This window comes from Salvelinus fontinalis, chromosome 11, assembly GCF_029448725.1.
Source record: "Salvelinus fontinalis isolate EN_2023a chromosome 11, ASM2944872v1, whole genome shotgun sequence".
Classification (NCBI taxonomy): domain Eukaryota; kingdom Metazoa; phylum Chordata; class Actinopteri; order Salmoniformes; family Salmonidae; genus Salvelinus; species Salvelinus fontinalis.
The window spans coordinates 53,118,146-53,262,324 of record NC_074675.1 but is presented as its reverse complement, the minus strand read 5'-3'; the positions used below and the strand labels follow the sequence as shown (position 1 = coordinate 53,262,324).

At 43.5% G+C, this 144,179-nt stretch overlaps 2 protein-coding genes across 2 annotated transcripts; one reads left to right on the top strand and one right to left on the bottom strand.

The window, feature by feature from the left end:
* Window positions 1–23,631: 23,631 nt before the first annotated feature.
* LOC129865934 (fatty acid-binding protein, intestinal-like) lies at window positions 23,632–29,191 on the top strand. Its single transcript, XM_055939020.1, has 4 exons — window positions 23,632–23,868; window positions 26,136–26,308; window positions 27,300–27,407; window positions 27,953–29,191. The coding sequence occupies exons 1-4, from the start codon at window positions 23,802–23,804 to the stop codon at window positions 28,001–28,003; spliced, it is 399 nt and encodes a 132-aa protein (XP_055794995.1). The 5' UTR covers window positions 23,632–23,801; the 3' UTR covers window positions 28,004–29,191.
* Window positions 29,192–61,431: 32,240 nt separating this feature from the next.
* LOC129865933 (RNA-binding protein with multiple splicing-like) lies at window positions 61,432–141,457 on the bottom strand. The gene is made up of 9 exons (XM_055939018.1): window positions 141,029–141,457; window positions 120,270–120,347; window positions 117,582–117,620; window positions 107,490–107,552; window positions 101,282–101,432; window positions 99,379–99,506; window positions 94,597–94,660; window positions 65,518–65,626; window positions 61,432–64,908 (listed from the first exon to the last, which is right to left on the bottom strand). The coding sequence occupies exons 1-7, from the start codon at window positions 141,086–141,088 to the stop codon at window positions 94,598–94,600; spliced, it is 582 nt and encodes a 193-aa protein (XP_055794993.1). The 5' UTR covers window positions 141,089–141,457; the 3' UTR covers window positions 61,432–64,908; window positions 65,518–65,626; window position 94,597.
* Window positions 141,458–144,179: the final 2,722 nt, after the last annotated feature.

The window sequence follows — 144,179 nt, the reverse complement described above, 5'->3', positions numbered from 1 at the left end:
AAAGTAACAGGACCTATCCAGTAAATAAGATGATAGCCTTGACCAGAAAGAAACTGCTTGTTTCAAAAGCTTCCTAAGTCTTGCTTGTCCACAAGCGTCAAGACACAAAGCCAGATGTTCACCTTTAACAAAAGCAGAGCACAACAGAGACTCATCAAAGTCTCAGTTTGCAGAAACACCTATTTAATGGGAAGTGCCTATGGAGAAAAATGCAGGTTATTTTTCAGATAATAGCATGCCATTCCTAAGTTCTACAGATATTTTCAGTTATATGTGTGTCTAACTGTGAGGTACATCCACAGACACCTTTCATCTGGGCTCTCTCACCAGGTTCCAAATGTTGCTCCTGAATTTGTGTGTGTGTATGTGTGTGTGTGTGTGTGTGTGTGTGCGTGCGTGCGTGCGTGCGTGTGAGGGGACCTGTGGGATTGATTTGATATGGGATCATTTAAAAGACCGCTCTCTGCAGTGTATTCTCAGCATCAAATAGGTGATCGAAGTCACACAGCAAAGCAGAACGTTTCAATTCACGTTTTCATAAAGGAAAAGCAGCCAATTAACTGACTGTTAGAAGAACTACTGAACCAACAGCAGTTAGAAGAACTACGGAACCAACAGCAGTTAGAAGAACTACTGAACCAACAGCAGTTAGAAGAACTACTGAACAACCAGCAGTCAGAAGAACTACTGAAACAATGGGAGTTAGAATAACTACTGAACCAATAGCAGTTAGAAGAACTACTGAAACAATGGGAGTTAGAATAACTACTGAACCAAGAGCAGTTAGAAGAACTACTGAAACAATAGCAGTTAGAAGAACTACTGAACCAATAACAGTTAGAGAAACTACTGAACCAACAGCAGTTAGAAGAACTACTGAACCAACAGCAGCTAGAAGAACTACTGAACCAATAGGAGTTAGAAGAACTACTGAACCAATAGCAGTTAGAAGAACTACTGAACCAACAGCAGTTAGAAGAACTACTGAACCAACAGCAGTTAGAAGAACTACTGAACCAATAGGAGTTAGAAGAACTACTGAACCAATAGCAGTTAGAAGAACTACTGAACCAATAGCAGTTAGAAGAACTACTGAACCAACAGCAGTTAGAAGAACTACTGAACCAACAGCAGTTAGAAGAACTACTGAACAACCAGCAGTTAGAATAACTACTGAACCAATAGCAGTTAGAAGAACTACTGAACCAATAGGAGTTAGAAGAACTACTGAACCAATAGCAGTTAGAAGAACTACTGAACCAATGGGAGTTAGAATAACTACTGAACCACCAGCAGCTAGAAGAACTACTGAACCAACAGCAGTTAGAATAACTACTGAACCAACAGCAGTTAGAAGAACTACTGAACCAATAGGAGTTAGAAGAACTACTGAACCAATAGCAGTTAGAAGAACTACTGAACCAACAGCAGTTAGAGAAAATACTGAACCAACAGCAGTTAGAAGAACTACTGAACCAACAGCAGTTAGAAGAACTACTGAACAACCAGCAGTTAGAAGAACTACTGAACCAATAGCAGTTAGAAGAACTACTGAACCAATAGGAGTTAGAAGAACTACTGAACCAATAGCCGTTAGAAGAACTACTGAACCAATGGGAGTTAGAATAACTACTGAACCAATAGCAGTTAGAAGAACTACTGAACCAATGGGAGTTAGAATAACTACTGAACCAATGGGAGTTTGGCTTGGTCATTTTGTGAAACATGTTGGGAAACATAACTTTCCTGCTAATTGCAAATCTTAGGCCCATGAGTCACCCCTCGATTCATCTTGCCATTCATATTCACTGAGACAGGTAAAGTGTCTCACTCTGGTCTTGGGGTTGTGAATTGACAGGTTCTGAGACAAGTAAAGTGTCTCACTATGGTCTTTGGATTGTGAATTGACTCTGACAACATAGGAGTTCTTGTGCTTAATCCCCTGTGGATTTACAGAGCTTTGAGGAATATGATAGCTCCATGGCATTAGTATAACTTCAAGGAACAGACTTCAGGTAATGAGGCGTGAAATTCTTTAAACAACCTTTCTTTTTGTGTTCCTTTAAATAAATGATGTGCAAAAAAAAAAAAAAGAGATTAGGATCATCTCTTTGAATGTCAGGGTGTTGAAGTGGTGAAACCCACAACGGGTCAAGATGGGGCCGTTGGATACTGGGTTACAATATACATGTTGACATACAGTATACGTACTTGTAAAATGTAGTACGGTGTCATGGCATTTATGTTATGACATTGTTGATGGCCACAAGTAAAATCACAATGGCAATTCAGATAGTTAATGGTGGAGCAAAACCTTTGACATTTTTAAGATGTCACTTTAATTATATATGGGTAAGGCCACTCCTAGCCAAGGCTGACACTTCTGATAGTAGACGACACCAAACATTCATACATTTTGGGACTACAAAAGTAAAATATGACAACGTACCATGATCATAAGCTTATCTCAGAATTCCTGGGGTGTAGGAGCAAATTAGCCTTCGTGATCTGATTATGACACACACGTGTGCTTATCAAAGACAAACTGCAACGAGCTGTGAGTTGGGATGCAGCCAGTTCGCCAACTGAAGGGGTGTATAAAGGTCTTGGTATAGGTATCGTGAGATAACAATGATAAAACACTGAATGTTGATTTTCAAACCAACAGCAGTTAGAAGAACTACTGAACCAATGGCAGTTAGAAGAACTACTGAACCAACAGCAGTTAGAAGAACTACTGAACCAATAGCAGTTAGAAGAACTACTGAACCAACAGCAGTTAGAATGACAACTGAACCAACAGCAGTTAGAAGAACTACTGAACCAATGGCAGTTAGAAGAACTACTGAACCAACAGCAGTTAGAAGAACTACTGAACCAATAGCAGTTAGAAGAACTACTGAACCAACAGCAGTTAGAAGAACTACTGAACCAACAGCAGTTAGAAGAACTACTGAACCAATAGCAGTTAGAATAACTACTGAACCAATGGGAGTTAGAAGAACTACTAAACCAATAGCAGTTAGAAAAACTACTGAACCAATAGCAGTTAGAAGAACTACTCAACCAACAGCAGTTAGAAGAACTACTGAACCAACAGCAGTTAGAAGAACTACTGAACCAATAGCAGTTAGAATAACTACTGAACCAACAGCAGTTAGAAGAACTACTGAACCAAAAGCAGTTAGAAGAACTACTGAACCAAAAGCAGTTAGAATAACTACTGAACCAACAGCAGTTAGAAGAACTACTGAACCAACAGCAGTTAGAAGAACTACTGAACCAATAGCAGTTAGAATAACTACTGAACCAACAGCAGTTAGAATAACTACTGAACCAAAAGCAGTTAGAATAACTACTGAACCAACAGCAGTTAGAAGAACTACGGAAGATTCCAACTATCACTATAATGTGTCATACATTTCATTATGCTAACTTTAGACATACCCATAATCAAAGCAAAATGCAACTCATTTTGATATAACTATTTATTTGTTCATTTATTTTATTTTTATTTAACCTTTATTTAACTTTATTTGACAGAGATATGGGTCTGAAATCAGTGAACTGTAGAGTGAGCCCTCTTCTTCGGTATCACCATTTCCCACACCACATTGGGCCAAATTACACCTCTGCCAAAAGATAACAAGACACTAATCGCTAACTACCGCTTAACACTTTACTCCTGAACATGTAGGCAATGATTCCCCATGCCTTTAACACTCTCCTCCAGTGATTCCCCATGCCTTTAACACTCTCCTCCAGTGATTCCCCATGCCTTTAACACTTTCCTTCAATGATTCCCCATGCCTTTAACACTTTCCTCCAGTGATTCCCCATGCCTTTAACACTTTTCCCCAGTGAATCCCCATGCCTTTAACACTTTCCACCAGTGATTCCCCATGCCTTTAACACTCTCCCCCAGTGATTCCCCATGCCTTTAACACTCTCCTCCAGTGATTCCCCATGCCTTTAACACTTTCCTCCAGTGATTCCCCATGCCTTTAACACTTTCCTTCAATGAATCCCCATGCCTTTAACACTCTCCCCCAGTGATTCCCCATGCCTTTAACACTTTCCTTCAATGATTCCCCATGCCTTTAACACTCTCCTCCAGCGATTCCCCATGCTTTTAACACTCTCCTCCAGTGATTCCCCATGCCTTTAACACTCTCCTCCAGCGATTCCCCATGCCAAATTTGAAAGCTGTTGTGAGCAGAGGGCCTGTAAATTGTTTTTTTTCTTCTCTCTCCTAGGTTTAGGTTTAATTCCCTTTCTCCACTCCCAGCATGCCTGCATTTCTTCCACCTCACTGCTCTCTTTGGCCAGCTAGCTCCTTCCGCTAAGGGCAGGTATCAGTTAGGTCACCCATTGAGGGGCCCATTTTCTAGACGATTGACTCTGAAAAAATAAACGGTGTAATCCTTAAAATGTTTGCACTCTGTTTTAGGAGCGGGTGAAGTAAGGTAGCGAGATAGTAAGGTTCATATTGCATGCCTGTCATGCTGTGCGTTAAAAATCCAGGGAGGACCAGGATTTACAACAGGCATGAAACAGAAACACCTCTGCATTCTGTTTGTAGGGCAACAGGCCGGCCCACTGTCATTCACGCCAGTGAGACACAACGACCCTATACTCCTCTGGGGTCATGTGACTTCAATCTTATCTTAACACTAGTGATTAGAAAGAAAGTGATTTTTGATTAAAAGTACTACTGTTTTTTTTTGGACAAAATACCGTATCAAAGGTGTTAAGACCTGGCTCCTGGTTCGTAACGACAAAAGGAGACCACGCAGGACTTAAACTAAATAATAATAATACAAAATATAACAGAAGCTGTGCACGACTGTAGCGTATGCAGTGTGTGGGTGAGAAGAGAGGGTGTTGTATGGTGAAAACAGACCAACAACCCAAAATGTGGTGGAAGCCAGCCTGCCAGTCAGGGAACAGGGAGAGCGCTGGCTGACGTAGCCAATCTTTATAGCCTGCAGGCCGAGCCTGTCCTGGTGCACCACGTCCTCTTACGATTCTCCCAGCTCTGCCCGTTGGCCTCCTGCAACAAGCAGACGACCAAACAGGAGATCCCAGGAGACAGAGTGCGAGGGACGCCACCAAATGTCATGTTAATATCAAGCACTACTGTGTCAGCAGTATGTCTGCTACTTCCTTATTCTTACATGTATAATTTCCTCAGATAACATCCGTATTTTGTCACTGAAAATGTATCCGCAAAAAAAAAAAAAAAACACTTTACAGATCATTTCACTGCTACCTTTTGCTCTGTCAAACAAGCTTTCACGTCCGCTTGTGTGGGTTGATATATCTCAACTCTCCCTGACAGCGCAAACCAATTTGTCTGTGTCAATCACTTGTTTATTTAGTCTTTGGCATCGATGACTCATCGACTTGTCAAGGCATGCTTGTGGTGTTACTAAGAAAGAGAGAGAGAGAGAGAAGGTTTCTTGGCTGTCTAAAACAGCAGGATGTGTTTCTCTACCTTTCCTACGTGCTCTTCTGTATGTTCTCAAGAAAATAAAAGTAGCAGATGAGGGTAAAATAAAATACTATGGTCAACATCTATTTGATATAATACTTCATGTTATTGTTAGCCATTAGCCATTAGCCATTAGCCATTAGCCATTAAATGAAGGCCGGTCTGGACCGGACCAAATCTAAACTATTCATAGATGTCTATTTTTGGGTTTAATGAAGGCCGGTCTGGACCGGAACAAACCTGAACTATTCATATATGGCTATTTTTGGACCGGACCAGAAATCTACGCCTGTGGATGTTCAAATCAAGGCCAGGACGGACGGACCAAATTTAAACCAATAATCAACGTCCATGGACGTCTTGTCAGTTGGTGCTCACTAGGTTCATTCAAAGATGGGGGTAGCACTATGGGGGGGGGGGGGGGGCAGCAAGATGGGGGGCAGCACTATGGGGGGGGGGGGGGCAGCACTATGGGGGGGCGGCAGCAAGATGGGGGGCAGCACTATGGGGGGGGGGGGGCAGCAAGATGGGGGGCAGCACTATGGGGGGGGGCAGCAAGATGGGGGGGCAGCACTATGGGGGGGGGCAGCAAGATGGGGGGCAGCAAGATGGGGGGGCAGCACTATGGGGGGGGGCAGCAAGATGGGGGGCAGCACTATGGGGGGGGGGCAGCAAGATGGGGGGCAGCACTATGGGGGGGGGGGCAGCAAGATGGGGGGCAGCACTATGGGGGGGGGCAGCAAGATGGGGGCAGCACTATGGGGGGGGGGGCAGCAAGATGGGGGGCAGCACTATGGGGGGGGGGCAGCAAGATGGGGGGGCAGCACTACGGGGGGGGCAGCAAGATGGGGGGAAGCACTATGGGGTTGAGGGGCAGCAAGATGGGGGCAGCACTATGGGGGGGGGGCAGCAAGATGGGGGCAGCACTATGGGGGGGGGCAGCAAGATGGGGTGCAGCACTATGTGGGAGGGCAGCATTATAGGGGGGGGGGGCAACAAGATGGGGGGCAGCACTATGCTACTCTGCTCAGTCCAGTACTTGCCCCACCTCTCGGGTGGTATCTATTTAAATATTTTTGCAATGTAGTACGTTGATGTAGTAAAAAAATTAATAATTAAATCATGCATATCAATGATTCCGTTTTTTTAGATTTTTTTTAATGACAATTCACCATTTTAATCCTGAATAAATAAGAAGCTCTCTCTCTCTCATGATGATGTCATATTATTATAACCCATTGTTAGAGGCTGTAGATAAAACCACCACCCACATAGAGACCGGGTAGGTGTTTGGATATCGGGGAGCAGCTGCTGATGGGAGCATGGTATCAGTGATCAGCCTCTGGAGTGTCCCGAGATAAACATCAGGGACAATGAGGCACCAAGACACCAACCCCTTCAAATTCTCACCAGGAACCCCCATCACTGCTCTCCTCTCCCCCGCCTTCTCCCATCACTGCTCTCCTCTCCCCCGCCTTCTCCCATCACTCCTCTCCTCTCCCCCTCCCCCTCCCTCTCCCATCACTCCTCTCCTCTCCCCCTCCCTCTCCCATCACTCCTCTCCTCTCCCCCTCCCTCTCCCATCACTCCTCTCCTCTCCCCCTCCCTCTCCCATCACTCCTCTCCTCTCCCCCTCCCCCTCCCTCTCCCATCACTCCTCTCCTCTCCCCCTCCCTCTCCCATCACTCCTCTCCTCTCCCCCTCCCTCTCCCATCACTCCTCTCCTCTCCCCCTCCCTCTCCCATCACTCCTCTCTTCTCCCCCTCCACCCATCACTGCTCTCCTCTCCCCCTCCCTCTCCCATCACTGCTCTCCTCTAGACTACCCCCCTCTACCCCATCACTGCTCTCCTCTAGACTACCCCCCCTCCACCCATCACTGCTCTCCTCTCCCCCTCCCTCTCCCATCACTGCTCTCCTCTGGACTACCCCCCTCCACCCCATCACTGCTCTCCTCTAGACTACCCCCCTCCACCCCATCACTGCTCTCCTCTAGACTACCCCCCTTCCACCCCATCACTCCTCTCCTCTCCTCCATCACTCCTCTCCTCTCCCCCTCCCTTCCCCATCACTCCTCTCCTCTAGACTACCCCCCAGCCTCTCCCCCCTCTCTCCTCTCCTCTCCCCCTCCTCCATCACTCCTCTCCTCTAGACTACCCCCCTTCCACCCCATCACTCCTCTCCTCTAGACTACCCCCCTTCCACCCCATCACTCCTCTCCTCTAGACTACCCCCTTTCCACCCCCATCACTCCTCTCCTCTAGACTACCCCCTTTCCACCCCCATCACTCCTCTCCTCTAGACTACCCCCCTTCCACCCCCATCACTCCTCTCCTCTAGACTACCCCCCTTTCCACCCCCATCACTCCTCTCCTCTAGACTACCCCCCCCCCCTCCACCCCATCACTCCTCTCCTCTAGACTACCCCCCTTCCTCCCCATCACTCCTCTCCTCTAGACTACCCCCCCCCTCCACCCCATCACTCCTCTCCTCTAGACTACCCCCCCTTCCACCCCCATCACTCCTCTCCTCTAGACTACCCCCCCCTCCACCCCCATCACTCCTCTCCTCTAGACTACCCCCCCTCCACCCCCATCACTCCTCTCCTCTAGACTACCCCCCCTCCAACCCCATCACTCCTCTCCTCTAGACTACCCCCTTCCACCCCCATCACTCCTCTCCTCTAGACTACCCCCCTTCCTCCCCCATCACTCCTCTCCTCTAGACTACCCCCCTTCCTCCCCATCACTCCTCTCCTCTAGACTACCCCCCCTCCACCCCCATCACTCCTCTCCTCTAGACTACCCCCCTTCCTCCCCCATCACTCCTCTCCTCTAGACTACCCCCCTTCCTCCCCCCATCACTCCTCTCCTCTAGACTACCCCCCTTCCACCCCCATCTCTCCTCTAGACCACCCCCCCTCCACCCCCATCACTCCTCTCCTCTAGACTACCCCCCTTCCTCCCCATCACTCCTCTCCTCTAGACTACCCCCCCTCCACCCCATCACTCCTCTCCTCTAGACTACCCCCCTTCCTCCCCCATCACTCCTCTCCTCTAGACTACCCCCCTTCCTCCCCCATCACTCCTCTCCTCTAGACTACCCCCCTTCCACACCCATCTCTCCTCTAGACCACCCCCCCTCCCTCCACCACCTCACTCTATACGGTGTACAATGTGTTATTGGAAACAAAGAATAGCGACACAGGAAAAGGGTTAGCGAAGATGCTAATCCCCTTGTTAAAAGGTTAAGGGGTGTACCTGCAGAGAAATAAAGTGGTGTTTGACTGACACACAGACCACCCCACAGTTAGGCTTCTGCTTATCTACAATCTCTGTTTCACCACTGTTCTGCACATGGGAAAAGTGAGCCGTCAATTTGTTGGTTAAAAGGGACAGTTCAATCCATGTTCAGACCTGAAAAGCTAAATCGACATCCCACACCTTCATTGGTGTAGATCCAGCTATATTTCGAAACACCAAATGACGGAAAGGATGAGCACCAAATTAAACCGTTTTGATGAAGGCCATTGATGTTTTTAGCATTCAGCATTTCATTGTGAGCGATAGTTGCACCTTTTTCCTTTGAAAATGAACTAACTCAAGAGACAGCTATGAGGTCTAAAAACACTGGAGTGCCTCTTTAAGCAGGATAACTAGGTTATCTAGTTTCTTAGGTTTCTTCCTAGGTTCTGGCCTTTCTTGGGAGTTTTTCCTAGCCATCGTGCTTCTACACCTGCATTGCTTGCTGTTCCGGGTTTTAGGCTGGGTTTCTGTACAGCACTTTGAGATATCAGCTGATGTAAGAAGGGCTATATAAATACATTTGATTTGATTTGATTTGAACTCTATCCTCCTGATTCCTGCTTACAAGCAGGAAATACCAGTGACACGCTCAATTTGGAAGTGGTCTGAAGAAGCGGATGCTAAACTACAGGACTGTTTTGCTAGCACAGACGGGAATATGTTCTTGGATTATGTTCTGGGATTTATCGGATGGCATTGAAGAGTTTACCAAATCAGTCACCGGCTTCATTAATAAGTGTATCGACAACGTCATCCCCACAGTGACCATAAGCACCGTACATATCCCAACCAGAAGCCATGGATTACAGGCAACATACGCACTGAGCTAAAGGCTAGAGCTGCCTTGGGACACTAACCCAGACACCTATAAGAAATCATGCTATGATCTCGACGAACCATCAAACAGGCAAAGTGTCAATACAGGACTAAGATCGAATCCTACTACACCAGCTCTGAAGCTCGTCTGTTGTGGCAGATTACAAAGGGAAACCCAGGCAAGAGCTGCTCAGTGACATGAGCCTACCAGAGGAGTTAAATGCCTTCTATTCTCGCTTCAAAGCAAACAACACTGAACCATATGTGAGAGCACCAGCTGTTCTGGATGACTTTGTGATCATGCTCTCCGTAGCCGATATGAGTAAGACCTTTAAACAGGTTAACATTCACAAGGCCCTAGGGCCAGATGGATAATCAAGATGCGTACTCAGAGCATGCGCTGACCAGCTGGCAAGTGTCTTCACTTTCTCATCTTTAACTGGTGGAAATGGACCCCTAAGTAAGCATTTCACTATTAGTCTACACCTGTTTACTACGAATTTCATTTTTTGATTTGATTTGATTTTAACTGTCTGTCATGACCACATACTGTATATGTTTCGTGTTTGCTTTTCATGTATTGATGTGTGTTTTTGTCCATTAAAATAACATACAATTTATCAGAAATACAGTGTAGACATTGTTAATGGTGTGAAGGACTATTGTAGCTGGAAACGGCTGATTTTGAATGGAATATCTACATAGGCGTACAGAGGCCCATTATCAGCAACCATCACTCCTGTGTTCCAATGGCACGTTGTGTTAGCTAATCCAAGTTTATAATTTTAAAAGGCTAATTGATCATTAGAAAACCCTTTTGTAATTATGTTAGCACAGCTGAAAACTGTTGTTCCTGATTAAAGAAGCAATAAAACTGGCCTTCTTTAGATTAGTTGAGTATTTGGAGCATCAGCATTTGTGGGTTCGATGACAGGCTCAAAATGGCTAGAAACAAAGAACTTTCTTCTGAAACTCTTCCGTCTATTCTTGTTCTGAGAAATGAAGGCTGTTCCATGCAGAAATTGCCAAGAAACGGAACATCTCGTACAACGCTGTGTACTACTCCCTTCACAGAACAGTGCCAACTGGCTCTAACCAGAAGAGAATTATCTTGTGTTACCTTGGAATTCTCTTGTGTTACCTTGGAATTCTCTTGTGTTACCTTGGAATTCTCTTGTGTTACCTTGGAATTCTCTTGTGTTACCTTGGAATTCTCTTGTGTTACCTTGGAATTCTCTTGTGTTACCTCCCTCAACTGGTAACAACTTTTCTAGAAACGACTGTACAATAGTAACGGCTTTGTTCACACCATTCTTCTCCAGCCTTACCCAGTAGTGGTGCGTGGGTAAAATCACCGGGGAAGCCAAGTCAGAAAAAAGCCATATTACAACATATGTGTTGTGATAATTGCATTGTTTGCTGTATAACCTGCTAGTTCATATGTCTTGACACTGTGATCTATTGGCCTAAAGGCCTAGACAATAAGAAGACACAGTGGCAGAATAAATTCAACCACACCTTTGTTCATCACAAAACCGGAGAGCAACATCTGTCCGGTGAAGTCCATAAAGGATATTGGATGTAACAAATAATGACATTACCTACAGCATGGTCCAGGAAGTTAATGTTTCCAAAATGTTCTTATCCACAAAAAAAATATTGATTTAGAACCACGGAGAGTTACTGCAAGTCGCAAAGAAATCAGGATCTGCCTCCACTATTCCAGCACCATTTCAACTTCATCATTCCAACATCATCAAATCACCTACACTTAGTCTAATACAGTGACAACTAAATTATACAAAAAACTATTTAGTCCAATCAATGTAAGTTAAACATGATGTGGCTGTCCATGGTACTGATTTCTGTGTGAGTGTGTGTGTGTTCGTGCAAGTTTCTCTACCCTACTTGTAGAGAAAAGCCAATGCCATCCTCCTCTCTTTCATGTTGAAGAAACAGTCTGTCACGCTGTCATACTGTACATGCTTAAATGTGTGTTGCCCTAGGCTAGCTGGATAAAAAGCTTGCTCGCTAGCCTAGCTTCCATTCACGGGCAACATTAGCTAGTTAACATTAGCCTTCTACATCTAGCTACATATTGAAACTGCCATCCTCTCAGGCCGGGGGCACAACAGTGTATGAATGAATGGTTGGATCAGAATCACTGTTATAATTAATGGCCAGTACGGAGAAATAAGTAAAACCACAAGTCCAAATCCTTATCTCCATCCATGGCTAATTTAGGATAGGGCTAATTATAGCAAGCTAGTCACCAGAGGACAACAACACAATGAAATACACGACGAGTTTCTGTCAGTGACTTATATGCTCTCGATGTGATTAGACCGAGCCCAAAATCCAAACGGGCTTCCTTTGACACTTAGTTTTGGTGCGGCAGTACCGTTCACATTTGCGCTCAACGCTGATTGGCTATTATTTTATCATTTTTATCAAGGGAGGCCAAATGCTCTCTGGCTTCCCTTGCATTCAATGCTATGGGCCAGCAACAACGTCATACTCTTTTGGACCAGACAGTATCAGATAGATGGCCTACACATACAGAGAGAAAGGGATGCTATTTCGCTCGCTCAGATGCCTTCTCCAGTGAGATACATTCAGCCTCTTGCTAATTGAAGGAAAATTATGAAACAGAGAGACGAAAGATAAATTATTTTATATGTCGTTTTTTCTTTTCTTTTCTTTTTTTCTTGGTCTCTGGCATTACTTTGACCTTGTGAAAATGTTCCCTTTCTGACTGGACGTCTTTAAGATATCACATCGTAGTTGTCAGACACTGTAGATACGTGCTGATCACATCTTCCTGTAATCACTCAATCTTCTGTTCTTGTATGGAGGTTTCAAGTCATCACAGATAAGGCAAGTTTTCACAATGTTAATCAGATCTTCCACACGATCTGCTCCCCTGCAACATGCATAGTTTAGCATGGTACTCGGCGATGAGGATTTCACTACTGATCTAATCAGCTAGGTTTCTCTGGTGCAGCAGGAGATGGGACTTCTCGTTGAACAATGGTTGAAGTAGAGAGGATTTTGGCATGAATTATGTGGTATGATAGCAAGGAGTATTGGACAGCGTACTTTCACTTAAAGGGATAGTTCAGGATTTTAGCAATTTTGTCCCTTTATCTAGTTCCCCAGAGTCAGATGAACTGGTGGATGCCATTTTGATGTCTCTGCATGTGCGGTTTGAAGGAATTTGCTAACTAGGGCTAGCGCAACGACTGGAAGTCTATAGGTATCTGCTAGCATAGCATGCTAGCAGATACCCATAGACCACAGGTGTCAAACTCATTCCACGGGGGGCCGAGTGTTTGCGGGTTTTCGCTCCTCCCTTGTACTTGATTGATGAATTAACATCACTAATTAGTTAAGAACTCCCCACACCTGGTTGTCTAGGGCTTTATTGAAAGGAAAAACCAAAAACCTGCAGACACTAGGCCCTCCGTGGAATGAGTTTGACACCCCTGCCATAGACTTTTAGTCATTGTGATAATGCTAGTTAGCATTGGCTCACGAAACTACCTATAACTTCCTTCATACTGGACAAAGAGACATCAAAATGGTATCCACAAGTTCATCTAACTCTGGGGAAGTAGATAAAGTGCCAAAATTCCCGAAGTATTAATTTCAATCAGGCATTAATATCAATGGAAGATGTATATGAACTCGAATTAGGTGTGTGCGAACCTCAAGATGCGATATGGCTCATTGTGAAATATAAAAAAATCAGTACAAAAAACAAAAACATAAATAGTTTGAATTTTATTTTATTTATTGTTTATTTCACCTTTATTTAACCAGGTAAGCTAGTTGAGAACAAGTTCTCATTTACAACTGCGACCTGGTCAAGATAAAGCAAAGCAGTGCGACACAAACAACAGCACAGAGTTACAATTGGATGAGAATCACTCATAAATAGTGATTTCTCTTGTGAAAAAAAAATACCTGCATTGTTCAATAACCTAAACAATAAACTGCCATTGAAACCACACAAGGATTTGATTTGACTTGAAGTGCTGCAACACCAAAGCCATTTCAGCAAAAAAACACTTTTACATAAAAACAGTTTAAAGTGTAGCCATTTGAAAACAACATACACAACAACAGCAAGGGACAAAAACTAAGTAGAGTAGAATAATATTGTTTCTTTGTGAGGGAGGGAGAATGGTCCAATTATCACGGGAGGTACGGAAAAGGTCCTTAAGGGCATGGAACACCATCCTGCCTGCAGTCATTAATTAAGTATAATCAACACCAGAAGGAAAATTACCCGTCATGACTAATTAGCAAAATGGAGGGGGTGTAAATGCAAGACAAAATGAACAAAAACTGTTAACAGTATCACCACGTTTCTCCTGCTGATCACGTTTACACGGACATGTATCACTTTAGTGAATACTGCACCATTTTAAGTGTTTGATTGCATCATTTCAGTGTTTCTTACGCCCAAATAATCAAAGGGCAAAGACTGGAAATATTTCCTGGTATCTTTAAGTGAAGCATTTTAAATTGAGCCTTTGTTTTAGAGCATTTGTTTTATTAAAATGACATGAAATCACACATCATTAATGATGAGACTTAAAATGCATGTATTTTCATCATTGATGCTGTAAATTCTATGTCAACAGCTTTGAGCTCTTGTCCCCCCCCCCCCCCCCCCTTCCAGTTAGGTGCATCAAAGGTGGGACTGAGAGACTGAAAAACAGCTTTTGTCTCAAGGCTGTTAAGTATCCATCACTAGCACATAGAGGCTGCAGCCAACATACACAGACTTGAGATCACTGGCCACTTAAATAAATGGAACACTAGTCACTTTAATAACATTTGCATATCTTTCATTACTCATCTCATATGTATATACTGTATTCTATTCTACTGTATCTTAGTCTATGCCGCTCTGACATTGCTCGTCCATATATTCATATATTCTAAATTCCATTCCTTTACTTAGATTTGTGTGTATTGGGTATATGTTGTGAAATTGTTAGATATTACTGCACTGTCGGAGCTAGGAACACAAGCATTTCACTACCCCCGCAATAACATCTGCTAAACACTTGTACGTGACCAGTAAAATGTAATTTGATTTGATTTAAACAGACCCCCCCCCCACCCCCCTCCCAGTTAGGCGCTCTGTTGTATGTGTTAAACAGACCCCCCCCCCCCCCTCCCCACCCCCCTCTATCCATCAGACGATCCAGAGGTCATGAGAAATGTTGACTTAATCCTTTCTTCCTCTCTACAGTACCTCAGAGAGTCATGGCAGGGAGTTAGAAAGGGGTCTTTGTACCTCCCCTCGGCAGCCAGAACAAAGGGGGGGGGGGGGGGGGGGGGGATTGGGAAATGCAAAGCACACACACGGACTGCAATTAAGAGCTCAGGAATTCTCCCTGGCACAAAAAACCCTTAGTGACTGGGATGGAAAAGAGAAGGGGAAATGTTCAGCTTATGTGGGATGGGCTATGGGGGTATTATGTGCTAAGGGCTGAGAGAATGAACAAATTTCACTATTATTTACAGGATGCTAAAACTCAGCCACCCTAGCCTCTGTGAGTGCCATTATGACGTCTCGGCTAATTAGAGACAATTTTATGCCAATTAAACACTTTTAAGGCCTGTACCTCGGGGTTAACTGTACCTCGGGGTTAACTGTGGCTCAGGGGTTACTGTACCTCGGGGTTAACTGTACCTCGAGGTTAACTTTACCTCGGGTTTAACTGTACCTCAGGGTTAACTGTGGTTCAGGGGTTACTGTACCTCAGGGTTAACTGTAGCTCAGGGTTAACTGTAGCTCAGGGGTTACTGTAGCTCAGGGGTTACTGTACCTCAGGGTTAACTGTAGCTCAGGGTTAACTGTAGCTCAGGGGTTACTGTACCTCAGGGTTAATGTACCTCAGGGTTAACTGTACCTCAGGGTTAACTGTACCTCAGGGTTACTGTACCTCAGGGGTTACTGTACCTCAGGGTTAACTGTACCTCGGGGTTAACTGTAGCTTGGGGTTAACTGTACCTCAGGGTTAACTGTGGCTCAGGGGTTACTGTACCTCAGGGTTAACTGTAGCTCAGGGGTTACTGTACCTCAGGGTTAACTGTAGCTCAGGGGTTAACTGTACCTCAGGGTTAACTGTAGCTCAGGGGTTACTGTAGCTCAGGGTTAACTGTAGCTCGGGGTTAACTGTGGCTCAGGGGCGCAGCGTGATGTGAATAGATCTTATTTAATGACAACGAAAGAAACACCGAAAACAAACTATTACAAACTAATACAAAATAACAAACGTGACGCTAAGATTAACGAGTACAGACATGCAACATCAACATAGACAATCTCCCACAAACTAAACTGGAAAAATGGCAACCTAAATAGGATCCCCAATCAGAGACAACGATAAACAGCTGCCTCTGATTGGGAACCAATACAGGCCACCATAGTCCTACATAATACCTAGACTAGACACACACACACCTAGACATACCCAAAACCCTAGACCAGACAAAGACACACTTACCACCCCCGTCACACCCTGACCTAACCAAAATAATAAAGAAAACAAAGATAACTAAGGTCAGGGCGTGACAGTACCCCCCCCCCCCCCCCCCCAAAAGGTGCGGACTCCGGCAGCAAAACCCGTCTCTAAAGGGGAGGGTCCGGGTGGGCCTTCTTTGCGGCGGCAGCTCGGGTGCGGGACGTTGAACCCGCTCCACCTCAGTCTTGGCCCACTTAGGTGGCGCATCTGGAGCGGGGACCCTCGCAGCGGGCCCCGGACTGAAGACCCTCGTAGAGGGCGCCACTGGACTGAGGGGCGCCTCTGGACTGAGGGGCTGCGATTCTGGCAGCTCCGGAGTGAAAGGCGACTCTGGCGGCTCCAGAGTGAAGGGCGACTCTGGCGTCTCCAGACTGACGGGCGGCTCTGGCAGCTCAGGACTGACGGGCGGCTCTGGCAGCTCCGGACTGACGGGCGGCTCTGGCAGCTCCGGACTGACGGGCGGCTCTGGCAGCTCCGGACTGGAGGGCGAACCTGGAGGGAGGAGATGGAGATACAGCCTGGTGCGTAGGGATGCCACAGGGCCCACCAGGCTGGAGAGACCTACAGGAGGCTTGGTACGTGGAGGAGGCACCGGATAGACCGGGCTGTGGAGGAGCACTGGAGCCCTGGTGCGCAGCCTTGGCACCACTCCTCCAGGCTGGATGACCACTTTAGCCCGGACCCTCCAGAATGCATGCACAGGTCGAACCGGGCTGTGGGGGAGCACTGAAGATCTGGTGCATACCACACGCACCTCTCCCTTAGGCTCAATGCCCACATTCGCCCGGCACGGGCGGAGGGAAGGCATAGGGCGAACTGCACCCTCCCAACGCCCTGGAGACAGTACGCAGCGCCGGCGCAGGATACCCTGGACCGAAACGGCGCACCGGAGACCAAACGCGCTGCGCAGGCACAATCCGCCCTGGCTGGATGCCCACTCTCACATGGCACTTGCGGGGGGCTGGCATATAGCATTCCGGGCTATGACCGCGCACTGGCGACACCGTGCGCTTCATCGCATAACACGGTGTCTGACCAGTGCCACGCCGCTTCCGGTAAGCACGAGGAGTTGGCTCAGGTCTCTCGCCTGACTCCGCCAATCTCCCCGTGTCTCCCCCCTTGGGAGGGGCTGCCTCTCGTGCCTGTTGTGCTGCCGTGCTACCTCCTCATAGTGTCTCCGCTCAGCCTTCGCTGCCTCCAATTCCTCCTGCGGACGGCGATACTCCCCAGCCTGTGCCCAGGGTCCCCTGCCGTCCAAAATCTCCTCCCATGTCCATGTATTCCAGATAACGCTGCTGCTCCTCACCACGCTGCTTGGTCCGTTTGTGGTGGGTGATTCTGTCACGATCGTCGTAGTGAGGAGACCAAAGCGCAGCGTGATGTGAATACATCTTATTTAATGACAACGAAAGAAACACCGAAACAAACTATTACAAACATATGCACCACAAGACTGGGTTCCAACATGGGTCTCATATGCACCACAAGACTGGGTTCCAACATGGGTCTCATATGCACCACAAGACTGGGTTCCAACATGGGTCTCATATGTTCCACAAGACTGGTTTCCAACATGGGTCTCATATGTTCCACAAGACTGGTTTCCAACATGGGTCTCATATGCACCACAAGACTGGTTTCCAACATGGGTCTCATATGCACCACAAGACTGTGCCTAGACACACGCCCTGAGAGATAACATAAGTTTCATACAGGGTTACTCACCACACAAGCATGAGTCACCGAACCGAACTAGCTAAACGATGCTCACGTATACAACATATCAATCAGAACTGTAGTGTGTAACGACAACAGGATTTTGAGCCACTCAGGAAACAGCATCACCTGTTCCTAACCACCTGTCACAGGTGACAGTCACAGAAGCCATAAGGCTGAAACAGGGAAGCATTGTTGATATTTTTCTGCGAGGCCCTGTTACTGGTTTATAAAGACTATGTTTAGTCCCGCTTGTTTGTATTTTTACCTCGTGGTAGTCTGGGACAAAAACCCTCTCATGCCGTGTCATCGTACCAACTCAGTGACTTCAGTGTGCTTACCTACAATTGCCTCCTCTATAAACTCAGTTTTTTTTCAACTCTCAGTGGAGGCTTTTGTGTGTACTCTACCAGGTGTAATTGAAGTGACACATGCTTGCTCTGTAATATGATTCCTTGTAGTACACAACACACCGAGTCATACAGTTATATATTTATAACACAGGCACAGATGGTTCTCAGGTTAATTTTGTCTCTTTTTTTGTCGGTTTAGACCTCTACACAATGAAATGAAGTTTGAGTTCTACTGTTGAGAGAAGAAATGAACCAATGAAATGAAGTTTGAGTTCTACTGTTGAGAGAAGAAATGAACCAATGAAATAGAGTTTGAGTTCTACTGTTGAGAGAAGAAATGAACCGATGAAATAGAGTTGTATTCCTAGTGTTGAGAGAAGAAATTAACCAATGAAATATAGTTGGAGTCCTACTGTTGAGAGAAGAAATTAACCAATGTAGGGATAGTATTTGAGAGATTCTGTGCAAAAGCTAGGGAGAGGTAGATGTGCAGTGCCTAGGGCCAGAGTAGGGTTGCTGTGGAATCTGCTGTACAGTATAAAGACATGAGAGGGCAATGATGTGAAAGACAGGGGTGTGGTGGAGCCAGGGTGTTTCAGGCTGCTGTAGGAGTGATGTGTGGCGCCTGGTCCCGGTTCATTTGCCACCCCACAGACGGACCATGCTGGTAGGCCATAACCTGCGGGCCCTGCAGTGGGTGGCAGAGCCAGTCCTGACGGGGCCTGTAGGATGTAGGCCAAGCCAGGCGTGTAATCCCCCTCTCAGAGTTGGTACGCACCGTCGACGTTGGAAAATAAATATGGAAGGGGACACTGCTAAAGATGGGAGACGGGAGTAGAGATGGAGGAGCAGCAACTCCTCAAAACCCCAAGTGGCTACTGAAATGACACTGGACAGGGTTTGGTTATATGATGTGAGAAAGTGTCATGTCTTATTGGGTAAAACGGCAATTACAATGTACACTTGTTCTTAAATGAACATTTCTGCCTTCCTTTTTTTGTTGTCACATGCTATCAAACGCACCCCTGACCCGTTTGCAAGTGTACGTAAATCACTGAAGCTAAAACACTAAGAGTGTGGATTTGCAATACCAGCGAGAATTTTTTTTAATTTTTTTTTTAACACTACCCACATTCTGCCTGCATTGGTTACTGTTGCTCTAGGTCAATTTTTCCCTCATTTTGATCAATTAACCCATTTCCTCTCAGAGAAACACTGTTTCTCAGTCAGCGTGTATTTTCCGCTATTTTGTCAACGTTCTGTCATTCGTTTTGCCTCTTCGCTCTTCGTGTACTCCCATGTCAGAGTGACTGAATACCAGCTCTCTATACTATACAAGGCTCTTTAGACATGTAAATGTTGCCTCATTGCCGCGTCGCAATAATATTGACTTTCAATTACTCCCGAGGACCATTTTAGGTATTTTTGGGGCAGTACATAGTTTTTATTTTTTATGAACCAGCTGCTTCTGGTCTGCTCAGTGTTTCCTTGTTACTGCTTGTCTTTATGTGTGATTTAGTAGGCATACAACTGAGGTTTGTACTAAGAATATACAGTGCAAGGTATTCATTGTAAACGTGTTCTAATTTGTAAAATCGTATTGGACCAGGGGCCGTAGGTATCAAGTAGGAAAGCTGATCTGGTATCAGACCCGTCCTGTCAATCAAATCTTATCAACTGTGATTTAAATTACAAAACTGATCCTAAATCTGTGCTCTTACTCTGAGACGCTTGAAACATACAGCCCCCCCCCCCCACCACCTAGATCACTACTGCAATAGTGATTATATGTTCCTGTTATTATCACAGTAAAGGAAATAAGTGAACATGTAGGATCTCAGTGGGCCACTAGATGGCGGGCTCTTCCACAGGGAGCAGGATGTCATCCATGATCTGGTCTCTGGTCACCTTGTGTGTTTATATATTTGTAAGGGGAATGGCCAAACTATGCCGTTAGGGGGGGGGGGGGGGGGGGGGGGGGATTGTAAAAGAGCACCCAGAACTTTCCAAATGTGTGTTTAAAAAAAAGAAGAAAAGAGAATGTGTGGAGCTTTATACCCAATGACCATCCAGATTCATCCCCAGAGGGACTGCTGATACTTACGGTTTGGATATGAATTCATACATATTAACACTGTACAATGATCCAGATCTATTTAGAAAAAGAGATTTGATCTTAACAGTAAACTAACTGGTAATCAGGCCTCTAAGTGTGGAGTGCATTGAGTCCTTACTAACTCCACAGCGTCACCTTTAGGATCATCGTTGACTTATTTGAGCTGCAGTGAACCTCTTCATTTAAAGGTTAAATAAACACTTAAAAGTCATTTGTACGGTTGTCTATTGCAAGTGCATTATCACAAACCGCCAGCTGACAAAGTGTTGACATCCTCTCTATCCTGATGTGTTCGTTACAAATCAATCTAATGACACAGCTAGACATGTTGCCGGGACAACGGTCAAGGCAGACTTGCTTTTTTCTCATGAGAGAGAGAGAGAGAGAGAGAGAGAGAGAGAGAGAGAGAGAGAGAGAGAGAGAGAGAGAGAGAGAGAATTAGACCCAAACAAATCATGAGAAAACAAAAAGATAATTACTTGACACATTGGAAAGAATGAACAAAAAAACTGAGAAAACTAGAATGCTATTTACAACACTGCATATTTCCATAATATGACATTTGAAATGTCTTTATTCTTTTGGAAATTCTGTGAGTGTAATGTTTACTGTTCATTTTTATTGTTTATTTCACTTTTGTTTATTATCTACTTCACTTGCTTTGGCAATGTTAACATATCTTTCCCATGCCAATAAAGCCCCTTGAATTGAATTGAATTGAGAGAGAGAGAGTGAGAGGGAGAGCGAGAGATAGACAGAGAGAGAGAGAGAGATGGGAAGGGAGAGTGAGAGATAGAGAGAGAGAGAGATAGACAGACACAGAGAGAGAGAGAGAGAGAGAGAGAGAGGGAGATGGGAAGGGAGAGTGAGAGAGAGAGATAGACAGACACAGAGAAAGAGAGAGAGATAGAGAGAGATAGACAGACAGAGAGAGAGAGAGAGAGAGAGAGATGGGAAGGGAGAGTGAGAGATAGAGAGAGATAGACAGACAGACACAGAGAGAGAGAGAGGGAGATGGGAAGGGAGAGATAGAATGTCATAGGGAAAAGCTGGTAATCTGGTGGGAAAAGGACAGGGAGATGTGTATCTCAATGTGATTTCTGAATTCTACAACCACACAAACATAGATCATACTGCACGGTGACAGTATCCAATGTGTCAAAGGACACAGGCCTTTATAGACAGCAGTAAGTTGTTTATGGAGAAGAGACACCGTTCGGTACGCCTGAATAAAGATTCATTTTTTTTATCAAACAGTAATTCACATCATAGACACTTTTTTTTGTGTGGCTTTTGACATTTAAAAGTTTAAAAAGTAAAACACCCCATGTAATTGCACACATGTTGTTCCAACGGCCTGAGATGATTCTCAGAGAATAGTCTAAATCAGTCCTTGATTTGATAACTGAGGTGAATAACACCTATTCACTCATTCAGGAACTCAAGACATACGCACGCATGACATTGTACATCAGTGGAGGCTGCTGAGGGGAGGACGGCTCACAAAAACGGCTGGAACAGAGCCACACATGGAAACCATGTGTCTAATGTATTTGATACCTTTCCACTATTCCACTCCAGCCGTTACCACGAGCACATCCTCCCCAATTAAGGTGTCACCAACCTCCAGTGTTGTACAGTAAACATAGCATGCCGTGGCAATGTTAGATGTGTGGGAAAGTTAATGTTACAGGTTATAAAAACGGACCTAAATGTTTAAGTTAATAGGGCCTCAAGTAAAAAATGACTTTAGTAGTGTAGTTATTGTATTTTGTATTACTGCATGAGTATTGTTGAAGGGCACCTAGATAAGGACTTCATAACACAATTATAATTCATACATAACACTTTAACAAGCAGTACATCAGTATTTCATAACAACAATCACATGTTGATATTTCCATCATGTACATTTCTGGTATAGTCACTTTTCACACTGACACTTCAACTTTTATGAAGAATGCTGTCAATCAAATCAAAATCAAATGCAAATTGTCTGGGTAGCCATTTGATTAGGTGTTCAGGAGTCTTATGGCTTAGGGGTAGAAGCTGTTTAGAAGCCTCTTGGACCTAGACTTGGTGCTCCCGTACCGCTTGCCGTGCGGTAGTAGAGAGAACAATCTATGACTAGGGTGGCTGGTGTCTTTTACAATTTTTAGGGCCTTCCTCTGACACCGCCTGGTATAGAGGTCCTGGATGGCAGGAATCTGGGCCCCAGTGATGTACTTGGTCGTACGGCACTACCCTCTGTAGCGCCTTGCGGTCGTAGGGTACTTTTGCACTTTGGAAGAAGCCATCCCATATGGTTATCACTGATTATCTTTGACTGATTGTAAGAAGTTACATTATGTTTTCTGAACTGACCTCCTTTAAATGAACGGTTGAATACTACCCATAATTCCAAAGGGGTTTGATAACGTGGCGTGCAGTAGAAGACTCGTGGAAAGTTCAAGCACTGGTGACTTGTTGGAAGGACATAAAGACTTATCATTTGTGACATCAGTATAGCAACTCTGGCGCCTGAGCCACACCCAAGGATTCTTTATTGCCCTGGTTGTCCCTGTTTTACATGGCTTTCATGGTGTACTACGCCACTATCATCCACATCCTGGAAAAAGCTTGTGTCCCTATTTATTTAGATTTAAAAAAAAATTTTTTTTACATAAATTGTGAGTAGTCATTCACCTCCATGTGCTTTGAAGGTTTCATGACTCTAAGACACACATAAAGTTATTCAAAATGAATTTCCTTGACTATATGGCAATCAATTCATGAAAAGTTTCCTTTATGGAGATACAAGGTTTTTCCAGGAGGCCGACAGTATCTAATCTCAATGCAAGGAGTTAAATGGCAATGGTAAGTGGGAACTAAGTAACAATATTCCTCTGTTGTTCTCATTGATAAAGTATGCCAGTTACAAGGGCACAAAATCTCCTCTGTAAAATTGACGACACACCATTGACCGTGAGAATACACTGAAAATATCAGGCTACAATGTACGCATCGACTTTGTATCATGAACTACACAAAACCTTCTAGTAGTGGGGCGAATTCTGTCAGCCCAATTAAAAACACTAGAACTCTCCCACCATCAATGAGCGGTTCATTAGGGGCTCATTGTCATGCTGGACACAGACAGACACAGAGAGAGGTCCCTGGGAAATATGCCAAGGAGAGTCCTATAAACTAATGCTTTTCTCTTCTGAAATAGAACAGCGCTACATTGTCCATGTGCCAGGCCCGGGGAGGGAGTTGCCCTTGGCCATTTATCTTTGTATCCTTGAGGCCGTGCAGTAATCGCCCTATATTTGACATCAGCTTTAAATGGCCACATCAGCAGACAGATAATCAGTTAGATAAAGAAGAGCCAACGCCGGGGCCTCTATAAAAAGGGAGGCTAACTGGGCATTCTCAGTCCCACAGTCCTGCCACAGTAGTAACACTGCCCACGGTAGACATGGCATTCAACGGGACCTGGAAAGTTGAACGCAACGAGAACTATGACAAGTTTATGGAGCAGATGGGTGAGTCGGTGTGTGTGTGGATGTGTACAATGTGTATGTGCGTGTGTGTGTGTGTGTGTGTGTGTGTCTGTGTTTGATGAAAGGTGATGTTGCACTTCTTAATGAAGGATTTCCAATGTGGCTTGGTATGATCAGCACTTACATCAACGGTATAAGCTACTATCAGACTTATAGTATCATCCTATACGATACTGTCAGATGTATATTTTCATCCTATAAGTCTGACTGTATCATATAGGATTTATAAAGCAAGTGTTGGTATGTTGCGTGTGTGACGGTGATGGTTCTGAGGTAATCTTTGATCCTGTGGCCTGTTTGAGTGTATGTGAGTTACCAGTCAGAGGCGTGCTGTATTGCAGCACAGCTATAATAATAGCTCTTGGCTGTTGCCATTTTAAAAGCTTGTCAACAAACACAAGCGTTTTTTGGGTTCTAGGTAGGGTCTAATGGCTAATATTACCGTGACGGACGCACACCATTTCCAGACAGTTAATATGAATAAATGGCCAAATTGGACCTTGGACCTAATTGATAACTCCTGCAGTTTACAATTCTTAAGTACATAAACACAATGCGAATAAAACATTTTTAGTAGCCCAACTTGGGGCTTAAACCTTTACAGTCTATCCAGCACTTTAGTATTTACACCAAGAGACTCAGACCCCACGCCTCATCTACAACACTCTATATATCCAGCACTTTAGTATTTACACCAAGAGACTCAGACCCCACGCCTCATCTACAACACTCTATATATCCAGCAAATTAGTATTTACACCAAGAGACTCAGACCCCATGCCTCATCTACAACACTCTATATATCCAGCACTTTAGTATTTACACCAAGAGACTCAGACCCCACGCCTCATCTACAACACTCTATATATCCAGCAAATTAGTATTTACACCAAGAGACTCAGACCCCATGCCTCATCTACAACACTCTATATATCCAGCACTTTAGTATTTACACCAAGAGACTCAGACCCCACGCCTCATCTACAACACTCTATATATCCAGCAAATTAGTATTTACACCAAGAGACTCAGACCCCATGCCTCATCTACAACACTCTATATATCCAGCACTTTAGTATTTACACCAAGAGACTCAGACCCCATGCCTCATCTACAACACTCTATATATCCAGCACTTTAGTATTTACACCAAGAGACTCAGACCCCATGCCTCATCTACAACACTCTATATATCCAGCAAATTAGTATTTACACCAAGAGACTCAGACCCCACGCCTCATCTACAACACCCTATATATCCAGCACTTTAGTATTTACACCAAGAGACTCAGACCCCACGCCTCATCTACAACACTCTATATATCCAGCAAATTAGTATTTACACCAAGAGACTCAGACCCCATGCCTCATCTACAACACTCTATATATCCAGCACTTTAGTATTTACACCAAGAGACTCAGACCCCACGCCTCATCTACAACACTCTATATATCCAGCAAATTAGTATTTACACCAAGAGACTCAGACCCCACGCCTCATCTACAACACTCTATATATCCAGCACTTTAGTATTTACACCAAGAGACTCAGACCCCATGCCCCATCTACAACACTCTATATATCCAGCACTTTAGTATTTACACCAAGAGACTCAGACCCCATGCCTCATCTACAACACTCTATATATCCAGCACTTTAGTATTTACACCAAGAGACTCAGACCCCACGCCTCATCTACAACACTCTATATATCCAGCAAATTAGTATTTACACCAAGAGACTCAGACCCCACGCCTCATCTACAACACTCTATATATCCAGCAAATTAGTATTTACACCAAGAGACTCAGACCCCATGCCTCATCTACAACACTCTATATATCCAGCAAATTAGTATTTACACCAAGAGACTCAGACCCCATGCCTCATCTACAACACTCTATATATCCAGCACTTTAGTATTTACACCAAGAGACTCAGACCCCACGCCTCATCTACAACACTCTATATATCCAGCAAATTAGTATTTACACCAAGAGACTCAGACCCCATGCCTCATCTACAACACTCTATATATCCAGCAAATTAGTATTTACACCAAGAGACTCAGACCCCACGCCTCATCTACAACACTCTATATATCCAGCACTTTAGTATTTACACCAAGAGACTCAGACCCCACGCCTCATCTACAACACTCTATATATCCAGCACTTTAGTATTTACACCAAGAGACTCAGACCCCACGCCTCATCTACAACACTCTATCTACTGCATTTTCCAACAGGCATCAATGTGATGAAGAGGAAGTTGGCTGAACATGACAACCTGAAGGTTATCATCGAGCAGACAGGAGACAAGTTCCACATCAAGGAATCCAGCACCTTCCGTAACAAAGACATCGACTTCACCCTGGGCGTACAGTTTGACTACGCCCTGGCCGACGGCACCGAAGTCTCAGTATGGTTCAACTCTTTCAACCTACACTTATTTTAGTAGGCTATCGTACACAGTATCCAACAGACAGTTGTAGATATTGAAATCTAAGCCAAGTCATAAAGCCTTCATAAAGCCTTCATAAAACCTTCATAAAGCCTTCATAAAATGTAAATCCTCCAAATGATTTCTGCTTTGTGTCTTTGATAAACTGTTGTTCGTGCTGATGATGGAGTTGGAAGATTTTACCTTTCACAGCAGTTTATACGATGTAAGCCTTCTGAAGTCTGGCAGTGACCTATGCATGACTGTACACTGTAAAAGTGTTTTGGAGTTTTTGTCCATATAGAGTAACCCGTTAGAATAAGTTTACAATTAATATATGTATATTTGCTCTATAAATTCATGTTTGGCTAGCCATTTCTTTTAAGCTCATGGTTGGCTAGCCATTTCTGTATTAGCTCATGGTTGGCTAGCCATTTCTTTATAAGCTCATGTTTGGCTAGCCATTTCTTTATAAGCTCATGGTTGGCTAGCCATTTCTTTATTAGCTCATGGTTGGCTAGCCATGTCTTTATAAGCTCATGGTTGGCTAGCCATTTCTTTATTAGCTCATGTTTGGCTAGCCATTTCTTTATAAGCTCATGGTTGGCTAGCCATTTCTGTATTAGCTCATGTTTGGCTAGCCATTTCTTTATTAGCTCATGGTTGGCTAGCCATTTCTTTATTAGCTCATGGTTGGCTAGCCATTTCTTTATTAGCTCATGGTTGGCTAGCCATTTCTTTATAAGCTCATGTTTGGCTAGCCATTTCTTTATTAGCTCATGGTTGGCTAGCCATTTCTTTATAAGCTCATGTTTGGCTAACCATTTGTTTCAATCGACCTATGCCCTAGATATATCTTATCTCAAGATACTGTTTAACCCACGCATCGATAACAATGGGTGATTTGAGCATATATTATGTCTACGAGCGACGTCCATTACAGTCACCGTTAACCCTATCTGTCCCACAGGGTACTTGGGAGATGGATGGAGATGTGTTGAAGGGTAAATTCACCAGGAAAGACAACAGTAAGGTGCTGACCACCACTCGGGCCCTGGTGGGAGGAGAGCTAGTACAGGTCAGTGTGGGAAAAACGCACATCATGTATCTTTTCAAATGATCTTTATAATGTTTTACCACTTTATACCAGAATAACTTGAAGTGATATGTTTTTAATAACCACATGTGAGTTTTTAAATCTTTAATTTTGACTTTTTTTTCCTGACTTGTTTAATTGAATGTAGTATATTTTTCCTTGTAACTGTTACCTTCTGCATAATCCAGTCTTGTTGACTGCGAGCATGAATCAAATCAAATCAAATAAGCCATTATAAATCATTTAAACTTTTACAATCTAAAAGGTTATAAATGCTAATGCATAAAAATGTACATAAATGCAGATAAATGTTTATAACATGTATATTTCCTACCTACACAGTATATTAATGTTTGTAAATTAACATTTGTCCTACTGAAACATTACCAATAGTATTGTCATAACTGCATAAGCATTGTAATCAGAGATTCATATTGTAGTCTCTAGTGTACTCACTGTGCTGGTACTTCTATTTCAATGACAATGGCAACCATTTTACATTGATGAAGGACTCTCTTCTCCAACAGAGCTATAACTACGATGGGGTGGATGCCAAGAGGATTTTCAAGAAGGCTTAAAGGGATTCATGACGAATTTCTATCTCGCATACCATTATGTTTTTTCTAACCTTAAGAATATGTGGCAAGACTTTAGCTCAGGTGCCAAATTTAAAGTATGAGTCAAAAATTGCAGTGCCTTCACCTCGTTCTCTATACCCCATGTACCCCCAAGAATAGCTCCAATAGTTCACTATTGGATGAAGGCCATATCACCCTCTGAAGAGCCCTTTAACTGAAGGTGTGGAACATAGAATTAAGAATTAGAATACTGGAAAGGTCATGAACATTCTTATGACGGTACAAAGGTTAGCTATGTTGGTCAGGGAGTTGGTCAACCATGGTTTGCCAGTGCTGTGATAAGATATTGTGTAAAATAATGAATTTTAAGAACGTATCTGCACTGGTATGTTCGTTAGCTATCTAGCCAGCCAATTTCCGAGGAATGATTCCATCCATTTTTCAAATGAACTGCCAATATACCATTGAAACAATGCAGTCAATCCACAGCGATACAGTGGCTGAAATCAGTTGACGACAGGACTTAGTTAATGAGGACTTAGTTAATGAGGACTTAGTTAACGAGGACTTAGTTGTAAATGCAACAAGTACTGACATTGTATCATATAAAAGCACTCACAGTTTTCAAAGAAAATAAACATTTAGACATTGATGGTCTGTTTACATGTATTTCAGAAGCTATTTATACAGAACATTTGTATAAAACAAGTATAAACTGTATTTATAATTATATGACAATATTTTAGTTTGACATTAATTATAATACACAATTTCTGATATACTACATGCCTTACTTTTATTTTCCTGCATGAAACAAATCTGGATTATGCCTCTGCTGCCATTCATTCACATTAGACTGGCTTGGATTTCTACCTGACCAATATGGTTGCCATTTTCATCCCCATTCTGGAACTTTGAGGGTTTATGACATAGCCCCTCTGGTAAATGAATAGCATTTCCACAGTGTGGTCCACTAAAATCTTCCAAAAATTCGTAAAGCAAGGAACATTATGTTGGCTGATATACTTCCACAGTGACTACAACCTTTGAACAATAAAGATTAAACTCTCCACTGAATCCAGAAAGGGTAACTGTCATCTTTGGTGTACATTTAACAGGTGTCCTTTTATACTCAACTTTTTTAAATAATTGGTCTTGCACAATAAAATACTTTAACGTTCCAGTGAATTGTATATGCCTGCATGATTTGAAAATGTCATTGTGAGATTTGTTATCATACTTTACTTGAAGCCTCCATCATTAGCCAATGTAAAACTGTCATGAATACGCCATAGCACGATACAAGCTGTTATTTACCTCAGGAGTCATATCTCCTGAACTGACATAGTCTGTCATGACAATTTCTATCATCGTCTAGTCTCTACCATTATTATGATAGCATTATGTAGACCTTAATGTGAAGAGTTTTGATAAATCATGAGGAGATGTTTTGGTAACACTGACAAAAATAACAGACTGATTCCTCATGACCGGTTGTTCGTTCTATCGGTTCCATTGCCAGGGATGTGTCCCAGACGTTCAGTCTTTTTGTTCTGTATCTATGGACATGACCCAGTCGTTCATTCTAAATGTTCTGTATCTATGGACCCGACCCAGTCGTTCATTCTAAATGTTCTGTATCTATGGACGCGACCCAGTCGTTCGTTCTAAATGTTCTATTGCCATACTGGCTGGCAACATTCACATTCTTTGCTTTCTAGCTTGCTTTCCAACTACGGCTAATTTACAGCCAAGTCGAACAGTGCAGCCAGAATAACAACAAAGTAGATGCATTTGCATTTGCTTAAGCTGTTTTCTAGTGACATGTATTTGGATACATCCATAACAATGAGCAAATGACGCTCAATCTCACCTGGTATAGAAAATGTATTCTCTCGTCAGGACGCTGTTGTTCAGAGGAGCTAGCCAACAACACAGCTAACACAATCACTTCAAACTGAAGCTGGAAAGACTGCAAACTAGCTGAACTTCAATTCATTTGACCTGTTTTTTAATTGATATTTATCTTTTATGTATCCATAAAAATAATGCTGATTCATGATTTCGACTCGGTGAGAAAAACTGCCTGCCTGTGTGTCTCATCCCGACTCCCAACACGTTCATTACCATGCAACAACCGGAGATCGAATTTAAGTATTTAAACAATGTTGCAAATGTCAGAGAGACAGACAACAAGGTTTATACAAATGACCGCCGTTGAAAACTAAATGTTAGTCTAAAAGAAATGTGAGATAATGTCTAGATGCTTTTATAGTGGAGATCAAGTTGATAAATAATCTGGCTGGGTTGATGAGACAGTGGATTGCGCAGTCAGATGGAAAAGAGAAAAGAAACATTTTAACGTCATAGATTTATCTGGTGGTAACTTGTGGAATGGACACCAGCTGGAATGCAGTTTTAACCAATCACCATTCAGGATTGGACCCACCCGCTGTATAAATATATTGATTTAGGGGGTTGAATTTATGTTTATTTTTTTTTTTACAAATCATAGATTTTTTCTTCCACTTTGACATTACAGATTATTTTGTGTAGATAACTGACTAAAAAATGACAGTTAAATCCATTTTAATACCACTTTGAAATACCATACTTTCTGAAGGCATTGTTCAAATGTTACTGCCTACTTTTTTTAGCAATTTGAATCAGTGGACTTTGAGATCAAAGCTGGACAATATCAACCTGTTATCAAGATGTCGTAATAAAGATATGATAATGTAGATTTGATGAAGATGACATTTTATACGTCTCATATTTTCACAACAGTTTAGTGGTGGTGAGGGAGGAGTTAAACACTGCTCTCACTTCCAACCACATGATGACCAAAGTCATGTGCTGGGAAAGTTCAACGAACTCTGCAGTAGGCTACATTTAGACATTTTGAATGGGATGCAAGTCATATGATATCTGTGCTGCGCTTATTGACAATGCATCATTCATTTGCAGGTGCTTCAGTGTATTTTGTAAACTTGAAAATGAGTCCATGGTTTGAAAAATGGCACATTATCTACTTAAATAATGAACACAGGAACAACGACCCAACTTAATGTGCCAACCCTCTATGTCCACAAGATGGCGACATAAGCCTTTAGGTTTGAGTAGCCGTGCTTGTTGTATCCCTCGGCAAATTTGACAATGCCCTCACAACCACCTGATCTTGACAGCATATCAGGGTGGTGGTCCATTCAGTCAATACAGGAAGTCAACTGAAATCCAGTTTATTGTCAATCATTTTTCTATGAGGATTTACATGTCAAATTACTTTCTGAATGAAAGGGATGGACCACAACCCTGTTGCATAAATGTGATGTGCCTCGTGTTATCTCTGTTGTGATGTTCTTCATGTGTTATCTCTGTTGTGATGTTCTTCATGTGTTATCTCTGTTGTGATGTTCTTCATGTGTTATCTCTGTTGTGATGTTCTTCATGTGTTATCTCTGTTGTGATGTTCTTCATGTGTTATCTCTGTTGTGATGTTCTTCATGTGTTATCTCTGTTGTGATGTTCTTCATGTGTTATCTCTGTTGTGATGTTCTTCATGTGTTATCTCTGTTGTGATGTTCTTCATGTGTTATCTCTGTTGTGATGTTCTTCATGTGTTATCTCTGTTGTGATGTTCTTCATGTGTTATCTCCGTTGTGATGTTCTTCATGTGTTATCTCTGTAATGTTCGTCATGTGTTATCTCTGTGATGCTCTTCATGTGTTATCTCTGTAATGTCCGTCATGTGTTATCTCTGTGATGCTCTTCATGTGTTATCTCTGTAATGTCCGTCATGTGTTATCTCTGTGGTACCCTGGGGGTGGATGGGAGTCGGGACCCACCTATGGCTCATGGTAGAACTTGGGTCATAAGTTCATTACCAGAAAGGCACAGTTTACCCCCGGATTCCTTGGTTGTGCTCCTGCACAAGTTTAACACCTTCTTCGTCCGTTTTGAGGATAACACAGTGCCACCGACGCGGGCCGCTCCCGAGGACTGTGGGCCCTCATTCTCCGTGGCTGACGTGAGTATCAAATGTAAGTGTGATTAACCCTTGCAAGGCTGCTGGCCCAGACGGCATCCCTCGCCGCATCCTCAGAGCGTTGTACGGCAACTGCACCGACCGCAACCGCAGGGCTTTCCAGAGGGTGGTGTGGTCTGCCCAACGCATCACCTGGGGCACACTGCCTGCCCTCTAGGACACCTACATTACCTAATGTCACAGGAAAGCCAAGAAGATCATCAAGGATCTCGTAGCCACCCAAGCCATGGGCTGTTCACCCCGCTATCATCCAGAAGGCGAGGCCAGTACAGGTGCATCAAAGCTGGGACCGAGAGACTGAAAAACAGCTTCTATCTCAAGGCCATCAGACTGTTAAATAGCCATCACTAGCTGGCTACCACCCAGTTACTCAACCCTGCACCTTAGAGGCTGCTGCCCTATATACATAGACATGGAATCACGGGTCACTTTAATAATGGAACGCTGGTGACTTTAATAATGTTTACATGCTGTATTCTAGTCAAGTCCATCCTTTCAACTATTGATGTATATACACTATTGTATCCTATGTGTTCTACAGATATATTATATTCTTTCCACATACTGTCAATAATATTAACACATCCCATCACATACACCTATTATATATATATATATATATATATATATATATATATATATATATATATATATATATATATATATATATATATATATATATATATATATATATATATATATATATATATATATATATATATATATTTATACTCCGGACTCTGACATTGCTTGTCCTTATTTTTTATATATTTCTAAATTCCATTCTTTTACATTTAGATGTGTGTGTATTGTTGTGAATTCTTAGATATTATTGCACTGTTGGAGCTAGGAATACAATAATTATGATACACTTGCAAATAACATCTGCTAAATATGTGTATGCGACCCAATAAAATTTGAATTGATTTGAAATAATGTACTTTTCCACCGAAGTGTACACTTCAATCCAAAGCTTTTACATTTGTGGGGAGTAGTAAACGAGTGCACGCTTCAGGAGGAAGGATAGATTATTGGGACGTAACCCCTGCATTGACACGTTAGTCGCAGACGTATAACATGATCACAATAACATGCTAGCGTCTAGGCACATTAGCAAGAGCATCATTTCCCCCCCAAACCCCCCAACTTGAGGGACGGTTAGCATCGCCATCGATTAACAGCTCAATGAAGCCCCCTGCCTAGACCCCCAGCAGCCTCCCCGATATCATCCAACGCTAACCTACTGCAGGCTGGGGCGGCTTTGAAAGCAGACGCTGCCCTAAATCCACTCTAGAGAGTACGGTCCGCTGGGGCTAAGTCTCTGTGGAGGCTGGGTTAGTTTGACAGTCTGTTCTGAAGCTTAGAGAGGGGGGAACAGGGTTCTGTTCAGCTGTTCTGGAGGTAGTTTTGTTCCGATTGTCGCCTTCTATGGTGGGTCTTCAATCTACTGTACCCCCCCCAAAAAGAAAATATATTTCAGAATGATGTCCGTGATATCTATCTGCAGTCACTAGTGTATCCAGGCTGAATCACATGACGGTGCACAATTGGCCCAGCGTCGTCCGGGTTAGGCCGGGTTAGGCCGTCATTGTAAATTATATTTTGTCCTTGCCTAGTGAAATAAAGGGGAAAAAAAATATTATGATAAATAAATAAAATAAATAAACAACTGTAATTTGCTGGTATCAAATGGTCTAGTAAACGGCACGTTCTGATTTCAATCAATTATTTTTTGCACATGACATAACACTTTTTGTTTTTGACCCATGGCTAAATGTGGCCTAATATGTCGTACACACAATATTCACATTCAACTCATTATAACCATTTGATCGTCATAAGTGAAAGCTGCAATGTTTCTGTCGGCCAGAAGAGAGAGCAGCTATGTACTCTGAGATAATGGCAGTGTCCCCACTGAAACCTTTTACATCCCACTTCTCTTTCATTGTCTTGGAACATCAGCAGAACTGTTCACTCTTTAGAGCTTAACACAGAAGTTGGAAAATAAGCCCATACTTTCTGTATAGAAAAGACTGTCAAATGTCAACCAAAAATGGTATATTTCCCCGATTTCTGACTTTGAAATGAAATACATGGACACACCTTCTGACTTACACCACCACTCCTTGAGGATCGGATCCCTGTAGCATGTAATGGAAGGCCAGTTGTACACACTATACATGGATAATCCATTTATAGACGCTCTACTATAAACAATCTATTTGGTTAGGGTTAGGGTAAGGGTTTAGAGTAAGGATAAGGGTTAAGTTCAGGATTAGGTTTAGAATAAGAGTAAGGGTTAAGTTTAGGGTTAGGATAAAGGTTAAGGTTAAGTTTAGGGTTAGGATAAAGGTTAAGTTTAGGGTTAGGATAAAGGTTAAGGTTAGGGTTAGAGCCAGGGTTAGGGTTAGTAGATAACTAGTTGAAATCTTTGTCTGTAGATAGTCCGTCTGCTCTACAGACTATCCAAATGAAGTGATACCGGCCAGCGCACCACTCCGAGGGTCAGATCACTGCAGCATTTAATGGAAGGCCAGTGTTGAATAACACATTCAGAAATGGCAAAAAAGACAGTCAAAAAATGTATCATAAGGAATAAGGTTTTGAAGTGTCTGTCCTATATTTAGGAGATATAACAAAGCTCAGGAAACATATGTACAGTATTTCTTTGGGTGTAGGCACAAAGCTACCTCCATACTTCCATAAATGTTTTTAACCGGTACCGGTTACCTTCAGAGGAGTCCCGTGACACTTGTGAGGGGTCGTAAGAGAACACCATTTGTGTTCGTGAGAGTCTCATCTTTCCATGTCAGTTTTGTAGGCTAAACTATTTGGAAGCTACAGACGTTTTCATGAGAACACCAATTTTTGGGTTGTCTCATAGTCTGACAAACAGTGCTGTAGCTTGGCCACCTTCAACCTCAGATGGATTTTTTGGGTTACCTCATGGTCTGACAAACACTGCTGTAGCTTGGCTACCTTCCAACGCAGATGCGAAAGGTCGACATAGCGAATGTGGTGGATTGAGACGCAGCCCATGCAAAAAACAACTGATATCTATTGCTTAAACTAATGGATTTTGATGAGGATTTAAAAAAAATGATGTTACTTAGATTGACGTATCGATGCATACTCGCGTTCAAAAAGCATTTGTTTTCTTCCAATACTTGAGCAGCTTGCTGTCACAATAGAACCAATGGAATTGTCCCACAAGTGCAAACCGCCCATTTATTTTTATTTATTTTATTTCACCTGTAACGGTTCTCTAGCTCTTCCTCCCCCTCGGACGAGGAGAGGACGAGACGGATCAGATGACCAATACGCAGCGTGGTAACTTGACATGATATTTATTGAACAAGACAAAAAAAACGAACTAACTTGAATAACTAACAAAATAACAAAACGGAGTAGACAGACCTGGACGACGAACTTACATGAAACACGAAGAACGCATGAACAGGAAAAATGACTACGTAAAACGAACAAACAAACAAAACCGAAAACAGTCCCGTGTGGCGTAACATACACAGACACTGACACAGGAGACAACCACCCACAACAATCAATGTGAAAACACCTACCTTAATATGGCTCTCAATTAGAGGAAATGAAAACCACCTGCCTCTAATTGAGAGCCATATCAGGTCACCCTTTAACCAACATAGAAACACATAACATAGACTACCCACCCAAACTCACGCCCTGACCGTCAAACGCATACAAAATAACAGAAAACCGGTCAGGAACGTGACATAACCCCCCCCCTCAAGGTGCGTACTCCGAACGCACCACCAAAAGTCTAGGGGAGGGTCTGGGTGGGCGTCTGACCACGGTGGTGGCTCAGGCTCTGGGCGAGGTCCCCACCCCACCATAGTCAATCCCAGTTTACGTCTCCCCCTTAGAATGACCACCCTCATCTTACACCCACTTAATTTAACTGGTAACTTTAAGATAAGGGGCAGCACCGGGACAAGGGGCAGCCCCGGGATAAGGTAGCTCAGGACAGAGATATAGCTCAGGACAGAGAGGTAGGTCAGGATAGAGAGGTAGCTCAGGATAGAGGGGCAACTCCGGACTGAAGGGCAGCTCCGGACAGAGAGACAGCTCTGGACTGAGGGGCAGTTCTGGATAAATGACCGCTCTGGGCTGAGGGGCAGCTCATGACTGGCTGACGGCTCTGGACGCTCATGGCTAGCTGACGGCTCTGGACGCTCATGGCTGGCTGACGGCTCTGGACGCTCATGGCTGGCTGACGGCTCTGGACGCTCATGGCTGGCTGACGGCTCTAGACGCTCATGGCTGGCTGACGGCTCTGGACGCTCATGGCTGGCTGACGGCTCTGGACGCTCATGGCTGGCTGACGGCTCTGGACGCTCATGGCTGGCTGACGGCTCTGGACGCTCATGGCTGGCTGACGGCTCTGGACGCTCATGGCTGGCTGACGGCTCTGGACGCTCATGGCTGGCTGACGGCTCTGGACGCTCATGGCTGGCTGACGGCTCTGGACGCTCATGGCTGGCTGACGGCTCTGGACGCTCATGGCTGGCTGACGGCTCTGGACGCTCATGGCTGGTTGGCGGCTCTGGACGCTCATGGCTGGTTGGCGGCTCTGGCAGATCCTGTCTGGTTGGCGGCTCTGGCAGATCCTGTCTGGTTGGCGGCTCTGGCAGATCCTGTCTGTTTGGCGGCTCTGGCAGATCCTGACTGACGAATGGCTCTAGCGGCTCCTGACTGACTAACGGCTCTGACGGCTCGGGACAGACGGGCGTCTCTAATGGCTCGGGACAGACGGATGGCTCAGACGGCACTGGGCAGACGGATGGCTCAGATGGCGCTGGGGAGACGGATGGCTCAGATGGCGCTGGGGAGACGGATGGCTCAGATGGCGCTGGGGAGACGGATGGCTCAGATGGCGCTGGGGAGACGGATGGCTTAGATGGCGCCGGGGAGACGGATGGCTCTGGCCGGATGAGGCGCACTGTAGGCCTGGTGCATGGTGCCGGAACTGGAGGCAACGGGCTAAGGACACGCACCTTCAGGCTAGTGCGGGGAGCAGGGACAGGGCAAACTGACCTCTCGAAGCGCACTATAGGCCTGGTGCGTGGTACCGGCACTGGTGGTACCGGGCTAAGAGCACGCACCTCAGGGCGAGTGCGGGGAGAAGGAACAGTGCGTACAGGGCTCTGGAGACGCACAGGTGGCTTAGTGCGTGGTGCCGGAACTGGAGGCACTGGGCTGGAGACACGCACCATCGGGAGAGTGCGTGGAGGAGGAACAGGGCTCTGGAGACGCACAGGAAGCCTGGTGCGTGGTGTAGGCACTGGTGGTACTGGGCTGGGGCGGGGAGGTGGCGCCGGAAATACCGGACCGTGCAGGCGTACTGGCTCCCTTGAGCATTGAGCCTGCCCAACCTTACCTGGCTGAATGCTCCCCGTCGCCTGACCAGTGCGGGGAGGTGGAATAACCCGCACCGGGCTATGTAGGCGAACCGGGGACACCATGCGTAAGGCTGGTGCCATGTAAGCCGGCCCGAGGAGACGTACTGGTGGCCAGATATGTAGGGCCGGCTTCATGACATCCGGCTCAACGCTCAATCTAGCCCTACCAGTGCGGGGAGGTGGAATAACCCGCACCGGGCTATGCACACGTACAGGAGACACCGTGCGCTCTACTGCGTAACACGGTGTCTGCCCGTACTACCGCTCTCCACGGTTAGCCTGAGAAGTGGGCGCAGGTCTCCTACCTGCCCTTGGCCCACTACCTCTTAGCCTCCCCCCCCCAAGACATTTTTGGGGTTTCTTCACGGGCTTCCGTGCTAGCCGCGTACCTTCATAACTCCGGTCTTGAGCTTGATTCTCCGGCTTCCAGCCACGTCTCCTTGCTGCCTCCTCATACCACCGCTCCTGGGCTCTCGCTGCTTCCATCTCCTCACGAGCGCGGCGATATTCCCCAATATGAGCCCAGTGTCCTTTTCCCTCCAATACTTCTTCCCATGTCCAGGATTCCTGTTTCGTAGGCCACTGCTCGAACTCACGCTGCTTGGTTCTGGTTCGGTGGGTGGTTCTGTAACGGTTCTCTAGCTCTTCCTCCCCCTCGGACGAGGAGAGGCGAGACGGATCAGATGACCAATACGCAGCGTGGTAACTTGACATGATATTTATTGAACAAGACAAAAAAAACGAACTAACTTGAATAACTAACAAAATAACAAAACGGAGTAGACAGACCTGGACGACGAACTTACATGAAACACGAAGAACACATGAACAGGAAAAATGACTATGTAAAACGAACGAACAAACAAAACCGAAAACAGTCCCGTGTGGCGTAACATACACAGACACTGACACAGGAGACAACCACTCACAACAATCAATGTGAAAACACCTACCTTAATATGGCTCTCAATTAGAGGAAATGAAAACCACCTGCCTCTAATTGAGAGCCATATCAGGTCACCCTTTAACCAACATAGAAACACATAACATAGACTACCCACCCAAACTCACACCCTGACCGTCAAACACATACAAAATAACAGAAAACCGGTCAGGAACGTGACATCACCTTTATTTAACCAGGTAGGCCAGTTGAGAACAAGTTCTCATTTACAACTGCGACCTGGCCAAGATAAAGCAAAGCAGTGCGACACAACAACACAGAGTTACACATAAACAAACATACAGTCAATAACACAATAGAAAAAAGTCTTTATACAATGTGTGCAAATGAGGTAGGATAACGCAATAAATAGGCCAAAGTGGCAAAATAATTAATATATAGCAATTAACACTGGAGTGATGGATGTGCAGAAGATGAGTGTACAAGTAGAGATAGTGGGGTGCAAAGGAGCAAAATAAATAAAATAGATAACAGTATGTGGATGAGGTAGTTGGATTGGCTAATTACAGGTGGGCTGGGCTATGTACAGGTGCAGTGATCTATGAGGTGCTCTAAAAGCTGTTGCTTAAAGCTAGTGAGGGAGATATGATACTCCAGCTTCAGTGATTTTTGCAGTTCATTCCAGTCATTGGCAGCAGAGAACTAGAAGGAAAGGCGGCCGAAGGAGGAATTGGCTTTGGGGGTGACCAGTGAAATATACCTGCTGGAGCGCGTGCTACGGGTGGGTGCGGCTATGGTGACCAGTGAGCTGAGATAAGGCGGGGCTTTACCTAGCAAAGACTTATAGATGACCTGGAGCTAGTGGGTTTGGCGACGAATATGAAGCGAGGGCCAGCCAACGAGAGCATACAGGTCGCAATGGTGGGTAGTATATGGGGCTTTGGTGACAAAACGGATGGCACTGTGATAGACTGCATCCAATTTGCTGATTAGAGTGTTGGAGGATATTTTGTAAATGACATCGCCGAAGTCAAGGATCGGTAGGATAGTCAGTTTTACTAGGGTATGTTTGGCAGCATGAGTGAAGGATGCTTTGTTTTGCGAAATAGGAAGCTGATTCTAGATTTAATTTTGGATCGTAGATGCTTAATGTGAGTCTGGAAGGAGAGTTTACAGTCTAACCAGACGCCTAGGTATTTGTAATTGTCCACGTATTCTAAGTCAGAACCGTCCAGAGTAGTGATGCTGGACGGGCGGACAGGTGTGGGTAGCGATCTATTGAAGAGCATGCATTTAGTTTTACTTGCATTTAAGAGCAGTTGGAGGCCACGGAAGGAGAGTTGTATGGCATTGAAGCTTGTCTCGAGGTTAGTTAACCTGTTGGGGATGGGGGCGCTGTTTAGACTATTTATGCTAATGTGGCTAATTTTTTAAACGGCTTCCCACAAAATCCTTGATCGTACAATATGCATATTATTATTATTATTGGATAGAAAACAGTCTATAGTTTCTATAGGAGTTGAAATTTTGTCTCTAAGTGGAACAGAGCCCATTCTACAGCAATTTCCCTGACATGGAGTCAGATTTGAGAAATGTTGGCCACTTTTCTGAAGTCAGTTAAAAGGGCACTGTCGTTGCTATGACTATACGGACACTTCTTACGTCTTCCCCTGGATGCCTTTACGTGATGACGATTCCAACGGGCTCGATTGCTCGTTCACAGGCCCTACAAATGAAAAAACCCTGAAGCTAGTCATTCTTTTGGAGCTGCGTAACGCGCGTGCTGGACACCGACCCGCTCCTGTTCCAAGCGTTAGTTTAGCCTGTTATATTTCTCCGGTCATCTTTTCACTCGTTATAGGAGTTACAAACATCATAAAGTAGTTAATTTAAAGCGTTTTATAGCAATTTATATCCGTTTAGTGCGATTTTGGGACATTTATTTTTGCAACGATGTGAAAAGTTGGGCACGCTTTTCAGTTCATCCCGAACGTAGTTGACATTTCCACATGGCAAGAGGACAGCTTTCCACCAAAAGACGATTTCTCCCAAGAAAGGATCCTTTGCCCAAGATACTGATGGAAGAACAGCTCAAGGTAGGACATTTTTATTATGATAAATCGTGTTTCTGTCGAAACATTTTAGTGGCTTAGGACGCCATGTTTTTTGACGTAGCTTCGCTTGGCGCAAACTGTATTGAAAAGTAAGGATAAATTAAAAAATGTAATAACGCAATTGTATTAAGAATTAAATTGTCTATCAATCCCTGTCCACCCTATATTTTTTAGTCACGTTTATGAGTATTTATGTATAAGAGTAGATCACTGTCTAAGTGGCGCAAGGACAAATTCTGACCAGCTGAGTTACATTTCACATTGTCTAACCATGATTTTGGTGGCTAAATATAAACATTTTCGATCAAACTGTATATGCATGTTGTAATGTGATGTTACAGGAGTGTCATCGGAAGAATTCTGAGAAGGTTAGTGAAAAAATTAATATCTTTTGGCGATGTTGACTTTTATCGCTCACTTTGGCTAGAATCAATGCTGGGCTGCTAATTGCTATGTGCTAAGCTAATATAACGATTTATTGTGTTTTCGCTGTAAGACACTTAGAAAATCTGAAATATTGTCTGTATTCACAGGATCTGTGTCTTTCGATTCGTGTATGCTGTGTATTTTTACGAAATGTTTGATGATTAGTAGTTAGGTAAACACGTTGCTCATTGTAATTATTCTAGTCCATTTGTGATGGTGGGTGCAATTGTAAACTATGCCATCTACCTGAAATATGCACTTTTTTCTAACAAAACCTATCCCATACCATAAATATGTTATCAGACTGTCATCTAATGAGTTTTTTTGTTGGTTAGGGGCTATAAATATCTTAGTTTAGCCGAATTGGTGATGGCTACTGGTGTTGGTGGACAAATAAAAGATGGTGGATTATGCTAATGTGTTTTTAGGTAATAGATGTACATCTTTACATATTGTGTCTTCCCTGTAAAACATTTTAAAAATCGGAAATGTTGACTGGATTCACAAGATCTGTGTCTTTCATTAGCTGTATTGGACTTTAATGTGTGAAAGTTAAATATTTTAAAAATATATTTTTTTTGAATTTCGCGGCACTGGTTTTTCAGTGGGGGGGGGGGGGGTGCCGCTAGCGCCACGCTGATCCTAGACAGGTTAACACAGTGTCCGAAGAAGGGCCAGAAGTATACAGAATGGTGTCATCTGCGTAGAGGTGGATTGCAGCAAGAGCGGCGACATCATTGACAGCGGCGACAGAGAAAAGAGTCGGCCCGAGGATTGAACCCTGTGGCACCCCCATAGAGGTCCGGACAACAGGCCCTCCGATTTGACACACTGAACTCTGTCTGAGAAGTAGTTGGTGAACCAGGCGAGGCAGTCATTTGAGAAACCAAGGCTGTTGAGTCTGCCGATAAGAATGTGGTGATTGACAGAGTCGAAAGCCTTGGCCAGGTCAATGAATACAGCTGCAGAGTATTGTCTCTTATCGATGGCGGTTATGATATTGTTTAGTACCTTGAGCGTGGCTGAGGTGCACCCATGACCAGCACTGAAACCAGATTGCATAGCGGAGAAGGTACGGTGGGATTCGAAATGGTCTGTGATCTGTTTGTTAACTTGGCTTTCGAAGACCATATCCAGCACTCCTATCAGGCTCAATCAAGCAGTCAAAGTATTTGAAAAAACTAACAAATACTATTTGAAGTCAAGTCTGGATTAGGATTTAAGGTGGTTCCTGCTTTCCTGGATGGATCTCAATCTGGATGAATGCAGGTATCTTCTTAAGTCTACCTTAATATGTGTGACTTGGATAGACTAGGCTGTTGTACTAGACACGAAGCCGAACACAATACTATACTGAAAAAGTATATAAACGTAAATTGTAAAGTCCCATGTTTCATGAGCTGAATTAAAAGATCCCAGATACTGTACGTTCCATACACACAAAAATGTATTTCTTTCAAATTGTGTGAAATTTGTTTACATCCCTGTCAGTGAGCATTTCTCTTTCGTCAAGATAATTCATCCACCTGCCAGGTGTGGCATATTAAGAAGCTCATTAAACAGCATGATAATTACACAGGTGCACCTTGTGCTGGGGACAATAAAATGGCACTCTAGAATGTGCTGTTTTGTCACACAACCCAATGCCACAGATGTCTCAAGTTTTGAGGGAGCGTGTAATTGGCATGCTGACTGCAGGAATGTCCAACAGAGCTGTTGCCAGAGAAATAAATGTTAATTTCCTTACCATAAGCGTTTTAGAGAATTTGGCAGTACGCCCAACCGGCCTCATAACCGCAGACCACGTGTAACAACGCCAGCTCAGGACCTCCACATCTGGCTTCTTCACCTGCGGAATCGTCTGAGACCAGCCACCCGGACAGCTGATGAAACTATGGGTTTGCACAACCGAAGAATTTCTGCACAAACTGTCAGAAACCATCTCAGGGAAGCTCATCTGCGTGCTCGTCGTCCTCACCAGGGTTTTGCCCTGACTGCAGTTCGGCATCGTAACCGACTTCAGTGGGCTAATGCCTACCTTCGATGGCCACTGGCATTCTGAAGAAGTGTGCTCTTCATGGATGAATCCCGGTTTCAACTGTACCGGGCAGATGGCAGACCATGTATGGCATTGTGTGGGTGAGCGATTTGTTGATGTCAATGTTGTGAACAGAGTGCCCCATGGTGGCAGTGGGGTTATGGTATGGGCAGGCATAAGATACGGTCAATGAACACAATTGCATTTTATCGATGGCAATTTGAAAAGTACAGAGATACCGTGACGAGATCCTGAGGCCCATTGTCGTACCACGCCATCATGTTTCAGCATGCTAATGCACTGCCCCATGTCACAAGGATCTGTACACAATTCCTGGAAGCTGAAAATGTCCCAGTTCTTCCATGAACTGTATACTCACCAGCCATGTCACCCATTGAGCATGTTTGGGATGCTCTGGATTGACGTGTACGACAGCGTGTTCCAGTTGCCGCCAATATCCAGCAACTTCGCACAGCTGTTGAAGAGGAGTGGGACAACATTCCACAGGCCACAATCAACAGCCTGATCAACTCTATGTGAAGGAGATGTGTCGCACTGCATGAGGGAAGTGTTGGTCACACCAGATACTGACTGGTTTTCTGATCCAAGCCCATACCTTTTTTTTAAGGTATCTCTGACCAACAGATGCCTATCTGTATTCCCAGTCATGTGAAATCCATAGATTAGGGCCTAATTCATTTATTTTGATTGACTGATTTCCTTATATGAACTGTAAGTCAGTAAAATCTTGGAAATTGCAGGATGGCCTCCGTTTTGCAAACTACGACCTAACTTTGTTATTTTGTGATTCTTTTGGCGTTTATCTATTTTCATGAAATGTGTTCTTACAACCGACAAGAACATTCCGCCTTCAACTTCGAATCATCTGCCCAGGGCTCTTTCTGTAATTCCGACCCAATTTTCGGGGTTATGCAAGAGGAAACGCTGGTGTTACAGAAGCAGGAGAAGGGGAGTGCTGATGAGATTATTAAGGCAAAGGGAAACAAGCCAACTCTTCCCTCCATTCTATTGGCCAATGTAATACAACAAGACAGATGATCGCGGAATTACTAGCAACAGGACTCTTAAAATTGCAATATAATCTATGCTTTTCTGAAACTGTATTTCTGCGGACAAGATACCCCCCTGGCTATCCAACTCAATGGATTCTCTAAGCAGACACCAAGCAGACAGGACAGTAGAGTCAAGCAAATCGACTCTACTTTTCCTTTAGTCTACTGTCCTGTCTGCTTGTCCATTTAATGGTGTGCTGACTTCAGCGCAGTGGTGGTCTCGGCCCATTATTCACCCGTCTTCGAATACCTGATGGTCAAATGTTGACCCTTCAGCTGTTATGGTGACTGTTGTATACATTCCACCTAAGTGTAACGGATGTGAAATGGCTAGCTAGTTAGTATAACTTTAAACCGTCCTCTCGCCCATACCCGGGCGCGAACCAGGGACCCTCTGCACACATCAACAACAGTCACCCACGAAGCATCGTTACCCATCGCTCCACAAAAGCCGCGACCCTTGCAGAAGAAGGGGCAACACTACATCTCGGTTTCAGAGCAAGTGACGTAACTGATTGAAACGCTACTAGCGCGTACCCGCTAACTAGCTAGCCATTTCACATCCGTTACATAAGGATAAGAAATATAACAAGCTGGCACTTAACAAACTCTGATTGGGAGTCCCGTAGTGCGGCGCACAATAGGTCCAGCGTCGTCCGGGTTACGGTTTGGCCGGGGTAGGCCATCATTGTAAATAAATATTTTGTTCTTAACTTGCCTAGTTAAATAAAGGTTAAAAAATATATATAAGATGTCTACGAGGCTATAAGGCTGTGCTTTGGCAAAGTGGGTGGGGTTATATCCTGCCTGTTTGGCCCTGTCCGGGGGTATCATCGGATGGGGCCACAGTGTCTCCTGACCCCTCCTGTCTCAGGCTCCAGTATTTATGCTGCAGTAGTTTATGTGTCGGGGGGCTAGGGTCAGTCTGTTATATCTAGAGTATTTCTCCTGTCTTATCCGGTGTCCTGTGTGAATTTAAGTATGCTCTCTCTAATTCTCTCTTTCTCTCTCGGAGGACCTGAGCCCTAGGACCATGCCTCAGGACTACCTGGCATGATGACTCCTTGCTGTCCCCAGTCCACCTGGCCGTGCTGCTGTTCCAGTTTCAACTGTTCTGCTGCGGCTATGGAACGTGACGTGCTACCTGTCCCAGCTGTTTTCAACTCTCTAGAGACAGCAGGAGCGGTAGAGATACTCTCAATGATCGGCTATGAAAAGCCAACTGACATTTACTCCTGAGGTGCTGACTTGCTGCACCCTCGACAACTACTGTGATTATTATTATTATTTGACCATGCTGGTCATTTATGAACATTTGAACATCTTGGACATGTTCTGTTATAATCTCCACCCGGCACAGCCAGAAGAGGACTGGCCACCCCTCATAGCCTGGTTCCTCTCTAGGTTTCTTCCTAGGTTTTGGCCTTTCTAGGAAGTTTTTACTAGCCACCGTGCTTCTACACCTGCATTGCTTGCTGTTTGGGGTTTTAGGCTGGGTTTCTGTACAGCACTTTGAGATATCAGCTGATCTAAGAAGGCCTATATAAATAAATTTGATTTGATATAACAAAGCAGGAAAGCTTGCATCTGAAGGCTGTCTTTCTTGTCGCTGCACACTGACACTGACAGGACTCTACACACTAAGAGGACTCTACACACTGACAGGACTCTACACACTAACAGGACTCTACACACTAACAGGACTCTACACACTGACACTGACAGGACTCTACACACTGACAGGTCTCTATACACTCACAGGACTCTACACACTCACAGGACTCTACACACTCACAGGACTCTACACACTCACAGGACTCTACACACTCACAGGACTCTACAAACTCACAGGACTCTACACACTCACAGGACTCTACACACTAACAGGACTCTACACACTGACAGGACTCTACACACTGACAGGACTCTACACACTGACAGGACTCTACACACTGACACTGACAGGACTCTACACACTGACAGGACTCTACACACTGACAGGACTCTACACACTGACACTGACAGGACTCTACACACTGACAGGACACTGACAGGACTCTACACACTGACACTGACAGGACTCTACACACTGACACTGACAGGACTCTACACACTAACAGGACTCTACACACTGACAGGACTCTACACACTGACAGGACTCTACACACTGACAGGACTCTACACACTGACAGGACTCTACACACTAAGAGGACTCTACACACTGACAGGACTCTACACACTAACAGGACTCTACACACTAACAGGACTCTACACACTGACACTGACAGGACTCTACACACTGACAGGTCTCTATACACTCACAGGACTCTACACACTCACAGGACTCTACACACTCACAGGACTCTACACACTCACAGGACTCTACACACTCACAGGACTCTACACACTCACAGGACTCTACAAACTCACAGGACTCTACACACTCACAGGACTCTACACACTAACAGGACTCTACACACTGACAGGACTCTACACACTGACAGGACTCTACACACTGACAGGACTCTACACACTGACACTGACAGGACTCTACACACTGACAGGACTCTACACACTGACAGGACTCTACACACTGACACTGACAGGACTCTACACACTGACAGGACACTGACAGGACTCTACACACTGACACTGACAGGACTCTACACACTGACACTGACAGGACTCTACACACTAACAGGACTCTACACACTGACAGGACTCTACACACTGACAGGACTCTACACACTGACAGGACTCTACACACTGACAGGACTCTACACACTGACACTGACAGGACTCTACATACTGACAGGACTCTACACACTGACAGGACTCTACACACTGACAGGACTCTACACACTGACACTGACAGGACTCTACACACTGACAGGACACTGACAGGACTCTACACACTGACACTGACAGGACTCTACACACTGACACTGACAGGACTCTACACACTAACAGGACTCTACATACTGACACTGACAGGACTCTACACACTGACAGGACTCTACACACTGACAGGACTCTACACACTCACAGGACTCTACACACTGACAGGACTCTACACACTCACAGGACTCTACACACTGACAGGACTCTACACACTCACAGGACTCTACACACTGACAGGACTCTACACACTCACAGGACTCTACACACTCACAGGACTCTACACACTGACAGGACTCTACACACTGACACTGACAGGACTCTACACACTGACACTGACAGGACTCTACACACTGACAGGACTCTACACACTCACAGGACTCTACACACGGACAGGACTCTACACACTGACAGGACTCTACACACTCACAGGACTCTACACACTGACAGGACTCTACACACTCACAGGACTCTACACTCTGACAGGACTCTACACACTGACAGGACTTTACACACTGACAGGACTCTACACACTGACACTGACAGGACTCTACACACTGACAGGACTCTATACACTGACAGGATTCTATACACTGACAGGACTCTACACACTGACAGGACTCTACACACTGACACTGACAGGACTCTACACACTGACAGGACTCTACACACTGACAGGACTCTACACACTGACAGGACTCTACACACTGACAGGACTCTACACACTCACAGTACTACTGAAATTGACCCTGTGTATAGTCACCTTACCCCTCTACATATCTACCTCCATCACTCCAGTATCCCTGCACATTGTTAATATGGTACTGACCCTGTATATAGTCACCTTACCCCTATACATATCTACCTCCATCACTCCAGTATCATTGTTAATATGGTAATGACCCTGTATATAGTCACCTTCCCCCTATACATATCTACCTCCATCACTCCAGTATCCCTGTACATTGTTAATATGGTACTGACCCTGTATATAGTCACCTTACCCCTCTACATATCTACCTCCATCACTCCAGTATCCCTGTACATTGTTAATATGGTACTGAAACTGACCCTGTGTATAGATTCTTACTTTCTCATGTTCTTCTTACTTCCTATTTGTATTTATGGTGTGTTTTTGTTCTACCTTATGCTGTTTTTAATACTACATTGATATTAATTAATGCATTGTTGGAGCTGGGAAGAAAGGTATTTCACTGTACTTTACTGCACGGGACATTAATTCATGACACTTCAGAAAGAGGAGAGGAGTGACAAGATTCCTCAGTGTTTTGGTTGCTATGAGACTGAGGGCGTAGGGTTCTCCCCTTGGGAAAATTGTATCTTGTGGAAGGGAGAAGAGAGGAGAGAGACAGAGGAAAGAATCGGCCCAAATTGACTGAGTCACTTTCAAATCAGACCCCCCCCCCCCCCCCCCCCCCCCCCCTCGTTTGAATTTGTTGTGATCACAGTGGACACAAAGACCAATCAGGGAGTGTCGAGCATCTGGTAATGCTGCCAGGAAACGTGGCCTGGCGCATTACTCACGATTTGGTCAGTAACTGGGCAGTACCATGACAGGCATTTGAAGACGACAGAACAAAGGAGTTGTCAGTGACGAGGAAGGGGGTGTACCCAGAGAGACGAGGGAAACATTTATCCTTCAGGTTGCGTTGCTGTGTTTGTGTTTCGATGATGATGAGGATGATGATGTTGATGATTATTATTTGTCAATCAAACATGGTGTTCTATTGTAGACAGGTTATATTCTGACATCTAATATCCAGTTCTATTGTAGACAGGTTATATTCTGACATCTAATATCCAGTTCTATTGTAGACAGGTTATATTCTGACATCTAATATGCAGTTCTATTGTAGACAGGTTATATTCTGACATCTAATATCAAGTTCTATTGTAGACAGGTTATATTCTGACATCTAATATCCAGTTCTATTGTAGACAGGTTATATTCTGACATCTAATATCCAGTTCTATTGTAGACAGGTTATATTCTGACATCTAATACCCAGTTCTATTGTAGACAGGTTATATTCTGACATCTAATATGCAGTTCTATTGTAGACAGGTTATATTCTGACATCTAATATCCAGTTCTATTGTAGACAGGTTATATTCTGACATCTAATATCCAGTTCTATTGTAGACAGGTTATATTCTGACATCTAATATCCAGTTCTATTGTAGACAGGTTATATTCTGACATCTAATATCCAGTTCTATTGTAGACAGGTTATATTCTGACATCTAATATCCAGTTCTATTGTAGACAGGTTATATTCTGACATCTAATATCCAGTTCTATTGTAGACAGGTTATATTCTGACATCTAATATCTAGTTCAATAAGCCATAATCACTATAGGCTATGGAGTGTAGGGGCACAAACTAAGCAACACAACCCAATACCCACTGGGCACAGATATCAAACCAACGTCTGTTCCATGTTGGTTCCACGTCATTTCATTGAAATGACAATGAAACAACATGGGATTCAACCAGTGTGTGCTCAGTGGGTTTAGGCCACGGAGTGCAAGGGCCCAAACTAAGCAACACAACCCACTATAGGACGAGTGATATCAATAAAACACACACACACACACACACACACACACACACACACACACACACACACACACACACACACACACACACACACACACACACACACACACACACACACACACACACACACACACACACACACACACACACACCAGTGTTGATGTCTTGGCGATGCTGTAACCCATGAGGAGCTGTAAGATTTATAATCCAATTTTAGTTTTGAACAAACACTAGAATTCTTGAGTGGCCGAGTCATATATAGTTAAATCCCAAACAAAGACATGTTATTTAAGACTGGGCTGCAGCTGCAGAGGGTGGAAACCATAGATAGCTATGCGTGAAAAGTGACAGCAACACCTCTTAAATGCACTTTGTCAAAAGGATTAACGCCATTACAATGTGACGCCTGCACTGGGCTAGGTGAACTAGGGTACACTCCCCCCCCCTCCCCATTTTACACCCACCATGTCACACCCATCCCCCTCAATGCTCTGTAGCAGAAGGCCCTGGAGCATAGACAGTGTGTGTGTGTGTGTGTGTGTGTGTGTGTGTGTGTGTGTGTGTGTGTGTGTGTGTGTGTGTGTGTGTGTGTGTGTGTGTGTGTGTGTGTGTGTGTGTGTGTGTGTTTTATTTTAACTATCCTTATGGGAACCAGAAGTCCTCAAAAGGATAGTTAAACAAGGAAAATTCAGACAAGTGGGGAAAAATGTTATCTTAGGCTTAGAGGTTAGGTTTAGGCTTAGGTTTACAATTAGAGTTGGGGTTAGAATTAAGTTTAGGGTTAGGTTTAGGTTTAGGGGTTAAGGTTAGTCATAGGGTTGTGGTGAGGTTAAGTTTAGGGTTAGATTTAGAGGTTAGGGTTAGGGGTTAAGGTTAGGGGTTAAGGTTAGTCATAGGGTTGTGGTGAGGTTAAGTTTAGGGTTAGATTTAGAGGTTAGGGTTAGGGGTTAGGGTTAGGCATAAGGTTGTGGTGAAGTTAAGTTTAGGGTTAGATTTAAAGGTACGGGTTAGGGTTGGGGGTTGAGGATAGCAATACAAAACTGTGTGTCTACGTGTGTGACATGTAACAGGATTGTCACGCCCTGGCCTTAGTATTCTTTGTTTTCTTGATTATTTTAGTTAGGTCAGGGTGTGACATGGGGAATGTTTATGTTTTGTTAGTTTTGGGTGTTTATATGGTAAAGGGGTTATGGGGTGTAGTATATGGGTTTGTGTTGAGTGTAGATGTCTAGCGTTGTCTATGTATGTTTAGTTGTCTAGGAGAGTCTATGGTTACCTGAATGAGTTCCCAATTAGAGACAGCTGATTTCGGTTGTCTCTGATTGGGAGCCTTATTTAGGGTAGCCATAGGCTCTCATTGGTTGTGAGTAATTGTCTATGTCAGAACGTTTGTAGCCTGTTGTATGTGCACAACGTTTGTAGCTTCACGGTCGTTTTGTTGTTTTGTTAGTTTGTATAGAGTTTTGTGTCGTGTTCATCTTCGTGTTGTTAAATAAAAGAAGATGGCTTATTTTCCAACTGCTGCATTTTGGTCCGTCAATCCGCCACACGATCGTGACAGAATTACTCACCATAGGACCAAGCGGCATGGAAGGCGGCAACAGGACCTACCTACACAGGATTTCTGGAGTTGGGAGGACGAATTGGAAGGAGATGGACCTTGGGATCAACCTGGAGAATATCGCCTCCCTCGTGAAGAGCTGGAGGCAGCGAAAGCCGAGAGGAGGCGATATGAGGAGGCAGCACGGAGACAAGGCTGGAGACCCGTGAGTACAACCCAAAAATTTCTTGGGGGGGGCCTTAAAGGGAGTGTGGCGAAGTCAGGTAGGAAACCTGCGCCTACTCCCTGTACTTACCGTGGAGAGCGGGAGTACGGGCAGACACCGTGTTACGCAGTAGAGCGCACGGTGTCTCCTGTACGCGTGCATAGCCCGGTTCGGTACATTTCAGCTCCACGTATCGGCCGGGCTAGACTGAGCGTTGAGCCGTATGTCATGAAGCCGGCCCAACGCATCTGGTCACCAGTGCGTCTCCTCGGGCCGGCGTACATGGCACCAGCCTTACGCATGGTGTCCCCGGTTCGCCTACATAGGCCGGTGCGGGTTATTCCACCTCCCCGCACTGGTCAGGCGACGGGGAGCATACAACCAGGTAAGGTTGGGCAGGCTCGGCGTTCAAGGGAGCCAGTACGCCTGCACGGTCCGGTATTTCCGGCGCCACCTCCCCGCCCCAATCCAGTACCACCAGTGCCTCCTCCACGCACTAGCTATATGGTGCGTGTCTCCAGCCCTTTACCACCAGTGTCTAAACCACGCACCAAGCCTCCTGTGTGTCCCCAGAGTCCTGTGCGTCCTGTTGCTGCTCCCCGCACTAGCCCTGAGATGCGTGTCCCCAGCCCGGTGCCACCAGTCCCGGCACCACGCACCAGGCCTACAGTGCGCCTCAGCCGGCAGGAGTCTGCCGTCTGCACAGCGATGACTGAACTGCTCGTCTCCCCAGCGCCATCTGAGCCATCCGTCTCCCCAGCGCCATCTGAGCCATCCGTCTCCCCAGCGCCATCTGAGCCATCCGTCTGCAATGAGCCTGCAAAGCCGCCCGTCTGCCATGAGCCTGCAAAGCCGCCCGTCTGCCATGAGCCCACTGAGCCGTCCGCCAGACAGGAGCCGCTAGAGCCGCCAGCCAGACAGGAGCCGCTAGAGCCGTCCGTCAGACAGGATCTGCCAGAGCCGCCAACCAGACAGGATCTGCCAGAGCCGCCAACCAGACAGGATCTGCCAGAGCCGCCAACCAGACAGGAGCAGCCAGATCAGTCAGCCAGCCATGAGCAGCCAGATCCGTCAGCTAGCCATGAGCAGCCAGATCCGTCAGCTAGCCATGAGCAGCCAGATCCGTCAGCTAGCCATGAGCAGCCAGATCCGTCAGCTAGCCATGAGCAGCCAGATCCGTCAGCTAGCCATGAGCAGCCAGATCCGTCAGCTAGCCATGAGCAGCCAGATCCGTCAGCTAGCCATGAGCAGCCAGATCCGTCAGCTAGCCATGAGCAGCCAGATCCGTCAGCTAGCCATGAGCAGCCAGATCCGTCAGCTAGCCATGAGCAGCCAGATCCGTCAGCTAGCCATGAGCAGCCAGATCCGTCAGCTAGCCATGAGCAGCCAGATCCGTCAGCCAGCCATGAGCAGCCAGATCCGTCAGCCAGCCATGAGCAGCCAGATCAGTCAGCCAGCCATGAGCAGCCAGATCAGTCAGCCAGCCATGAGCAGCCAGATCAGTCAGCCAGCCATGAGCAGCCAGATCCGTTAGCCAGCCATGAGCAGCCAGATCTGTCAGCCAGCCATGGGCCGTCCCTCAGTCCGGAGCTGCAGTCCCTCAGTCCGGAGCTGCAGTCCCTCAGTCCGGAGCTGCCATTCCTCAGTCCGGAGCTGCCATTCCTCAGTCCGGAGCTGCCATTCCTCAGTCCGGAGCTGCCCCTTACCCTGGTGCTGCCCCTTACCCTGGTGCTGCCCCTTACCCTGGTGCTGCCCCTTACCCTGGTACTGCCCCTTACCCTGGTACTGCCCCTTACCCTGGTACTGCCCCTGACCCTGGTACTGCCCCTTACCCTGGTACTGGCCCTTAGTCCGGAGCTGTCCCTTAATGCAATGGGATTAATGTGGAGAGGGGTCATTTTGAAGAGGCTAAGGAGGTGGTTAGGGACTGTGGTGAAGTGGGGACCACGACCAGAGCCGGAGCCGCCACCGTGGAGGGAAGCCCACCCAGACCCTCCCCTAGACTGGGTATGGTGCGCCCGGAGTTCGCGCCTCAAGGGGGGGGTTATGTCACGCCCTGGCCTTAGTATTCTTTGTTTTCTTGATTATTTTAGTTAGGTCAGGGTGTGACATGGGGAATGTTTATGTTTTGTTAGTTTTGGGTGTTTATATGGTAAAGGGGTTATGGGGTGTAGTATATGGGTTTGTGTTGAGTGTAGATGTCTAGCGTTGTCTATGTATGTTTAGTTGTCTAGGAGAGTCTATGGTTACCTGAATGAGTTCCCAATTAGAGACAGCTGATTTCGGTTGTCTCTGATTGGGAGCCTTATTTAGGGTAGCCATAGGCTCTCATTGGTTGTGAGTAATTGTCTATGTCAGAACGTTTGTAGCCTGTTGTATGTGCACGACGTTTATTAGCTTCACGATCGTTTTCTTGTTTTGTTTTGTATTAAGTGTTTCGTGTTTCTTTTTCGTCATCTTTTAAAATAAAAGAAGATGGCTTACTTTCCAAATGCTGCGTTTTGGTCCATCAATCCGCCACACGATCGTGACAAGGATGTACTGTACAGAATGTAACAGGATGTACAGAATGTAACAGGATGTACTGTACAGGATGTATAGAATGTAACAGGATGTACTGTATAGAATGTAACAGGATGTACTGTACAGAATGTAACAGGATATACTGTACAGGATGTATAGAATGTAACAGGATGTACTGTATAGAATGTAACAGGATGTACTGTATAGAATGTAACAGGATGTACTGTACAGAATGTAACAGGATGTACAGAATGTAACAGGATGTACTGTACAGAATGTAACAGGATGTACAGAATGTAACAGGATGTACTGTACAGAATGTAACAGGATGTACAGAATGTAACAGGATGTACAGAATGTAACAGGATGTACTGTACAGAATGTAACAGGATGTTAACAGCCTCTTACAGAATGATAATAGTGACCTGTGAAGCGAGAGGGAAGAAACAAGAGAGAGAAAGAAAGACTTAATTGGCTATGGCCTCCCCCTACTCCCTTGACTACCTAACCCTTGGGACAGGGAGGCTATTCTTATAGAGGGCAGAGAGAGGCCTCCATCTCCCTTGGTGTCCCCATGACTATAGACTGCACCGTGCCCTGGAGTATACCTGAAGATATGGGGGAAGTGTCAGGCAAAGTGGTGTGGGAGGTGTGGGGAATTGAGTTTCATCGAATAAGACTAGCACCTTTTTTACAGGGTGTCTGGATACCTCATCGGTTTAGTTTTTTTAAAGAAGCAAACATTGGGTTATCTAATATAAACCTGGTTAGTTCTGCCAAGAAAAACAATCAACTGGGGAAACTTTTATAAACTATTCCTTTACTTGTCTCATCATTACTCACAGGTGAAATTGAACATGTGACCATATTTATGTTGGTAAGTGCTTTTAGATTTGTGAAATGAGGGGGGGTGAGGGGTTGAGGAAATTCACTGCACCAAATGCTCCTAGTTATTCTGACACCTCATTCTGGGAGGATAGAGACGTTCAGGGAGGATAGAGACGTTCTGGGAGGATAGAGACATTCAGGGAGGATAGAGACATTCAGGGAGGATAGAGACATTCAGGGAGGATAGAGACATTCAGGGAGGATAGAGACGTTCAGGGAGGGTAGAGACGTTCTGGGAGGATAGAGACGTTCAGGGAGGATAGAGACGTTCTGGGAGGATAGAGACGTTCTGGGAGGATAGAGACGTTCAGGGAGGATAGAGACGTTCTGGGAGAATAGAGACGTCCTGGGAGGATAGAGACGTCCTGGGAGGATAGAGACGTCCTGGGAGGATAGAGACGTCCTGGGAGGATAGAGACGTTCTGGGAGGATAGAGACTTTCAGGGAGGATAGAGACGTTCTGGGAGAATAGAGACGTCCTGGGAGGATAGAGACGTCCTGGGAGGATAGAGACGTTCTGGGAGAATAGAGACGTCCTGGGAGGATAGAGACGTTCAGGGAGGGTAGAGACGTTCTGGGAGGATAGAGACGTTCTGGGAGGATAGAGACGTTCTGGGAGGATAGAGACGTTCTGGGAGAATAGAGACGTTCTGGGAGGATAGAGACGTTCTGGGAGGGTAGAGACGTTCTGGGAGGATAGAGACGTTCTGGGAGGGTAGAGACGTTCTGGGAGGATAGAGACGTTCTGGGAGGATAGAGACGTTCTGGGAGGATAGAGACGTTCTGGGAGGATAGAGACTTTCAGGGAGGATAGAGACGTTCTGGGAGAATAGAGACGTCCTGGGAGGATAGAGACGTCCTGGGAGGATAGAGACGTTCTGGGAGAATAGAGACGTCCTGGGAGGATAGAGACGTTCAGGGAGGGTAGAGACGTTCTGGGAGGATAGAGACGTTCTGGGAGGATAGAGACGTTCTGGGAGGATAGAGACGTTCTGGGAGAATAGAGACGTTCTGGGAGGATAGAGACGTTCTGGGAGGGTAGAGACGTTCAGGGAGGATAGAGACGTTCTGGGAGGATAGAGACGTTCTGGGAGGGTAGAGACGTTCTGGGAGGGTAGAGACGTTCAGGGAGGGTAGAGACGTTCTGGGAGGGTAGAGACGTTCTGGGAGGATAGAGACGTTCTGGGAGGGTAGAGACGTTCAGGGAGGATAGAGACGTTCTGGGAGGATAGAGACATTCTGGGAGGGTAGAGACGTTCTGGGAGGATAGAGACGTTCAGGGAGGGTAGAGACATAGCTTTCAGGAGCTGGAGTGTATTTTTATTAACCTTTTTTAAAGCGGGCAAGTCAGTTAAGAACAAATTCTTATTTACAATGACCGCCTACTGGGGAACAGTGGGTTAACTGCCTTGTTCAGGTGTAGAATTACAGATTTTTAGCTTGTCAGCTCAGGGATTTGATCCACCAACCTTTTAGTTACTGGCCCAATGCTCTAACTACTAGGTTACCTGCCGCCCAAGGGGTAAAGGGGAATGACGGTCCCACTTCAGGTGTAGAAGTTGCCCCCTAACCATTGCTCCAGGGTCAGATTTGTTTTGTTGTCCTAATGCAGTGGTTCCCAAACGTTTTATAGTCCCATACCCCTTCAAACGTTCAACCTCCAGCTGTACCCCATCTAGCACAAGGGTCAGCGCACTCTCAAATGTTGTTTTTTGCCATCATTGTAAGCCTGCCACACACACACTATACAATACATTTATTAAACATAAGAATGAGTGTGAGTTTGTCACAACCCGGCTCGTGGGAAGTCACAAAGAGCTCTTATAGGACCAGGGCACAAATAATAATATAATAATAATCAATAATTTTGCTCTTTATTTAGCCATCTTACATATAAAACCTTATTTGTTAATCGAAAAGTGTGAATAACTCACCACAGGTTAATGAGAAGGTTGTGCTTGAAAGGATGCACATAACTCTGCAATGTTGGGTTGTATTGGAGAGAGTCTCAGTCTAAAATCATTTTCCACACAGTCTGTGTCTGTATTTAGTTTTCATGCTAGTGAGGGCCGAGAATCCACTCTCACATAGGTACGTGGTTGCAAAGGGCATCAGTGTCTTAACAGCGCGATTTGCCAAGGCAGGAAACTCTGAGCGCAGCCCAATCCAGAAATCTGGCAGTGGCTTCTGATTGAATTCAATTTTCACAGAACCGCTTGTTGCAGTTTCGAGGAGGCTCTCTTGTTCAGATATCGGTAAGTGGATTGGAGGCAGGGCATGAAATGGATAATGAATCCAGTTGTTTGTGTCATCCGTTTCGGGAAGATACCTGCATAATTGCGCACCCAGCTCACTCGGCTGCTTTGTTTCATGTGTGATTTGTCGTAAGCTGGAGTTCATTTGCACACAAAAAATCATACAATGGAAAGACCTGTGTTAATTCAGACAGAAAAGAGCTCCAACTTCTAAATCATAGCCTCAATTTTGTCCCGCACATTGAATATAGTTGCGGAGAGCCTGTAATCCTAGATTCAGATCATTCAGGAGAGAAAAACTATCACCCAGACAGGCCAGTCGTGTGAGAAACTCGTCATCATGCAAGCGGTCAGAGAAGTGAAAATTATGGTCAGTAAAGAAAACTTTAAGCTCGTCTCAATTAAAAAAAAACGTGTCAATACTTTGCCCCTTGATAACCAGCACACAGTATGTTGTAAAAGCGTTACATAGTCGCTGCCCGTATCATTGTATAATGCAGAAAATACACAAGAGTTCAGGGGCCTTCCTTTAACAAAGTTAACCATTTTCACTGTAGAGTCTAAAACGTCTTTCAAACTGTCTGTCACGACTCCGACCGAGGGTGACTCTCCTTCCCGTTCGGGTGGTGCTCGGCGGTCGTCGTCGCCGGCCTACTAGCTGCCACTGACTCTTTTTCCTCCCCCTCCTTATGTGTTTATTTGGTACACCTGCATTGAGGTGATTATAATTAGTGGGGCTTTATTAGTCAGCCAGCCCGTACGGTTCTTTGTGCGGGATTGTTCAGCTGTATGTTAGATTCGGGAGTAGATGAACGTTTGTTTGTTTCGTTTCATCAAGTGTATTTTGGACTGGGTTTTTTGTCCTCCGTGTAGGGGACATTTGTTTGTTGCACCCAGTGTTTATTCGTGTGGACATTGTTTGCCAGTTGTGCATTAAAAGCACCATATTTGAACTGTCTGTTGTTCCTGCGCTTGACTTCACACCCCCCGACACCCAGAGCGTTACACTGTCAGGCATTCCCTTGGCAGCAAGAGCCTCTTAGTGGATGCTGCAGTGTACCCAAGTGGTGTCGAGACCCAAGTGGCGTCGGGAGCAACTGCTTGCACGCACGTTACCACTCCACTATGTCTCCCTGTCATGGCTTTTGCGCCATCAGTACAGATACCAACACATCTTGACTACCAAAGTCCATTTGATGTCACAAAGCTGTCCGGTACTTTAAAAATACCCTCTCCTGTTGTCCTGGTTTCCAGTGGTTTGCAGAAGAGGATGTCTTCCTTAATTGACCCTCCCATAAACTTAATGGAGATATACCAGGAGCTGTGCCAGGCCCGCCATGTCTGCTGACTCATCCAGCTGTAACGCAAAGAATTCACTGGCTTATACGCGAAGCAGTAATTGTTTCAAAACATCTCCTGCCATGTCACTGATGCATCGTGAAACAGTGTTGTTTGATGAAGACATTGTCTGTGTATATTTCTTGGGGCCTTTTCCCCCAGCATTGTCCCAGCCATATCTGCGGCAGCAGGAAGAATTAAGTCCTCCACAATAGTATGGGGCTTGCCTGTCCTAGCCTCTCCGTAGCTCACCATATAAGACTCTTCTAGCCCTTTCTTATTAATGGTATCTGTTGCTTTTATACATGTCTTAATACTCGAAAGGCGTCTTTATTCTCGCTCAAAAAACTCCTGTGGCTTATTTTTCAAAATGTCCTGTTTCATTTCAAAATGTCTGCGCATGTCACGCCCTGACCTTAGTATTCTATGTTTTCTGTATTATTTTGGTCAGGTCAGGGTGTGACGAGGGTGGGTATGCGTGTTTTGTGTTGTCTAGGGTTTTTGGAGATCTATGGGTTTTTTGTTAGTCTATGTATTGTAGGTCTATCGTGACCTGAATTGGTTCCCAATCAGAGGCAGCTGTTTATCGTTGTCTCTGATTGGGGATCCTATTTATTTTGCCATTTTCCCTTTTGGTTTCGTGGGTTATTGTCTGTGTCTAGTTGCCTGTCAGCACTCGTTTTATATAGCGTCACGTTCGTTTTGTTAGTTTGTTTAGTGTTTCTTTCTTCATTAAAATAAGAATGTATGCATATCACGCTGCGCCTTGGTCTCATCATTACAACGTGCGTGACAGTGCAAGAGTGAAGGTTTCCTGTGAGAGAGTAACCGTTAATGTTTATTATTTGACTAGGCTTCCTGTTTTTGACATTGTGTTGTTATTTCGCTGAAAACTTGATGGTTTAATTTTACGACAGTGAAACGAGGCTACTCAGGCGACTCACCCAAATGTCTAGCCCCGTTGGAAAGTAGAAATGTACTGTTTGAAAACGTGAATAAAAAAAATTATTACAAAAAGGGAATAATTTTATCCATTTTTTAAATGGAATCACATTTTTATTTGGTGTACCCTCGGCGGCATTGCGCGTACCCCTGGGGTGTGCCCATAATATTTAGGGTTAGGATTTGGGGGTTGGGGAATCTGATCCTAAATCTGTGGATATGGGCAACTTGTATAGTATCAAGAATGATCATGGAAAAGACTAGAACCAATAACACATTCCCATTCACAATCAAATCAAATCAAATTGTATTTGTCACATGCGCCGAATACAACCGTACAGCTTACTTACAAGCCCTTAACGAACAATGCAGTTTTAAGAAAAATACCTAGTAAAAAAAAAAAAATCTTACATTTTTTAATTCATTTATTACTTAGAATATGTGGATAACTGCAAATACCTAGGTGTCTGGTTAGACTGTAAACTCTCCTTCCAGACTCACATTAAGCATCTCCAATCCAAAATTAAATCTAGAATCGGCTTCCTATTTCGCAACAAAGCATCCTTCACTCATGCTGCCAAACATACCCTCGTAAAACTGACCGTCCTACCGATCCTCGACTTTGGCGATGTCATCTACAAAATAGTCTCCAACACTGTACTCAACAAATTGGATGCAGTCTATCACAGTGCCATCCATTTTGTCACCAAAGCCCCATATACTACCCACCACTGCGACCTGTACGCTCTCTTTGGCTGGCCCTCACTTCACTCTCTTCGCCAAACCCACTGGCTCCAGGTCACCTACAAGTCTCTGCTAGGTAAAGCCCTGCATTATCTCAGCTCACTGGTCAACATAGCAGCACCCACCCGTAGCACGTGCTCCAGCAGGTATATTTCACTGGTCATCCCCAAAGCCAATTCCTCCTTTGGCCGCCTTTCCTTCCAGTTCTCTGCTGCCAATGACCGGAACGAAATGCAAAAATCACTAAAGCTGGAGACTCATATCTCCCTCACTAGCTTTAAACATCAGCTGTCAGAGCAGCTCACAGATCACTGCACCTGTACATAGCCAATCTGTAAACAACCCATCCAACTACCTCATCCCCATACTGTATTTATTTATCTTGCTCCTTTGCACCCCAGTATCTCTACTTACACATTCATCTTCTGCACATCTACCATTCCAGTGTTTAATTGCTATATTGTAATTATTTCGCCACTATGGCCTATTTATCGCCTTAACTCCCTTATTTACATTTACATTTAAGTCATTTAGCAGACGCTCTTATCCAGAGCGACTTACAAATTGGTGCATTCACCTTATCTTACCTCATTTGCACTCACTGTATATAGACTTTGTAACGGCTTTCCTCCTCCTCTACATCCGAAGAGGAGGAGTAGTGATTGAACCAAGGCGCAGCGTTGAGAAATGACATGATTTAATTAAGACACGACAAAACAACGAAGACAGAAAACGAACTATACTTGAATTAACTAACAAAATAACAAAACGAATGTGTAGACAAACCTAGACATACGAACTTACAATAAAACACGAAGAACGCACGAACAGGGAAAATAGACTACACAAAAATGACGATGTACAAACAAACCGAACAGTCCCGTATGGTGCGACAAACACTCACACAGGAGACAACCACCCACAACGAACACTGTGAAACAACCTACCTAAATATGACTCTCAATTACAGGAACGCCAAACACCTGCCTCTAATTTAGAGCCATACCAGGCAACCCTAAACCAACATAGAAACAGACAACATAGAATGCCCACCCAAACTCACGTCCTGACCAACTAACACATACAACAAACTAACAGAAATAGGTCAGGAACGTTACAGACTTTTTGATTTCTTTTTGTTCTACTGGATTGTTTACCCACTAATAGGGAACGTGAGCTGGGTTTAGACCGTCCTGGGACAGGTTCGTTTTACCCTACTGATGATGTGTTGTAGTAATCCTGTATGTAAATGACTGTATGTTTTGTTTACTCCATGTGTAACTCTGTGTTGTTGTTTGTGTCGCACTGCTTTGCTTTATCTTGGCCAGGTTGCAGTTGCAAATGAGAACTTGTTCTCAACTAGCCTACCTGGTTAAATAAAGGTTAAATAAATCAAACTAATAAAATGACCATGTGTGCCATGTCACTCAACAGAAAAAGCAAGGCAACAACAATGGCAACATCAATCTTTAATGGCTGATGCCCTGAACATCTTCATTTTACATCTTCATTTTCATAACTTTTCTTATCTTTTTTTGGTTTTAACAATAAAAATTTCAAACAACCCCTGCAATTCACTGAAATATGTATTCTCCTCACATTGGCAAAACATGAATATCAACAGTATGCATTGAAAAAAAATTAAAAATAAAAAAAATCCCCAAACATGCACATAACAGCCATTTAGTCCTACGGTAGCTTTAGGACATCAAAACAAAGGAATTACATGCTACTGAATGATTATTTCGACTCACATAACAGCTGCGTCTTGAAAGGTGACACCGGGGTGAAAAAAATATGTACTTTCCTTTCTTATATTTCACTCTCACTCTGATTTACAGTTGATCATCCCAATGGGTAAAATGTGGCATGCGACGTTATAATGGAGACATCTTCTGGTTTTAAACTGTTTTAACTGGTTGTACGCGTCACATAACCAGATTACAACCAAGTAAAGATACGATATCATCATATTTTAGTTGTTATCTGGTCAGATAACCAGAAAACCCCCCATTTTAAGATAGGTCTATTTTTTGGGGGTCGCTAACAAAATATTGTTAAAAAATAAATCATTTTACTCAGTTTACAACGTGAATCGACTTCACAATAACGCTATTGCAGCCAGTTTGCCAGGGTCTATCTGGGTATAACGATATGTGTGATAACGTAGTAAAATCATTAAATCATGTAGAAAATATGGTTCTAAAACATTTGCCAGATACATCCTGGCAAACTGGCTGCAATTAAGCGTTATTGTCAATTCACGTTGCAAACTGGTAAAAGGATAAAAAAAAAATAACAATATTTTAAAGTGGTGAGAGCGGGAAAGTATTGTAAAAACTTGGGTAATATTTAATTTCATAAAGGATTTAATATTTTGAGATTAATATTCCATGGACACACTATATCACATCACATCCACTAAAACACTTACAAACTCATGATTTTAACATGACTAATAGAGTTCAATCAACCAATCAGCCAATCCATTTTATGTTAGGCACTCACAGTGACTCTTATGAACTGGAAGGTTAATTGCGTCTGTGTTAAAAGGAATATTACTTCATGGATGTATTTACGATGCTCACATCGACGTTTCGTTTGTAAATGCCTTATAGATCCCCCCCCCCCCCCCCCCCCCAACTTCCATATTAGACATTTTTATTTTATTACACTCTTGGTTCAGTGTGAGATCTTTGACTCATTTATTGGACATAACATGAAAATACAAGACGGCATATGTATATTTTTTGAGATTACAGTACAAGAACCACCAGAAGGAAGGCTTTAACCCCTAAAGCTTCACAGAATGAACAGAGCTCGTATAACCAACTATATTGCAGTCTTTAACCAATTACTCGGCGAACAACGGTGAAACAGGAAACATGATTTTTTATTCCAATCATCCACCTAGGTCATGGATGGACAACTTTGTTAAGGGTGGGGGCCACACAAAAAAAATGCCCCTCATTTTGCAATGGGCCGGAGAGGAAAATTAGCTGGACCATGATAACAAGTTTAGAGGGGGGGGGGGGGGGGGGGGGGGGGGTAATGATCCAAGGGCCTTCAAAAGGGGGGCCGGCCGCCAGTTGCCCGTCCCTGATTTAAGTAAAAAAAAAAAAAAACACGCCTTTGGTCAGTATTGTCTGTATAGTCCTGGTTTACAATTAATTTACAGGACTGGTATACCAGACCAAGAAAAGTCTTACTCCAGGATGAAAAAGTATTTTCAATAGAGTCCCCCAATAGAAGCCTATTTTCAATCCAGGAGTAGGTTTCATCTGGACCTGGGACGTCTCCTATAAAGCCCAAGACCCGAGGCAACACAAGAACTACAAAACAGCTTTGCAAAATGTTGATCCTAGCTAGTGTTATCCCGCAAGTACAAACGCAACGCAAGTACACAGGACTGACAATTTCCGTTCCTGCATTGCATACGTAAGACACACATTTGTCTTAAGGGTGACTAGATACTGTATTGCAGATTTTAATGTTGGCATGGTTCTGAAATTGATTATCTTGGATAATAAACTGGGTGGTTCGAGCCCTGAAAAGCTGATTGGCCGAAAGCAGTGGTATACCAGACCGTATACCAAGGCTAAGGGCTGTATCCAGGCACTCCGCATAATGGCCATATACCACACCCCCTCAGGCCTTATTGCTTAATTATAGCCTGGTATCAATTTACCGTGATGAAATGGCTGCTATTTGGTGTGGAACAGGGGTGCTCAACTCCATAGCCCAATTCTCTCAGGGGTTGGAGTTGAGTAGCCAATTGTAGCAGTACAATATTATGTACATTTTGTATTATGACAAGTAGGAACTAACAAGTTTTGGCATTATATTAGTGTCTCCACTTACAAAAAGCTTAAGGATTGACACAAAGCTACACGACTAATCAGAATCGTTACTATACGAAGAAAAGCATAAGCCTGCGAACTGATGCGACTGCTTTAGTGTGGCAGAGCAATCGGCCATGACACGGTGACTGGCACTCATACGAGAAGTAAGAAAGACTTTGAGGATCTCAAACATTATTACTCACACAGTTGATACACAGAAAACAAATCAAACATTTTCAAACAATGGATTGATTACAAAAATACGTTTTGGTTTATCTTTAAAATATCTAAAGATTTACAGCATTTTCATTTTTTTTTGGGGGGGGGGGGCAAGTCATGCTTCAACATGTAGTAATAATCATTATAAGGAAAGGTATACAGAAAGGTAATAATTATAATCAATAATAATATAATCTGGTAACATTTTGGTCATCCTCTTTTACATAAGACTTTCAAAATGCCTGCATAGGCCTTGCACTCACACAGGTGTACATTCAGAAACATTTCATCCCCAACTGATATGGCCAAACTTTGCACTCTTGAATGTATTTTAAAGTAATACATACGTGTATGGGCTCATACCAATAAAAAAAAAAAAGGTTTGATGAATGTCAATGAAGGTTTTTAGTGGTTATGTTCCAATAAGCACACTAGCATACATACATTACCGTTCAAAAGTTTGGGGTCACTTTAGAAATGTCCTTGTTTTTGAAAGAAAAGAAGAAGAAATTAAAATAACATCAAATTGATCAGAAATACAGTGTAGATATTGTTAATGTTGCAAATGACCATTGTAGCTGGAAACGGCTATGTGTTTTTCTTTCAAAAACAAGGACATTTCTAAGTGACCCCAAACGTTTGACCGGTAGTGTGTGTGCTAGCAGGGATATTGGAACATAAGCCTGTATGTTTAGACTGTGTCATTCTCATAAGGCATCATAAGGTCTTATGTATTGGACTGGAACCAAAGTGGCATCAGTAATTCTTGAGTATGTAACAGTATAAAAAGGGAGGTTGTAGCAGGGGGGGGCTGATGTGTGATGGCGGCTTGGGTCTGGAATGTCCTGAGGCCCATGAGGTTGTTGTTGCCTGATAGAACCAGAGAGAGAAAGGTTGGAGGGGGAGAGGGAGGGAAGAGAGAGAGAGAGAGAGGGAGAAAGAGTGTGATAGAGAGATAAAGAAAGAGAGAGATAGATAGAGAGAGAGAGCGAAAGAGAGAGACAGGGAGAGAGAGAGATAGAGAGAGATGTAGGGAGAGAGAGAGAGATAGGGAGAGATAGGGAGAGATTTTAGGGATAAGTTACCATGGCCACAGCACCTAAGTGCGCACACACGCACACAAACATATACACACACACACACCCTCCCGTTTTCACCACAAACGTCCTGTTCGAGGTTTAAAACAAAAATGACCCCATCTTAAGCCTTAACTGAAATACACACACAAAGGCTGACACAGTGGCAATATGGCTGCAGGCCTTCAACATCGTTTCTGCACAAATGTTTGGGAGTGAGATATTCTTTCTGAAAACCTCCACTTGGTTTTCGCAGCTTCTTCCACAAATCTACACTTTCAAATAAAATGTTCTGTCAGATTGGAGCTTGGCGACCAGCAATCTGAAGGTGTGTGTTACACGTTCGACCTGCCTGTCATGATCGCTGAGCTTGAGTCCATTGAGCGTTTGACCGTGAACTCACCAACGGTCCACTGTGCGGTAAACAAGGTCAGGAATCCTCCTGGTTTGGACATGAGAACCGCCAGCAACACCATCAAGGCCGACCGTGGCCACCATCACACATCATGAACCTGGAGACATAACAAGCTACGGAGTTAAAAAGGTACGTAGCGCTTTATAATGCTATAACGCTATAATGGTTTATAATGATATAATGACTTTTAATACATTTGATAATCTGCTTGTAACAGATTTGAACAATAATGAAACTACATCAGTAAAAACTCATGTACCAATACCAAGGTAATAATTATTACTGTTATTATAATCCACAGCATTATAAAAATGTATAATATTAATAATAATAATGATAATAAAAATAATAATGATAATAATAATAAATAACAATAACTCTAATAATAATAATAATGGTCGAAGTCAGTCTAATCTGATCTGACATGCCATATTTGTAATGGTACTGTATGGCATTCAGTGAATATGTCCCAGGAGTCACTACAGCGGACTTCCTGCTCCTAACAGAACCCCCCCCTCAACTATGGAAGGTCGACCCCTCCACTACAGGCACGCAGATGCTCCACAGAAAATAGACGTCACTTGGCAATGATTATGTCAGAAGTTTAGGGAGTCCTTCTAAAGATAATAAACATTTACAAAAAACAAGATGTCCGTGGAAGAGAGAGGGCCGTCTGACTTGATCCACTGAGAAGCATATGTACACAAGGTAACAAGATCAGGCACGACTGACTTGGCAATGCCTGTTGTGTGTTCAACCGGGGATAGGACAATCGATGCACGCTCGGACAAACTGACCCCATGCATTCTTTAGATTCGTATTCTTTCTGGCTGAAGCACAAAGGTTAAAGATGCCGGGTTTATCATTGAACACATCTTCATGGATTACTGAAAAGTTTATTGATTTTGGGTTAATGTGTTCCCTGACTTAACCTGACACAGGTGTATGTAATGTGGGATAGCCAAACAATCATGACTTCAGATTGAGAGGCCTTGATTTCTCAGAGATTTCCCCCTGGCAATCTCCTATCTGACAATGTAATCAATGATTTACTTACATAGGCAACACTTGATGGTAAAAAAAATAAATATGAAAATCTACTGGCCCTAAATGGACTGGAAGAGAATCTACTGGCCCTAAATGGACTGGGAGATAATCTACTGGCCCTAAATGGACTGGAAGAGAATCTACTGGCCCTAAATGGACTGGAAGAGAATCTACTGGCCCTAAATGGACTGGAAGAGAATCTACTGGCCCTAAATGGACTGGAAGAGAATCTACTGGCCCTAAATGGACTGGAAGATAATCTACTGGCCCCAAATGGACTGGAAGAGAATCTACTGGCCCTAAATGGACTGGAAGAGAATCTACTGGCCCTAAATGGACTGGAAGAGAATCTACTGGCCCTAAATGGACTGGAAGAGAATCTACTGGCCCTAAATGGACTGGAAGAGAATCTACTGGCCCCAAATGGACTGGAAGAGAATCTACTGGCCCCAAATGGACTGGAAGAGAATCTACTGGCCCTAAATGGACTGGAAGAGAATCTACTGGCCCCAAATGGACTGGAAGAGAATCTACTGGCCCTAAATGGACTGGAAGAGAATCTACTGGCCCTAAATGGACTGGAAGAGAATCTACTGGCCCTAAATGGACTGGAAGAGAATCTACTGGCCCTAAATGGACTGGAAGAGAATCTACTGGCCCTAAATGGACTGGAAGAGAATCAAAATGAACACATTCTTTGAGTGTTTGAGTTTCAGAAAAGCACTATAAAAGATCATTTACAGTATTACTTCAAATGTATAGGACCTGCTTCAGGCAATATGTTGGGTTCTTTTTGAGGAACGCTGTAGACAATATTTCAACTAACATGAGACAAGGTGCAGCCAAAAATCACAAGAACACCAGTAGAGAAATAGGTGTGACTCTCATCATCTTGTCAGGAAATGATCCCTATTCATTAGGGATGGGCTTACATTGGAATGGGAATACTGCATATCCATGCATTACACCCCTATTCCACCTCTGAATAATCTCCTGTGGTTGTAAGTCTAATACCTGTGTTACAGTAACATTAAAAGAGGAAGCCAAAGTCTGCTATCTGTTTTACAGTAACATTAAAAGAGGAAGCCAAAGTCTGATACCTGTTTTACAGTAACATTAAAAGAGGAAGCCAAAGTCTGCTATCTGTTTTACAGTAACATGAAAAGAGGAAGCCAAAGTCTGATACCTGTTTTACAGTAACATGAAAAGAGGAAGCCAAAGTCTGATACCTGTTTTACAGTAACATGAAAAGAGGAAGCCAAAGTCTGATACCTGTTTTACAGTAACATGAAAAGGGGAAGCCGAAGTCCCATAATCCACTGAAAAGCCTTTAGGCTCTAGCCATGTTTCTCACATACCAGACCAGCTAGTAGGACGGGGAGGTGATGACCACAGCTGTTGACATGCATCCTGAACAGAACACACTCCTTTGTATACTGTGTGCGTGTGTGCGCGCGCGTGTGTGTGTGTGTGTGTGTGTGTGTGTGTGTGTGTGTGTGTGTGTGTGTGTGTGTGTGTGTGTGTGTGTGTGTGTGTGTGTGTCTGTGTGTGTGTGTGTGTGTGGAGATGAGAGGCAGCGCACGTGCATGTGGACTGTATGTAGGTGCATGTCTTTGTGTGTGGATGTGAGTGAGACTGAATGTGTGACAGTGTTGTTATAAGGGGGATGAATAAAGTCCTACTTCCTCATTAAAAGGGTCTCAGCTGGGGGTCAGTCCCTCTCTGGTGGGAGTTAGTCAGAAGTTCAACAGGAACTGGGTTTGTCAGGCTATTGGCCAATAAGTCCCCCAGGGCAGGCAGCAAGGCTCACACACACACACACACACACACACACACACACACACACACACACACACACACACACACACACACACACACACACACACACACACACACACACACACACACACACGTACGCACGCACCTGTGCAAACAAACACACACACACACACACACACACACACACACACACACACACACGCACGCACCCGTGCAAACACACACACACACAAACACACACAAACACTCCCCCATGATGTCTTGTCAGATGGAAAATCCGGATTACCTTTCCCTGCAGTTCACTAAGCATTTGAGTTCAGTATTAGGTTGTCTGTGCGCATAACCATGTGCTTGTGGACAGGAGAAAAATAAACTGAAATTGCTTTGACATGAAGGCAGCTGAAAAATAACTTCAGACGGAGGAGGAGGAGGAGGAGGAGGAGGAGGAGGAGGAGGAGGAGGAGGAGGAGGAGGAAGAGGAGAATAAACAAACGCTTCAACACATTAAAATGTTCGGAACCAAAAGCTCTTAAAAAAAACAATCAAGCATCCAAAACTTAACTTACATACATCGCAGTTAAAGCTGGGAGTTTTCAAAATGTCTGCCGCAGTGACAGACAGGATGCCAGGTGATTAATACACCTCGTTACCGGCTGTGACTGAAGGCCTTTTCCTGCGTGAAGCACTCTGCCCAGTGTCACGTTTCAGCTGTTTACCACCCAGACACGCAGTCTCCCATGGAAACTTACACGTTCTGGTTACCAACCACTTAACCCCCCCCCTGGCCGTAACTTTAAGCCACCATGTGGCAAATGTTAGGACGACCACGAGTGGACGACAAGCCTGTAATGACCGTGCAACTCGTAAGAGAGCACATCCATTGTTTGGACAATTGCACAGCATTGATAGAGTATGATTGGGCCTCTCCGTCCACACAGGTCACACCAAATCCACTGCAATATAAAATGTTTTTATTCGGGACACGTCTTGTGCATGCAATTCAATACAGTCCACTAGGGGCAAAGTGAGCACCTATTACCATCTAGTAGGGAGATGTCTTCAATACAGTCCACTAGTAGGGAGATGTCTTCAATACTGTCCACTAGTAGGGAGATGTCTTCAGTACTGTTCACTAGTAGGGAGATGTCTTCAGTACTGTTCACTAGTAGGGAGATGTCTTCAGTACTGTCCACTAGTAGGGAGATGTCTTCAATACTGTCCACTAGTAGGGAGATGTCTTCAATACTGTCCACTAGTAGGGAGATGTCTTCAATACTGTCCACTAGTAGGGAGATGTCTTCAATACTGTCCACTAGTAGGGAGATGTCTTCAGTACTGTTCACTAGTAGGGAGATGTCTTCAGTACTGTTCACTAGTAGGGAGATGTCTTCAGTACTGTCCACTAGTAGGGAGATGTCTTCAGTACTGTTCACTAGTAGGGAGATGTCTTCAGTACTGTTCACTAGTAGGGAGATGTCTTCAGTACTGTTCACTAGTAGGGAGATGTCTTCAGTACTGTTCACTAGTAGGGAGATGTCTTCAGTACTGTTCATTAGTAGGGAGATGTCTTCAGTACTGTCCACTAGTAGGGAGATGTCTTCAGTACTGTTCACTAGTAGGGAGATGTCTTCAGTACTGTTCACTAGTAGGGAGATGTCTTCAGTACTGTTCACTAGTAGGGAGATGTCTTCAGTACTGTTCACTAGTAGGGAGATGTCTTCAGTACTGTTCACTAGTAGGGAGATGTCTTCAATACCGTCCACTAGTAGGGAGATGTCTTCAATACTGTCCACTAGTAGGGAGATGTCTTCAATACCGTCCACTAGTAGGGAGATGTCTTCAATACAGTCCACTAGGGGCAAAGTGAACACCTATTACCGTCTAGTAGGGAGATGTCTTCAGTACTGTCCACTAGTAGGGAGATGTCTTCAATACTGTCCACTAGGGGCAAAGTGAGCACCTATTACCATCTAGTAGGGAGATGTCTCCCATACTGTCCACTAGGGGCAAAGTGAACACCTATTACCATCTAGTAGGGAGATGTCTCCAATACTGTCCACTAGGGACAACGTGAACACCTATTACCATCTAGTAGGGAGATGTCTTCAATACTGTCCACTAGGGACAACGTGAACACCTATTACACTCTAGTAGGGAGAGGTCTCCAATACTGTCCACTAGGGACAACGTGAGCGCCTATTACCATCTAGTAGGGAGATATCTTCAACGTAGCGAGGCTATATACAGTAGTGAGGCTATATACAGTAGCGGGGCTATATACAGTAGTGAGGCTATATACAGTAGCGAGGCTATATACCGTAGCGAGGCCAAAACAGTAGCGAGGCTATATACAGTAGCGAGGCTATATACAGTAGCAAGGCTATATACAGTAGCAAGGCTGTATACAGTAGCGAGGCTATACCAGTAGCGAGGCTATACCAGTAGGTGAGGCTATACCAGTAGCGAGGCTATATACAGTAGCGAGGCTATTAACAGTAGAGAGGCTATATACAGTAGCGAGGCTATATACAGTAGCGAGGCTATATACAGAAGCGAGGCTATAACAGTAGAGAGGCTATATACAGTAGCGAGGCTATACCAGTAGTGAGGCTATATATAGTAGCGAGGCTATATACAGTAGCGAGGCTATATACAGTAGCGAGGCTATACCAGTAGGTGAGGCTATAACAGTAGTGAGGCTATATACAGTAGAGAGGCTATATATAGTAGCGAGGCTATATACAGTAGAGAGGCTATAACAGTAGCGACGCTATAACAGTAGAGAGGCTATAACAGTACCGAGGCTATAACAGTAGAGAGGCTATAACAGTAGAGAGGCTATATACAGTAGAGAGGCTATATACAGTAGAGAGGCTATATACAGTAGCGAGGCTATAACAGTAGCGAGGCTGTATACAGTAGAGAGGCTATATACAGTAGCGAGGCTATAACAGTAGCGAGGCTGTATACAGTAGAGAGGCTATATACAGTAGCGATGCTATATACAGTAGCGAGACTATATACAGTAGTGAGGCTATAACAGTAGCGAGACTATAACAGTAGTGAGGCTATATACAGTATGGAGGCTATAACAGTAGTGAGGCTATAACAGTAGCGAGGCTATAACAGTAGTGAGACTATATACAGTAGCGAGGCTATATACAGTAGAGGGGCTATAACAGTAGCGAGGCTATAACAGTAGCGAGGCTATAACAGTAGCGAGGCTATAACAGTAGAGAGGCTATAACAGTAGAGAGGCTATATACAGTAGTGAGGCTATATACAGTAGTGAGGCTATATACAGTAGTGAGGCTATATACAGTAGTGAGGCTATATACAGTAGCGAGGCTATAACAGTAGAGAGGCTATAACAGTAGCGAGGCTATATACAGTAGCGAGGCTATATACAGTAGTGAGGCTATATACAGTAGCGAGGCTATAACAGTAGAGAGGCTATAACAGTAGCGAGGCTATATACAGTAGAGAGGCTATATACAGTAGAGAGGCTATATACAGTAGAGAGGCTATAACAGTACCGAGGCTATAACAGTAGCGAGGCTATAACAGTAGCGAGGCTATATACAGTAGAGAGGCTATATACAGTAGAGAGGCTATATACAGTAGAGAGGCTATAACAGTAGCGAGGCTATAACAGTAGCGAGGCTATATACAGTAGAGAGGCTATATACAGTAGAGAGGCTATATACAGTAGAGAGGCTATAACAGTAGCGAGGCTATAACAGTAGCGAGGCTATACCAGTAGCGAGGCTATATACAGTAGAGAGGCTATATACAATAAAGAGGCTATATACAGTAGCGAGGCTATATACAGTAGAGAGGCTATATACAGTAGAGAGGCTATAACAGTAGAGAGGCTATAACAGTAGAGAGGCTAAAACAGTAGAGAGGCTATATACAGTAGAGAGGCTATATACAGTAGAGAGGCTATATACAGTAGAGAGGGTATAACAGTAGAGAGGCTATAACAGTAGAGAGGCTATATACAGTAGAGAGGCTATATACAGTAGAGAGGCTATAACAGTAGAGAGGCTATAACAGTAGAGAGGCTATAACAGTAGAGAGGCTATATACAGTAGAGAGGCTATATACAGTAGAGAGGCTATAACAGTAGCGAGGCTAAATACAGTAGCGAGGCTATATACAGTAGCGAGGCTATAACAGTAGAGAGGCTATATACAATAGAGAGGCTATATACAATAGAGAGGCTATAATAGTAGCGAGGCTAAATACAGTAGCGAGGCTATAACAGTAGTGAGGCTATATACAGTAGAGAGGCTATATACAATAGAGAGGCTATAACAGTAGCGAGGCTGTATACAATAGAGAGGCTATATACAATAGAGAGGCTATAACAGTAGCGAGGCTATAACAGTAGCGAGGCTAAATACAGTAGCGAGGCTAAATACAGTAGCGAGGCTATATACAATAGAGAGGCTATAACAGTAGCGAGGCTATATACAATAGAGAGACTATAACAGTAGCGAGGCTATATACAGTAGAGAGGCTATATACAATAGAGAGGCTATAACAGTAGCGAGGCTAAATACAGTAGCGAGGCTATAACAGTAGTGAGGCTATATACAGTAGAGAGGCTATATACAATAGAGAGGCTATAACAGTAGCGAGGCTGTATACAATAGAGAGGCTATATACAATAGAGAGGCTATAACAGTAGCGAGGCTATAACAGTAGCGAGGCTATAACAGTAGCGAGGCTATAACAGTAGTGAGGCTATAAAAGTAGCAAGGCTATATACAGTAGAGAGGCTATATATAGTAGCGAGGCTATATACAGTAGGGAGGCTATATACAATAGAGAGGCTATAACAGTAGCGAGGCTATAACAGTAGCGAGGCTATAACAGTAGCGAGGCTATATACAATAGAGAGGCTATAACAGTAGCGAGGCTGTATACAATAGAGAGGCTATATACAGTAGCGAGGCTATATACAATAGAGAGGCTATAACAGTAGTGAGGCTATATACAGTAGAGAGGCTATATACAATAGAGAGGCTATAACAGTAGCGAGACTGTATACAATAGAGAGGCTATATACAATAGAGAGGCTATAAGAGTAGCGAGGCTATAACAGTAGCGAGGCAAAATACAGTAGCGAGGCTAAATACAGTAGCGAGGCTATATACAATAGAGAGGCTATAACAGTAGCGAGGCTATATACAATAGAGAGACTATAACAGTAGCGAGGCTATATACAGTAGAGATGCTATATACAATAGAGAGGCTATAACAGTAGCGAGGCTAAATACAGTAGCGAGGCTATAACAGTAGTGAGGCTATATACAGTAGAGAGGCTATATACAATAGAGAGGCTATAACAGTAGCGAGGCTGTATACAATAGAGAGGCTATATACAATAGAGAGGCTATAACAGTAGCGAGGCTATAACAGTAGCGAGGCTATAACAGTAGCGAGGCTATAACAGTAGTGAGGCTATAAAAGTAGCAAGGCTATATACAGTAGAGAGGCTATATATAGTAGCGAGGCTATATACGGTAGAGAGGCTATATACAATAGAGAGGCTATAACAGTAGCGAGGCTATAACAGTAGCGAGGCTATAACAGTAGCGAGGCTATATACAATAGAGAGGCTATAACAGTAGCGAGGCTGTATACAATAGAGAGGCTATATACAGTAGCGAGGCTATATACAATAGAGAGGCTATAACAGTAGCGAGGCTAAATACAGTAGCGAGGCTATAACAGTAGCGAGGCTATAACAGTAGCGAGGCTATAACAGTAGCGAGGCTGCATACAGTAGCGAGGCTATAACAGTAGCGAGGCTGCATACAGTAGCGAGGCTATAACAGTAGCGAGGCTATATACAGTAGCGAGGCTATATACAATAGAGAGGCTATAACAGTAGCGAGGCTAAATACAGTAGCGAGGCTATATACAATAGAGAGGCTATAACAGTAGCGAGGCTAAATACAGTAGCGAGGCTATAACAGTAGCGAGGCTGCATACAGTAGCGAGGCTATAACAGTAGCGAGGCTATAACAGTAGCGAGGCTATAACAGTAGCGAGGCTATAACAGTAGCGAGGCTATAACAGTAGCGAGGCTATAACAGTAGAGAGGCTATAACAGTAGCGAGGCTATATACAGTAGTGAGGCTATAACAGTAGCGAGACTATAACAGTAGTGAGGCTATATCAGTAGCGAGGCTATACCAGTAGAGAGGCTATATACAGTAGAGAGGCTATAACAGTAGCGAGACTATATACAGTAGAGAGGCTATAACAGTAGTGAGGCTATAACAGTAGATAGGCTATAACAGTAGCGAGGCTATAACAGTAGTGAGGCTATAACAGTAGCGAGGCTATACCAGTAGCGAGGCTATAACAGTAGTGAGACTATAACAGTAGCGAGGCTATACCAGTAGCGAGGCTATAACAGTAGTGAGGCTATAACAGTAGCGAGGCTATACCAGTAGCGAGGCTGTAACAGTAGCGAGGCTGTATACAATAGAGATGCTATAACAGTAGTGAGGCTATAACAGTAGCGAGGCTATAACAGTAGATAGGCTATAACAGTAGCGAGGCTATAACAGTAGCGAGGCTATAACAGTAGCAAGGCTATAACAGTAGCAAGGCTATAACAGTAGCGAGGCTATATACAGTAGAGAGGCTATAACAGTAGTGAGGCTATAACAGTAGCAAGGCTATAACAGTAGCGAGGCTATAACAGTAGTGAGGCTATAACAGTAGCGAGGCTGTATACAATAGAGAGGCTATAACAGTAGTGAGGCTATAACAGTAGCAAGGCTATAACAGTAGCGAGGCTATAACAGTAGCGAGACTATATACAGTAGCGAGGCTGTATACAATAGAGAGGCTATATACAGTAGCGAGGCTGTATACAATAGAGAGGCTATAACAGTAGCGAGGCTGTATACAATAGAGAGGCTATAACAGTAGCGAGGCTATATACAGTAGCGAGGCTATACCAGGAGCGAGGCTATAACAGTAGCGAGGCTGTATACAGTAGCGAGGCTATAACAGTAGCGAGGCTATAACAGTAGCGAGGCTAATCATGTCACGATGATTTAGATTTTCATCCGGGTTTCTGAAGGAGACCGCTTCGAAATGCTTGGAATGGCTTATTGCTTTCTTACCTCGCTTATCATAATCCACAAATATAACTTTGGCAGTTTTGTGCTGTTAATATTTTTTACAAATGTTGTCAACATTGCGAATGACAACCAATTGTAGAATAGGAAGATGTACATAGCAGAACAGGCTGGTTTGACTAGCCGTGGTAAGAAAGCTACTTTTGCCATTTCACACTTTTTATTCCTGTATTACTACTGATATGTTATGGACATTTAGAGGTATAATATATTTAACGAGGCAAGTCAGTTAAGAACAAATTCTTATTTACAAAGACAGACTACCAGGGAACAGTGGTTTCACTGCTTTGTTCAGAACAACAGATTTGTACTTTGACAGCTCGGGGATTTGATCCACCCACTTTTTTGGTTCCTGGCCCAACGCTCTAACCACTAGGCTACCTGCCACCCCACATTGCAGGTGGAAATGTTACAAGTATAGCCTTTAACGTACAGTAGTTGACTGGAAAGCACTGATTTAAATAGATGGGCACTCTTGATCTTATGTACATACTTACTGTCTTAAAATATCACATACCTACCGTTTATGACCAATTCATTTAGCTTGGCGATGCTGGAGAAAGGCATGAGGTCAGTACTAGTCTACCACCGTGAGTTGGCACAGCTGCAGAAAAAAACACAGCTGAAAAGGGCAAGGATAAACAAAGCCCTTTGAACTTAACTTCATTATTCTTTTCCCAAACGTCACAGGAAATAGATGGCGTTATGTATTATAACGGGGACAAAGCTGACTGGATCTTATGGGATCCTGTCTCAGGATGCCTTTTACACGTTTAGATGAAAATTGCGGGGATTGTGGGAATGTGTTGGGAGGGTGAGGATTAGTGTGGTGGGGTGGTGGGTGTTGGGAGTAGTGTGGAAAGTGGGAAATGTGTGTGTTTGTGTGCGTGAGTGAGTGAGAGAGTGTGTGTGTGCCTGCAGAGGCGTGCATATAAGTATGTTTGTATGCAATCACGTACACATCGAGAGCTCGGGACTGACTTATACAATGTTCTATCTGGATTTTTTTTTGCTCAAAATTTAGTTATTGGCATAGCCTTGTTCTGTTCAAAGTTCTCTACCTATAGTACTATAAATACCTCAATTCACGTTGTTAAAGTTCAAAGTAATATTAAGTTCAAATTGCTGACACCATTCAAACCAATGAGGGTTCGGGAACTTTAAAGCCAATGATCTCAGCCAATGATCTCTTTTTTTTGCAGATAGTCCCAAGCTCTCGACTTCCTGTAGGTCCTCCTCTTTTAGGGAGTTTCTTTAGATGTGTTCATGTCTTTGTACAGTAGATGAGTGCAGTTTCAATAAATAGCCCAAAATAATCAGGAAACAACCATTGACTCTGATCCCAATCAGTGCGAGATGCAGGGATGTTGTACTTTGATCAAGGGGTTAATATCCGCTGGGGCAGCCTGACCGTATAAATGACTTCAGCTCCGTTTGATAGAAGGGCACTTATGTCCCTAAAACCCCTCCCTTGTACACTCCCTTCCTCGCTGCCCCCTTGAGGAATCAGAATCAGAATCAGAAAGGAAAGAAAGATAGACAGATAAAAGGGGGGAGGGGGGGGGGGGTCTTATTTACGATCAGTTTTTCTTTGTCTTCGCCTCCTCTGAAACAGCCTGTGTGTTTCTAGAGCTGGGAGCAGGGTTAGGGGGAACGGCACAATAGAACTAGCACCAATCAACAGTAAGTCTTAACCCCCCCCCCTATCTGCGCCTCACCCCTTCCCATCTCTCCCTTTTTCCTTTGGGGGTCTCTGGAACATGTTTCTTCCTGTCCGAGCCTTTGGGAATGGAGGGGGGGGGGGGGTCTGGTGACTGTATGACTGGCGCCGAACACACACACACACACACACACACACACACACACACACACACACACACACACACACACACACACACACACACACACACACACACACACACACACACACACACACACACACACACAGACACGAGCAGTGAGTGTGGTTTTGTGGCTTCTTTGTATAACAGAGTTGTGCTTGTCTACCAACAGATGAGCATGTACCACAATCGGATCGGTTACTGTTGACTATTCCATGCAGTGATGCAGCTGTCCTGTTTAGAGTTGAGTCATTTCTTCTACAGCCTTTAAACCCACTGCCCTGTCCCTGCAATGTGTTACATTGTAACTATTGTTGTAAACACTGACAAAAATAGAATTCTAAATAATCATCAGTAGTGCAAAGGGATCCACTGACCACATGGAATGTAACTGGAGACCTTCAACATGTTGACTATCTAGAGGTTATGACTGGATACCTTCACCATGTTGACTGTCCAACTATCTAGAGGTTATGATTGAATACCTTCAACATGTTGACTGTCCAACTATCTAAAGGTTATGATTGGAGACCTTCAACATGTTGACTATCTAGAGGTTATGACTGGAGACCTTCAACATGTTGAATATCTAGAGGTTATGACTGGATACCTTCAACGTGTTGACTATCTAGAGGTTATGACTGGAGACCTTCAACATGTTGACTATCTAGAGGTTATGACTGGAGACCTTCAACATGTTGACTGTCCAACTATCTAGAGGTTATGATTGAATACCTTCAACATGTTGACTGTCCAACTATCTAGAGGTTATGATTGGAGACCTTCAACATGTTGACTATCTAGAGGTTATGACTGGAGACCTTCAACATGTTGACTATCTAGAGGTTATGACTGGATACCTTCAACATGTTGACTGTATAACTATCTAGAGGTTATGACTGGATACCTTCACCATGTTGACTATCTAGAGGTTATGACTGGATAACTTCAACATGTTGACTATCTAGAGGTTATGACTGGATAACTTCAACATGTTGACTATCTAGAGGTTATGACTGGAGACCTTCAACATGTTGACTATCTAGAGGTTATGACTGGAGACCTTCAACATGTTGACTATCTAGAGGTTATGACTGGAGACCTTCAACATGTTGACTATCTAGAGGTTATGACTGGAGACCTTCAACATGTTGACTATCTAGAGGTTATGACTGGAGACCTTCAACATGTTGACTATCTAGAGGTTATGACTGGAGACCTTCAACATGTTGACTATCTAGAGGTTATGACTGGAGACCTTCAACATGTTGACTGTCCAACTATCTAAAGGTTATGATTGGATACCTTCAACATGTTGACTGTCAAACTATCTAAAGGTTATGCCTGGATACCTTCAACCTGTTGACTATCTAGAGGTTATGATTGGATACCTTCAACATGTTGACTGTCCAACTATCTAGAGGTTATGATTGGATACCTTCAACATGTTGACTGTCCAACTATCTAGAGGTTATGACTGGACACCTTAAACATGTTGACTGTATAACTATCTAGAGGTTATGACTGGATACCTTCAACATGTTAACTATCTAGAGGTTATGATTGGAAACCTTCAACATGTTGACTGTATAACTATCTAGAGGTTATGACTGGATACCTTCAACATGTTGACTATCTAGAGGTTATGACTGGATACTTTCAACATGTTGACCGTATAACTATCTAGAGGTTATGACTGGATACCTTCAACATGTTGACTGTATAACTATCTAGAGGTTATGACTGGATACCTTCAACATGTTGACTGTTTAACTATCTAGAGGTTATGACTGGATACCTTCACCATGTTGACTATCTAGAGGTTATGACTGGATACTTTCAACATGTTGACTGTATAACTATCTAGAGGTTATGATTGGATACCTTCAACATGTTGACTGTATAACTATCTAGAGGTTATGACTGGATACCTTCACCATGTTGACTGTATAACTATCTAGAGGTTATGATTGGATACCTTCAACATGTTGACTATCTAAAGGTTATGACTGGAGACCTTCAACATGTTGACTATCTAGAGGTTATGACTGGATACCTTCAACATGTTGACTATCTAGAGGTTATGACTGGATACCTTCAACATGTTGACTATCTAGAGGTTATGACTGGATACCTTCAACATGTTGACTGTATAACTATCAAGAGGTTATGACTGGATACCTTCACCATGTTGACTGTATAACTATCTAGAGGTTATGACTGGATACCTTCACCATGTTGACTGTATAACTATCTAGAGGTTATGATTGGATACCTTCAACATGTTGACTGTATAACTATCTAGAGGTTATGACTTCATACCTTCACCATGTTGACTATCTAGAAGTTATGACTGGAGACCTTCAACATGTTGACTGTATAACTATCTAGAGGTTATGATTGGATACCTTCAACATGTTGACTGTCCAACTATCTAGAGGTTATGACTGGATACCTTCAACGTGTTGACTGTCCAACTATCTAGAGGTTATGACTGGATACCTTCAACGTGTTGACTATCTAGAGGTTATGAATGGATACCTTCACCATGTTGACTGTATAACTATCTAGAGGTTATGACTGGATACCTTCAACGTGTTGACTATCTAGAGGTTATGACTGGATACCTTCAACGTGTTGACTGTCCAACTATCTAGAGGTTATGACTGGATACCTTCAACATGTTGACTGTATAACTATCTAGAGGTTATGACTGGATAACTTCAACATGTTGACTGTATAACTATCTAGAGGTTATGACTGGATACCTTCACCATGTTGACTGTATAACTATCTAGAGGTTATGACTGGATACCTTCACCATGTTGACTATCTAGAGGTTATGACTGGATACCTTCAACATGTTGACTGTATAACTATCTAGAGGTTATGACTGGATACCTTCACCATGTTGACTGTATAACTATCTAGAGGTTATGACTGGAGACCTTCAACCTGTTGGCTGTATAACTATCTAGAGGTTATGATTGGATACCTTCAACATGTTGACTATCTAGAGGTTATGACTGGATACCTTCAACATGTTGACTGTCCAACTATCTAGAGGTTATGACTGGATACCTTCAACATGTTGACTGTATAACTATCTAGAGGTTATGACTGGATACCTTCACCATGTTGACTGTATAACTATCGAGAGGTTATGACTGGATACCTTCAACATATTGACTGTATAACTATCTAGAGGTTATGACTGGATACCTTCAACGTGTTGACTATCTAGAGGTTATGACTGGATACCTTCAACATGTTGACTGTCCAACTATCTAGAGGTTATGACTGGATACCTTCAACATGTTGACTGTATAACTATCTAGAGGTTATGACTGGATACCTTCAACATGTTGATTATCTAGAAGTTATGACTGGATACTTTCAACATGTTGACTGTCCAACTATCTAGAGGTTATGAATGGATACCTTCAACGTGTTGACTGTCTAGAGGTTATGACTGGATACCTTCAACGTGTTGACTGTCCAACTATCTAGAGGTTATGAATGGATACCTTCAACGTGTTGACTGTCCAACTATCTAGAGGTTATGACTGGATACCTTCAACATGTTGACTGTATAACTATCTAGAGGTTATGACTGGATACCTTCAACATGTTGACTATCTAGAGGTTATGACTGGATACCTTCACCATGTTGACTGTATAACTATCTAGAGGTTATGACTGGATACCTTCACCATGTTGACTGTATAACTATCTAGAGGTTATGACTGGATACCTTCAACATGTTGACTGTATAACTATCTAGAGGTTATGACTGGATAACTTCAACATGTTGACTGTATAACTATCTAGAGGTTATGACTGGATACCTTCACCATGTTGACTGTATAACTATCTAGAGGTTATGACTGGATACCTTCACCATGTTGACTATCTAGAGGTTGTGACTGGATATCTTCAACATGTTGACTGTATAACTATCTAGAGGTTATGACTGGATACCTTCAACATGTTGACTATCTAGAGGTTGTGACTGGATATCTTCAACATGTTGACTGTCCAACTATCTAGAGGTTATGACTGGATACCTTCAACATGTTGACTATCTAGAGGTTGTGACTGGATATCTTCAACATGTTGACTGTATAACTATCTAGAGGTTATGACTGGATAACTTCAACATGTTGACTATCTAGAGGTTATGACTGGATACCTTCAACATGTTGACTATCTAGAGGTTATGACTGGATACCTTCAACATGTTGACTGTATAACTATCTAGAGGTTGTGACTGGATACCTTCAACATGTTGACTGTATAACTATCTAGAGGTTATGACTGGATACCTTCAACGTGTTGACTATCTAGAGGTTATGACTGGATACCTTCAACATGTTGACTGTATAACTATCTAGAGGTTATGACTGGATCCCTTCAACATGTTGGCTGTATAACTATCTAGAGGTTATGAATGGATACATTCAACATGTTGACTGTATAACTATCTAGAGGTTATGACTGGATACCTTCAACATGTTGACTATCTAGAGGTTATGACTGGATACCTTCAACATGTTGACTATCTAGAGGTTATGATTGGATACCTTCAACATGTTGACTATCTAGAGGTTATGACTGGATACCTTCAACATGTTAACTATCTAGAGGTTATGACTGGATACCTTCAACATGTTGACTGTATAACTATCTAGAGGTTATGATTGGATACCTTCAACATGTTGACTATCTAGAGGTTATGACTGGATACCTTCAACATGTTGACTGTATAACTATCTAGAGGTTATGACAGGATACCTTCAACATGTTGACTGTATAACTATCTAGAGGTTATGACTGGATACCTTCAATCTGTTGGCTGTATAACTATCTAGAGGTTATGATTGGATACCTTCAACATGTTGACTATCTAGAGGTTATGACTGGATACCTTCAACATGTTGACTGTCAAACTATCTAGAGGTTATGACTGGATACCTTCAACATGTTGACTGTCAAACTATCTAGAGGTTATGACTGGATACCTTCAACATGTTGACTGTATAACTATCTAGAGGTTTTAATTGGATACCTTCAACATGTTGACTATCTAGAGGTTATGACTGGATACCATCAACATGTTGACTGTATAACTATCTAGAGGTTATGACTGGATACCTTCAACATGTTAACTATCTAGAGGTTATGACTGGATACCTTCAACATGTTGACTGTCCAACTATCTAGAGGTTATGACTGGATACCTTCAACATGTTGACTGTATAACTATCTAGAGGTTATGATTGGATACCTTCAACATGTTGACTATCTAGAGGTTAGGACTGGATACTTTCAACATGTTGACTGTATAACTATCTAGAGGTTATGACAGGATACCTTTAACATGTTGACTGTATAACTATCTTGAGGTTATGACTGGATACCTTCAACCTGTTGGCTGTATAACTATCTAGAGGTTATGATTGGATACCTTCAACATGTTGACTATCTAGAGGTTATGACTGGATACCTTCAACATGTTGACTGTCCAACTATCTAGAGGTTATGACTGGATACCTTCAACATGTTGACTGTATAACTATCTAGAGGTTATGACTGGATACCTTCAACATGTTGACTATCTAGAGGTTATGACTGGATACCTTCACCATGTTGACTGTATAACTATCTAGAGGTTATGATTGGATACCTTCAACATGTTGATTATCTAGAAGTTATGACTGGATACTTTCAACATGTTGACTGTATAACTATCTAGAGATTATGACAGGATACCTTCAACATGTTGACTATCTAGAGGTTATGACTGGATACCTTCAACATGTTGACTGTCCAACTATCTAGAGGTTATGACTGGATACCTTCAACATGTTGACTGTCCAACTATCTAGAGGTTATGACTGGATACCTTCACCATGTTGGCTGTATAACTATCTAGAGGTTGTGACTGGATACCTTCAACATGTTGATTATCTAGAGGTTAACAGTAGCGAGCACCTATCTACCTAAGTAACTAACTAACGACCTACCTTTATACCACCTACTTACCTTCCTACCTACCAACCAACCCACCTTCATACCTACCTACATACCTACCTACCTACCTACCTACCTACCTACCTACCTACCTACCTACCTACCACCAACCTACCTACTTTCTACCTTCCTACCTACCAACCTACCCACCCACTGTCCAACTATCTAGAGGTTATGACTGGATACCTTCAACATGTTGACTGTATAACTATCTAGAGGTTATAATTGGATACCTTCAACATGTTGACTATCTAGAGGTTATGACTGGATACCTTCAACATGTTGACTGTATAACTATCTAGAGGTTATGACTGGATACCTTCAACCTGTTGGCTGTATAACTATCTAGAGGTAATGATTGGATACCTTCAACATGTTGACTATCTAGAGGTTATGACTGGATACCTTCAACATGTTGACTGTATAACTATCTAGAGGTTATGATTGGATACCTTCAACATGTTGACTATCTAGAGGTTATGACTGGATACCTTCAACATGTTGACTGTCCAACTATCTAGAGGTTATGACTGGATACCTTCAACATGTTGACTGTATACTATCCAGAGGTTATGACTGGATACCTTCACCATGTTGACTGTATAACTATCTAGAGGTTATGACTGGATACCTTCAACATGTTGACTGTCCAACTATCTAGAGGTTATGACTGGATACCTTCAACATGTTGACTGTATAACTATCTAGAGGTTATGACTGGATACCTTCACCATGTTGACTGTATAACTATCTAGAGGTTGTGACTGGATACCTTCAACATGTTGACTATCTAGAGGTTATGACTGGATACCTTCAACATGTTGACTGTATAACTATCTAGAGGTTATGATTGGATACCTTCAACATGTTGACTATCTAGAGGTTATGACTGGATACCTTCAACATGTTGACTATCTAGAGGTTAACAGTAGCAAGCACCTATCTACCTAAGTAACTAACTAACGACCTACCTTTATACCAACCTACTTACCTTCCTACCTACCAACCAACCCACCTTCATACCTACCTACATACCTACCTACCTACCTACCACCAACCTACCTACTTTCTACCTTCCTACCTACCAACCTACCCACCCACTGTCCAACTATCTAGAGGTTATGACTGGATACCTTCAACATGTTGACTGTATAACTATCTAGAGGTTATGACTGGATACCTTTAACATGTTGACTATCTAGAGGTTACGACTGGATACCTTCAACCTGTTGGCTGTATAACTATCTAGAGGTTATGATTGGATACCTTCAACATGTTGACTATCTAGAGGTTATGACTGGATACCTTCAACATGTTGACTGTATAACTATCTAGAGGTTATGACTGGATACCTTCACCATGTTGACTGTATAACTATCTAGAGGTTATGACTGGAGACCTTCAACGTGTTGACTGTATAACTATCTAGAGGTTATGACTGGAGACCTTCAACGTGTTGACTGTCTAGAGGTTATGACTGGATACCTTCACCATGTTGACTGTATAACTATCTAGAGGTTATGACTGGAGACCTTCAACGTGTTGACTGTATAACTATCTAGAGGTTATGACTGGATACCTTCACCATGTTGACTGTCCAACTATCTAGAGGTTATGATTGAATACCTTCAACATGTTGACTGTCCAACTATCTAGAGGTTATGACTGGAGACCTTCAACATGTTGACTATCTAGAGGTTATGACTGGAGACCTTCAACATGTTGACTATCTAGAGGTTATGACTGGATACCTTCAACATGTTGACTGTATAACTATCTAGAGGTTATGACAGGAGACCTTCAACATGTTGACTGTATAACTATCTAGAGGTTATGACAGGAGACCTTCAACATGTTGACTATCTAGAGGTTATTATTGGAAACCTTCAACATGTTGATTGTTTAACTATCTGGAGGTTATGATTGGATACCTTCAACATGTTGACTATCTAGAGGTTATGATTGGAAACCTTCAACATGTTGACTGTTTAACTATCTGGAGGTTATGACTGGATACCTTCAACATGTTGACTGTATAACTATCTAGAGGTTATAACTATCTACGTCAGTAGTAGGCTGTTACACAGCAAACGTTATCTAAATCTTGTGCAATATCAAGTGTGACATTACTACAGTACAGAATGCTATCTGTAATGATGGAAGAGTACGACAGGTACCCCAAATACAGGAAGAGTATGGTAGTTACCCCGAATACAGGAAGAGTACGGCAGGTACCTCAAATACAGGAAGAGTACGGCAGGTACCTCAAATACAGGAAGAGTACGGCAGGTACCCCGAATACAGGAAGAGTACGGCAGGTACCCCGAATACAGGAAGAGTACGGCAGGTACCCTGAATACAGGTAGAGTATGGTAGGTACACTGAATACAGGTAGAGTATGGTAGGTACACTGAATACAGGATGTATGGTAGGTACACTGAATACAGGTAGACTATGGTAGGTACACTGAATACAGGTAGAGTATGGTAGGTACACTGAATACAGGTAGAGTATGGTAGGTACACTGAATACAGGTAGAGTATGGTAGGTACACTGAATACAGGTAGAGTATGGTAGGTACACTGAATACAGGTAGAGTATGGTAGGTACACTGAATGCAGGTAGAGTATGGTAGGTACACTGAATACAGGTAGAGTATGGTAGGTACACTGAATACAGGTAGAGTATGGTAGGTACACTGAATACAGGTAGACTATGGTAGGTACACTGAATACAGGTAGAGTATGGTAGGTACACTGAATACAGGTAGAGTATGGTAGGTACACTGAATACAGGTAGAGTATGGTAGGTACACTGAATACAGGTATTGTATGGTAGGTACACTGAATGCAGGTAGAGTATGGCAGGTACACTGAATACAGGTAGAGTATGGTAGGTACACTGAATACAGGTAGAGTATGGTAGGTACACTGAATACAGGTAGAGTATGGCAGGTACACTGAATACAGGTAGAGTATGGCAGGTACACTGAATACAGGTAGAGTATGGCAGGTACCCTGAATACAGGATGTATGGTAGGTACCCTGAATACAGGATGTATGGTAGGTACCCTGAATACAGGTGGAAGCCATGTATCTCAGTGTCATCTCCCTCCAGCTAGCAGTCAGTAATTAAAGGCCCAGTGGAGTCACATTTTTATTTTCCTAAGTTTCATCTATATTTCCACACTATGAGATTGGATTAATACCGTGCAATTGTGAAAAGTATAATAATGCCATTTTGGTGTAACTGCTGTTTGAAAAGACAGCATGAAATTTCAGGCTGTTTTGGTGGGATTGAGTTTTGGCCTGCCTGGTAACATAAATGAGTTAATAGACCAATAAGAAAGGGAGTTCCAAACCTATCTGGTAAAAGGCACTAAAATATATTTTCATTTATTTTTTCCTCCCAGGTCATAGCCCAGTAAGCCAGTCTCTCAATTGATGTCATGCATTTTTTTCTTAGATATGAAACATCAAAGGCATTGACTCAAACAGAATGAAGAATCATCTCTAGGGGCTATGTTTTAAAGGTCCAATGCAGTCGTTTTGATCTCAATATCAAATCATTTCTGGGTAACAATTAAGTACTTTACTTACCGTACCTTTAATTGTTTCTTAATTGAAATGGTAAAAATAAACAAAAATTACTTTATTAGCAAAGAGCAATTTCTTAATAAGTAAGAATTTAGCTAGAACCGTGGGGAGATGAAAACGGTAAACTAGTCGTTATTGGCAGGAAGTGAGTGCCTAGTCGTTATTGGCAGGAAGTGAGTGCCCAGCGGGGGAATCTGGGTGCAAAGAAGACATTACAAGGTATTTTATGTTGTCATGGTCAGGTTGTTTACAGGTTGTATAAGGCTGAATAAATTGTTGTTCATGAGCCTTAGTTCCAATGAGACTGTCATACTACTTACTACTGACATACTACTAAATACTACTTACGACTTACATACTACTAAATACTACTTACTACTTACATACTACTAAATACTACTTACGACTTACATACTACTAAATACTACTTACTACTTACATACTACTAAATACTACTAAATACTACTTACATACTACTAAATACTACTTACTACTTACATACTACTAAATACTACTAAATACTACTTACATACTACTAAATACTACTTACTACTTACATACTACTAAATACTACTAAATACTACTTACATACTACTAAATACTACTTACTACTTACATACTACTAAATATTACTAAATACTACTTACATACGACTAAATACTGCTTACTACTGACATACTACTAAGTACTACTTACCCCGTGAACGTTGACTGTGTTATTCCTATGAATGTGTACAGTGTGTTGTGTCCTAGCATTTACTGAAGCATTTTCAATTGCAATACCCATACGTCATGAGACCAGACCATAATAATTACAAGTGTGTGTGTGTGTGTGTGTGTGTGTGTGTGTGTGTGTGTGTGTGTGTGTGTGTGTGTGTGTGTGTGTGTGTGTGTGTGTGTGTGTGTGTGTGTGTGTGTGTGTGTGTGTACCAGTGTTGTGTTCAAGACCGGAGCAAATCAAGTCTGAGTCAAGAACAAGACCAGACAGGGGGAGAGACCAAGTCAAGAACAAGACCAAACAGGGGGCTAGTCAAGAACAAGACCAGACAGGGGGTGAGACCGGGTCAAGACCAAGACCAAACAGGGGGCGAGACCAAGTCAAGACCAAGACCAGATAGCGGGCGAGACCGAGTCAAGACCGAGGCCAGACAGGGGGAGAGACCAAGTCAAGACCAAGACCAGACAGGGGGAGAGACCAAGTCAAGACCAAGACCAGACAGGGGGCGAGACCAAGTCAAGACCAAGACCAGACAGGGGGCGAGACCAAGTCAAGACCAAGACCAGACAGGGGGCGAGACCAAGTCAAGACCAAGACCAGACAGGGGGCGAGACCAAGTCAAGACCAAGACCAGACAGGGGGCGAGACCGAGTCAAGACCAAGACCAGACAGGGGGCGAGACCGAATCAAGACCAAGACCAGACAGGGGGCGAGACCGAGTCAAGACCAAGACCAGACAGGGGGCGAGACCAAGTCAAGACCAAGACCAGACAGGGGGCGAGACCGAATCAAGACCAAGACCAGACAGGGGGCGAGACCGAATCAAGACCAGACAGGGGGCGAGACCGAATCAAGACCAGACAGGGGGCGAGACCGAGTCAAGACCAAGACCAGACAGGGGGCGAGACCGAGTCAATACCAAGACCAGACAGGGGGCGAGACCGAGTCGAGACCAAGACCAGACAGGGGGCGAGACCGAGTCAAGACCAGACAGGGGGCGAGACCAAGTCAAGACCAAGACCAGACAGGGGGCGAGACCAAGTCAAGACCAAGACCAGACAGGGGGCGAGACCAAGTCAAGACCAAGACCAGACAGGGGGCGAGACCAAGTCAAGACCAAGACCAGACAGGGGGCGAGACCGAGTCAAGACCAAGACCAGACAGGGGGCGAGACCGAATCAAGACCAAGACCAGACAGGGGGCGAGACCGAATCAAGACCAGACAGGGGGCGAGACCGAGTCAAGACCAAGACCAGACAGGGGGCGAGACCGAGTCAAGACCAAGACCAGACAGGGGGCGAGACCGAGTCAAGACCAGACAGGGGGCGAGACCAAGTCAAGACCAAGACCAGACAGGGGGCTAGTCAAGAACAAGACCAGACAGGGGGCGAGACCGAGTCAAGACCAAGACCAGACAGGGGGCGAGACCAAGTCAAGACCAAGACCAGACAGGGGGCGAGACCAAGTCAAGACCAAGACCAGACAGGGGGCGAGACCGAGTCAATACCAAGACCAGACAGGGGGCGAGACCAAGTCAAGACCAAGACCAGACAGGGGGCGAGACCAAGTCAAGACCAAGACCAGACAGGGGGCGAGACCGAGTCAAGACCGAGACCAGACAGGGGGCGAGACCAAGTCAAGAACAAGACCAGACAGCGGGCGAGACCGAGTCAAGACCAAGACCAGACAGGGGGCGAGACCGAGTCAATACCAAGACCAAACAGGGGGCGAGACCGAGTCAAGACCAGACAGGGGGCGAGACCAAGAACGAGACCAGACAGGGGGCGAGACCAAGACCAAGACCAGACAGGGGGCGAGACCGAATCAAGACCAAGACCAGACAGGGGGCGAGACCGAGTCAAGACCAGAAAGGGGGCGAGACCGAGTCAAGAACAAGACCAGACAGCGGGCGAGACCGAGTCAAGAACAAGACCAGACAGGGGGCGAGACCGAGTCAAGACCAAGACCAGACAGGGGGCGAGACCAAGTCAAGACCAGACAGGGGGCTAGTCAAGAACAAGACCAGACAGGGGGCGAGACCAAGACCAAGACCAGACAGGGGGCGAGACCGAGTCAAGACCAAGACCAGACAGGGGGCGAGACCGAGTCAAGACCAAACAGGGGGCGAGACCGAGTCAAGACCAGACAGGGGGCGAGACCAAGTCAATACCAAGACCAAACAGGGAGCGAGACCGAGTCAAGACCGAGGCCAGACAGGGGGAGAGACCGAGTCAAGACCGAGGCCAGACAGGGGGAGAGACCGAGTCAAGACCGAGACCAGACAGGGGGAGAGACCAAGTCAAGACCAAGACCAGACAGGGGGCGAGACCAAGTCAAGACCAAGACCAGACAGGGGGCGAGACCAAGTCAAGACCAAGACCAGACCCCCTGTCTGGTCTTGGTCTTGACTTGGTCTCGCCCCCTGTCTCGCCCCGAGACCAAGACCAAGACCAGACAGGGGGCGAGACCAAGACCAAGACCAGACAGGGGGCGAGACCGAGTCAAGACCAAGACCAGACAGGGGGCGAGACCGAGTCAAGACCAAACAGGGGGCGAGACCGAGTCAAGACCAGACAGGGGGCGAGACCAAGTCAATACCAAGACCAAACAGGGAGCGAGACCGAGTCAAGACCGAACCCAGACAGGGGGAGAGACCGAGTCAAGACCGAGGCCAGACAGGGGGAGAGACCGAGTCAAGACCGAGACCAGACAGGGGGAGAGACCGAGTCAAGACCGAGACCAGACAGGGGGCGAGACCAAGACCAAGACCAGACAGGGGGCGAGACCGAGTCAAGACCAAGACCAGACAGGTGGCGAGACCGAGTCAAGAACAAGACCAGACAGGGGGCGAGACCGAGTCAAGACCAAGACCAGACAGGGGGCGAGACCGAGTCAATACCAAGACCAGACAGGGGGCGAGACCAAGTCAAGACCAGACAGGGGGCGAGACCGAGGCAAGACCAAGACCAGACAGGGGGCGAGACCGAGTCAAGAACAAGACCAGACAGGGGGCGAGACGGAGTCAAGACCAGACAGGGGGCGAGATCGAGTCAAGACCGAGACCAGACAGGGGGCGAGACCGAGTCAAGACCAAGACCAGACAGGGGGCGAGACCGAGTCAAGAACAAGACCAGACAGGGGGCGAGACCAAGTCAAGACCGAGGCCGGGAGGGGGACAAGGGGTCCGAGGCCGAGGCCAGAAATATTTGAGTCCAATTCAAGACAATTAATGAAATTTTGTCAAATCGCAACCATAATAACAGGTGAAAATGTCCAGTATTTCTGTGTTCATATGTCAGAACAACATCTGGATTCTTTAGACATTTAGAATAGTGAAAAAAATGCATGTTGAAGGAAAATTAAGCCACTCTACAATTTATTAGTAACCCAAACACAGTGGAGAACAATGAGGGCCTTCTACGCCTTCAGAAATGCTAAGGATTTATAAAATAATAATTATATTATATTGTTCTTTTCAATGATGCTCTGATTTAATCTCGTCAATTTTTGTTGGAAATGAATGGGTTAACACTGAAGAGAGAGAAAAAAACGATCCAATCAGGATTTTTCTTTGGCGGTCTCTGGGGAGATGAATCTAGCTAGCTAACTCAGCCATTGGCTAGGCCATCAGAAGCTAGATTGAAGGCATCTGCCATTCAACTGTATTAGGGCAACATTTTGGAGTGACAGTGGAATCAACCAATCACATTTTGACTTGTAATGGGTGAGACCGTTTTTACAAATAAATTATGGAAACTTATGCCTTCTCAAAGGCCAACAGATCACTGCGCAATAGCGACCAGAAGTTTTTCCACGGTCTAGCAAGCAATTTTTTGTTGTGGGCTAGTTTGCAGCGGCTGCAGCAGGTGTTATCAAAGAGGATGTTGTTGCTAATTTGTTAGCTTCTCCCTTTTCAAGAATAACTTTCAACAACAAGTTAAGTTTCATATGATTATCATCTGGTGAATGGAACTGTGCTTTTTTTAAATTGAGCTAGTTGTTATTAGCCATCTCTTTGAAAAATAACTTGCGTCAAACATTGTTGCATTTAAACTTTAGGTCACCGGTCACTTTGTGTGTTTAACGTTTTAATGTTTTTTTTTGCAATGGGGAAGTAATAGTTTCAAAAGATGTCACGTTCCTGACCTGTTTTCTCTTGTTTTTGTATGTGTTTAGTTGGGCGTGAGTTGGGGTGGGCATTCTATGTGTTGTGTTTCTATGTTGGGTTTAATGTGTTTCCTGATATGGTTCTCAATTAGAGGCAGGTGTTTGACATTTCCTCTGATTGAGAACCATATTAAGGTAGGCTGGTTTCACTGTTTGTTTGTGGGTGGTTGTCTTCCTTGTCTGTATATATGTTCGTACCACACGGGACTGTAGCGTTGGTTTGTAGTCTGTAACTGTTCGTGCGTTCTTCGTGTATTTGTAAGTTCTCATGTTTTAGGTCAGTCTACGTCGTTTATTTGTTTTGTAGTTAAAGTGTTTTCGTGTTTCGTCGTTCTGTTAATAAATAATATTCATTATGTATTCATCACCCGCTGCGCCTTGGTCCGCTCATTCACCACAAGACGACCGTTACAAATTGGTTCATTTTGATTAGGAAATGATTAGCCTGATGGTTGTGTGTTTGTATTCTTATGATTGGGACCTACTGCCTTATTATGTCAAAGTGAGTGGACTGCTTATCCTTTAACAGCATGCTGTGTGTGACTGCTGTCTTTCCAATCGGCCCTATGCAGTGGTCCCTGGAGAAGTGGGTATACTCTAATTTTGCCCAAAAAAGGTTCCCAAAAACGGCCCGCCCAGTGAAGGAAAAATGTGTGGAAAAATCCAAAGTTTTCCTATATATTTTTTTCTGATTTATAGTGGGTGGGCATGGGTCTACCCAGCATGGGTCTACCCGGGCCCACTCATGCCTACGCCCCTGATGCAAACAACACATGATGACTGAATTGCGCATCACAAATAGCCTACTAACCATGACTTTGGACCAAACTTTTCTCAATACTTGTTTTGCATACCCATTGTAGCCTTAGTTAGCATTTACTGGTAGATATCATAAACGGAGAACATCTTTCCTACCCTACCGGCTACCGATGTCATTCTTCTGTGAGCTGCTCCATGCCAAAAAAACCCAGTTGAGAGATGAACACTCTGGCTGGCTGCAGATGATATTCAGCTGAAACTAGGCTGTGTGTGTACGGCGCGCATGTGAACATATTTCACGTGCTTTGCGATTGTGTAGGCTACTTTGTAGACGATTTCTCTGTTGTACTACATAATTGACAAGTCGTATAACCTCCACTATACTACTTCGATATGCATCAGTAAGGATTAAGAAGTGAGTTCCCACTAAAATTAAAAGTGGGTATATGGCAGATACCTGCGTATTCCCTCCACTACACCACTGGCCCATTGTGTTTTACAAAAAGTGCACTCCTACATGAATGCCCTGGTATTACGGTTGCTGTCCTTTCAGAATACCTAGCCTGTCAAAACACGGAAGAACTACATTTCCAGTCAAACGTTTTACAACACCTACTCATTCAAAGGTTTTTCTTTCTTTCTTTTAATTTATTTTTTTACAAATCAAATCAAAGTTTATTTGTCACGTGCGCCGAATACAACAGGTGTAGACCTTACAGTGAAATGCTTACTTACAAGCCCTAACCAATAGTTGTAGAATAATAGTGAAGACATCAAAACTATGAAATAACACATACGGAATCAAGTGCTAAACAAATCAAAATATATTATACATTTGAGATTCTTCAAATAACCACCGTTTGCCTTGATGACAGCTTTGCACACTCTTGGCATTCTCTCAACCAACAGTCTTGAAGGAGTTCCCACAAATCCTGAGCACTTGTTGGCTGCTTTTCCTTCACTCTGCAGTCCGACTTATGCCAAACCATCTCAATTTGTTTGAGGTTGAGTGATTGTGGAGGCCAGGTCATCTGATGCAGCACTCCATCACTCTCCTTCTTGGTAAAATAGCCCTGACACAGCCTGGAGGTGTGTTGGGTCATTATCCTGTTGAAAAACAAATGATAGTCCCACTAAGCCCAAACCAGATGGGATGGCGTATCGCAGAATGCTGTGGTAGACATGCTGGTTAAGTGTGCCTTGAATTCTTGGGCTGCAATTTCTGAGGCTGGTAACTCTTATGAACTTATCCTCTGCAGCAGAGGTAACTCTCGGTCTTCCATTCCTGTGGCGGTCGCTAGTTTCATCATAGCGCTTGATGGTTTTTGCGACTGCACTTGAAGAAACTTTCAAAGTTCTTGACATTTTCCGTATTGACTGACCTTCATGTCTTAATTAAAGTAATGATGTACTGTCGTTTCTCTTTGCTTATTTGAGCTGTTCTTTCCATAATATGGACTTGGTCTTTTACCACATAGGGCTATCTTCTATATACCCCCCTACCTTGTCACAACACAACTGATTGGCTCAAATGCATTAAGAAGGAAAGAAATTCCACAAATTAACTTTTAAGAAGGCACACCTGTTAATTGAAATGCATTCCAGGTAACTACCTCATGAATCTGGTTGAGATGGTTTGGCATAAATCGGACCGCAGAGTGATGGAAAAGCAGTCAACAAGGGCTCGGCATTTGTGGAAACTCCTTCAAGATTGTTGGAAAAGCATTCCAGGTGAAGCTGGTTGAGAGAATCCCAAGAGTGTGCAAAGCTGTCATCAAGGCAAGGCAAAGTATCTCAAATATAAAATATATTTAGATCTGCGTGTGTGTATGTGTGTATGTATGTGTGTATGTGTGTGTGTACGCACGTCTGTATATGTGTGTGTGTGTGTGTGTGTGTGTGTGTGTGTGTGTGTGTGTGTGTGTGTGTGTGTGTGTGTGTGTGTCATGTTACACATACCTCAACAGAACTGCCTGGACTTCCATCCCTGGGGAGTTCCATCTGCAGGAGGGAGCCAGCGAATCTGAACAAAAGGCACACCAGCAACATGATTCACTTCAAAGGAGTCCACTCGCTCATATTCAGAACACCAGACATTCAGTTAAACCTCTAAGATTAATTTTAAAAGAGTCGACTCTCTCCTTTTCAAGTCAATTCCCTCAAATTCATTACACCAGATATTCAGTCAATCTTCTAAGATACATTTTAACAGAGTTGACTCAGAGTCCATACTTCAGGTCATAAGAATCGATTCAGTTAATAACCAGTGTCAACCTGCTGAGATTCAGATCATGAATCAACTCATTTGAAACCAGAATCGACTCATTCAGAATCACCTGATTCAGAACCTAATGAACTCATGCACTTCTCTGCCTTAGTGAAAACACAGAAGCCTATTTTGTGAGTGAGTGTATGTTCTCTGTGTCTGTGTGTGTGTGTGTGTGTGTGTGTGTGTGTGTGTGTGTGTGTGTGTGTGTGTGTGTGTGTGTGTGTGTGTGTGTGTGTGTGTGTGTGTGTGTGTGTGTGTGTGTGTGTGTGTGTGTGTGTGTAAGTGTCTGTGTCTGTGTCTGTGTCTGTGTCTGTGTCTGTGTCTGTGTCTGTGTGTGTGTGTGTGTGTGTGTGTGTGTGTGTGTGTGTGTGTGTGTGTGTGTGTGTGTATGTGTGTAAGTGTCTGTGTGTGTGTGTGTGTGTGTGTGTGTGTGTGTGTGTGTGTGTGTGTGTGTGTGTGTGTGTGTGTGTGTGTGTGTGTAAGTGTCTGTGTCTGTGTCTGTGTGTGTGTGTGTGTGTGTGTGTGTGTGTGTGTGTGTGTGTGTGTGTGTGTGTGTGTGTGTGTGTGTGTGTGTGTGTGTGTGTGTGTGTGTGTGTGTGTGTGTGTGTGATCAAGCCATTATAGCCCATAAAAAGCAAATAGACCGAATGGATGAAATCAATGTCTACGAAAAGAGGTATATATTAGTAACCAGGTTTTAACAACTACCCAGCATTAGCTCATTAGTTAGCTAGCCAACTTAATCATTCATTTTACTTTTACTATTTACATAACTTAGTTTAGGGACGGTGCAGATTTTATCGAAATGTAATTTTATTTGCCTGTGTTATCTTTTAAATAGGTGGGTAGGTAGGTAGATAGTTAGTTAGTTAGGTAGGTGTGTAGGCAGAAAGGTAGGTAGGTGGTAGGTAGTTAGTAGGCAGGTAGGTAGGTAGGTAGGTAGGTAGGTAGGTAGGTAGGTAGGTAGGTAGGTTGGTTGGTGGTAGGTAAATAGGTAGGTAGATGGGTTGGTTGGTTGGTTGGTAAGTAGGGGGGGTAGAAAGTAGGTAGGTTGGTGGTAGGTAGGTATGTAGGTAGAACGGTGGGTTGGTAGGTAGAAGGGTAAGTAGGTGGTAGAAAGGTAGGTTGTTACGTAGTTACTTAGGTAGGTAGGTAGGTAGGAAGGTAGGAAGGTAGGTTGTTACTTAGTTACTTAGGTAGGTAGGTAGGTAGGTAGGTAGGTAGGTAGGTAGGAAGGAAGGTAGAAAGGTGGTAGGTAGGTTGGTAGGTGGTAGGTGGTAGGTAGATAGGTGGTAGGTAGGTAGGTACATAGTTAGGTAAGTAGGTAGGTAGATGGGTAGGTAAATAGGTAGGTTGGTAGGTGGTAGGTGGTAGGTAGATAGGTTGGTAGGTAGGTAAATAGTTAGGTAAGTAGGTAGGTAGATGGGTAGGTAAATAGGTAGGTTGGTAGGTAGGTAGGTAGGTAGGTAGGTAGGTAGGTAGGTATGAAGTTAAGTAGGTGGTAGAAAGGTAGGTTGTTAGTTAGTTACTTAGGTAGGTAGGTAGGTAGGTAGGTAGGTAGGTAGGTAGGTAGGTAGGAAGGAAGGTAGAAAGGTGGTAGGTAGGTTGGTAGGTGGTAGGTGGTAGGTAGGCAAGTAGGTTGGTAGGTAGGTAGGTAAATAGTTAGGTAAGTAGGTAGGTAGATGGGTATGTAAATAGATAGGTAGGTAGGTAGGTAGGTAGGTAGGTAGGTAGGTAGGTAGGTATGAAGGTGGGTTGGTTGGTTGGTAGGTAGGAAGGTAAGTAGGTGGTAGAAAGGTAGGTTGTTAGTTAGTTACTTAGTTAGTTAGGTAGGTAGGTAGGTAGGTAAATAGTTAGGTAAGTAGGTAGGTAGATGGGTATGTAAATAGATAGTCAGGTAGGTAGGTAGGTAGGTAGGTAGGTAGGTAGGTAGGTATGAAGGTGGGTTGGTTGGTTGGTAGGTAGGAAGGTAAGTAGGTGGTAGAAAGGTAGGTTGTTAGTTAGTTACTTAGTTAGTTAGGTAGGTAGGTAGGTAGGTAGGTAGGTAGGTAGGTAGGTAGGTAGGTAGTTAGTTAGGTAAGTAGGTAGGTAGATGGGTATGTAAATAGATAGTCAGGTAGGTAGGTAGGTAGGTAGGTAGGTAGGTAGGTATGAAGGTGGGTTGGTTGGTTGGTAGGTAGGAAGGTAAGTAGGTGGTAGAAAGGTAGGTTGTTAGTTAGTTACTTAGTTAGTTAGGTAGGTAGGTAGGTAGGTAGGTAGGTGGGTAGGTAGGTAGGTAGGTAGAAAGCTGGTAATTAGGTTGGTAGGTTGGTAGGTGGTAGGTAGGTTGATGGTAGGAAGGTAGGTATGTTGGTAGGTCGGTAGCTTGGTAGGTGGTAGGTAGGTAGGTAGGTATGTGGTAGATACAGTTGAAGTCGGAAGTTTACACACACTTATGTTAGAGTAATTAAAACTCATTTTTCAACCACTCCACACATTTCTTGTTATTAACAAACTGTAGTTTTGGCAAGTCGGTTAGGACATCTACTTTGTGCATGACACAAGTAATTTTTCCAACAATTGTTTACAGGCAGATTATTTCACTTATAATTCACTGTATCACAATTCCAGTGGGTCAGAAGTTTACATACACTAAGTTGACTGTTGACTACACGTTCATCTGTACAAACAATAGTACGCAAGTATAAACACCATAGGACCACGTAGCCGTCATACCACTCAGGAAGTTTACATACACCTTAGCCAAATACATTTAAACTCAGTTTTTCACAATTCCTGACCAACCTTTAACTTCCTGAGTAATGTTTTGAGATGTTGCACTTCACAAAATAGATGGCAAATTGTGGATATATTGAATATCCACAATTTGCCATCTATTTTGTGAAGTGCACCAGTCCCGCCTGCAGCAAAGCACCACCACAACATGATGCTGCCACCCCCGTGTTTCACGGTTGGGATGGTGTTCTTTGGCTTGCAAGCCTCCCCGTTTTCCTCCAAACACAACGATGGTCATTATGGCCAAACAGTTCTATTTTTTTTTCATCAGACCAGAAGACATTTCTCCAAAAAGTATGATCTTTGTCCCCATGTGCAGTTGCAAACCGTAGTCTGGCTTTTATATGGCGGTTTTGGAGCAGTGGCTTCTTTCTTGCTGAGCGGATTTTCAGGTTGTGTCGATATGGACTCGTTTTACTGTGGATATAGATACTTTTGTACCTGTTTCCTCCAGCATCTTCACAAGGTCCTTTGCTGTTGTTCTGGGAATGATTTGCACTTTTCGCACCAAAGTTCGTTCATCTCTAGGAGACAGAACGCATCTCCTTCCTGAGCGGTATGATGGCTGCGTGGTCCCATGGTGTTTATACTTGCGTACTATTGTTTGTACAGATGAACGTCGTACCTTCAGGCATTTGGAAAATTCTCCCAAGGATGAACCAGACTTGTGGAGGTCTAAAAATGTTTTAATTAGGTCTTGGCTGATTTCTTTTGATTTCCCCATGATGTCAAGCAAAGAGGCACTGAATTTGAAGGTAGGCCTTGAAATACATCCACAGGTACACCTCTAATTGACTCAAATGATGTCAATTAGGCTATCAGAAGCTTCTAAAGCCATGACATCATTTTCTGGAATTTTCCAAGCTGTTTAAAGGCACAGTCAACTTAGTGTATGTAAACTTCTGACCCACTGGAATTGTGATACAGTGAAATAATCTGCCTGTAAACAATTGTTGGGAAAAGTTCTTATGTCATGCACACAGTAGATGTCCTACCCGACTTTCCAAAACTATAGTTTGTTAACAAGAAATTTGTGGAGTGATTGAAAAAACAAGTTTTAATGACTCCAACCTAAGTGTATGTAAACTTCCGACTTCAACTGTAGGTAAGTAGGTGGTAGTTAGGTAGGTAGGTTGGTAGTTATGGATGGAGGTAGGAACGTGTGTGTGTGTAGCAGCATTCCACTGCAGGCATGTCTATGAAGCTAAGCAGGGTTGGTCCTGGTTGGTCCCTAGATGGCAGACTAGATGCTGCTGGAAGTGGTGTTGGAGGGCCGGTAGGAGGAACTCTTTCTTTAGGTCAAATGTTTTTTATCCCATTGCCCCAGGGCAGTGATTGGGGACATTGCCCTGTGCAGGGTGCCGTCTTACAGATGGGATGTTAAACGGGTGTCCTGACTCTATTGGTCACTAAAGATCCCATGGCACTTATGGTAAGAGTAGGCATGTTAATCCCGGTGTCCTGGCTAAATTCCCAATCTGGCCCTCATACCATCATGGCCCCCTAATCCCCCCCAGCTTCCAATTGGCTCATTCATCCTCCCTCCTCTTCTCTGTAACTATTCCCCAGGTCATTGCTGTAAATAAGAATGCATTCTCAGTCAACTGACCTGATAAAATAAGGGATAAATAAAGGTAGGCATGTAGGCAGATAGGTGTGGTAGGTTAGGTAGGTGTGGGCTCAGGTGTTGGCGTTACCTGAGTGTGGAGTGAGGAGGGGTAGGTGAAAGCAGGAGGGAGGGCTTGCGACAGTTCCGCCGGGTACAGTGGGTATGACGCCCACATGTCTGGGCCGCCAGGGTATAGAGCGGGTACTGTGAGCTCATCTGTGGAGACAAGAAGAGGAGGAGAACGGTGAGGAGTGACGGAGGGAGTGGGATGAGGGGGAACAGACAGGCTGGAGGGATGTGTGACATGTAGGTACACACGTCGTAAGTGGTCTCCTCTCTTTTGTAACCATCGATCTGAAAGACATGGATAAGTGAAAGGGAGTCTCCCTGTGAAATTCCGCCATATTGCTTTCGCGTATCCTCCATATTTAGACCATTGTGATTGGAAGAGAGGAGATGAGGCAAAGAAGGAACTTTAGACTACTGTGATGCAGTGAGTGAGGTATTACAGAGTGAACGTGACTTGAAATAGAAGTAAGAGAGAGAAAGAGGGAGAGATGAAGAAATATACAGGGTGAGATTGTTTAAAGGTGAGCAGAGTGAATCGGCTACCGGTTGAGGGCGGGTGGATATTTACACTACTAAAAAATATTTCAGATTAAAAGCAAAAAGATATACCCTAGTCATTAATGGGACAGTTGATATTTATATAAATATATTTGAACCTTTATTTAAACTAGGCAAGTCAGTTAAGAACAAATTCTTATTTACAATGACGGCCTCGGAACAGTGGGGTTAACTGCCTTGTTCGTGGGCAGAACGACAGATTTTTACCTTGTCAGCTCAAAGACTCGATCTAGCAACCTTTCGGTTACTGGCCCAACGCTCTAACCACTAGGCTACCTGCTGCCTCCTCTTTCATAGAAAGAGGAGGTCATAGAAAGAGGAGGTCATCTCCAGACAGCAGCATATAGATCTACAGAAGACCAATAGCTGTACCTATATCAACAACAATAACAATGGCTTCCATGTTCCAAGTGCCTTGAAAAACTGTCCATTTCAGTGTATTCTCAGATCAACTGGCAGACATACACTACCGGTCAAATTTTTTAAAACACCTACTCATTCAAGAGTTTTTCTTAATTTTTTTACTATTTTTTGCATTGTGTTCTTAAACTTTTGACCGGTAGTGAAACTCCTTATCAGAAAATGACAGCCATCGATTTCTGTTTTGGAGATTGGTTGACAATTACGCCGTAATCTTCATTCATCGTTTCCTTCCCTATTCCACAAGGACCCAACAAGTGTACTCCCTCTCTCCTCCAGGCAAAAAGATTTCAGATGAGAACATGTTTTGGTCAATAAGTAAGAATCTAGCTACAACCACACAATCCACAGATGGCCCTATGTTCAACTTAACGCTTGACAAAATATTTAACTAAACGTAAAACAGTGTTGAGCTACATCAGCGAATTCCACACAATCTCAAGAGTCAAGGGGTTAGGTGCGTAGGATTATGACCGAGGCTAGTACTGCACACAGAGAATGTTTTATTAAACATTCATTTAACAAGGGGAATATGTTTGAGAGAGCTTGAGAACGAATATTAGTCCATGATTAACCTCATTTAGAACCATACTGATTGACCAGAGACGAACTTTTAAACCGTCATTTCCTAACATTCCATACTGAATAACTCTCTAAATATAAAAATAAACATTGACCAAGCTTGTCTTATAACTGATAAATGAAAACCTGCACACGTTTCTCCAGCTGTTAAGTTTGAGATCCTAAGCCTTAACTCCAACATGGCTCCAATCTAGGTTGTATGTAGCTCCCATACATCAACACTGCGTGTACAATTATAACACTCTGTTTATAATGTAGCTAAAGTTAAGGCCTACTATTTTCGCCACCAAGTAAGGGGATTACCACTTATCAGTGGTGCAGGGCCCTGCAGCAGCGTCTGACAGACAGACAGGAACACTCACATGGGTCTCTGTTGATGAACTGTGGGCCAGGGCTCTGCTGGGAGGGAGGAGGGTTAGGAGTGCCCACCAGCTTGTTCTTGGCCATCTTGGTGTTGGCTTTGGCAAACTCCAGCCGCAGAGTCTGGGGGATCTCCGGGTCGAAGCGGACACCCTGAGTTCAAAGGAAGAGGGTGAAATACACAATAAAATGTAAAAAAACCATAGAGCTTTGTTTTGTCTTTTGTTGTCTTGACGATAAAGATACACCTAGTTTCTGGGAGGAAATCACGCCGCCTATTCGATAGATGGAACAGAGTTATAAATCTAGGTTGTCTTTAAACTATAGAGACATTGGTTACACCCGTCCAGTAACTTAGATATCCTCTGTAATATGATATAGTGTCGGTGGTGTTCAACGAGCGAATCATATCCTGACCAAATCACATGTAAAAGCCTGGCATTTGAAACCATATTGTAAGAACCATTGTAAGAGCAATTATAAAAGCTATTGTAATAGATATTCTAAGAGCTTTTGTAGGAGCTATTGTGAAGAACGTGGTCTTGAGGGATTCAACTTGGATTAGAACGTCATTCTCATTCTGTTGCATGTGGTGACACAAGCATTAAGGTTTGGTTCATGGTGACCCAAACTTGGTGTGGATAACATTTCACTTGGTGGGGATACCATGTCACTTAGTGGGGATACCATGTCACTTGGTGGGGATACCATGTCACTTAGTGGGGATACCATGCCACTTGGTGGGGATACCATGTCACTTGGTGGGGATACCATGTCACTTGGTGTGGATACCATGTCACTTGGTGGGGATACCATGCCACTTGGTGGGGATACCATGTCACTTGGTGGGGCTACCATGTCACTTGGTAGGAATATCATGTCACTTGGTGGGGATACCATGTCACTTAGTGGGGATACCATGTCACTTGGTAGGAATATCATGTCACTTGGTGGGGATACCATGTCACTTGGTGGGGATACCGTGTCACTTGGTGGGGATACCATGTCACTTGGTGGGGATACCATGCCACTTGGTAGGAATATCATGCCACTTGGTAGGAATATCATGCCACTTGGTGGGGATACCATGTCACTTGGTGGGGATACCATGTCACTTGGTGGGGATACCATGTCACTTAGTGGGGATACCATGTCACTTGGTGGGGATACCATGTCACTTGGTGTGGATACCATGTCACTTGGTGGGGATACCATGTCACTTGGTGGGGATGCCATGTCACTTGGTGGGGATACCATGTCACTTGGTGGGGATACCATGTCACTTGGTAGGAATATCATGTCACTTGGTAGGAATATCATGTCACTTGGTGGGGATACCATGTCACTTGGTGGGGATACCGTGTCACTTGGTGGGGATACCATGTCACTTGGTGGGGATACCATGTCACTTGGTGGGGCTGCCATGCCACTTGGTAGGAATATCATGCCACTTGCTGGGGATATCATGTCACTTGGTGGGGATACCATGTCACTTGGTGGGGATACCATGTCACTTGGTGGGGATACCATGTCACTTGGTGGGGATACCATGTCACTTGGTGGGGATACCATGTCACTTGGTGGGGATACCATGTCACTTGGTGGGGATACCGTGTCACTTGGTGGGGATACCATGTCACTTGGTGGGGATACCATGCCACTTGGTAGGAATATCATGCCACTTGGTGGGGATACCATGTCACTTGGTGGGGATACCATGTCACTTGGTGGGGATACCATGTCACTTGGTGGGGATACCATGTCACTTGGTGGGGATACCATGTCACTTGGTGGGGATACCATGTCACTTGGTGTGGATACCATGTCACTTGGTGGGGATACCATGTCACTTGGTGGGGATACCATGTCACTTGGTGGGGATACCATGTCACTTGGTGGGGATACCATGTCACTTGGTGGGGATACCATGTCACTTGGTAGGGATACCATGTCACTTGGTGGGTATACCATGTCACTTGGTGGGGATACCATGTCACTTGGTGGGGACACCATGTCACTTGGTAGGGATACCATGTCACTTGGTGGGGATACCATGTCACTTGGCGGGGATACCATGTCACTTGGTGGGGCTACCATGTCACTTAGTGGGGATACCATTTCACTTGGTGGGGCTACCATGTCACTTAGTGGGGATACCATGTCACTTGGTGTGGATACCATGTCACTTGGTGGGGATACCATGCCACTTGGTGGGGATACCATGTCACTTGGTGGGGATACCATGCCACTTGGTGGGGATACCATGTCACTTGGTGTGGATACCATGTCACTTGGTAGGAATATCATGTCACTTGGTGGGGATACCATGTCACTTGGTGGGGATACCATGTCACTTGGTAGGAATATCATGTCACTTGGTGGGGATACCATGTCACTTGGTGGGGATACCATGTCACTTGGTGGGGATACCATGTCACTTGGTGGGGATACCATGTCACTTGGTAGGGATACCGTGTCACTTGGTGGGTATACCATGTCACTTGGTGGGGATACCATGTCACTTGGTGGGGATACCATGCCACTTGGTGGGGATACCATGTCACTTGGTAGGAATACCATGTCACTTGGTGGGGATACCATGTCACTTGGTGGGGATACCATGTCACTTGGTGTGGATACCATGTCACTTGGTGGGGATACCATGTCACTTGGTAGGGATACCATGTCACTTGGTGGGGATACCATGTCACTTGGTGGGGATACCATGTCACTTGGTGGGGATACCATGTCACTTGGTAGGGATACCATGTCACTTGGTGGGGATACCATGTCACTTGGTGGGGATACCATGTCACTTGGTGGGGATACCATGTCACTTGGTGGGGCTACCATGTCACTTGGTGGGGATACCATGTCACTTGGTGGGGATACCATGTCACTTGGTGGGGGATACCATGTCACTTGGTGGGGATACCATGTCACTTGGTAGGGATACCATGTCACTTGGTGGGGATACCATGTCACTTGGTGGGGATACCATGTCACTTGGTGGGGGATACCATGTCACTTGGTGGGGATACCATGCCACTTGGTGGGGATACCATGTCACTTGGTGGGGATACCATGTCACTTGGTGTCAGCGGCAGAATGCATAGAAGAGGGAAGCCACAAGACTGACCTCGCCACTTTCCCTCATGAACTCTGAGCGTAACCCAATACTGTGACCTCAAATCCCCACCAACCATAACACACAGTGATCGCCACACCTCAAAGCGATCTTTCGACAGCGCCGACAAATTCTTAGGATTCCACTGCGAAACATACAGTCAGGGGAGCTACATTTTGGCCCTTGCGAGTAACTGACTCAAGGTTAGGTTACTTTGATTTCTCTCATCAATTATTAAAAACCTCCCTTTTCTACCAAAACATTTTTCCTTCTCCATTACTTTTAGCCCCAAGACTAGGGTTGTAAAAATGTTCCAACCCTACCCGAGACCGATGCTACAAATATGGAATTCAGGATGAACAGGGGTCCTCTTCGTCAGAAACAAAGGCACTGTTTGTAGCTGTGGGTTGTGAATCAACAGTACGGCACAGCATTAACCGCTGGCTATCTACCCTTACATCAACCCCGATACGAGAGATTCTTTGTGTGTCGGAGACGAAGAGAAAAACACAGCGAATCGGATCAATGAAGAGAGAAGCCCGTGGAGTGAGTTCTGCGGTGTGTACCTAGGGTCGATTCTAGGTCCGTCCCAGCAGGCATTGCAGAGAGCCGCGCTGAAAGAAGCGAGAGATCGCGGTTCTCATGAAGGGAGGAATTAACTAGGATTGCCTCGGCTCACCGCTCTCTGAGCCTCTGCCAATTGAAGCTACAGAGGGTATAATAAGCTACACGGGCATAATGAGGACTGCTTTAATTTGACCTCAGAATCAAAAGGTTCAGAGGAGAGTTGATTCTCTGACTTGTAAAATTGTTATTTTGACAGATCAGTTTTCTCGACACCTCCAACAGGTTTATATGTTTTGATGTGGAGGCAGATAGTACATGTGTAGAGTACCTCTTCTTCTTTTACTACAGTTGAATATGAAGCTATACACCAGGGATAATCAACTATATTCTACAGTTGAATGTGAAGCTATAGGCCAGGGATCATTAACTAGATTCTACAGTTGAATGTGAAGCTATAGACCAGGGATAATCAACTAGATTATAGAGTTGAATGTGAAGCTATAGACCAGGGATAATCAACTAGATTCTACAGTTGAATATGAAGCTATAGACCAGGGATCTACAACTAGATTCTACTGTTGAATGTGAAGCTATAGACCAGGGATCTACAACTAGATTCTACAGTTGAATGTGAAGCTATAGACCAGGGATCTACAACTAGATTCTACAGTTGAATATGAAGCTATAGACCAGGGATCATCAACTATATTCTACAGTTGAATATGAAGCTATAGACCAGGGATAATCAACTAGATTCTACAGTTGAATGTGAAGCTATAGACCAGGGATCATTAACTATATTCTACAGTTGAATGTGAAGCTATAGACCAGGGATAATCAACTAGATTCTACAGTTGAATATGAAGCTACAGACCAGGGATCATCAACTATATTCTACAGTTGAATGTGAAGCTATAGACCAGGGATCATTAACTATATTCTACAGTTGAATGTGAAGCTATAGACCAGGGATAATCAACTAGATTCTACAGTTGAATGTGAAGCTATAGACAAGGGATCATCAACTAGATTGAGCAGCAGGCAGATTTTTTCTTGAGCGGATGGTCGGGGGGCCGAAACATAATTACAAATAATTTGTAGACTGCAAATTAACCTCAAGAAGCCCAAACAGATATATTGTAAAACATAATCATTTCAAATCTTGCTTACATTTGTATACGATCACATGCATCTCTATTATGAGTGGGGAAACTTGGGAACAGATTTCTTAAATTAAAATCCCTTGGTAGCTGATTTCCTGGTATTTATATGTCAAAAAATGTAAATGCAAAAAAATACCCCAAAGTTTTTTTTTCTTCATTAAAATGTTTTGCTCAGAAAACTTGGTGGTGGGGGGGGGGGGGGTACAAAGTTTCTATAGACACTGTGGTGATCTTCACACGACTCTGGGGAAATGGGCTGCACATAATGACACAATTTTCTGCATTACAGAGTGTTTCATTTGAGACCTACCCTAAATATGATCTAATAACGTGAGCATTGCTTTTTTAATTAAATTTTTTCGTCTTTGATATGTGTACAACAATATCTCGAGGATCGGTCCATTTCGATTCAGTAGATGCGATATTCTGTAATAAAGTAAATTATTACAGACCCAAATATAACCCAAATATAACCTTTAAATTGATTTATTTCTGCACCCGAGAAGCACATAAAATGTAAATATAAAGCTGGAATAACTCATTTCAAAAACAAAGATGACAAAAAGAAAGGCATCTGAAAGTTTTCTTTGCGTTCTCTGTGAATCTTTGTTTCGAGAGATAAACTTAAAGCTTTGCCGGGATCAGTCCTGTTTTGCATCAGTCTGTCTGCCTCATCAATGATTTCCTCAAGCAAGGTTGGTAGCCTCCGCTTGAGATCAGCTAGATTAAATTCAAATCCTAGATCAATGTCTGCTATTTCGGTGTGGAAGGAGTGCTAATTCTACTGCGTTAAGAGTGATTGACCTTGTATGATCCAAAGGGATGGCAAAGCTTCATGTAAAATGAAATAAAATGTGGTTTGTTTGAAAACCTGACTGAAAAGACTTTCACAGATATTAAATGATATCGGGAATGTTGAGGGAATTGGCACATTTCGATTGTTGTCAGTATTGTCGTAGCAAAATAATCCTGCAGTAACAGGATTTGAAATTGTAGTCCATAATGTTGCTTGATCGGTGGTTAGGCTTTCAGCTGGACAAAATTAAGCTTGAATGGAAAAGTGCAATACTGTTAATATAACCATGTGTTAGTGCAGGTTTTCAGTGAATTCATGTAAGTCACAAAGCTCATCTGCATTTCCTACAGCACATGAAAATTCTCAGCAACAAAAAGAGAGATCAAATTAAGATCGTACATCTGTACTTGCTTATCATGTGCTTTCAGAGGTACAGATGCCCAGAAATGTATTTGGGTATTCGTAAGAGTGCCTATAATATATATTTAGCACCACATATTATAAACATTAAAAACACTGTTAGACTGGGCTGTGCTTGATGAGGGCATATAACTTACGTTCAAGGCATTCTTGGCAGCTTCTGCCTCTGATCGGCTGTCAAAGCTGACAAACCCCACTGGCTGGAGAGATACAGCAGGCAAGACAAAAAACAGACAGAACAAAGGAAAGAAACAGAGTTTTAGGCATAATACTGATTCCGCACTTCTCTGTCTGAGTGACATATACACGTTTCTCTCTCTCTCTCTCTCTCAATTCAATTCAATTCAAGGGGCTTTATTGGCATGGGAAACATGTGTTAACATTGCCAAAGCAAGTGAGGTAGATAATATACAAAAGTCAAATAAACAATAAAAAATGAACAGTAAACATTACACATACAGAAGTTTCAAAACAATAAAGACATTACAAATGTCATATTATATATATATGCAGTGTTGTAACAATGTACAAATGGTTAAAGCACACAAGTTAAAGTAAATAAACATAAATATGGGTTGTATTTACAATGGTGTTTGTTCTTCACTGGTTGCCCTTTTCTGGTGGCAACAAGTCACAAATCTTGCTGCTGTGATGTCACACTGTGGAATTTCACCCAGCAGATATGGGAGTTTATCAAAATTGGATTTGTTTTCGAATTCTTTGTGGATCTGTGTAATCTGAGGGAAATATGTCTCTCTGATATGGTCATACATTGGGCAGGAGGTTAGGAAGTGCAGCTCAGTTTCCACCTCATTTTGTGGGCAGTGAGCACATAGCCTGTCTTCTCTTGAGAGCCATGTCTGCCTACGGCGGCCTTTCTCAATAGCAAGGCTATGCTCACTGAGTCTGTACATAGTCAAAGCTTTCCTTAAGTTTGGGTCAGTCACAGTGGTTAGGTATTCTGCCACTGTATACTCTCTGTTTAGGGCCAAATAGCATTCTAGTTTGCTCTGTTTTTTTGTTAATTCTTTCCAATGTGTCAAGTAATTATCTTTTTGTTTTCTCATGATTTGGTTGGGTCTAACTGTGCTGTTGTCCTGGGGCTCTGTGGGGTGTGTTTGTGTTTGTGAACAGAGCCCTAGGACCAGCTTGCTTAGGGGACTCTTCTCCAGGTTCATCTCTCTGTAGGTGATGGCTTTGTTATGGAAGGTTTGGGAATCGCTTCCTTTTAGGTGGTTGTAGAATTTAACGGCTCTTTTCTGGATTTTGATAATTAGTGGGTATCGGCCTAATTCTGCTCTGCATGCATTATTTGGTGTTCTACGTTGTACACGGAGGATATTTTTGCAGAATTCTGCATGCAGAGTCTCTCTCTCTCTCTCTCTCTCTCTCTCTCTCTCTCTCTCTCTCTCTCTCTCTCTCTCTCTCTCTCTCTCTCTCTCTCTCTCTCTCTCTCTCTCTGTTAAAATCATGGTGACAGAGAGAACTAGAGGTCTGCAGTGTGGAGTCCACCAAGAGTTCAACATTCACTAGATGGTGCATAGCTCCCTATGCCCAAATACGGGCAAAGGGGCAGCGAGTGTGTTTGAAAGAAAGAGAAAGAGAGAGGAAAGAAGAGGGAGAGAGGAAAGAAGAGGGAGAGAGGGAGAAAGAGGGAGGGAAAAGAGAGGGAGATGAGAACGAGGGAGAGGCAGAAAGAGGAGTTCACTTGTTTGCGAACTCTCCAGGCTTGTCATTTATTGTAGCTGCCAAGCATAAATCCCTGTTCTGTGTTTCATTCACCAAAACATTAGTGCATGTGTTACATTTTCTGGGACTTCACTTTTGTTCAGGGCCAAATGTTTTGGAGAGAGGTGTGAACAAAAGGCATAAACAGGCAGTACTGGTTTGGTATCAAAAGACACAAACACGCAGTACTGGTTTGGTATCAAAAGGCATAAACACGCAGTACTGGTTTGGTATCAAAAGGCATAAACAGGCAGTACTGGTTTGGTATCAAAAGACATAAACACGCAGTACTGGTTTGGTATCAAAAGACATAAACACGCAGTACTGGTTTGGTATCAAAAGACATAAACAGGCAGTACTGGTTTGGTATCAAAAGACATAAACACGCAGTACTGGTTTGGTATCAAAAGACATAAACACGCAGTACTGGTTTGGTATCAAAAGACACAAACACGCAGTACTGGTTTGGTATCAAAAGACACAAACACGCAGTACTGGTTTGGTATCAAAAGACACAAACACGCAGTACTGGTTTGGTATAGGAAGGTCTCTATGCTGAAAACAATTTTTGGCTCTGAACACGGGAGACACTTTTTCATAGATTCCTGAACACAAACATCAGAGAGGGAGAGAGAAGAAAAGAGACGTGGAGAGAGAGAGGGAGAGAGAGAGAGGGGGGGGGAGACTTGGAGAAGAGAGGGGAAGTAGAGAGAGAGAGAGAAGCAGATACATGGAGAGGAGAGGGGAAGTAGAGAGAGAGAGAGATAGAGAGAGAGAGAGATAGAGAGAGAGAGAGAGAGAGAGAGAGAGAGAGAGAGAGAGAGAGAGAGAGAGAGACAGAGAGAGGGAGAGACAGAGAGAGAGGGGAAGTAGAGAGAGTTTTTAAACATGTTGTTCTCAAGAGGCTAAGCCACAGTGGGCGATGTAGAAAGCTTTCTAGAAAGACAGAGAGAGAGTGAGAGAGAGAGAGTGAGAGAGTGAGAGAGAGAGAGAGAGAGAGAGAGAGAGAGAGAGAGAGAGAGAGAGAGAGAGAGAGAGAGAGAGAGAGAGAGAGAGAGAGCGAGACGGCTTGCTATATATGGAGACGGCTGTGTTCTCCGTAGGAATGATTGATTTTCATTAGCGCTGTCATTACCATTAGTCAGGAAGGATCAACTCACAGTGCAATGAACACAGAACATGGGAGAGACATTCAAAACAAAGCCTTGACTCCGTTACACTGTATGACAACTACAGAAGCAACATATGACATCTGGCATGAACAAGTAAGTCCTCAAAATACTGACAACTGAAGAGGAAATTAATACGATGTAGGATTCACTTCCACTTAAAGCAAAGACAGCTTTCCGTTTGCCGATACTGTCCATGAGGAATCTCGATGACCATTACCCCGTTTTAATGAATGTGTTATCTCTTTATTAAGGGACACAGTGTCATTTGGCATTAAGTACATTGACGTAAACTATACTGTCTAGCTCTCCAAGTGGACACACACCAGACGAGCTCATTTTCAGCCACCTCAGAGAGCGAAAAGATACCGTCAGAGACTCAGTATTGTTCCTAGGCCGTCGTTGTAAATAAGAATTTGTTCTTAACTGACTTGCCTCGTTAAATAAAGGTAAAATAATAATAAAATTGTCAAAACCTTCGCTTTGACCCAACACATTTCTTTCCATCTCCTTTCCCCTTGAACATCCCACAAGAGTGTCTGCAAGCACGCTATCTGAGAGCCAACGACATGACATAATAGACAGGTAAAGAACTACATAAATGTAAAATTAGAATACACACTTTCATATTCTCATGCCTTAGCAATTCATGCAACATGTACTCATAATAACGGCTACACCACAGTCCTCCATTTTGTTACATTGCTGAAGCTGGAGACTTATATTTCCCTCACTAACTTTAAACATCAGCTATCTGAGCAGCTAACCGATCGCTGCAGCTGTACATAGCCCATCTGTAAATAGCCCACCCAATCTACCTACCTCATCCCCATATTGTTTTTATTTACTTTTCTGCTCTTTTGCACGCCAGTATTTTTACTTCCACATCATCACCTGCTCATTTATCACTCCAGTGTTAATTTGCTAAACTGTAATTACTTCGGTACTATGGACTATTTATTGCCATACCTCCTCATGCCATTTGCACACATTGTATATAGACTTTCTTTTTTTCTATTGTGTTATTGACTGTACGCTTGTTTATTCCATGTGTAACTCTGTGTTGATGTTTGTGTCGGACTGCTTTGCTTTATCTTGACCAGGTCGCAGTTGTAAATGAGAACTTGTTCTCAACTAGCTTACCTGGTTTAAATAAAGGTGAAATAAAATACTGAAAAATGTCAAAATAAAAATACAGTTGCTTACTGTTACAATTGCAGGTCCTGATCCTAAAACCAGTTCAAATCAAATCAATTTAAATTCAGATGTAGACCTCACCGTGAATGCTTACTTACAAGCCCTTAACTAAAAATGCAGTTCAAGAAATAGAGTTAAGAAAATACTTAATAAATACTTACTAAAGTTATTATTATTATTATTAAATAAAATCTAAAAGTAACACATGGAAATTACATAAAAATAACGAGGCTATATACAGGGGGTACCGCTACTGAGTCAATGTGCGTTGGCACAGGTTAGTTGAGGTCATTTGTAAAGTGACTATGCATAGATAATAAACAGCGAGTAGCAACAGTGTGAAAACAAAGTGTGTGTGTGTGTGTGTGTGTGTGTGTGTGTGTGTGTGTGTGTGTGTGTGTGTGTGTGTGTGTGTGTGTGTGTGTGTGTGTGTGTGTGTGTGTGTGTGTGTGTGTGTGTGTGTGTGTGTGTGGGAGGGGTAAATGTAAATAGTCCGGGTGGCCATTTGATTCATTTTTCAGCAGTCATGGCTCGGAGGTAGAATCTGTTAAGGAGCCTTTTGGACCTAGACTTGGCGCTCCGGTACCGCTTGCCGTGCGGTAGCAGAGAGAACAGTCTATGACTTGGATGACTGGAGTCTTTGACAATTTTTTGGGGCCTTCCTCTGACACCTCCTAGTATATAGGTCCTGGATGGCAGGAAGCTTGGACCCAGTGAAGTACTGGGCAGTACACACTACCCTCTGTAGCGCCTTATGGTCGGATGCCAAGCAGTTGCAATACCGGTCAGGATGCTCTCGATGGTGCAGCTGTAGAACATTTTGAGGATCTGTGGACCCATGCCAAATCTTTTCAGTCTCTTGAGGGGGAAAATGTGTTGTCATGCTCACTTCACAACTGTCTTGGTGTGTTTAGACCATGATAGTTGGTTGGTGATGTGAAACTCTCAACCTTCTCCAATTCAGCCCAGTCAATGTTAATGGGGCCTGTTTGGCCCTTCCTTCCTATAGTCCTATAGTCTATGTCTTGCTCACATCGAGGGAGAGGTTGTTGTCCTGGCACCACATTGCCAGGTCTCTGACTGTCTCATTGTTGTCGGTGATCAGGCCTACCACTGTTGTGTCGTCAGCAAACTTAATGATGGTGTTGGAATCGTGCTTGGCCACGCAGTCGTGGGTCAACAGAGAGTACAGGAGGGGACTAAGCACACACCCCTTAGGGGCCCCAGTGTTGAGGATCAGCGTGGCAAATGTGTTGTTGCCTACCCTTACTACCTGGGGGCGGCCCGTCAGGAAGTCCAGTTGTCCAGTTGCAGAGGGAGGTGTTTAGTTCCAGGGTCCTTAACTTAGTGATGAGCTTCGTGGGCACTGTGGTGTTGAAAACGGAGGTGTAATCAATGGACAGCATTCTCACATAGGTGTACCTTTTGTCCAGGTGGGAAAGGGCAGTGTGGAGTGTGATTGAGATTGCGTCATCTGTGGATCTGTTGGTGGCGGTATGCAAATTGGAGTGGGGTTTCCGGGAATGATGGTGTTGATGTGAGCCATGACCAGCCATTCAAAGCCCTTCATGGCTACCGAAGTTCTGCTGTAAACACTAGCGAGAATCGTCAGGAACCACCTGTGTCCTTGGTTCTCCCGTTTGATGTCAGTACTGTTCATTATAATAATGTGCTTTATAGATGCTACTGAATGCAAGAGCAACGACACCGGAAATGCAACAATTCCTCCAGCTAAGGCTTCAACCACAGTTTTCACTCTACAGTAGCAATTCAGCTCATAAATTAGCTACAGATGGGTGCCATTCAGCTCATAAATTAGCTACAGATGGGTTTTCCTCAGCACTAATGTTTCAATTTAACCTTTCACCTCAGCAACCATGTTGGAGTGTCCTCCAGCTAATGTTTCAATTTAACCTTTCACCTCAGCAACCATGTTGGAGTGTCCTCCAGCTAATGTTTCAATTTAACCCTTCACTTTAGCTAAATATGTGGACTTTTTAGAGATCCATCACTCCACTCTGTTAAATAAATTGAACAGTCATCATTATCATCAGATGGGCCTCACTTCCTACACCATGTCTAGTGCATATAATCGAAACTAAACCATTTGCTGTGTTACAGTATACCACCCATAAAGGGTTAACTGAGATATAGTGTAACGTGTTACAGTCTACCCCCCTCCATAAAGGGTTAACTGAGGTATAGTGTAACATGTTACAGTCTACCCCCCTCCATAAAGGGTTAACTGAGATATAGTGTAACGTGTTACAGTCTACCCCCCTCCATAAAGGGTTAACTGAGATATAGTGTAACATGTTACAGTCTACCCCCCTCCATAAAGGGTTAACTGAGATATAGTGTAACGTGTTACAGTCTACCCGCCTCCATAAAGGGTTAACTGAGATATAGTGTAACGTGTTACAGTCTACCCCCCTCCATAAAGGGTTAACTGAGATATAGTGTAACGTGTTACAGTCTACCCGCCTCCATAAAGGGTTAACTGAGATATAGTGTAACATGTTACAGTCTACCCCCCTCCATAAAGGGTTAACTGAGATATAGTGTAACGTGTTACAGTCTACCCCCCTCCATAAAGGGTTAACTGAGATATAGTGTAACATGTTACAGTCTACCCCCCTCCATAAAGGGTTAACTGAGATATAGTGTAACATGTTACAGTCTACCCCCCTCCATAAAGGGTTAACTGAGATATAGTGTAACATGTTACAGTCTACCCCCCTCCATAAAGGGTTAACTGAGGTATATTACATGGCCTTTGAACTTATTCATGAAAAAACGTCCTCTTGATAAAGTTTCCTCCAGTTGTCATAAACTTGTTTTGCATTTCCAATGTAATTCCCCACACTACACTCACACCCACCAGCATCCACCAGACACACACAAAATAATAATACACTTTCATACACTTCAATAAAACTGTCATAACATGAGGAGAAGTACGTCCTTATTCTACTGAGGTTTTGTTTGCAGTGGCGTTCTCCCAGCAGGCCCCTGATTTCCTAACGCCAAGGGCACATCTTATCTTGAACTTTAACCCAAACACCAGATGTGCACAGGACGGCGATGCTTCAGGTATTTAGGTCAGTTCCGTAGTGCTGTGATGTCATATTTTATTTGTTTTTTATTAAACTACACTGAAACAGCCTGCTGAGGGACTGAGTCATGTCTAAACTACACTGAAACAGCCCGCTGAGGGACTGAGTCATGTCTAAACTACACTGAAACAGCCTGCTGAGGGACTGAGTCATGTCTAAACTACACTGAAACAGCCCGCTGAGGGACTGAGTCATGTCTAAACTACACTGAAACAGCCCGCTGAAGTACTGAGTCATGTCTAAACTACACTGAAACAGCCTGCTGAGGGACTAAGTCATGTCTAAACTACACTGAAACAGCCTGCTGAGGGACTGAGTCATGTCTAAACTACACTGAAACAGCCTGCTGAGGGACTGAGTCATGTCTAAACTACACTGAAACAGCCTGCTGAGGTACTGAGTCATGTCTAAACTACACTGAAACAGCCTGCTGAGGGACTGAGTTATGTCTAAACTACACTGAAACAGCCCACTGAGGGACTGAGTCATGTCTAAACTACACTGAAACAGCCTGCTGAGGGACTGAGTCATGTCTAAACTACACTGAAACAGCCTGCTGAGGGACTGAGTCATGTCTAAACTACACTGAAACAGCCCGCTGAGGGACTGAGTCATGTCTAAACTACACTGAAACAGCCTGCTGAGGGACTGAGTCATGTCTAAACTACACTGAAACAGCCCGCTGAGGGACTGAGTCATGTCTAAACTACACTGAAACAGCCCGCTGAGGGACTGAGTCATGTCTAAACTACACTGAAACAGCCCGCTGAGGGACTGAGTCATGTCTAAACTACACTGAAACAGCCTGCTGAGGGACTGAGTCATGTCTAAACTACACTGAAACGGCCCGCTGAGGGACTGAGTCATGTCTAAACTACACTGAAACAGCCTGCTGAGGGACTGAGTCATGTCTAAACTACACTGAAAGAGCCTGCTGAGGGACTGAGTCATGTCTAAACTACACTGAAACAGCCAGCTGAGGGACTAAGTCATGTCTAAACTACACTGAAACAGGCTGCTGAGGGACTGAGTCATGTCTAAACTACACTGAAACAGCCCGCTGAGGGACTGAGTCATGTCTAAACTACACTGAAACAGCCTGCTGAGGGACTGAGTCATATCTAAACTACACTGAAACAGCCCGCTGAGGGACTGAGTCATGTCTAAACTACACTGAAACAGCCTGCTGAGGGACTGAGTCATGTCTAAACTACACTGAAACAGCCCACTGAGGGACTGAGTCATGTCTAAACTACACTGAAACAGCCTGCTGAGGGACTGAGTCATGTCTAAACTACACTGAAACAGCCCGCTGAGGGACTGAGTCATGTCTAAACTACACTGAAACAGCCTGCTGAGGTACTGAGTCATGTCTAAACTACACTGAAAGAGCCTGCTGAGGGACTGAGTCATGTCTAAACTACACTGAAACAGCCAGCTGAGGGACTAAGTCATGTCTAAACTACACTGAAACAGGCTGCTGAGGGACTGAGTCATGTCTAAACTACACTGAAACAGCCTGCTGATGGACTGAGTCATGTCTAAACTACACTGAAACAGCCTGCTGAGGGACTGAGGCATGTCTAAACTACACTGAAACAGCCTGCTGAGGGACTGAGTCATGTCTAAACTACACTGAAACAGCCTTCTGAGGGGCTGAGTCATGGTTAAACTACACTGAAACAGCCTGCTGAGGGACTGAGTCATGTCTAAACTACACTGAAACAGCCTGCTGAGGGACTGAGTCATGTCTAAACTACACTGAAACAGCCCCCTGAGGGACTGAGTCATGTCTAAACTACACTGAAACAGCCTACTGAGGGACTGAGTCATGGTTAAACTACACTGAAACAGCCTGCTGAGGGACTGAGTCATGTCTAAACTATACTGAAACAGCCTGCTGAGGGACTGAGTCATGTTTAAACTACACTGAAACAGCCTGCTGAGGGACTGAGTCATGTCTAAACTACACTGAAACAGCTTGCTGAGGGACTGAGTCATGTCTAAACTACACTGAAACAGCCCCCTGAGGGACTGAGTCATGTTTAAACTACACTGAAACAGCCTGCTGAGGGACTGAGTCATGTCTAAACTACACTGAAACAGCCCACTGAGGGACTGAGTCATGTCTAAACTACACTGAAACAGCCTGCTGAGGTACTGAGTCATGTCTAAACTACACTGAAACAGCCCGCTGAGGGACTGAGTCATGTCTAAACTACACTGAAACAGCCTGCTGAGGGACTGAGTCATGTCTAAACTACACTGAAACAGCCTGCTGAGGGACTGAGTCATGTCTAAACTACACTGAAACAGCCTGCTGAGGGACTGAGCCATATCTAAACTACACTGAAACAGCCTACTGAGGTACTGAGTCATGTCTAAACTACACTGAAACAGCCAGCTGAGGGACTGAGTGATGTCTAAACTACACTGAAACAGCCTGCTGAGGGACTGAGTCATGTCTAAACTACACTGAAACAGCCTGCTGAGTGACTGAGTCATGTCTAAACTACACTGAAACAGCCCGCTGAGGGACTGAGTCATGTCTAAACTACACTGAAACAGCCAGCTGAGGGACTGAGTCATGTCTAAACTACACTGAAACAGCCTGCTGAGGGACTAAGTCATGTCTAAACTACACTGAAACAGCCCGCTGAGGGACTGAGTCATGTCTAAACTACACTGAAACAGTCTGCTGAGGGACTGAGTCATGTCTAAACTACACTGAAACAGCCAGCTGAGGGACTGAGTCATGTCTAAACTACACTGAAACAGTCTGCTGAGGGACTGAGTCATGTCTAAACTACACTGAAACAGCCAGCTGAGGGACTGAGTCATGTCTAAACTACACTGAAACAGCCTGCTGAGGGACTGAGTCATGTCTAAACTACACTGAAACAGCCTGCTGAGGGACTGAGTCATGTCTAAACTACACTGAAACAGCCTGCTGAGGGACTGAGCCATGTGTTCACTCATTTGTTACACCGTGTGAAAAAAGGAGGTATTTTTTGCTTACCTGTTTTGAGGTGAGTTTTATCAATGATCCCTCATAACCCTAAAACAAAGACCAAGACAAATTGTTAGCATAAACAGCAAGAACATGTATAAGTATATACTATTTGATGCCATGATAGTATTCAACATGACAGTATATACTCTATTTTAGCCATGATAGTATTCAACATGACAGTATATACTCTATTTTAGCCATTATAGTATTCAATACGACAGTATATTCTCTATTTTAGCCATTATAGTATTCAACATGACAGTATATACTCTATTTTAGCCATTATAGTATTCAACATGACAGTATATACTCTATTTTAGCCATTATAGTATTCAACATGACAGTATATAGTATTTGATGCTATGATAGTATTCAACATGACAGTATATACTCTATTTTAGCCATTATACTATTCAACATGACAGTATATACTCTATTTTAGCCATTATAGTATTCAACATGACAGTATATACTCTATTTTAGCGATAATAGTATTCAACATGACAGTATATATTCTATTTTAGCCATGATAGTATTCAACATGACAGTATATACTATTTGATGCCATGATAGTATTTAACATGACAGTATATACTCTATTTTAGCCATAATAGTATTCAACATGACACTATATACTCTATTTTATGCCATGATAGTATTCAACATGACAGTATATACTATTTGATGTTATGATAGTATTCAACATGACAGTATATACTCTATTTTATGCCATTATAGTATTCAACATGACAGTATATACTCTATTTTAGCCATAATAGTATTCAACATGACAGTATATACTCTATTTGATGCCATGATAGTATTCAACATGACACTATATACTCTATTTTATGCCATTATAGTATTCAACATGACAGTATATACTCTATTTTAGCCATAATAGTATTCAACATGACAGTATATTCTCTATTTTATGCTATGATAGTATTCAACATGACAGTATATACTCTATTTTATGCTATGATAGTATTCAACATGACAGTATATACTCTATTTGATGCCATGATAGTATTCAACATGACAGTATATACTCTATTTTAGCCATAATAGTATTCAACATGACACTATATACTCTATTTTATGCCATGATAGTATTCAACATGACACTATATACTCTATTTTATGCCATTATAGTATTCAACATGACAGTATATACTCTATTTTATGCCATTATAGTATTCAACATGACAGTATATACTCTATTTTAGCCATAATAGTATTCAACATGACAGTATATACTCTATTTGATGCCATGATAGTATTCAACATGACAGTATATACTATTTGATGCCATTATAGTATTCAACATGACAGTATATACTATTTGATGCCATGATAGTATTCAACATGACAGTATATACTCTATTTTATGCCATTATAGTATTCAACATGACAGTATATACTCTATTTTAGCCATAATAGTATTCAACATGACAGTATATACTCTATTTGATGCCATGATAGTATTCAACATGACACTATATACTCTATTTTATGCCATTATAGTATTCAACATGACAGTATATACTCTATTTTAGCCATAATAGTATTCAACATGACAGTATATACTATTTGATGCTATGATAGTATTCAACATGACAGTATATACTCTATTTTAGCCATTATACTATTCAACATGACAGTATATACTCTATTTTATGCTATGATAGTATTCAACATGACAGTATATACTATTTGATGCTATGATAGTATTCAACATGACAGTATATACTCTATTTTAGCCATGATAGTATTCAACATGACACTATATACTCTATTTTATGCCATGATAGTATTCAACATGACAGTATATACTATTTGATGCTATGATAGTATTCAACATGACAGTATATACTCTATTTTAGCCATTATACTATTCAACATGACAGTGTATACTCTATTTTAGCCATTATACTATTCAACGTGACAGTACATACTCTATTTTAGCCATTATAGTATTCAACATGACAGTATATACTCTATTTTAGCGATAATAGTATTCAACACGACAGTATATTCTCTATTTTAGCCATTATAGTATTCAACACGACAATGATGGTTCTTCTCGTAAATAACAAAAAGATGTCAATGTAACATTAATTTGTCTTGACATATGGTGTCAATAAAAACATTGTAAATGTATTATATGTTCATTCATTTACATATTTTGGCGCAAAGTCTCATAAATGCCTAAGCGTGTTAGTGTTTCTGGTCATCGGTTAAAAAAACATATGTTGAGGCCCCCTTGAAAATGTACCCGATTAGCCAAAATGTACTGCTTTTTTAAACACTTACATGATATACCCTTTTAAATGTACATACCCAATGCATGACCTAAGCGCTGTATCAGATGGAGCTGTGGTGTTATTACACTAGGTAGCAACATGCATAGTTCCTGTGCCATGAAAATGCTTGATTATGTTCTGTAACTACACTGACAATGTGTTATTCTCTCAAAACGACTATTGTTTTTGGAGACACCTGGTATTTCTCCCCCCCCCCCCCCCCCCCATGATTACAGGTTTAGTTTCGATTGTATTCCAGGTTGAGGAATGCAGGTAGTTTTCCATTGCCATTTATTTCCTCATCGCTAATGGAGGCCTGTTGACGGTTGCCTGTTTGAACAGAGGCCTTATCAATTGTTTCATATCATCCATTTTAATGCGTACGCACCTTAAATGGTCTGAACAGGAGATACAGCTCTCGCGGCTTTATATCCAGAGGTAGTCCGCTGACAAATAATGTGCGGACCTAAAGAGGAGGAGAAGAGGAGGAGAGATGGAAAGAAAGAAAGTGAGAGAGAGAGAGAGAGAGAGAGAGAGAGAGAGAGAGAGAGAGAGAGAGACAGAGAGAGAGAGAGAGAGAGAGAGAGACAGACGTTCATGTATTTTTCATTAACCTTCAGTAATTATAAATAGCTACCGTACCTGACAGATGAGGTAGGACATTGAAACAGAGAAAATGGAGTCTGAAATGGTCAGATAAGCTCAGTAATTCAGTAACTTACGTATCGGGAACAAGTATGTGAAATACACTTGAAGCCAAGGTAAAACCTTTGAAATATAATACACACAACCTATATAAGCATCATTTAACTCCATCACCCCTCCCTCCCTTCACAACGTACACTTTCCTTTGTGAGCGTACTACGTTCCTCTATGTAATCTACGGCCCACTGAGTTTTATGGCCGTCCTCCCCGGCAGGTTTTTTACCTTCTGTTTTACGTTTGAACTTTTCAACTTGTGGAGATGTGAACAAGAGGAGAAAGTGCTGCATTATGATGTCAGATTAGAATGACATGAAGAATTCTGATCCTGGTTCTCTTTGCAAAGAGGGTGAACTGTGAGAAAAACAAAACGACATGAGAATGATGACTACTGTTGAGGCTTCTTTCTCACACAGTGATGCTCTGGGAATTGATAGGCTCAAAGATAGGTACCAGGAACGGGATTGGTTACAGCACACAGGAAGTAACTCGGCGGGTTAAACTGGTTGCAATGACGTCATGGTCTTTTTTAGTAACCAGAAAAATACATTGCCGTCGTGTCATCATGAAAAAGACGTATTTACCTGGTTGTAAACAGAGATTTTGTCATTTGTCATATGACCTCTCGTTAAACAGAAAAGCACTTTACAACCAGAAAGTGATGTCAGTAAAACAAATGTAGTGGCTGAGTGGAAACATATAGAAAAAGGAGGGTTTTAGTAAAGCTTAGCAGGGATAGGATATCTATGATCTTTAAACTCTTGTTGACTGTGCAGTGAATTGAAACCAGTGCTCTTCATTGGTACAATGACGAAGGACATGAAGGTGAAGAAATGTGTCCCTACAAGGGGAAGAATAGGAGGTTAATATATTCAACTAGCAGAGTAAAATGTTTGTTTTTTTCGTCTTCAATGTCCAAGCTAAGAACGCACATGCATTTTGTCCAGTGTCAACAAATGTGCAATTTAACCTTTACTTAACTAGGCTTGATGCTTACTATGTATACTACACCATTGATATCCCTGATGAATTTGCTAGAAAAGACAACTTTTCAAATTAAAATTATTATTATTTTTTTTTATTTTTTTTGCAACCGCCGGACGCATTTACTAAGACAACCACATGCCACATTATATGAGCTTGCGGGCTGAATTCGGCACGCAGGCCTTTAGTTTAAGACCCGGGATTCGAAGTTAAAGCTGTCTAAGTAGATCTGAATTTAGCCATGTAGAAATTCAGAGGAGTGTGGATTTCACAACTCACCATTTAGCACAACAGGAACTGAACAGATGAAGCGATAAAACATCCATCCAAAGCAACGTGAAACCCTAAGCCGATGCCAAAACTGCACCGAAACAAACAGAGAAGCCTAGCAACTCCAGAGCTGGCAAGCCGAACCGCCAGCTGGCTAATTCAACCTCGATGACTTTCTCACCTTAGCCTTTATCTTATCTGAGCCAAGCCAACTCTACAGATCTGTCACTGGTGTCTGTCAACGGCAGGTTGTGTGTCATAGCCGCACTAGAACATCAAGGCAGTTGCTGACAGCCAGTAAGGACTGTAAAACAATGAGTGCAAAAAGTAGAAGAGTAAAGAAGAAAAATGAAAGAAATATAAGGGTAGATGAGATCCGATTAAAAGTCTACTCAGGTGCCTAATTACTGTGGTGAGGTAAAACTGAGAGTTCAGCACATTTTCAAGACAATCCAAAAGTTCAGTTGAATTATTTGATCCTTTCATCTAAATTGTTTCGGGGTGACAATTTATGGTCTTTTATCATGTGTTCGTTCTCATCAACTGAGAAAGGTCACTGAACTGTCCTGCTGTGGGTTTAAACCCTAACAACTTCATTACTAGGTCACTGAACTGTCCTGCTGTGGGTTTAAACCCTAACAACTCTATTACTAGGTTACTGAACTGTCCTGCTGTGGGTTTAAACCCTAACAACTCCATTACTAGGTTACTGAACTGTCCTGCTGTGGGTTTAAACCCTAACAACTCTATTACTAGGTTACTGAACTGTCCTGCTCTGGGTTTAAAACCTAACAACTATAATTACTAGGTTACTGAACTGTCCTGCTGTGGGCTTAAACCCTAACAACTCCATTACTAGGTTACTGAACTGTCCTGCTGTGGGCTTAAACCCTAACAACTATAATTACTAGGTTACTGAACTGTCCTGCTGTGGGTTTAAACCCTAACAACTCTATTACTAGGTTACTGAACTGTCCTGCTGTGGGTTTAAACCCTAACAACTCCATTACTAGGTTACTGAACTGTCCTGCTGTGGGTTTAAACCCTAACAACTCCATTATTAGGTTACTGAACTGTCCTGCTGTGGGTTTAAAACCTAACAACTATAATTACTAGGTTACTGAACTGTCCTGCTGTGGGTTTAAACCCTAACAACTCCATTATTAGGTTACTGAACTGTCCTGCTGTGGGTTTAAACCCTAACAACTTCATTACTAGGTTACTGAACTGTCCTGCTGTGGGTTTAAACCCTAACAACTCCATTACTAGGTTACTGAACTGTCCTGCTGTGGGTTTAAAACCTAACAACTATAATTATTAGGTTACTGAACTGTCCTGCTGTGGGTTTAAACCCTAACAACTTCATTACTAGGTTACTGAACTGTCCTGCTGTGGGTTTAAACCCTAACAACTCTATTACTAGGTTACTGAACTGTCCTGCTGTGGGCTTAAACCCTAACAACTCTATTACTAGGTTACTGAACTGTCCTGCTGTGGGTTTAAACCCTAACAACTCCATTACTAGGTTACTGAACTGTCCTGCTGTGGGTTTAAACCCTAACAACTCCATTACTAGGTTACTGAACTGTCCTGCTGTGGGTTTAAACCCTAACAACTCCATTATTAGGTTACTGAACTGTCCTGCTGTGGGTTTAATCAATAACAACTCCATTACTAGGTTACTGAACTGTCCTGCTGTGGGTTTAAACCCTAACAACTCCATTACTAGGTTACTGAACTGTCCTGCTGTGGGTTTAAACCCTAACAACTATAATTACTAGGTTACTGAACTGTCCTGCTGTGGGTTTAAACCCTAACAACTATAATTACTAGGTTACTGAACTGTCCTGCTGTGGGCTTAAACCCTAACAACTATAATTACTAGGTTACTGAACTGTCCTGCTGTGGGTTTAAACCCTAACAACTATAATTACTAGGTTACTGAACTGTCCTGCTGTGGGCTTAAACCCTAACAACTATAATTACTAGGTTACTGAACTGTCCTGCTGTGGGCTTAAACCCTAACAACTATAATTACTAGGTTACTGAACTGTCCTGCTGTGGGTTTAATCCCTAACAACTTCATTATTAGGTTACTGAACTGTCCTGCTGTGGGTTTAAACCCTAACAACTATAATTACTAGGTTACTGAACTGTCCTGCTGTGGGTTTAAACCCTAACAACTATAATTACTAGGTTACTGAACTGTCCTGCTGTGGGTTTAATCCCTAACAACTCCATTACTAGGTTACTGAACTGTCCTGCTGTGGGTTTAAACCCTAACAACTCCATTATTAGGTTACTGAACTGTCCTGCTGTGGGTTTAAACCCTAACAACTATAATTACTAGGTTACTGAACTGTCCTGCTGTGGGTTTAAACCCTAACAACTCCATTATTAGGTTACTGAACTGTCCTGCTGTGGGTTTAATCAATAACAACTCCATTACTAGGTTACTGAACTGTCCTGCTGTGGGTTTAAACCCTAACAACTCCATTACTAGGTTACTGAACTGTCCTGCTGTGGGTTTAATCCCTAACAACTCCATTACTAGGTTACTGAACTGTCCTGCTGTGGGTTTAATCCCTAACAACTCCATTACTAGGTTACTGAACTGTCCTGCTGTGGGTTTAAACCCTAACAACTCCATTATTAGGTTACTGAACTGTCCTGCTGTGGGTTTAAACCCTAACAACTCCATTACTAGGTTACTGAACTGTCCTGCTGTGGGTTTAAACCCTAACAACTCCATTACTAGGTTACTGAACTGTCCTGCTGTGGGTTTAAACCCTAACAACTCCATTACTAGGTTACTGAACTGTCCTGCTGTGGGCTTAAACCCTAACAACTCCATTACTAGGTTACTGAACTGTCCTGCTGTGGGTTTAAACCCTAACAACTCTATTACTAGGTTACTGAACTGTCCTGCTGTGGGCTTAAACCCTAACAACTATAATTACTAGGTTACTGAACTGTCCTGCTGTGGGTTTAAACCCTAACAACTCCATTACTAGGTTACTGAACTGTCCTGCTGTGGGTTTAAACCCTAACAACTCTATTACTAGGTTACTGAACTGTCCTGCTGTGGGCTTAAACCCTAACAACTCCATTACTAGGTTACTGAACTGTCCTGCTGTGGGTTTAAACCCTAACAACTTCATTACTAGGTTACTGAACTGTCCTGCTGTGGGTTTAAACCCTAACAACTCTATTACTAGGTTACTGAACTGTCCTGCTGTGGGCTTAAACCCTAACAACTCTATTACTAGGTTACTGAACTGTCCTGCTGTGGGCTTAAACCCTAACAACTCCATTACTAGGTTACTGAACTGTCCTGCTGTGGGTTTACACCCTAACAACTCCATTACTAGGTTACTGAACTGTCCTGCTGTGGGTTTAAAACCTAACAACTATAATTACTAGGTTACTGAACTGTCCTGCTGTGGGTTTAAACCCTAATAACTATAATTACTAGGTTACTGAACTGTCCTGCTGTGGGTTTAAACCCTAATAACTATAATTACTAGGTTACTGAACTGTCCTGCTGTGGGTTTAAACCCTAACCCGTCTATTATAAGGCTACTGAAACATTCTGGACGTGTCAAGACGAGGACTCCCAACATTGAGTCCGCTATACAGACAGAAAAATGGGACATTCCTAGCTGAGTTGGACCATGCTCTACTGCACTGAGTTATAAGTATGACGTTAGTTATTGTGTTACATGATATATGCTGGAACATGTGTGGTTTTGTGGTGCGTGCACTGCCGGATGTCAGATGATGGTCAAATGTGTTAACATTTCTCCACACACATCTGCTATCGATTACTTCTTTTTTTCCCCCAGACTACTATGAAAAGACATGGGTGTAAACAGGTGTCCTACTGTTTCCAGTGAGGTGAGATATTACACTTTTACTATGCAGGTAACTGACTAGAAACCTATAGCTGCATTCAACTAGACTCAGTGGTTCTGGAGAATAAAATAAAATATGATGAACGTATGTGACATGCAGGACATATGCAGTATTTTTTTTTTATATAGCAAATATCAAATCATTTTTGGGTAGCAAGTAAGTGAAGGTGAAATAAATAAATAAGTACCTGACTGTAATATTTTTCCATTAAAATTTTTAGCAAAACGCTATTTCTCAGGCAAAATGTTGCTAGGATTGTCTGGGAGTGGTCTAAGTGAGAGAAGGGAAAAATGGAATAGTAGCTGATTTAGGCAGAGAGGTTTGGAACTCTCTTTGTTATTAGTCTATTAACCAATTTACCGTCTAGTGATGTCACCGGGCAAACCCAAACTCCCGCCAACGTAAAACAGGCTGATTAGAAGGTCCTATGTAGATTGTATTTTCAACCAGCAAGTAGCAGGAAATTAACACTGTTACATTTTTATCACAGTGTCCGTATTATCAGCTGTTGTACAATATGATACAAAAAAATACAATTGTTTGACTGCACTGGGTATTTAATTGATTTAAGGCATGTTTTAGAACATTCTCCTGAGTCACTGTGAGTTTTCCACCTGCATTCCCATAGTGCTGAGGTGCCATGCTTCTGGCTTGGAATCATTGACCATTTATGGTGCTCTCATGCACACCAACCCGCTGAGCGTACTTCAATCAAAAACAGCAGACCCACCACCAGCCAGCTGAGAACTTCACAAAGTGCACACAGTGCCGTTACCTGGCAACAGTTAGCAAAGCTCGGTGCGCACCGGGCCAAAAAACATCAGATCCTATTAAGGCCACCTTTGCTGTGTGTCCCGCGGGAGGAATGCACCTCTAATCAGCCCTCTATGATGCCATTGCCTGTGAATGAAGTCATCACCTCAACAGAGCCACCTTATGGGGGTCCCAGAGCCACCTTATGGGGGTCCCAGAGCCACCTTGTGGGGGTCCCAGAGCCACCTTGTGGGGGTCCCAGAGTCACCTTATGGGGGTCCCAGAGCCACCTTATGGGGGTCCCAGAGCCACCTTATGGGGGTCCCAGAGCCACCTTATGGGGGTCCCAGCGCCACCTTATGGGGGTCCCAGAGCCACCTTATGGGGGTCCCAGAGCCACCTTATGGGGGTCCCAGAGTCACCTTATGGGGGTCCCAGAGCCACCTTATGGGGGTCCCAGAGTCACCTTATGGGGTCCCAGAGCCACCTTATGGGGGTCCCAGAGCCACCTTATGGGGGTCCCAGCGCCACCTTATGGGGGTCCCAGCGCCACCTTATGGGGGTCCCAGAGCCACCTTATGGGGGTCCCAGCGCCACCTTATGGGGGTCCCAGAGCCACCTTATGGGGGTCCCAGAGCCACCTTATGGGGGTCCCAGAGCCACCTTATGGGGGTCCCAAAGCCACATTATGGGGGTCCCAGAGCCACCTTATGGGGGTCCCAGAGCCACCTTATGGGGGTCCCAGAGCCACCTTATGGGGGTCCCAAAGCCACCTTATGGGGGTCCCAGAGCCACCTTATGGGGGTCCCAGAGCCACCTTATGGGGGTCCCAGAGCCACCTTATGGGGGTCCCAAAGCCACCTTATGGGGGTCCCAGAGCCACCTTATGGGGGTCCCAGAGCCACCTTATGGGGGTCCCAGAGCCACCTTATGGGGGTCCCAGCGCCACCTTATGGGGGTCCCAGAGCCACCTTATGGGGGTCCCAGCGCCACCTTATGGGGGTCCCAGAGCCACCTTATGGGAGTCCCAGAGCCACCTTATGGGGGTCCCAGAGCCACCTTATGGGGGTCCCAAAGCCACCTTATGGGGGTCCCAGAGCCACCTTATGGGGGTCCCAGAGCCACCTTATGGGGGTCCCAAAGCCACCTTATGGGGGTCCCAAAGCCACCTTATGGGGGTCCCAGAGCCACCTTATGGGGGTCCCAGCGCCACCTTATGGGGACCCGCAGCCACCTTATGGGGGTCCCAGAGCCACCTTATGGGGGTCCCAGCGCCACCTTATGGGGGTCCCAGAGCCACCTTATGGGGGTCCCAGAGCCACCTTATGGGGGTCCCAGAGCCACCTTATGGGGGTCCCAGAGCCACCTTATGGGTGTCCCAGAGCCACCTTATGGGGGTCCCAGAGCCACCTTATGGGGGTCCCAGAGCCACCTTATGGGGGTCCCAGAGCCACCTTATGGGGGTCCCAGAGCCACCTTATGGGGGTCCCAGAGCCACCTTATGGGTGTCCCAGAGCCACCTTATGGGGGTCCCAAAGCCACCTTATGGGGGTCCCAGAGCCACCTTATGGGGGTCCCAGAGCCACCTTATGGGGGTCCCAAAGCCACCTTATGGGGGTCCCAAAGCCACCTTATGGGGGTCCCAGAGCCACCTTATGGGGGTCCCAGAGCCACCTTATGGGGGTCCCAGCGCCACCTTATGGGGGTCCCGCAGCCACCTTATGGGGGTCCCAGAGCCACCTTATGGGGGTCCCAGCGCCACCTTATGGGGGTCCCAGAGCCACCTTATGGGGGTCCCAGAGCCACCTGATGGGGGTCCCAGAGCCACCTTATGGGGGTCCCAGAGCCACCTTATGGGGGTCCCAGCGCCACCTTATGGGGGTCCCAGAGCCACCTTATGGGGGTCCCAGAGCCACCTTATGGGGGTCCCAGAGCCACCTTATGGGGGTCCCAGCGCCACCTTATGGGGGTCCCAGAGCCACCTTATGGGGGTCCCAGAGCCACCTTATGGGGGTCCCAGAGCCACCTTATGGGGGTCCCAGAGCCACCTTATGGGGGTCCCAAAGCCACTACTAGAACAAAGTCATCAACTCCAACTGTAGCTCTAACTGAGGAGACGTCAAACCATTTCCACCCTGACCATTTCCACCCTGACCATTTCCACCCTGACCATTTCCACCCTGACCATTTCCACCCTGACCATTTCCACCCTGACCATTTCCACCCTGACCATTCCCACCCTGACCATTTCCACCCTGACTCTAGAACAAAGTCATCACCTCCAACTGTAGCTCTAACTGAGGAGACGTCAAACCATTTCCAAAAACAATGGCCGTAAGTAACACTTTTCACACAAAATGAAGGCTGTTTTCAGAATCAATAACAACCGAAGCCAAAGTAAACATACTCTAAAATCGTATAACATGATTAGCTATCACTATATTGACGCTTACCGTAAAAGCCATTTCAGTAACAAAACAGTTTGAGTTTGTAGAAAGAGAAAGATATTTCTCAGCCATTATAACGGTTATTAATTCATTAATAATAACTCATTTGTGACAATTGTAAAGAGCTACTGATGAACAGCAAAAGAAAGAACCATCTGTGCAGACCTAGATAAATACTTTTATTCTGAGTTAGAAAAAAATATGGTAGAATTATTAAATTATCCGTCTGATCATAATATTCATAGAATTATATCTATGTCACAATTGATTGTGTCATAAGCAATTATAATATTCATAAATCGATTACTTCTAATGTACGGAATGCATTCTTTCTTGAAGTCAGAGATGCAAGGCGTCAGATAGGTGTTCTGAGTCGAGTTGATGTGCTTTTTTTGACCCCCTGTTTCTGTTCAAATGAGAGACATGACCTCGGAGTGTGAGTGGGAGGAATATTATCTGTGTTGGAGCCAAGTTCCGTAGATAGAGGACTCAGGTGTGGTAGGTAGAGATCTGGCCCTGGAGTTTGGACGTGGCATTGTGAGGTCTGATTTGTGTGTGTGTGTGTGTGTGTGTGTGTGTGTGTGTGTGTGTGTGTGTGTGTGTGTGTGTGTGTGTGTGTGTGTGTGTGTGTGTGTGTGTGTGTGTGTGTGTGTGTGTGTGTGTATTAATACACACGTGTGAATTGGAAAGATTTTTTTGTCACTGTTCTCTGTTATTGTCAGTCTCCTTCATGCTTATAGTTATTTTTATGGTTAAGAGAAACTGAAGGCCTTCTAAGTGTCAAACAACCCAAAATGGATCAATCCATCTAAGGCTGTTGTTAATCCTGCACGAGTCAGGGTGAAAACAAAAGGTCAAGTTCCCCATTCAAGATCAGAGGTCATGATAGGTCAAATACACTAAAACCAAGAAAGGGGTTTGAACCATCGATCACTGCCTCTCAAAGGTCAAAGGTCAATGTTAAAGCAAATGATTGAAGCCAGAACACGTTAAAATGAATTATTGAAGCCAGAAAATGTTAAAACAAATGATTGAAGCCCCCCCCCCCAAAAAAACGTATAAACAAATGATTGAAGCCAAAGCAAATAAAGAGTTGTCTTTCAGTGTTGTGTTCTCCTTGGCTTCCTCTCATTTAAACTGAACCCTAAGCCTTTAGGCTTCTTCACTTCCTGTCAATCAACCCGCCGTTCATCTTGAACCCAGAGACAGCCTGCGAGGGGTCTTTTAACACGTCAAGAGGAAGGATACTTTCACAGACTGTCAAGTAGATTGTCCGTTTTTTGGGCTACATTTACAGCTGCCTCAGTATGCTAAATAGTTATTTTCCTCTCCCTGTACCCTCCCCCCTCTCTGTGATAAGACCCTCCCCCCTCTATGTGGTAAGACCCTCTCCATAGGCTGACTTAACAGCATTCCAAAGACAATAATTAGGACTGGCTAATTGAGCCTTTCCCACAAATCCCTTTGTTACTGATCACCCAACCTTTATCTTGTCTGTTTTGAAATCGGTAAAGCATGAGTTAAACTGGACAGGAAACCGAGTACAATCACTTTTGGTTAAGCTTAAAACTTCCAGTTACAGAAAAAAATGACTCTTTAAAAATCAACTATTTTCAAATGGAGCTGCCCCACCTCCTAAAACAAACCAACTTAACCCCTGATGGTAAGGCACCCACTTAATCCAATGATGGAGAGCCTAACCCTGGTTGGCATGGCTGACATGCTGGCTAAAGATTCATGGCTTTCAGCTGAGCAGTCAGCAGTCAGCCGTCAGCCTCACATGTTCTGCCTCGTCTTTAGGGTTCCCATGAACATAAACGGGTCATTTGTTAAACACTGAGGGTAATCTGTTAAACACTGAGGGTCATCTGTTAAACGCTGAGGGTCATCTGTTAAACGCTGAGGGTCATCTGTTAAACACTGAGGGTCATCTGTTAAATGCTGAGGGTCACCTGTTAAACACTGAGGGGCATCTGTTAAACACTGAGGGTCATCTGTTAAACACTGAGGGTCATCTGTTAAATGCTGAGGGTCATCTGTTAAATGCTGAGGGTCATCTGTTAAACGCTGAGGGTCATCTGTTAAACACTGAGGGTCATCTGTTAAATGCTGAGGGTCATCTGTTAAACAGTCAGGGTCATTGTTAAACACTGAGGGTCATCTGTTAAATGCTGAGGGTCATCTGTTAAATGTTGAGGGTCATCTGTTAAACACTGAGGGTCATCTGTTAAACAGTCAGGGTCATCTGTTAAACAATTAGGGTCATCTGTTAAACACTGAGGGTCATCTGTTAAACACTGAGGGTCATCTGTTAAACACTGAGGGTCAGCTGTTAAACACTGAGGGTCATCTGTTAAACACTGAGGGTAATCTGTTAAACACTGAGGGTCATCTGTTAAACACTGAGGGTCATCTGTTAAACACTGAGGGTCATCTGTTAAATGCTGAGGGTCATCTGTTAAACACTGAGGGTCATCTGTTAAATGCTGAGGGTCATCTGTTAAATGCTGAGGGTCATCTGTTAAACGCTGAGGGTCATCTGTTAAACACTGAGGGTCATCTGTTAAATGCTGAGGGTCATCTGTTAAACACTGAGGGTCATCTGTTAAACACTGAGGGTCATCTGTTAAATGCTGAGGGTCATCTGTTAAACACTGGGGGTCATCTGTTAAACACTGAGGGTCATCTGTTAAATGCTGAGGGTCGTCTGTTAAACACTGAGGGTCATCTGTTAAACACTGAGGGTCATCTGTTAAACACTGAGGGTCATCTGTTAAACACTGAGGGTCATCTGTTAAACACTGAGGGTCATCTGTTAAACACTGAGGGTCATCTGTTAAACACTGAGGGTCATCTGTTAAATGCTGAGGGTCATCTGTTAAACACTGAGGGTCATCTGTTAAATGCTGAGGGTCATCTGTTAAATGCTGAGGGTCATCTGTTAAACACTGAGGGTCATCTGTTAAACACTGAGGGTCATCTGTTAAACACTGAGGGTCATCTGTTAAACACTGAGGGTCATCTGTTAAACAGTCAGGGTCATCTGTTAAACACTGAGGGTCATCTGTTAAACACTGAGGGTCATCTGTTAAATGCTGAGGGTCATCTGTTAAACACTGAGGGTCATCTGTTAAATGCTGAGGGTCATCTGTTAAACACTGAGGGTCATCTGTTAAATGCTGAGGGTCATCTGTTAAATGCTGAGGGTCATCTGTTAAACACTGAGGGTCATCTGTTAAACACTGAGGGTCATCTGTTAAACACTGAGGGTCATCTGTTAAACACTGAGGGTCATCTGTTAAACAGTCAGGGTCATCTGTTAAACACTGAGGGTCATCTGTTAAACACTGAGGGTCATCTGTTAAAGAGAGAGACACTAAGATGGTGGTTGGTAGTTGAATGAGAGAGAGACCAAAGTGATGGTTGGTAGTTGAATGAGAGAGGGACTAAGATGGTGGTTGGTAGTTGAATGAGAGAGACTAAGATGATGGTTGGTAGTTGAATGAGCGAGAGTCCAAAGTGATGGATGGTAGTTGAATGAGAGAGGGACTAAGATGATGGTTGGTAGTTGAATGAGAGAGGGACTAAGATGATGGTTGGTAGTTAAATGAGAGAGATACTAAGATGATGGTTGGTAGTTGAATGAGAGAGAGACTAAGATGGTGGTTGGTAGTTAAATGAGAGAGATACTAAGATGATGGTTGGTAGTTGAATGAGAGAGAGACTAAGATGATGGTTGGTAGTTGAATGAGAGAGAGACCAAAGTGATGGATGGTAGTTGAATGAGAGAGAGACTAAAGTTATGGTTGGTGGTTGAATGAGAGAGATACTAAGATGGTGGTTGGTAGTTGAATGAGAGAGATACTAAGATGGTGGTTGGTAGTTGAATGAGAGAGATACTAAGATGGTGGTTGGTGGTTGAATGAGAGAGATACTAAGATGGTGGTTGGTAGTTGAATGAGAGAGATACTAAGATGGTGGTTGGTGGTTGAATGAGAGAGACTAAGATGGTGGTTGGTGGTTGAATGAGAGAGACTAAGATGGTGGTTGGTGGTTGAATGAGAGAGAGACTAAAGTTATGGTTGGTAGTTGAATGAGAGAGATACTAAGATGGTGGTTGGTAGTTGAATGAGAGAGATACTAAGATGGTGGTTGGTAGTTGAATGAGAGAGATACTAAGATGGTGGTTGGTGGTTGAATGAGAGAGATACTAAGATGGTGGTTGGTAGTTGAATGAGAGAGATACTAAGATGGTGGTTGGTAGTTGAATGAGAGAGATACTAAGATGGTGGTTGGTGGTTGAATGAGAGAGATACTAAGATGGTGGTTGGTAGTTGAATGAGAGAGATACTAAGATGGTGGTTGGTGGTTGAATGAGAGAGATACTAAGATGATGGTTGGTAGTTGAATGAGCGAGAGTCCAAAGTGATGGATGGTAGTTGAATGAGAGAGGGACTAAGATGATGGTTGGTAGTTGAATGAGAGAGGGACTAAGATGATGGTTGGTAGTTAAATGAGAGAGATACTAAGATGATGGTTGGTAGTTGAATGAGAGAGAGACTAAGATGGTGGTTGGTAGTTAAATGAGAGAGATACTAAGATGATGGTTGGTAGTTGAATGAGAGAGAGACTAAGATGATGGTTGGTAGTTGAATGAGAGAGAGACCAAAGTGATGGATGGTAGTTGAATGAGAGAGAGACTAAAGTTATGGTTGGTGGTTGAATGAGAGAGATACTAAGATGGTGGTTGGTAGTTGAATGAGAGAGATACTAAGATGGTGGTTGGTAGTTGAATGAGAGAGATACTAAGATGGTGGTTGGTGGTTGAATGAGAGAGATACTAAGATGGTGGTTGGTAGTTGAATGAGAGAGATACTAAGATGGTGGTTGGTGGTTGAATGAGAGAGACTAAGATGGTGGTTGGTGGTTGAATGAGAGAGACTAAGATGGTGGTTGGTGGTTGAATGAGAGAGAGACTAAAGTTATGGTTGGTAGTTGAATGAGAGAGATACTAAGATGGTGGTTGGTAGTTGAATGAGAGAGATACTAAGATGGTGGTTGGTAGTTGAATGAGAGAGATACTAAGATGGTGGTTGGTGGTTGAATGAGAGAGATACTAAGATGGTGGTTGGTAGTTGAATGAGAGAGATACTAAGATGGTGGTTGGTAGTTGAATGAGAGAGATACTAAGATGGTGGTTGGTGGTTGAATGAGAGAGATACTAAGATGGTGGTTGGTAGTTGAATGAGAGAGATACTAAGATGGTGGTTGGTGGTTGAATGAGAGAGATACTAAGATGGTGGTTGGTAGTTGAATGAGAGAGATACTAAGATGGTGGTTGGTGGTTGAATGAGAGAGACTAAGATGGTGGTTGGTGGTTGAATGAGAGAGAGACTAAAGTTATGGTTGGTAGTTGAATGAGAGAGATACTAAAGTTATGGTTGGTAGGTGAATGAGAGAGAGACTAAAGTTATGGTTGGTAGTTTAATGAGAGAGATACTAAGAGGATGGTTGGTAGTTGAATGAGAGAGAGACCAAAGTGAGCGTTGGTAGTTGAATGAGAGAGAGACCAAAGTGATGGTTGGTAGTTAAATGAGAGAGAGACCAAAGTGAGCGTTGGTAGTTGAATGAGAGAGAGACTAAGATGATGGTTGGCGCAACTGAGTGTCATTATAATGCCATGAGTTAGTGAGTGCATGAGTGAAAAAGGGATTGTGAGGGAGAGATGGAGGAGGGGGTGTTAAGATAGATGTGGTTAATTATAGTCTGTGAGTGAGAGAGACTAAGTGCAGGTGACAGAATAAGCACATAGACACAGCATGACAAAGCAAACCAAACCGCCAGACGTATTTCAGCAAGGCGGGCACGTCTTCCAACACCACTATCTGTCAACGATCACACAGCATCATAAGACATGAATGGACCTTAAGTCAGCAATGAGGGGTTTTAAACCAAGATGATCAGTGTATTCACACAATGGCTGCTTCTTTTCTCATTTCACTGGAGTATTCTTAAAATGCTTTTTGAAGACTTCTAAACACTTCTTCTTCTTTTCTCTCTCCCAGCGTCACATTTCACAGTCGAACCAGCAGTTGTTGACACTAGGCCTTGTTGTGTTTTCAAATACCTCTTGTCACACAGCTGACAAATGTCCAAGATAAGATGACAATTCCCCTAGCGCTTTTATAAATAAACTCAACCCATCGGGTGGGGGGAAGGTAGTGTGTGTGTGTGTTTGAGTGTATATGTGTGTTTGAGTGTATATGTGTGTTTGAGTGTGTGTGTGTTTGAGTGTGTGTGTGTGTGTGTGTGTGTGTGTGTGTGTGTGTGTGTGTGTGTGTGTGTGTGTGTGTGTGTGTGTGTGTGTGTGTGTGTGTGTGTGTGTGTGTGTGTGTGTGTGTGTGTGTGTGTGTGCGTACACTATCATAACCAGATTATGGCTCCAGTATCCCCCCCCCCTGATATGTTCCACGTCATAGTTTGTTAATGTATCTGTGTGCCCTTTTCACAAACAGAAACACACTCCACACACACACACACTACACACACACACACACACACACACACACTACACACACACACACTACACACACACACACACACACACACACACACACACACACACACACACACACACACACACACACACACACACACACACACACACACACACACACACACACACACACACACAGGGGAAATAACACGGTAACAGCACTGGACCCCATCGTGGCTTCAGTCATCTTCCTCCTTCATCATTTTCCCGCTACATAACTCCCTGCTAAGATGTCTCTGAAAAGGTCAACCTGGCCACATGACCTGCCATTTGAAGAGGACACAGATAGCCAAAACGGGCCTGCACAATTCAATTAGGCTCCAGGGAGGGATGGTTGCATCTGTTGGACTGTAGTTAAGTGCAATTCTCTACCAAGCTCTTCAGGTTTAGTGTAACTTCTTGACCAAACTCAACAGATGTCCACATAAACCTATGGCTGGGCTCTGTTCTAATATGTAATCTCAGTGAGACTAACCCGGGTAAATAAAGGTTTAAATCAATAAAGGAATAGCAATAATATATTGATACAATTGTAATGGCTAAGATCAAATAGGAATCGGTCACTTGATAAGCCTTGTAATGAAGCCTTCAAAAGGCACAATGCAACAATTAGCCTCGACAGTAAGTGAACACTTTGTTCCAAATGAAATGCTTGTTAAAAGTGAGGTTAGATTGCCAGGTTGAAGGTGAGATGAGTGTAGATGTATTGAGGAATGTGGAGATATGGAGATGTGGCAGAGGGGTGGAGGTTGTGCAGGGGAGCATGAAGGTTAGAGGTGAAGGAGACATTTATCTAAAACTCCTACAGGAAATGTATGCAAATTCTTCCATTTCTTTGTTCTAGAGAAAGTATTGTCTCGCTTCACTTTCCCCCCCCCCACAATCTGCTATTCACTATGTTTTGAGAGCGTCTTGAATGGTAACCAGGACTGCTGGTCAATCCTGACCTCATATAATCCACAGTTACAATAATAACTTATTTCACATTGCATACAGCAGTGATCACCAGTAGTGGTGGTTGGGGAGAGCTACAGTACGAGGTTCTAGTCAAGTACTGAAACACAAATTCAACTAATCTATGAATCATTCAACAATGATTGTGTCATCAGCAGAATATCAACAGAATATCAACAGAATATTAACAGAATATCAACAGAATGTTGGCAGAATAGCAACAGAATAGCAACAGAATGTTGGCAGAATATCAACAGAATATCAACAGAATATCAACAGAATGTTGACAGAATATCAACAGAATATCAACAGAATGTTGGCAGAATATCAACAGAATGTTGGCAGAATATCAACAGAATGTTGGCAGAATATCAACAGAATGTTGACAGAATGTTGGCAGAATATCAACAGAATGTTGACAGAATATCAACAGAATGTTGGCAGAATATCAACAGAATGTTGGCAGAATATCAACAGAATGTTGACAGAATATCAACAGAATGTTGACAGAATATCAACAGAATATCAACAGAATGTTGGCAGAATATCAACAGAATGTTGGCAGAATATCAACAGAATGTTGGCAGAATATCAACAGAATGTTGACAGAATATCAACAGAATATCAACAGAATTGTGGCAGAATATCAATAGAATATCAACAGAATAATGGCAGAATATCAACAGAATATCAACAGAATGTTGGCAGAATATCAATAGAATATCAACAGAATATCAACAGTTTACTATAATCCAGCACCAGTCAAGTCTTTAAGCGACACTAGTTTACAGTGAACACGGTGTGTGTGTGTGTGTGTGTGTGTGTGTGTGTGTGTGTGTGTGTGTGTGTGTGTGTGTGTGTGTGTGTGTGTGTGTGTGTGTGTGTGTGTGTGTGTGTGTGTGTGTGTGTGTGTGTGTGTGTGTAAGAACAATGAAGCAGGTGTATACTGCACTGAATTGCACAGATGATTTAAACTGTTTTTGAGGAAGATGCCAGAATGGTAGTTGAACTTTGACGCTTTTAGCATGATGATTCAGTGTTACTGTGTGGCGTTGTTGAACAGGAAACTGACACCCTATATGACTTGTTTTTGACTAGAGGACAGTGTTTTCCCAGCAAACCTACATTGGCTCTGTGAATGTTCCCAGAGTGTGGGAAACGTGTAAGAACATTCCTCCCAAACGTTCCAATGACAAAACATTTGTCCAGTTGCGTTTGTGCATCAAGGGTTAAACCCATACTTCGCTAATCACATAATGGTCTTTGACATCAGTTGTGATTTTAGACATTTTTTTGTTTGTTTTTGCGTGTGATGCGCCTTAATGTGTTTGTACCCTAGGAAGAGTAGGTGTTGCCTTGGCACCATCTAATGGGTATCCCTAATAAATACAATCATATCTTTATTAAGAACATCGCAGATATAATTTCATAATGTGAAACTGAACTCTCACGATGATCAGTATTTGAGCAACTTCCAAATGTACTGTGTCAGTCTAGGAATAATAGAACTCGTACCTACACACACCGACTTTGCAAGCAGTGGTAACTATCCACTGGGCACACACTGGTTGAATCAACGTTGTCTCATTGAAATGACGTGGAAACAACATGGAATAGATTTTAAATTGACATCGGTGAACAAGCAGGAAAAGTTGCCAGTCATACAAACTAGAGAGTATATTTCTTTGAAATTATTCAAACGTTTTTTCAGCTCGAAGCAAAGTCTGTGTGTGTGTGTGTGTGTGTGTGTGTGTGTGTGTGTGTGTGTGTGTGTGTGTGTGTGTGTGTGTGTGTGTGTGTGTGTGTGTGTTTGTGTGTGTGTGTGTGTGTGTGTGTGTGTTTGTGTCTCTATTAGTTTATCTGTGTTTGAGTGTATGGCCTTATGTGGGTATCTGTTAGTGCTGAGCAATTTAACCGAAATGTCAATTATTTTTTGTTTTTTTAAACCAGGAACTGACCGGCATCGGTTCAATTATTTATATTCCATTTCGTTTATTTTTTTTTCTCCTGTGATGTCAATGCGCACATTGCGCAGTGCCTCTAGAGCTAAATCAAATCAAGCCCGAACTGTGCGATGTAGTAGGGAGTTGTAGTTTTCAACAGGCCAATATTCTACATTGTTCGGCACAGAAAACGTGGTAATTAACTATAATGACCATAATCCATTGCATGCCTTCTTGTCCGTCTGTGTTTCTTTTATGCCTGCTTACCTGAAAATACAGGATCTAAATTATTGATAGTTGGTATTCAGCAGTCATAGTAGTATGCCTTATTTTCTTTGAAGGACTACAAAAATAGAGATTTTGTCAGACTTCAGCTCTATAGGGATGAGATTACTTTTTTAATTTGAACCTTTACTTAACTAGGCAAGTCAGTTAAGATCAAATTCTCATTTACAATGAAGGCCTACACCGGCCAAACCCGTACGACGCTGTGCGCCGCCCTGTGGGACTCCCAATCACGACCGGGTGTGATACAGCCTGGATTCGAACCGAGGACTGTAATGACGCTTCTTGCACTGAGATGCAGTACCTTAGACCGCTGTGCCACTCAGGAGCCCCGAATGAAAACATAAAGTCATCAAATAAAACAAATGTAATAAAAACAACTGAAATATTGTATTAAATTAATGTGAATTAATTATGGTTAATAAGTGATAAGCAGTAATGGACAGTAACTACCATCATGGGACTTGTATTAATGGTTTAAGTCTGTTGTTACAGCATTCAACCCACATAATGCATAGTGCATTTCATGATTTTTTTTTTAAATGATCTAAACCAAAATCGAAAAACCCTGATAATTTTGTAATAATCTAACTGAAACAGAAACGACCTTAAAAAGCAATAATCAAATCACTCATGTTCTATTATCTGCCCGTGAGTGTGTGCACGCTTGCATGTGTACTGGATTGTACAATGTGTTCTTCAAATGAGTAACAACCCTTTACAAATATTAGGACATGCACATCATCTCACAAAATAGGAAGTGTCACTGTCTAACTAGAAGTCAATATACATAAGTAAATATTAGGCTTTGGGTGGTCTGGAAACCTTCCAAACATCTCCATGGCCAAGCCCATTAAAACTCTCCTGTGCTCTTTAATGTAGTCTGTATAAACTCTCTCACCAAGCGTTGCTTTATATTGTACAAGTAGAGCAGGGATACCACTATCTTACTATTTTGTTAGAACTTTTTCACGAGAGCAACTACATGAATTGGTTTCCACAATGCCCCCCCCCCCCCCCCCCCCAAAAAAAAAAAAAAATAATAATAGAAGATGCAAAGTTAAGATACTTGGTGATGGGTTCATTTAGAGTGCTATAAGGCCTTGGGTGCTGCTGTAATCATTGATGTGAAAAAGTGTCTTCAAAGTAGTCACACGTAACATTTGCTCAGATTGACTTCAACTAAACTGTTCAATTTATGTTGAAGTGTCAATGACACGTGCTGTAGGTATGAAAGGTTTATTCTCTAACACTTACCTTCAGGATTTTATTGGAAAACTTTATTGGAACATTGCAGTAAACCAAAGAGAGAGACACAAGGAACATATGACCTTTCCTCTGTGTCTTTCTCCTACCACATCTGTGTGATGCAAACTGCACCCATAGTAGTCGAAATACAAGGTCGCGTCAAATTGGACTGTTTGCCTATTCAGACATATGTGACTAATACTTAGGCTGTAATGAAATTCTTTCAAGATAAATCACTCATTTAATCTGATGTATGTTTCTTACATCACTTGGCTGGGTAGACTGCGGCATATTGCAATAACACATCTGTCATCTAGAAAGCGGTCATTTCACTGCCAAAATAAATGAATCCGTGAAAATTATACCGCTACAAACATATTTACACAGCAAGATATATTTAGGACTTTTTTGATACAATATTGCTAAACGGAGCTCATATTATTTAACGAGAGAAGAAAACAACGGTCAAGGTAGTGAGCTATAACTTTAGCAGCCTACATTCACGTGTTTACATTATGGATACCAGAGACAATGGCATTCAGAGATATTTCATGTTTTGTTGTTGCCTGAAACAGAGTTCTGGGTACTTTTCTGTGCTAATGCGGTATGAAGGCATATTGCCTGCATGTTGCAACAGCAGCGTTTGAAGATGATCAGAAGATCAGCTGACAGCCAATACGCTTACTTAGAACGAACATGCCTACTCCTCCACAAATTGTCCCTATCAAGTAAATCCTACATTACTCAATCTATCGTACATATTCATCAACAACATGATGTTGGACTTTTTTTTTTTAAATCTTCAAAACTAATTCAGCAAAGTTTTAATTTGTGGTCAAAAGTTATTAACAGATGAGTGTCACCAGTATTAATATCTCATTGTCTTCTGTCATTGAGAATAACCACAATTGATCGATCATAAACGAATAGGTTTACACATGCATCACATGGGAATCAACTATTTGAATGTTCTTATGTGTCGAATAACTATATATATATATATATTTTTTTTTTTGTTTAAATCCCCTTAGAATGAAGATGCGCTAGTCAGACAACGTGACAAACCGAAAGGATATTAAGACGGTCATACCTCCTCTTCGTGACTGGTGAATTCATTCGATTCGTTCTCTTTCTCAGTATTGTTATTCATTCTGAGACAGTTATCTCTTTATCTTGGACCGCCTTTTGTTTGGTTCTATCCTTCTCCGGAGAAAACAGAAGAACAAGCCGTGTGCCGAACGCTGTCCTATTGTACCTCTAGCTTTTTTACTAGTTTCCCGGCATTAATAAAATAAGTCAATGTTAAAAGTCAACTCACAGATAAACTGATAAATATTGAAATGGTTCTGGATATAGATCTAGATAACCCGTTAACACGACGACATATTCCTCATTAGAATGTAATATTCCTAGGAAATCTTTCCAGAACCACTGCGCGCCCGGAGGAGTGAGATGAAAATAACTATTCATTTAACTGCACTACGGCAAGGCAGACCTTGACGAGGAAAGTTCTCCCATCTCCTTCAAAGAGGGAGGGGGGGGCTGGGATGGGGCGTGGGATAGGCAGTGTGATGCGCCGTTTCTCCGAGCTTATGAATGTTTTATAAGGTGTCATACTAGGAAGGCAACAAAGGAACACTTATTTGAGCCTCCAGCGGAAACCACACGTTTATCGAACGTTTTAGATTCTCACGCGCGTTTCAGGTGGCCCAACATGTTTTCGAATGGAGGAGACAGCTAAGCTATTCACGTGCTTGTAACAAAAACATAACAATAACACGTTCACAACGGTATTTCATGATGTTGTATTGCGCAGAAGCCTATCCGTAAAGGTAGCCTAACTGACATTTGCTTTGGCCTGTTACATGCTATTGCATATCATTGAATACTTGTATTCAGTATGCAGTGAGTGTTGTTAGTTCACGTTGTGGACTGCTTCAAGCTCATATATTCTAACATGTATAGACATAGGATTAAACATTAACCCACTCAAATTGCACACCATCATAGACTTCTGTCAATTATACACTTAGGAACTCGAGATTCACATATTTAACTAGCTGTGTTTTGCAAACTTGGAGAAATGCACACACACGAGTACTAGGGGTTGAACAATAGTCCAAAAACAAATGGAAATAGGTATAATAATTCAAGCTGGAAGCAGCAATGCCGGGGTTCAAGCTGTAGGCCCACTGTGCCACCATCAGAACAAATTGGACACATCATCATCGGATGATCTACTTCTGTACTCCTTACCACACTTGCCAAATATCAGAACTCAACACTCTAGTTCATACAATAATAAGCCAATAAGCTTGCGTGAATGTTTTTTCCTGTCCAACAGTGCCACCGTGAGGCCCGAACTGAATCATACTCGACAGGTTAGCTAGACTTACATTGCTGAGCGTGTGTGCCAAATTCCATGACTGAGTCAAACAGATGAAGAGATATAAATATGTGCCTGGTATAGCGCCACCATGCGGAGGATCTGATTGTTCTTGCTTATGTTGAGCCTTGACCGTGTTTGGAAACTGTGTATCGAGTTTTGTTTCAATATGAATAACCGTGTCTGATTTATATCCGTTTATGTGCCGACGCAAATGTTTATTGGTCAATATTTATTGGCCATGTTGTTTGAGATGTTAGCCTGGAAAAACATTATTTGTGAGAGCTTGGTTCATAGATGGGAGATCCATAGAGCGGCGCACAATTGGCACAGTGTCGTCCTGGTTAGGAGAGGGTGTGGCCATGTGCTGGGCTCAGTGCATACTGACATGGTGGCCAGGTGCTGGGCTCAGTGCATACTGACATGGTGGCCAGGTGCTGGGCTCAGTGCATACTGACATGGTGGCCAGGTGCTGGGCTCAGTGCATACTGACATGGTGGCCAGGTGCTGGGCTCAGTGCGTACTGACATGGTGGCCAGGTGCTGGGCTCAGTGCGTACTGACATGGTGGCCAGGTGCTGGGCTCAGTGCGTACTGACATGGTGGCCAGGTGCTGGGCTCAGTGCGTACTGACATGGTGGCCAGGTGCTGGGCTCAGTGCATACTGACATGGTGGCCAGGTGCTGGGCTCAGTGCATACTGACATGGTGGCCAGGTGCTGGGCTCAGTGCGTACTGACATGGTGGCCAGGTGCTGGGCTCAGTGCATACTGACATGGTGGCCAGGTGCTGGGCTCAGTGCGTACTGACATGGTGGCCAGGTGCTGGGCTCAGTGCATACTGACATGGTGGCCAGGTGCTGGGCTCAGTGCATACTGACATGGTGGCCAGGTGCTGGGCTCAGTGCATACTGACATGGTGGCCAGGTGCTGGGCTCAGTGCATACTGACATGGTGGCCAGGTGCTGGGCTCAGTGCATACTGACATGGTGGCCAGGTGCTGGGCTCAGTGCATACTGACATGGTGGCCAGGTGCTGGGCTCAGTGCATACTGACATGGTGGCCAGGTGTACACTGTTTCCTCTGACACATTGTTGCAGCTGGATTCTGGGTTAAGTGGGCATTGTGTAAAGAAGCAGTGTGACTTGGTTAGTTTGTGTTTCGGAGGACGCACGGCTCTCAACATTCACTTCTCCTGAGTCCGTACGGGAGTTGCAGCGATAAGACAAGCCTGTAACTACCAATTGGGGAGAAAAAAAGGTAAAATAAAAAGTATATTGGACAAAATATGAACGTAAAGTGTTGGTCCCATGTTTCATGAGCTGAAATAAAAAATCTCAGAAATGTTCCGTATGCACAAAATGGTTATTTTTCTCTAACTTTGTGCACAAATTTGTTTACATCCCTGATTAAACAGCATGGTCATTACACAGGTGCACGGGACATCAAAAACTGTAACATCTTATGTTTCACAACTTATGTTTCACGGAATCGTGGCTGAATAATGACATGGATATTCAGCTAGCAGGATATACGCTGCACCGGCTAGATAGAACACCACACTCCGGTAAGACGGGGGGGGGGGGGGGGGGTGTATATAGCCTTTCTACTGTTATAGAAAGGCTGTTATAGCCTCGCTGCTATTATTCACGGTCTTTTTACTGTTGTTTTTATTTCCTTACTTATCTATTGTTCACCTAATATCAATTTTTTACTTAAAGATTGCACTGTTGGTTAGGGCCTGTAAGTAAGCATTTTACACATAGGTTTACACCTGTTGTATTCGGCGCACGTGACATATAAACTTTGATTTGATTTGATTTGTGCTGGGGACAATAAAAGGCCACTCTAAAATGTG

Bases quoted from the DNA above. Each gene is read 5' to 3' on its own strand.
- LOC129865934 (XM_055939020.1), top strand. From the start codon at position 23,802: ATGGCATTCAACGGGACCTGGAAAGTTGAACGCAACGAGAACTATGAC. The intron at 26,309-27,299 runs GTATGGTTCAAC...TCTGTCCCACAG, and splicing joins CCGACGGCACCGAAGTCTCA to GGTACTTGGGAGATGGATGG. The intron at 27,408-27,952 runs GTCAGTGTGGGA...CTTCTCCAACAG, and splicing joins TGGGAGGAGAGCTAGTACAG to AGCTATAACTACGATGGGGT.
- LOC129865933 (XM_055939018.1), bottom strand. From the start codon at position 141,088: ATGAATAACAATACTGAGAAAGAGAACGAATCGAATGAATTCACCAGT. The intron at 117,621-120,269 runs GTGCGTACGCAT...TCTTTGTTTTAG, and splicing joins TCCTGTTCAGACCATTTAAG to GGTTATGAGGGATCATTGAT. The intron at 101,433-107,489 runs GTAAGTTATATG...CTTTGAACTCAG, and splicing joins CTGCCAAGAATGCCTTGAAC to GGTGTCCGCTTCGACCCGGA.